Raw genomic sequence first — 117,912 nt, forward strand, 5'->3', positions numbered from 1 at the left:
TTGGCCCCGTCCCTGGGGAACATGGCAGCTCCGGGGCAGGCTTCTCCCAGGACCCGGGAGCCCCGACGGCCGGAAGGTAACCGTTCTGCTGAACTGCGGGGCTGGGGGTTTGGGAGGGGCTGGGCAGAGACGAGCCGTGTCTCCTGGACCTCGCTGGCTGACCTAGGGTCTGGGGCTGAACGGCGACCTAGCCCAAGGCCAGTGCTGCCTGTGTGAGAGCCTGAGGGTGGGGTCTCGCGGCCCTCTCTGCCAAACTCGGGCTTCTTGGGGACCCTGCTCCAGGAGGCGCTGTCTTTACCGAGCCTCATTTATCTCATCTGTGAGATGGACATAACCTGGTGCTCCTGTCCCTCGTTGCTGCCCCGTGGGCAGAGAGCAGCTGGCAGTCTTGTTGCAAATCCTTCTGCAGTGTGACAAGGGCCTTCCAGATGAGTCTGCTGGCTTCCAGTTGCCCAAGAAACTAACCGAGCTGCATTCCAGACTCCCTGGCACAGGGGGAAAGGTCTCTGAGGAGGGGAGCAGTGGGGCTGAACCTGACCTCCAGCCCAGTCATCTTGAGGGAGAAGGTGGGAAGCTTGGCGGGACCGCAGGTGGCCCCCGGGGCGGTTGCATCTGGTCCTTGTCCTCCCTCTGTGGTCTTCCGGGTCCCCATTTCGCAAAGGGAAACCTTGAGACTCAGAGCGTCACTGCCCGGGGGCACCTCCTGGCCCCTGGCTCCTGCTGTGATGGGGGGCTTCCCCAGGGAGACAGCTGGGAGGGGCGGTGGGTGTGAGCTGGGCCTCTCCCAGAGGAAGTCCTGTCCCTCATCTTCTGCTCTCAGATGGGCCAGCCCGGGCCCCCCGGGGACAAGGTCTCTGACACTCAGCTGTCTGGTGCTCTGGCCGCCCCCGACCATGCCCCAGCTGACATTCCCGGCCCCGAGGACTCGGACCTGGTGCCCTCTCTGACCCTGGCTGCAGCCCTGGTCCTCTTGTTCCTTCTGTTCTCCGTCTGGCTGGTATGGGACCGGCCCCTCTGAGACTCCCGCTGATGTGGGTTCCTGAGCAGGGGTCAGGGTGTCTGTCCCTGGGCCAGGCGTGGCCCAGCCTCCCAGCCACGTCCTGGGCCAAACCCTGCACCCATAGGCTCAGCCCTTGCCTGCGGCAGCCCCAGTGGGACCCCAGGAGGCCAAGCGCCACCCGCTACCGAAGACTGGCGCGCAGGAGCCCCGATGAGTCCTGGACTCGGCTGCAGAAGGCCGCTGCTGAAGCCTCACCCCTGGGGATGGCTGCGGAAGGTGGACTAAGGGGTTCAGGCAGCCGCGAGTGCTCAGGCTGACTGGGCTCAGAACTGGCTCATCCTGGCTTGCTGCAGGCCACAGCTGGGCGTGCGCCCTGGCCCTGCCGTCCTGAGGGCGGCAGTGAAGCCAGGTGACCCCTGGGTGTCTGTGGAGTGGGTTAATCCAGCTGGGAGATGAGAGTTGCACCTCAGACTCTGTGCATGCCAGGCGGTGCCAGGGTGGACAAGGCCCCGCTTCATCCCAGACCTGCTTCCCAGTCATCCAGAGGGTGGCAGTCCCTGCCCCTGGGCATTGTTGGGAGGGCCCACCACTAGAGAGGTATTCTGTGGTGCCTCCGCAGCTGACAGTCGCCCTCGCCCACCTCCTGGGACCCAGAAAACTCCTGGAGGAAGTCCCACACCCCCACCTCCCCCAGCGCGTCAGAGGCAGGATGCGCTGGTCTTGGCCGCCACCTGCTGGCTCAAGTTGAGAATCACGCCGTTTGCTTTGAGAGCCCTTTGAGGTTTCCATCAGGGCCCAGGAGGTGAAGGTGTTTTATTTTAAAAAATTTGAGACTATGGACAAGCACACATCTCATTACCCAGAGGGAACCTCTTTTACCATTTTCTATTTGCGTTCTTTCCCTCTGTTTCCATATCTATGATCTCCTGAAAAAGCATCGGGAAGGAGGCAGAGGGGGTGGGGAAGAACCGTGTGCAAGGTAAGGTGGGGGGCTGTGGGGGGCAGGAAGGGGGCGTCTGCCCAGGGTTGTGGGGCCTTTCTGCCCCACAGCGGCCCTCCTTGGGCCTTGGTGGGGATGATGTGCATTTTTGGGGATGGGTGGGCTGTGGAGACCTTCAGGTCGGGGCTGGAGGCCCCGGGACCCTCCCGACTCTCATTGAACAAGCACTTGTCAAGACTCCTGAGGCAGAATCGTCCATCCTCCAGGGAGAAGCGGCCCCTCCGGGCCTTGCCGAGGCCTCAGCCTTGCCCGCTGCCCCGCACAGGGTGAGGGCAGGCTGTGTGTGGCCTCTTGCTTGCATTTCTGTCCAGCGCCCAGAAAAGGCCGCGTGGCTTCATGGCAGTTTCAGCGGCTGCCTCACGGCCTCCAGCCCACTGCTGTGGTTCTTCAGGCCATAGAGCCCCCTCTGCACTCCCACCCCCAGCCCGAGGCTGGCACAGGCGTCTGTCTGAAGCTGGTCCAGAAAGGTATTGCACTTGTGAGAGAAACATTGCTCTGTGTGATTCAGTGACCCATTTCATAAACACTGTGGTTCCCTCTGGGGTTTTTGCTGCCCTGTCTCCCCCCTCTTCCAGCGGTGCTGGGGCATACCAGACGCCTGAGGCTGGGGAAGTCTGGTTTTTTGATGGGCTGGATGTTGCCAAGGGTGACAGGAAGGGCCGGGCCGGGGCTGGAGGCCTGCTCCTGGAGCCCTTTGGCAGAGAGGGGTCTGGGAGCTGGCAGCTTGTGTGTGAGTATGTATGTGTACATGCGTGCCCATGGGCTGCAAACGTGCACCACACATGTACATGCACATAATGCACATGAACCTGTGGATGTGAGTCTCCGTACACAGGCTCGTGTGTGTGTGTGTGTGCCTGCACACATGCGTGAACGTGTGTATGCACACCCATGCATGTATGTGAATATGTGTGCACCATGAACGTTTGTGTTTGAACGCATGCATGTACTTGTGTGGGCTTTCCTGGTGGCTCAGTGGTAAAAAAAAATCTGCCTGCAATGCAGGGGATCCAGGTTTGATCCCTGGGTCGGGAAGGTCCCCTGGTGGAGGGCCTGGCAACCCACTCCAGTATTCTTGCCTGGAGAATCCCCATGGATGGAGGAGCCGGCAGGCTACAGTCCATGGGGTTGCGAAGACTCAGACACAGCTGAAGCAACTTAGCATGCATGCATGCATGCGCCTGTGTGTATACAAGCAGGTGCACGTGCCTGCACACGTGTGTGTGTGTTTGCTCTATGGGGCCCTGCTGCAGGAGCCTGGGATGGCATGGAGCTGGCCTCTTTCCTGGCAGCGTGGGTGTGAGCTTGTGGGTGTTTGCCAGGCAGGGTTCAAACGGCCCCCAAGGCCTGGAGGCCCGGCCCTGGGGGAGAGACTTTCCCATGGTTTCCTCCCCAGCAGGCTCTCTCCAGCTCCGGGGCCGTGGGCGAGCCCCAGACCGAGTCTCCTTTCCTCATCAGTCCCTGGGCCGGTGGGGCCACACTGCTCCTCTGCTCCATTCTGCCTCCTTCCCAAGAGGGCCCTGATGTGTCTGTGGTGGCAGCATGCCCACTAAACTCACAGGTCTTCCAGCCACGCTGCTGCTGGGTGGCCATGTGAGTCCGTTCTGGCCCGGGGGGTGGTTAGTCCGGAGTGTCCAGGGAGGGCTACCTTCCTGATTAGCAAGGCTTCCGGTCCTATCCCCTTCTTCCTGCCTGGAATTCAGTCATGTTGCCTGGTGATGCAGCAGCCCTCTTGCAACCAGGAGCTGGGAGCCCAGGCTAGGATGATGAGGAGCTGGGTTGAAGCAGGAGCTGGTTCTTTGGGGATGTGGAGACTGGGCACCTTGTTGTTTGAGCTGGTTTTCTGGGTGTTGCAGCCTCAAGCACTGCTAACTGCTACAGGCCATCAACTCCTCCTTCCCTGTGGAAGTGGCCTGGAGACTGCAGGGGCGGGTGGTGGGTGTGCTCCAGACCCCGACCCCCTCTTCCCTCTGTGCTGGGGCACCGGGCACTGGGGGACGGTCCTCTTGCAGGGGAGAAGGACGAGGGGACCTGGACGGCTGGCCGGCCTCCCGCTGGGAGCGGGGCCTCCAGGGCCCGAGTCTAAGGCCTGCTCCTTGTGTCCTTGGCGAGGTGAGAGTTAAGGAGGCAGGAGCGAGGTGATGGTGGAAGCCCCTCCCCGCTCAAGGGGCGGGGTCTGAGGGGCTGGCACCGAGGCAGGTGGGCAGAGGGGGCAGCCAGCCTTCTCCTTGGTGTGGGGTGGCCAGTCCCCAGAGCCCGGCCCTGGCTGGACCCCTCTGGTCTCCTTACCACAGAGCCGGCCAGACAGCCCCCAGCAGACACTTCTGGGGACGTTCTCGGGGTTCTGGCCAGGCACGCCACATGGGCAGGTGTGTCTTGCTTGGGGCACGACGAGGCAACAGCGAAGGCCAGGGTGAGGCTGAGCGGCCTCCATGCTGGCTGCCTGCCCCTGCTTGGCCCTGCGATGTGGACTTGGGTCAGGCCTGACTGGTGAAGCGCGTTCCTTCCTGCCCTGGCCTTTGCGCTGGGAAGGGTCAGACCCAGGTCCCCCCCAGTCCTGCCCTCTGCCCTGGCCAGATGCGCCATGACCCCGGTTCTCACCACTCTGGGGTTCACGCCCCTCCCATGTGGCCAGCACTGGCTGGGCCTCGGGAGGGTGGGGCTGGGGCTGAGCGTGGCTGGCCAGCCTGGCGTTTTTTCCGCCTTTTCATGGACTCAGCCAACACCCTCTCCCGGGACGCGGCCAACTATTTGTGGGCCGCCGAGTCGCCCAGCAGCTGCTCCTCCTGCTCGAGTATGACATTACATTTTTTCGGCCGGCCAGACGCTCCCTGCTTTGCAGTGTTGGAAGCGACAGCCTCACTCTGTCCCCACCGCTCCTGGGTCCCTCCAGCCCAGCCTGCGCCCACCCTGCCCCGCAGCGGGGCCCCTCTCCAGCGCTCAGACGGAGCCCGCGGCTGCAGGTGGCCCGGGAACCCTCTCCTCGGTTATTTTTGGCCCCTGTGCTGGCCCAGGGGCTCCCTGCCAAAAGCAATTACTGAATTTTCATCTTGCTTTGCTGACGGCTTAGAATATGCCAACAATGTTCCGCCGAGGAGACCCGAGGGCACCTCGAGATGGGGGTGCGGAGGGGGCTTGGGCGCCCCGCGGGTGTCCCCCGGGACTGGACCGCTGGCATCCCTGTCGAGGCAGAGGAGAAGGAGGGGCCAGCGAGGGCCGTCCCTCGCAGCTGCTGTCCATCGGCGCCTGGGAGCACGAGTCTGTGTGCAGACACTGACAGCCTGCTCCTGGTAACGCAGGATGGCGGGTGGGTCTGTCTTCCGAGGCTCAGAGCTGTCCTGTGACCAGCTGCGTCCCCATGCTGGGAGGTGGCTGCGGGGCTTGTGCCCGGGCTCTGCCCCCTGTGTGTGAGCGGTGGGCTCACCCTGTCCTGCAGTGGGCAGGGCTCGGGGGCTCCAAAGAACAGGCCGGATCTGCCCCCAGGGCTCTCCCCCTCCCCCCATGCTGCGCTCAGAGCCACGGACCAGGGGCCAGGACGGTAGGCAGGCCTGGCCATCTTCTCTGAACGGGCTCCGCTGTGTGGCCCTGGGGTCTGCACCCCGGCTCCTCGACTCCAGCGTCTCCAGCAAGAACACCACGCTGCTCCGGGGAGGACCTCAGGGTCGCGTGAGGCTAGATTCTGCCCGGTGGGCTTCATCCCAGGCCCAGGCCACACCCCGCTCCCTGCCCAGCCCTCAGGAATGTCCACTGGCCAAGGGCAGAGAGACAGAGGAAGGCTGCTGCGGCTCCAGTGCTGGAAGCTCGGCGGCCCGGATCCGGGGGTCTCCTGGTCCCGATCTGGGAGAAGGCAGGGGCGGGCTCACTGCCTGGGCTCGGGGTGAGCTTCAGACCCCGATCTCTCTACCAGCCTCAGCACCACCACCAGGGAGTTTCCAGAAGGGTCAGGAATCTCCGGGGAGAGGAGTTGGGGTGGGAGCTGAGCGGGGGCTGGAGGCTGACCACCCCAACGTCCAGGGACCGGGGCCACATGCACGCCGCGGACGGCACCCTGGGGGCAGGGGTCCTCCCTGCTTGAGCTGGTGTCCGACACTGTTTTCCCACCAGCTCTTCTTCTCAGGGTGCCCAGAATGCTCCCTGCCCCCCGGGGAAGGGAGGCCGGGAGGCCAAGCCTACTGCACACGCACGGGTGGCTGGACATGCATGCACATGTCTGTTTGTGCGTGTGTGTGTGTGTGTGCACCCCCGCCTCCTTTTGGACAGGCCGGCTGGGGGCCCTGGGCTTTGGGACACCGGCCACTCCATCATGTAGTGCTGCTCATGCCCGGCTCCGGGCCGGGAGGTGGGGTCGGACCGTCCCTGCCCCATGGGGGCTCGGGGTCTGCTGAGGGAGACAGAAGCTCGGCGGGAGGGCACGTGGGAAGGGGCCCGGGACCCAGCCTGCATGGGGGCCACCCTCGCCTCCTGGCACAGATGGAGGGCGCCTGAGCTCAGCGTAAACGCACAAGTGGGGGGCCGGGTGCTGGGTTTCAGGGACAGGCCGGGTGCTCCTGAGGCCCCAGGGTGGGATGCGGGGTGTCTGGAGCCTCAGGCTGAGCAGGCTGTCGAGGGACAACCTTGGACGTCGGGGCTGAGGCAGGAGTGTGTGGCCTCGTGGCGCTACATGTGCGCCGCCTGTGTGTTTTATGTACGCTGTCTCCCCAGCCGGGGCCTGGCTCCCAGCCTGTCTGTTGGCCTGGACGGCCCCATGCATTTGGAATCGTGGCTGCGATCTCAGGGGAAGAAGCAGCCGGGGGGCCTGCCCTCCGCCGCCCCCAGCCTTTGGAGGCTCCGTCTGCGGAGATGCAGACCCTAGGGAGTGCAGCCCCCAGCGGGTCTGTGAGCCAGGAGCCCGGCGGAGGCCAGGGTCTCCGGGGCTGTCTGGCGTGGCAAGACTGAGGTCTCGGGGCTGATAGAATAGCCGCCCAGGAGAGGGCTCTTGGAGAAGCGGGTTCTGGTTCACAGGTGAGGAGCGGGGTTTGCTTTCTGAGGCCTGATGGATGGAGCTTGGGTCCCCGCGGTCCTTAAAGGGATGGCGCCATGGGCTTGCTTGCAGTGGAAGGTCTGGAGTCCGGTGGTGGCAGAGGAGGAGGGGGCCGCTGGTTGTTGGGGTTGGATTCCCACTCTCTCTGGAACGTTCCCGAGAAGCAGGCCTGGCTGTGGGAGGGGCTGAGAGTGGGCTGGACGGCCCAGGATCCTGGCCAGGCCCGGGCCTCCCCAGCATCCACCAGGTGGGCGGCCTACGTGCGTGGCTGACTGGCCTTCCTCCAGTTCAGCTCGCCAGGGGCTGTAACGACCGTCTCCTGGGGCCCTGGGAGCACGCCATTGGCAGAAGCAATGTGCTCCCTGCAGGAGTGTATTAACAGCAGGATGGCCCCGGAGCGGCCTGCCCACCGAGGCTGGAGACTGACACGGTCCAGGCGCGTCTTCTGACTGTCGCCCCGTGGCCCTCTCTGCTCTGCAGGGTCCAGACGTGGCTTGGTTGCAAGACACGGCCCTGGCTTCTCCGTGTGCTGAGTGCACCGGTCCCCCTGGACTCTGCTGGGGCAACAGTCTCGTGATGCTTATACTGTCCATTGGACGGGACTTGCCAAGTGGGAAGTCCAGCTCACCTAAGCCCCTCCCAGCGAGGGCAGGGGCGTGTCCTGTGACTGGAGCCCTCCCAGTCTCAGCCTGAGGCAGGGGCAGCGCCTGCGCTGCGGGGATCCCTCCGTTGCTACCCCGACACTGGCGGGCCTGGACTGCAGCCTCGGAGACCTGGAACCAGCCCCTGGCCTCTGGGAGACTGCGCTGTAGTGGACTTGGCCTCTCCTCTGTCGGGAGCTGGATTTCTTGCCTCAGCCAGTGGAGGGGTCAGCCGGCCTGGACTCGGGGAAGGGGTCCTGGGGCCGGGATGTCCCCACAGGGCCCCCCCAGAGCGCCTGTCCACCCTATGAGATGATAGACTTGAGAAAGGACCCAGCTGCCGACCTAGAAGTTGTTTCAGAGAGATGGGGGTGTGGTCAGACGGACGGGGTGTGGTCAGTGAGATGGGGTGTGGTCAGAGGCATGGGGGTGTGGTCAGAGAGATGGGGTGTGGTCAGAGGGACGACGGGGTGTGGTCAGAGGGACGACAGGGCGTGGTCAGAGGGACGACAGGGCGTGGTCAGAGGGACGGGGTGTGGTCAGAGGGATGGGGGTGTGGTCAGAGAGATGGGTTGTGGTCACAGGAGACACCGCAGGTGGTGTTCCCACGGGTTCCCAGCCATCCGCGCCCTTGACCCTTGACCTCGCACTTGGGTGCCCTCACTGTAACTTGTGATGAGAGCGGCCTTGCCCCTCAGGCTCGTCTGGGGATGGAGTGAGCTCTCTGGAGCAGACCTGGCCCCTCGGCACCACGCCAGCCCCCGTCTGTGGAGAAAAGTGCCTGCGACCTCAGGTACTTTGGACAGTCTTTTTGTTCACCACGTTTGAATTTGTCTACAACGGCTGGAATTATTATTTATTCATACTTTTTTGGCCTCACGTCTTGTGAAATCTTAGCTCTCCAGCCAGGAAGTGGCCCTGGGCCTTGGTGAGGGTGCAGAGTCCTAACCACTGGACTGCAGGGAATTCCCATTTTGTAAGAGAGTTAAATGGTTGCTTTGACCAAACCTGTGCCTACCTGTGTGTTGCTTACGTGGTTAAACAAAAAAAAGTAAAATGAAAATGAATGAAAACACCAGGAAGCGCTCATCTATCGCTGGGTGACGGGCGGCAGCTGCTTGCAGGGCTGGGAGCTGAAGGTGGGGCCAGGTCAGCAGGGGTGGGGGCGGGGGGTGTAGGGGTCTCAGGGGGTGATGCACACCTGGATGCAAGAGCTGCCTTAGCAACCCAGGGAGGAGTGGCGGGGGCGGGGTGATAGAAGGTGCGGTTTGGGAGGCATTCAGAGGAGAGGCAGGTGCTGACGCTGGTCTTGGAAGGCAGGCAGGATGAAAGCAGGTGGGGGGGCGCAGAGGCGCATGCGGGGTGTTCAGGTGCCGGGAAGATGACGTCCACCTCCCCTTCACTCCCACCTCCTCACCCTCACACCCACGTCCACCCCCAACTCACCCCACTCACCTCCACCCTCACCCCCCCACTTACCCCCACCTACTCATCCCCACACCCACCCCCTCACCCCTTCCCCCACACCCACCCCTTCCCCCAACACACATCACAACTACACGCGAATATCCACTCACCTCCCCCAACTTCCCAACGGAGGCATAAAGTGCTCTGGGGGTGCGGGTGGGGCATGTGACCAGAGGGAGCCAGGGAGAGGGTGAGGTCAGCCCCACCCTCACTTCGAAGCTGCAGGTCTGGCGGGCAGGGGGTTTGACGCGGGGATTCCAGCTGGAGATGGACAGTGACCTGGTCAGAACACCGGGCTGGCTGGGCAGGGGTTTAGGAGGGCAGTGCCCCGTGGCCCGCGGTGGCCTGTGTGCAGGATTCTGGGACAAGCCGCACCAGGCCCCCGGATCCCAGTGCTGGCTCCAGAGCAGGAGGGTGGGAGCCATAGGCCTGGGCTCTGGAAGCTCAGGTCAGCCCCCCATCCCCTCCACCACTCCAGGGCCAGCATGCCGCCCTGCCCCACAGACAGCGCCCAGCTCGGGGTGGCAGCTGCGGAGAGGAGGCGTGGAGAGGAGACCGTGCGTTCCTCGGGTTTGGAGCTCTGACCCCGCCGCTGCTTTGTCAGGCTGGGCCGGGGGCCAGCCCGCCCCCAGGACACGCCGTCCCTTGGCCTGGCCTGCTGGAGCGGGGCCTGTGTGGGGAATGAATGGCGTCTGACCCTGTGTTCCAGGCACCCGGGGGCAGTGTCCTCGGGAGGCAGCTGTGCCCAGCTGTTCCCGGAGCACCACCGTCCATCCGAAGGGACACAGGTGTGGGGGCCCTTTCGGGGACCCAAGACTCTGGGGGGGTAACAGGGTGGAGGCCGAGGCCTGCTTGGCTGGCCGAGCTGTGGGCGAGTGCCGACCCCCGAGTTCTCCAGGGAGCGTCAGAGCTGAGGTTTGTCTACAGCCCAGCCCCTGGGGTGTCCTTCGCCTGCAGGCAAAGGCGTCAGGCTTGTTAAACCAGGGGTGGCGCCAGCTTCTGACGCAGTGGCCGGTGACTCCCGCATCGTGACCACCAGGGTCGCCAGCAGAGGGAGGCCAGTCGACCGCTGTGGCCGCTGCCCTCCCTGGGCCCAGAGATGTCAGCCCAGAATCGCTCACCCGAATCCTGGTTGGAACTCTCACCTTGATGGAGATGGGAGGGAAAACCACAGGCTTGAGTTCAAGGCCAGCTCAGCCACGAACCCTGGGAAATCACAGAGGTGGCCTGGGCCTCGGGGTTCCCGAAGTTAGCGGGGTCACCTCCGCGGCCTCCCAGAGGCACGAGTGCTTAGAGGAGGAGTCCCAGACTTGAGGCCCAGCTGGAGTGGCCAGTGCGGGCCGAGGTCTCCGCGGAGATGCAGAGCCTCTGACCGTCCCTGACGGCCTGTGGAATGCGAACTCCCTGGGGGCAGTGATGTCACCCTTCTCGGTCCCTACTGTATCTTCAGGGCCTTAGACCACGCGGCAAATTGAAGAAGCTCAGTGAATATTTGATGCATGAATGAATGAACTCACCAATTACTGACTCATTTGTTGAGCACTTGCCTGCGCCTCTGCAAGCCAATGGCAGAGGTTAAGTGCATGGACCCAGATGCAGGCTCTGTGGGTTCCGAGGTTAGGGTCTGTGAATGATGAGTATCCCCAAGCCTCAGTTGGGCTTCCGAGGTGGCTCGGTGATAAAGGATCCGCCTGCCAATGCAGGAGACTCAGGTTCGATCCCTGCATCAGGAAGATCCCCTGGAGGAGGAAATGGCAACCCACGCCAGTACTCTTACCTGGAGAATCCCACGGACAGAGGAGCCTGGCAGGCTACAGTCCATGGGGTTGAAAGAGTCGGACAGGACTGCACATGCACTCTCTTGCTAAGCCTCAGTCTCCCTTCTGTAAAATAAAGGTAAAAGATGTCTGTTCCCATCACAACACCCAGTTAAGAACCTGTACAAACCCTGTCACTAAAAGCAGCTACACATTCTGGGTAAAATAAGATATTCATCTTGAAAGCTGCCTTTTTTTTTTGGCCACATGCCACATGGCTTGTGAGATCTTAGTTCCCTGACCAGGGATTGAGTCCCGGCCCTAAGCAGAGAACAAGAGAGTCCTCACCACTGGACCACCAGGGAGGGACTTCTTGAATGCTGTCTTGAGATGGCTGCATGCGCACGTGCATGTGTGTGCATGCACGTGGGTGTGTGTGAGAGCAGTCGCTCAGTCGTGTCTGACTCTTTGCGACCCCGTGGACTGCAGCTCACCAGGCCCCTCTGTCCATGGAGTCATCCAGGCATGGATACTGCAGTGGGTCCCCACGCCCTTCTCTCGGGGCTCTTCCGGACCCAGGGATCGAACCTGTGTCTCCTGTGGCTTCTGCCTCGGCAGGTGGATTCTTGCCCTCTGAGCCACTTGGGAGACTCTTTGAGCTGGCTAGGAGGTGCAGAGTCCTCAGGGCAGGCTGGCAAAAGTGGGGGCCCAGAGAGGAGCAGCCACGCCAAAACTGGCTCTGCTTCGAGGGGTAACACGAGGCTGCTGCCCCCCGTATGCGAGCAACAGTGCTGAATGGGTTGATCATTAGGATGGAGAGAGCCACGGTCGTGAGCCCAGGCACCCCTAGAAGGTGTCTAGGGCTGCCGCCTGCCGGCCTGGCACAGTTTCAGGGAAGTGCGGCGTCCGGCCAGGAGGACTGTCAGAGGGCAGCGGGTAGGGACTGGGTGGTCCTCAGCGAGGGGGTGCCGTTCCTGGGGTGTGACCCCCGCTGACCGGCTGACCGAAGCTGGTGGTCACCAACAGCTGGTTCTGTTGTTCACTGGCTATGATGAGAAGAACAACCTGTCTTCTCATTTTGAATTGGAAGAATCGAAACGTCCCTATCCTTGGAGGTAAACCAGAGCATCCTTTTTTGTTTTATTGTTTTTTTTTCTGACTCCCTTTGATCTCAGGGTCAGAAGACAGAGCACAGAGGGGCATGCTGGGGGCCCAGGGAAGACGAGGGAAGAACCCTTGGTGCGTCCAGGGCTCCGGAGGGCTCAACCTCGCCGCCGGCTGTGCTGGGACCCCGCCTGCCCTCCAGGTAGCGCGCCGGCTCTGCTGTCTCAGGCCTTGGGCTGAGGAGAGGAGGAACCCGGCTCTAAGAATCCATCCCCACAGAATCGCCCTCAGGGGCCTGGGCAGCCTGAATCCATCTCCTCTCAGTTATCCCCAAACTTCAAACAGGGGATTTTAGTTTAAAGGCTTCTCAGACTGCCAGTGCTTTCTTTTTTTAAAAAGAGCTGTGTGTTTACTTTCCCACCCCCGGTCTTAGCTGCAGCACTCGGGACCTTCACTCTGCGCTGCGGCATGTGGGCGCTTTCAGCGGCGGCATGCGAACACTCAGGTGTGGCGCGTGGGCTCTTGTTCCCTTACCAGGGATCAAACCCGGGCCCCCTGCATTGGGAGTGCAGAGTCATAGCCACTGGACCCCCAGGGAAGTCCTGCAAGCACTTTCTAAAGGAAACCACCTTCATCTCAAGCCTCGGAGACGTTTCTCAGAGTCCCAGAGCCAACGAGCAGCTCAGAGTAAAGATTCAGTACGTACGCAAGCTCCCCTGGTGGCTCAGCTGGGACAGAATCCACCTGCGATGCAGGAGACCTGGGTTTGACCCCTGGGTTGGGAAGATACCTTGGAGAAGGGCAGGGCTACCCATTCCAGTATTCTTGCCTGGAGAATTCCGGGGACAGGGGAACCTGGCAGGCTACAGTACGTGGGGTGGCAGAGTTGACAGGGCTGAGAGACTAACACTTTCACTTTGACATAAACAAGAAAACAAGGCGCCATGAGTGAAAGCAGACAGAACTTGTAGGCGGTAGATTCAGAGTCCCAGGTGGGCTAGTGGTCAAGAGTCTACCGCCAGTGCAGGAGACACAAGAGATGTGGGTTCGAGTCCCTGGGTCAGGAAGATCCCCTGAAGAAGGAAATGGCAACCCACTCCAGCACTCTTGCCTGGGAAATCCCAGGGACAGTGGAGCCAGGTGGGCTACAGTCCATGGGGTCGCAAAGAATCGGACATGACTGAGTGACTAAGCATGCATGCAGAGTCAGATCGGCAGAAAATTGCAGATATTAGAACTATCAGACCCAGAAAACAAAGTGAATGTGTTTTATAGAGGAAATAAAAGCAAGTTGAATACATCAGTAAATAGCAAGCTGACTCCTAGAAGTGAAAAATACGTAACACTTGAAGTTAAAAATCAAAGGATAAATGTAACAACAGCTTAGACACAACTGGAGAGAAATTAGTGACCTGAAGGATAAAGTGAAAGGAATTAGGAAAATCGCCCCTGGGAAATATGAAGAAAACAATCAGAGGCTGGAGTGAGAGGGTAAGTGTATTGCTAGCTGGAGCTCCAGAGAAAGAAGAGAGAAGCCGACAGGGACAGAGGCGGTGTTTGTAGAGGATTGAGGCTGAAGTGGTTCCAAATTTAATGAAAGAGAGCTGACCACAAGCATAAGAAGTCCAAGGAACCTCAAGCACCATGAGAACACGGGATCCACACCTCTTCACTTCAGAGTGAACATGCAGGATGCCAAGGCCAGAAGAAGCCCTGAGACAGAGTCGGAGAGGAGACACAGGTCGCCTTCAAGGACTCTGATGTTGAGAGCCAGCTTCTCAGTAGTAACAACAGGAACTTGAAAACGGAGAAGTGGCGTCGTCAGAATGCACAAGCGGAAGGCTCCTGGCCTGGAAGTCAGCAGCGAAAAGCGGCGACAGGCAAAGGAAAACCAAGGAAGTGTCCCACGAGCAACTGCGCTAGAGGAAGTTTTAAAGGACATACTTAGGGAAGAAGGAAAGAGCCCACAGGCGGACAACAGGAATGTTAGAGAGGACGGAAGTCAAAGACATTGTTACGCATGTGGGCACATCGGGATAAACAGGGGCAGCAAAAACGCTGTGTGGGATTTAAATGAAGACAGTGCAAAAACGCAAGGTAAGACCGGCCTCAAAGTTGCAGGGGCGGGGTGTGTGTGGTCAGTTGGAATGAAAAGTTTCTAAAAGAGAAAAAAAAATTAATTTGGAATCGATTCCAATAAACAATCACTCAAAGAATAGAAATAGTGCATAACTTCTAAACCAATGGAGAGGGAAGTAGGACAAAAAAGCTCGAGAATCCGGAAGACACCAAAAAGAGAGAAAGCAAAACATAAAAAAGACAAAATATTAATAAGATGGTAGAAATCAGTCCAACTATATTGGCAATTACAATACATAGAAACTAATAGGATAGTTAAAAGCTATAGTGATGAGACTTTATGATTTTGGGCCAGGTAAAAAGGATAAAATCCAGCTGATATTTGTAAGAAACTTATCTAAGACATAAAGATACAAAAAGATAGAAAGGAAGCATTTATGCAAATCCTAGGCCAGAGAATGTTGGAGAGACTCTCTTCACATCAGGAAAAGACACTTTATCCTCCCCTGTTCACTTGAAACCACAGCGTTGCTAATCGGCTATGATGTTGTCCAGGTGCCCCCTCGTGTCCGACTCTCTGCGACCCCGTGGACTGCAGCACGCCAGGCCTCCCTGTCCCTCACCACCTCCCGTGGTTTGCCCAAGTTCATGTCCATTGCTTCGGTGATGCTGTCCAGCTATCACATCCTCTGACGCCCTCTTCCCCTTCTGCCCTCCATCTTCCCCAGTATCAGAGACTTTTCCAATGACTCAGTTGTTCACATCAGATGACCAAAATACTAGAGTTTCAGCATCAGTTCTTCCAATGAGTATTCGACTATAATCGGCTATACCCCAATACAAAATAAAAAATTTAAAGCTTGGGGGAAAAAAGGAAAAACACCCTGTAAGTCAAAAAGAACTACTAAAAAAAGTCATTCACTCCTTGCTTAATAATAAACAGAAATCAATTTATTGGGAAGATAGAACTGTTCTTCTTTCAAATGTACCTAATAACAAAACCTCGAGATATATTATAAAGCAAAATTTGGCAGAACTAGAAGGAGAAGCCACAAATCCACCATTTGAAATGGGAGAATTTTCAAAAAATGAGTTTAGATGTGCAATTTACATGCCATAAATCCACCCATATTAAACTCAATGCTTTTGTAAATGCAACCCTCACTACGATCCAGTTTTTTTTGGTTGTGCTGGGTCTTTGTGGTCGTGTTCGGGCTCCCTCTAGTTGCGGCAAGCGAGGGCTGCTCTTCATTGCGGCCCCCAGGCTTCTGGGCGCAGAGCGCGGGCTTCAGGAGCTGCAGCGTGTGGGCTCCGCAGGAGTGGACCCACAGCACACGGGATCTTCCCGGACCAGAGCGTGAGCTGATGCCCCCTGCACTGGCAGGTGGACTCTTACCCACTGGACCACCAGGGAAGTCCTGCAATTCAGTTTTAAGAAGCGTCCACCACCCTCCCCGCCAAATTCCCTGCGCCCATTTGTAGGCTTCCCCACCCCCAGTCCTAGGCAGTCACCAATCAGCCTCTCTAGTTTTACTTCTTGTAGAAACTGGATGATTCTCTCTACACGAAGGGCTGTCATTGTGATCACAGCCACCTTAGTGCGCGGGCAGTGGTATCTTGTTGTTTGATTTGCATTTCCCTGTTGACTTCTTTTCATTTCATTCATTCATTCATTCAACATTTCCTTGTTGAGCCTCTTTTCATATGCTTATGGGCCATTCATAAATCTTTGGTGAAGTGTCTGTCGAAATCTTTTGCCCTTTTTTTCCCTTCAGTTGTCTGCCTTCTCACTGAGTTTTAAAAGTTTATTTGTATGTTCTGGATGCAAGGCCTTTATTGTGTATATGTCCTTCAAATATTTCCAGTCTGTTGTCTTTTTTAATTTTCTAAATGATGCCTCTTGAAGGGCAAAAGCTTTAAATTTTGATACAGTCTACTTTATTGATAGTTTTTGGATGGATCACACATTTGGTGTCATATCTTAGAAATCTTTGTCTCACCCAAGGTCACAAAGATTTTGTCTTATGTTTTCTGCTGGAAGCTTTCTGGTTTTTTGTGTTAATTTTTGGGACAATGTGTGAGGTTTCTGACTATGGACATCCAACTGTTCTAGCATCCTTTGTTCTAAAGGCTGTGTGTCCCAGATCACGAGCTTTACAAACCCTCTAAATTGCAGCTCAGCAGTAAAGAATCTGCCTGCAATGCCAGACACCCGAGATCAGTCCCTGGATTGGGAAGATCCCCTGGAGAAGGAATGGCAACCCACTCCAGTATTCTTGCCTGGAGAATCCCATGGACAGGGGAGCCTGGTGGGTTGCAAAGGCCATAGGGTCACAAAGAGTCAGACACAACTGAGTGACCGCCAGACACAAACAACTGATGTCAACCACTTAGTAAGGATGTAGGCGGTCTGAGCAAAACAGCGGGCGCGCCGGCTCTGATGGACCCCTCCAGAGTGTAACCAGGCTCCCCCGGGGCCCCCAGGGCATCTGACCACACACCCTCGGTCGTAAAGTGACCATAGCCCATTTTGAAGCATCAGCTGAACTCAGGACCAGTTAGAAATGAGTAATAATGACAATGGTAAAATAGCCTGAGAATCCCCTTATCCACAAATTAATCAAGAAGACATCTTCATGGAAATCAGAGTAAGGCGGCTCTCGGGGCTTGTCTTGGAGCTTGAGGGGCCAGGAGTCAGTTCGTATTAACACAAAGCCGTTCGGGCAAGCGTCCGGCAGGCGAGGTGTGGGCTGCGTTTGTCCTTCGGCTCCTTCCGCCTCCTCTCCTTCCTGCTCCATTTGTGATTCTTGCCCTGGTTTGTTTACTGGGGTTGCCAGTTTGATCAGTCGTGCCCCAGACTTGGCGGTGGGGGGGGGGAGGGAGGAGGCTCCCTGGGACCCCTGGGCAGCTGGAGGGGGTCACCGCTGCACAGAGGCAGCCACGAACCCAGCAGCCAAGTTCCCTGAGTGCTCATGGCAGGGTGCAGCACCCAGTGGCCTAGTCAGTCCACAGTGAGTTTTCCGTGGAGACAGGAAACCCAGGGATGTCCGGACTGGACGGGGAAACCCCACGCCAGATGGGGTAACATCTCAGATCTCTTGGTCTGAGATCCCAGACACACCCACATGCAGCCATCCGCATCTGCCAGCCTGTGCAGCGGGATGGCCAAGATGCGTGGGGACGAAGGGGTGATCATAGGTGTGCAAACCCCTTCCAGGCCTCGGAGTCTGACGCCAGAGGGTGACGATGACCATCCCGAGGACACAGGCGTCGGGAACCTCGTGCAGAAAAACAGGCGTTTGCAGCGGGATGGGCCAGCCTCCGAGGTCGCCGTTTGGGTCCTGCTGTGATGTGGTTTCTGGAACTTGAGGCCCGAGCCCAGTGCCCCGTGCCCCTGCCCCCCTCAACCACCCCTGGACTCAGTGCTGTGAGTCCAGGTTCCTGGAGTCCCAGCCGGCGGCAGGCACTTATCAGCTGCAGCTCTGAGGCTGGCGGCTGTGGTGCGGGGGGCCTGGGGCTCTGCCAAACCTCTTCCAGATGTGGCCACAGCTGCCCGCTCGCCAGGCTCCGCCTGGGGCTCTCAGCCAACAGTCTCCCGTGAGGAGAACGAAACCCAGTGAAGGCGCAGGGGGCCCAGCTTCCCTGACGGGAGACAAGGCGGCGGGCAGGCTGGGTGTGCGGCTCCAGGTACACGCCAACCCTTCCTTCTCCACGGCCCACTCAGCCTGGCCCTGGATGTGGGGTGGTCACAGCCGCCTCTGGTGTCTCCTGGCCTGGCCCCTAGTCTCTCCATCTGTGGCCCGACTCCCAGAAGGCTGGATGGAGCTGTTAGCTGCTGCTTCTCCGCTGGGCGGGGGTGGGCGGTAATCCACAGTATGGCGCCCCTTTGCTGGTGGACCTTTGCAGGCCCTCCTGAGCCAGGGGAGGCGGTCTGCAGGGGAGGAGGGCGCAGGGGAGGTACCACTGGATGGCCCCAGCAGGATAAGCAGGGGTCCCTGTTTCTGGAGGTATTGAGAGCTGAAGGTCACTCAAAATCCCGTGGCCCCTGGGGAATGGGCACTCCAGAGTCAGCCCCTTCCCCTTTCTCTGGCTCTTGTGAGGACAAGTCAGCAAGGGGTCAAGGCTAAAGCCTCTGAGGTCACAGGCCAGCCATTTATCAAGTGTGGGCTCTTCCAGGATCTGTGAGCTGGCCCTTACCATAGCAGATATGGAAAAGGGTGCCCGTTTACTGGTCTGGCCCACACTGGGTAAGTGTGACCCTCCAACTGAGCCCTCAGACTTCAGAGGGTCTAAGATGCCTCTTGGGCCCTCCGGGCATGACGTTGGCGTGGGTGGTACCCGCTGCCTGCTGGGCCAGCCGGTCTTCACCTCTCTCTCCGCCTCCCCACAATCATGCAGGAGGGCGATGGACCAAGGACCCTGGGACTGTGACTCTACGCTACTTGACAAAACCAGCGGGCCGTTCGGAAGCTTCGGATGACTTCCCTGGACTCTCAGAGCATGCGGACCCACCTCCCTGGGGGCAACCGGGGGAGCCAGCGAGTGTTTGCCAGCCCGGTGCAAGCACCGCCTGCCCTCTTTCAGGGCCACCCTCTCCCCACGCCCCCTCCTCTGCCCACCCGGGCCTCCTGCTGGGCGGCAGCCTCTGTTCCCTTGCCTGGACTTGGCCCCCCTTCTCACGGCAGTGGGATCTGACCCCCTAAAATCCCCCCACAGAGTGACAGCCTTTCGGGCCCTTGGGAGCCAGCCCACCCACTCTCCACCTCGCCCTGCCCACCGCCGTCCGTGGCCACTCAGAGCCCGCGGTTCCCAGACGCACCTGTTTGACCTTGCACCCTCTTCCCGGAGCTCTGCCCCGCCTCCTCGAGGTCAGTGAAGAGCACACTCTCTGCAGGGGCGTTCCTGACCCCCAGCCCTCGCCGCTCATCCCGGGTTCTGCTGCCCCTGCTCGACCGTGGGAGTTGAAAGGTCTGCCTGGTTCCTGGTGAACCGAGGGGCCGGGGGACCGCCCAGCGCCTACCCAGGGCAGCCGGATTCTTCCTCCTTCTCTGGACCCTGAGTCTCCAGACCAAATCACCTCTCTTGTCCTGGTGATGTGCGATTCTTTGCGACCCCGTGGATTGTAGCCCGCCAGGCTCCTCTGTCCATGGGATTTCCCAGGCAAGAATACCGGACTGGGTATCCTTCTCCTGGGGACCTTCCCCACCCAGGGATCGAACGGCGTGCCGTGTGTCTCCTGTCTCGGCAGGCAGATCCTTTACCACTGAGCCAGCAGGGAAGCCCAGTCCTGGTGTCAGGGACAGAGTACAGGGTGATTAAACAGTTAATCCCACTGGGGGATTTTAAGTAAAGAAAAAAAGTACTGGAGACCCGTGGAAGTTAATGATCACTCAAGAAGGTAGGTTTGTGTAACCGCTAAACCGCGCTGGCTTGCGGAGCAACAAAGCCGTGGGGCAGAAGCGCGAGACGTGCCCCGGAACCGTAAAACCGCGGTGCGTGAGCCCCACATCCTGCCCCGGGAGCTCAGCGAGTTAGTGACTCCGAGGACACGCGCCTCTGGGCACACTGGAACCAAGAATGTAAGGCAAAGCTGGTATCAGACGGAAACCTGAGACCATTTGCCATTTTTAGCTTGTGTCACCACCTTCTGCTCATTTCCTCAGTGCTGTGACAAGGGGCCCCCCTGCCTGACGTGGAGGAGGAGCTGCTGGTGCAAGCATGATGTCTTCTCAAGAGAGAGGAGGAGGGCGGTCTTCTCCCCTCCACACTTTGCCTTTGATTATAAAACTGCAGTCCACTAGGTTCTTGGTGCGGCCCCCTCTCGCCCACCACTAGGAAGTCTCCTAAGCGTCCTGTTCTCCTAAATCACCGATCTCTCGCTTTGCCTCTCACTGAATTCTTTCTGAGCTGAGACATAATGAGCCAGCACTCCTTGGAGCCCCCGAGAGGCATCTTGGCGATTTCCGTGGCACCCACGCCAGAGATGGGAGCAGGGACCATTCCCCTCTCAGCTGTTGCACTGTCTCCTTTGGGTAGCAGGGGTTTTCTCGCTGCTCTCGGGAAGGGTGCAGGAGCTCAGGGAGACGGTTAGACTCGGAGTGTGGAACTGTGAAGCCATCACCGGTGAGGCCCAAGAGCCAGGTGTGTGCAGGCCCAAGTGGTTTGGTCCACTTGGCATTTCTAGTTTCGGTCTCAAATCTGCCTCTTCCAGGCAGCCTGCCTTGCTTAATTCCTTCCTGCATAATAGACACTTGTTTGAAGCATTTTGTTTCCTTGTCAAATGGGAGTGTTTGGGGGTGAACATCCCCTGAGGGTCAGGATCCTCTACTTACATTCTAGAGACTCCTTTGCTTGTCCGTGACCACTGATGATGAAGGTGACAATGACGCCATTGAACAATGACGTTTAATGAAACACTGCTGGTGCTCTGTATTCAATGATCTCATTTAATCTTGGCAAAACCCACGTGAAGTGAGCGCTATTACAAATGGACAAATTGAGGCGGAGAGGACCGGGGGACTCAGCGGGCCTGCTTCGGGGTGGGGGACGTAGCGGGGAAACTACAGGTGGGACCCTGACTGCCTCCCAACCCCCCGGCCCCCACCTCCTGCCTCCTGCTTCTGCCTTCTCTTTATTCCCAAGACCTCTTCAGTCCAGCCAGCCTCTGACCTAATTCACCCTCATGGGCCCGAGAGCTGGGCAGGGAGGGGCTGCCGCTCCCCATCGAAGGTGGGGAAAGCAGGCATGGGGATGGGAAGACCCAAGCTCCGGGGCACAGAGCCGCAAGGTGGGTGGCCAGGGACCTGGGGTCACGTGCCGTGTGTCTCTGCGGACCAGCTCTCGGCTCCCTGTGCTAACCAGCTAAGCTGCAGGCCTGAGTTTTGCACCCAGGGGCTTCCTGCCGACTCTGCAGAATCGTCCTGCCCGCATACCTGGCCCTCCTCCCTGCAGCTCCTGCCGCCAAGACCCTGCGGCGGAGACCAGGGCAGATTCCTGCCACAGCGCGGCACCCAGCAGGCCTGCCCTAACTACAGTCGCAGCAGCAGGAGGAGGAGCGGGCCGGGATGCAGGAGATGGCGAGCCGTAAAGCTGGCTTTTAAAGGGGCAATAAAAGTTTTGGGTTTCAGATGGTCTTGCTGGGAAGAGAATAGCAGAGACAGGAAATCTCAGTAGCAGACGCGACAAAGGCCACAGCACGCAGACTGCCCTCAGACAAAAACGCCTCCGCTTGTGCAAACAGCGGACGCCCCGGCGGGGGCCCGAGCCCTCCCCACGCCGCGCCAACCTCACCCCAGCTCCGGGGGGAGGCGGAGGGGCCCGCTACAATAGACTGTTCTGTCTACGTTGTTGCGAATGTTTATAGTACTTCTCCGTTTGGGACACCGGGGACGCCGGAGGTGTGCGGGGAGCCTCCCCCCCCGACGGGGCTCCGAGTGGGCTGGGGAGGGGGGCTGCGTGTGTGCGTGGGCCTGGGGCACGCGTGTGCTCAGCCAGGCACCGGCTACTCCACAGGGTCTGGAAGCCGAGCCCAGGCCCCAAGAGGCCAGTGCAGGCCTGTACCCGCCCAGCCCCCACTTCACATGGCCCAGGCCACAGCCTGAACTGGGCAATGCAGCCTCCCTGCCTGTGTCGCCTGGGTGAGCCCTGGGCACCCAGACCCATGTGTCCAGGGAGCTGCCCATCCTTTTGTTTCCTGCAGACGCGCTGCCCTGTGGGGACCTCCTAGCGTGGGGGCTGGATGCCCCATAAAACACAGGACATTGGGTTACATTTAAATTTCAGAGGAATAGAGTCATTTTTAACTAGGTCTCCTGCAAGTGTGCTCCAAACGTAAGACACACTGAGGCAAGATAATTATCTATTATCTGAAATTCAAATAGAACCAGGCATCCTGTATTTTATCTGCAACCCTACCGTGTGGCTATTTACATTCAGATCAACTAGACTCAGCTGACATTTAAAGAGCCAGCTCTTCCAGGCATGTTTGAGAGGCTCACCTCTCAAAGAACCTGTGTGTCAGGCGGACGCTGCCCGGGCGGGGTGAGCGTCTCCACCGTTTAAGTGAGTTCCATGGCACGCCACCACTCGAGGCCTCCAGTGACATCTCAGAGGATGTTTTCAGGCACTCACTCTTGGAAATCTCAGGACTTGGGGACCCCAGTCCTCCCTGCCTTGGGGCTGGGTGGGAGGGGCAGTCCTGTCTGGAGCCCAAGGTGGCCTGGGATGGCCTGGGGAGGGGACGCTTCCTGCACCAGGGACCTGAGTCTCAGATTCCAGGGACCTGAAGACCCCAGGACTCCCTCACACTGAGACCGGAGGTGTTGGAGTGAAGGCCATCACACTTCGTCCTTGTTAGTCTTGGGGTGTTGGGGGGGCTGCCTCTCTTCCCCTTCCTGGGCACTCCCCTCTGTCCCTTGGGTAGACCCCTCCACCCCACAAGATGCCTAAGTAGTCCCTCAAGCCAGAGGAAGATGCCTCTGGGATGTCTGGCAAGACCCAGGGCACCACCACCAACTCAATGATCTGTGCCCAAGAGATGAGGGCCAGCTGCTGCCTCCCCAGCCGTCAGGGTCCTCATCTGCAAAGTGGGCTCAAGACCTGCCCCTGGGACCTTCCGAGGGGGTCTCTGCGGGGGCCAGCGGTGCTCGGGAGGGGCGCAGTCAGGCCTGGAGCCCGAGAGGCAGACGGGGCTGAGGCCTGGAGCGCGCCTCCTAATTGTCCGTGACTTACAGACTTGGCCAGGCTCCCAGACAGCCTCATGAATCAGGGCAGCCGCAGTGAGCAGCCTGTGGGTGCAGCCCTGATGCGCCTGGCAGGACTCTGCCTCCTCCCTGCTCGGGAGCAGGCTGCGGCCTCCAACTTTCCACGCACTGCACTGCTGTGGGGCTGGGAGCTGGGGCGTGCTTGCTGGGAGGGCCTGGGGGGGCTGGGAGGGAGGTGATGGGTTGGGTGGATGGTCGGGGGATGGCGGGAGCTGGTGGGCAGGGGCCGGCCACCTTGCAGATTTATGGAGTGATGCCACCTGGCTCCCCTCCACCCGCGCGGCCCGCAGACTCTGTCCTCTGCCTTACCAGCTGGTGCTGAGCCGTGAGTCTCCCCCTGTGGAACTGGGAGGCCAGAGGGGCAGACCTGAGGTCTCCGCAGGTGTGCGTGCGTTTCTGTGTGTGCACGCGTGTGCTCACACCCCCACAGCAAGGCCCGAAGCCGATCAAGACGTCACGTGCCCGCCCCTGGGCCGGGGCCCCACCGTGTTCTGTGCCCTCCCGTGGGCACGCGTCCGGGTCATGGCCCAGGAGCTGTGATGAGCGAGCTCTCGCCCCACGAGGCTTGGCGAGGACCCTGAGCGCGAGGGGCCGCTCTGCCACTAGCGGACTGTGGAGACAGCAGGGGGTGGGGCCAAGGCCCGGCTGCGAGTGTCCAGGCCCGCAGGATGCGGGACCCCGGGGCCAGTCAAGGGGGCCCACAGACACACGGGGGCCAGGCTGCAGGGGCCGCCCGATCCCCCGCCCTTGGTGCCAGCTGTCTCCCTGAAGCGTGGCCGGGGTGACTTCAGGACACACCAGGGGCCGCCCCACGTGATGGGCTCGGACGTGGGCAGCTGCACGTCTGGAAACACAAACAGGCCCCAGACAGGTGTAGGTAACTTCCTGCCGATGAATGTGCCCGGACCATTCGGGAAGCTGGGAGCCTCGGCTTTGTGAGGTGATGTCTGGGCGGCCGGCTCCCGCCCCCACGACCGGGCGGTGTCGGCGGGCCCTGGACGGGAGCAGGCTGACCTCTGCACATGGCGGCGAGCCCTGCCCCGTGGGGCCAGCCTGGGGGCCTGGGGGCCTCGCTTGGGGTTCCGGACCTGGGCCCACCCTGGGTGGGATCTCGAAGGCCCGGAAGGCGCTCCAGAGTGAGATGCCCGGAGTGGTGCCAGGCCCCGGGGACAGTGGGCTGAGGTCAGCCCTGCTGTCTCGAGCTTGGGGCCTGAAGAATCCCATGGACAGAGGAGCCTGGCAGGCTACAGTCCATGGGGTCGCGGAGTCAGACATGACTGAGTGACTTTCGTACTATAATCTTAACCCTACATCACTTTCCAACCTTCTCTTGCCATCAAAGTAGGATACTTCTGGGCCTTGAACTTGCCATCTACTCAGACTTGCTTCGAGGACTGGATGAAATGAGGAGGGTGGACAGGACGTGCAGATGGCTTGATTCAGGGGCCTGGCGGGAAGGGCAGCAAGGGACAGGCAGGCCTGGGCCAGGGACAGAGCGGCCTGGCTGGCCCTGGTGCGCTGAGCCTGAGGGCACAGGTCAGGAGTGGGCAGACCAGTTGCCAAGAGAAAACAGGTGGCGGGTGAGGTGGGGGGCACACGATCGGGGACGGTGGGCAGGGCCCCTTGTGGCTGGGACTGGGTGAAGAGAGAAGGGGCAGGGGTGGGCAGACGCTGGCCCCAGGGCTCTGCAGACACTCCCATCTGCCAGGACCTTGGCTTAGGAGAAGGGAGAAAGTTCTTTTCTTCCCAGCATGGTGCTTAGCACCCAGTACAAACCTAAGAAGTGGATTCTCAAGAAGCGCCTGGCCTGTGCTTCCCGAAGCCCTGGAGAGGCCTCAGGCTCCGAGGAGGGATGTTGCTCCGGGTCAGGCAGGACAGGGCAGAGCAGGGCTCGGAGCCAGGATGCGCGGTCAGATGCAGGCACAGCAGAGGGTGGAGCAGTCCAGCTTGGCGGGGGGCCCTGCGCTCCCGGCCTTCTTGTTGACCTTGGGCAGCAGCAGGGTGAAGGACATGGCCAGGGCACAGTGGTAGAAGCTGTGGACGTAGGTGTAGTCCCAGTCCTGGGGGGGCGGAACCGGCCCAGTCTGCGGCCTCAGCCCCGCCTCGAGGCCTGGCTTCCTCTACCTGTCCCCACCCGCCCTGGGCCCTCGGCTTTGGGCCTGGTGAGACTGGGCACCTGCCGGGGTCAACGGGCCCCTCCCCAACTGCCCAGCTCGTCCTTGGGAGTCTGGCCAAGTGTCCCCTCCAAGAGGCTTCCTGACACTGCCCAGCCCACGCTGGTCTTGCCCTCCACGCCTAGACCACTGAAGGTCTGTGCTGATTCACTGGGGCTTTGCCGGTGGGGTGGGGCTCCTCCCTCCCGCCCCATGTCTTCCCCCCTCCCCTCCCCCTAGGAGTGGCTCCTGTCCCGGCCCCTTCAGGGCTGTGCGCCCACCAAAGGCAAGCTCTCTGTACCACCCCCCCACCTCTGGAGATGCTGGTGGTGCCGGGGAAGGACTAGGCCGTGACTGAATGGGGGTGCTGGTGTCAGCAGGAGTGGGGTGCTGCTGGAGCTTCCTGGAGGGGTGCGGCCCCATCCAGCCTCAGGCCAAGCAGGCCGGGGCTGACCAGGGCCTTTGTGGGGGGCTCCTTCCCCGCCCCTTCCCAGGGTACCTCGAAGAAGAAGCGCAACATGAGAGCCAGGGCCCCGAAGCAGAGGCCGGGGCCGATCTGCTGGGTGTACACGCTCTTGTCAGGAAACAGGCGCCGTGTCTCCTTCATCTGCTGCAGCTGTGGGGACGGGGGCAGAGGGAGGGTCTGAGGCCCCAGCCATGGTACGTGCGCCCGGGCACCCTCGGGGGGAGGGGGGCAGGGCTCGGGGAGGGGCCCAGGCGCATCGGGCTCCACGGCTGCAGGACGCACGGGAGGCCCCCCTTGGGTTGGGCCGACTGGGGCTGCCCTCGGCCTCTTGACCCCACAAGGACCCCCGCCCCATCTGCCTCTTGGAGGCAGAAACTTGCACCTTGCAAGTTTCCAGCCAGAGGGGAGCCCCAGGGGACCAGTCACGCGGTGTTCCCCAGCCAAGGGGTGTTGGCGGTGTGGGACCAGCCTTCCAGAGTGACCACAGGAGGGTATGGGATGCGTGTGGCCGACACCGCGAGACCTCTAGCCACTTTCAGAGTGGACCGACTCATCGTAGCATTTCTTAGACAAACCTCCCCAGCATGTGAGAGGGCCATGCCTCAGCTGGGCTGCCTAGAGTGAGACTCAAGTGGGAATTAGCAACACGGGTTCACGTTTGCTAAACAGATGAAGACAATGCAGGTCCGCGTCCCGAGAACCCAAACCGCAAGTGGTACAGATGGCAGGGTGTTTCGGATTCCAGCAAGGGAACCTGCCGTCACACACGCTCTGGGTGGTGGACCCCGTGTGCACTCCCCCTGCAGAGGCTCACAGAGAGACTGTCAGTAGCTTCCTGCTGGGTCAGGCCCGGTTTTGCCACTAAATAAATTCCGCACAGATATCCGGTGTTCAGTTTTCTGGACTTTTCCACCACCGGTGAGGACTCAGGACCTGCAAAGTCGCGGGTGGTGTGTGGGCACAGCTGGACAGTGTGACTCTGGGCACAGGGGCCCGGGGACCCGGGAGGCCGCCTTCAGCTCGTCCAGCACCTTTGGACCCTAGACCCCTGCCCCAGGGGGCGCCTGGCCTGGCCTCTCCCCCAGCCCTGATCACCCTCTCTCTGCACTTCCTCTCCCTGACCGTGGCTCAAGAAGGGACGAGCCTCCGGGAGAAAAATGCACCCTCATTCCAGGAAACAACTGCCCTGGAAAAAGCCAAAATAAACTCCACATTCAATGGTCTAGAAAACACAATTTGAGCCCCAGATGGAGGGAGGCAGGCAGCCCTGGGTTCCCGTGGGGCTTCACGGGGACACTGGCAAGGGACGGCTCTCCTGGCTAATTAGAATCCAGCCCAAAGCCAGACGGGTCAAGATTCTGCGGAGGGACAACCCTTCAGGGTGGAACAAGGAGCCTTTATCCCACTTCCTGCCAGGGAGGGAGTGAACTATCAGTGAGGGGAGCTCTGTGTTTACGCATTCCAGAATGTTAATTAACGCGGCCCTTCCTCGGGTCCAGACAAGTCAGACCCCAGCGCGCTTCCTCCCCCCGCCTCTCCGAGGGCCTCCTGGGTCAGCGCGGGGCCAGCTTGGCTTCCCCAAGATGTGAGGAGTCACAGCCCGGCCTCGCTTGTCCTGCCGTGACTTCTTGTTAAGTCGCTGACCTCCCAGCCTTGCTTTCTTCACTACCCAAATGGCAAACTAAATCCTCTGCTCTCTGGCACAGAGAGGAGGGCAGCTTTGTAAAGCTCACCCCCAGGACTTCATTTTCCCTCCCCAGACTGCACAGTGGGTCGGTGGGAAGCTTCTCACCTCCTGCCCCGCCCCACCTCTTTCCCAGGCCTACGTTCTGGTCCCCTCAAGGAGCAGTTCCTTAACCCTGCCCTGGGGGCCCAGAAGTGCCCTGGGTCTACTCTGCCCAGCATCCATCTTTCACTTGGACTAATTTGAGTGGGTTTCAGTCCTCGCCAGGAGGGCCTTGGGGTGGGGGAAGCCTGGGACCATATGTAAAAGGCCTTGTGAGTGCTAGATCCCTGCGTGCCCAGCGAAGGGCCACTGGTGTTGGAAACTCTGGGTCAGGCCGCTTGCATGCTCACGAGTGATTCGATCCCTGCATGCCCAGCGAAGGGCCATTGGTGTTGGAAACTCTGGGTCAGGCCGCTTGCATGCTCACGAGTGATTCTGTCTTTCTGTCGACCTCACACTGCAACCTTCTTCTTCATCTGAACCAGGCTCAAGGCTCACCCCCTCCAGGAAGTCTTCCCAGATTAACCCAGGCCACTTCCACTTGACACTGCATCTCTAAACTGGCCATTCTCTTCCGTAATAATAATAATAACAGCAACAATGACTATAATAGCAGCTCCTATTTGTTGAGCATATTAAAAGCCAGGTTCTGTGCCAGTCCTTGAGGTGCATTATCTCAGTTAATCTTTGAACCAACCCCTATAAGTTAAGTACTGAACTGTAATGCCCATTTTACAGATATGGAAAATGAGGCAGAGAGGTTAAGTAACTTGGGCCAGATCCAGAGCTGGTGAGTCCAGACATAATACAAACTGGGTCTGCAAGGCGGGCGCAGCGGACGGCCACTTTCTGTGTGTTAGCTGAGGCCCTGTGTCCAGCCTGCCGACCCATGAGACGGGAAGTGGGTTGAGACCCCAGGGGGGAGGGGTCTCCACCAGGGGCGGCGGCCCAAGTGCTGAGGCTCTCATGGAACGTACCCACTTGGCTGCGATGATGAGGATGGCTGAGCCGATGGGGCCGGAGTAGACGCCGTAGCCCCAGCGGTCATGGTAGATCCGCACGGCGATGGTCAGGACACCGAACATCACGAGAGTCGACCGCTTGGGCTCATCGAAGTCAGCCAGCGCTGCGGGGGAGAGAGAGGGGCCGCTTCTGGATGCACAGTTTACAAAAAAAAGGGAGTCGAGGCATTGGTGCCCTGCACGTGCTTTCTCACAGGTGAGCGGAGGGGTGGGCCGTCAGCGGGCCGGCCCGGGTAGGCCGTGGGCAGTGGGGCGTCCTGACCCCACGTGCAGGGCCGGGGGCCTTGGGGGGCGGCCACTCACCCATCAGTGAGACCCACATGCTGAGTGCCGTCCCGTAGATGCTGAAGTACTCCAGGACGTCGTGACGCAGGAAACAGAAGACTGACAGCCCGGGCCCGGTGCAGGCGTGGTGGAGCTGCGGGAGCCACAGACGGAGGCTCAGCATGGAGGCAAGCATGCCGGGGCCCCAGGCCCTGCGAGCCGGCGCCTCGGGCAGGCCACTGGACGGCCCCGGCCTCCGTCTCCCCATTCTCTGTGAACCACTCTCCCATAGGGTCCCCCAAAGCCCCACTGAGGTGGGGACCCTCCCACGTGATCCACACGTTCCCTCAGCATCTGCTCAGCTAAGGCCAGAGCCGTTTCCCTGGGGCACCAGTCTGCTCTGCCCCGGCCAGAGTTGGGGGGCCTCCTCTCCCACAAGTGACCCCTCTGACCCCCGAGGCTCTGGAGCCCTGGGGGCTGGCGAAGATGCAGGCTCGGAGCCGGCCTGCGAGACGCCCTGGCAGCAGGTCGGAGTGGAGGCTGGAGAGCTGCTTTCCTAAGAGGCTCCCGGGCCGGTCTCAGGGTGCTGCCAGAAGGGAACCCATTTTGAGGACCGCCGGCTGGCAGCTCTCAAGTTCTGTCCGAAGTGAGGGCAGATGGCAGAGGCACCCCCCCACCCCCCACCCACCGTTGTGCAGGTGCTGAACTCGCATCCTCGTCTCAGCCCCCGCCCCGACCCCTACGGCCGTCTCTCAACGCTGACTTGGAAAGCAACTTGAAAGCAAAGTGCCAGTATTCTCAAAGCTGTCCACTTATTTCTGGACAACTCTCTCCTTTGGCGTATACATTTCATCATTTTCAGCAATATTTAATTACATGATGTAATTATTTTGACAAGCTCAAGGGCATAAACAGGCTTGGGGACCAGCACAATGGGCTCTTGGTTAACGCGGCTCAGCAGGATGGAGAGGCGTGCGGGAGAGCAGTCTACGTCTGGAGACGCCAGGGGCGCTGCCGTGGGGGTGGGGTGGGGTCGGGGGGAGCCCAGGTGAGGTCAGCTTAGAGCTTCCACTGGTTGCAGCTTTATGTGACCTAAAGCTGTGGGGCACCGAGGCGGCATTAACAGAGATATAGTGTCCAGAGCGGGGGAGGAGAGAGTGCTGCTCCTTCCTGTCCGGTCAGACCTGCTTAGAGGACTGTGCTGGGCTTTGGATGCCACACGCTTTGAAGAGACACAGGGAAAGAAAAGGTTGAAGGGGAGGAACCAGGTGGTGGATGTGACTGTTTGGTGCAGGAAAGAGAAGAAGCTTCAGGTGGGGCCTGATCAAGGTGCTCACCCCTCCAGGATAGAGGAAGAACACTTGCTCCCCCGCACGGCTCTGGCAGGCAGGACCGGACTCTATGAGTGACTCGGGTCCCCTTCTCCCCCAGCCCCACCCAAGTCCCCTGGTCCACCGTCTCTTATGTATTCAGTACATCCACAATAGCACAGATCGCTGTGTAGGCCGGAAGACCTCATCGCTGTGAAATTCTGGATGCTGTCTGTGCCCTCCCCCCTGTCTGCCTTGTCCCAGCCGTGACCCCAGCTCGCAGCAGAGCTGGCTTGCCCTCGGCCAGCGGCTTGCCTGTGAACGTGGGGTCAGGGAGGCGGGTTTTGGAGCGGTTTGGAGGATCGCTGGCTCAGGAAGGGCCCTAACGCCCAGGCCCTTGGTTCGCTGCTGGGGGACAGGTGCGGCGGGCGACCTTCGGGGAGGCACCAGGTGCCAAGGAGCAGGGGGACGCGGCAGGGGGCACTCGGCCTCTGCGTCTGCCAGGACCTGGCTCCTTGTGGCACTGGCGGGGTGGGGGTGGGGCGTGCGGCTGGGGGCCTGGCAGGAAATGCATGGCCTCTGGAGGCCGACCTGGCGGGTCCTGGCTGTGAGCTCGGAGGGGCGGCTGACGGCCCCTGGGGCCAGGGTGGGGGCTTCTGTCAACTGGAGATCAGAACCCCTGCTCCATGGGTGGCGTGGGCCGGGGAGTTCCGCGTGACTGAGCACACAGCACCGTGTCCAGCCGCTGTGACGCCTTCTGGTCGGGACGCAGAAGACGCCACGTGGGAGGCAGAAGCGGGGATGGTGTCGGCTGCACACCAGCAGAAAACTCAAAGGGGAGCGATGGTGCCTGCGGGCTCCTGGGAGTGGGGCTGAGCGAGTCTTTGTGGTCAGAGGACATTTGTCACCAGAGGCAGCTGGCCCTGTCCCTCTGGGGGGTGGGGCTGGCGGGCGGGGCAGGCCTCTGAGGCTGCCGGGGAGGCAGCTGCGGGGCCAGCTCACCCCGGCAGGGAGGGGGGGCCCCGGAGGTGACCGTGGTTTCCCCGGCTGGGTCTCCCGTGGGGTCTTGAGGATGAGACCTTGGCTCCTCTCCTTGGCCGCAGGCCCTTGTCCCCGCAGGGAAGCCCCCTGCCTGCCTGGCCCCAGTCTCCCACCTGCTGGGCAGACCTCCTGGCCCTCACCCAAACCGGGGTCCTGAGTGGGGGTCGGAGGGGAGGGAAGTGGCTGTCGACAAGATGCCGTGAGCGAGCGGGGCCAGTCTGCTGCTGGGGAAGCTAGCTGCCCGGGGCAGGGGGCAGGCCATCTCTTGCATGGAGCTCAGGTCACTCACCTCCCCCCGAGAATGCCGCCCCAGGGAGCTGGGCTTCAGTCAAGGCTGGGACTGATGGAGTATGGTGGGGAGACACAGCGGGGCCACTCGGGGGTCCACTGGGGAGGGTGGAGGCAGGAGGGCACTAAGACGTAGACAGATGATGGATGGACGGTCAGGCAGGTAGAGAGGTGGCTGGTTACATACATGTAAAGATGACTGATCACAGAGAGGGTACATAGGTAGGGAGGTGGACAGACAGCTCGACAGAAGCTAGAGGGATGCATGGAGGCTGAGGGGAAGCAAGCCAGGGAGGGAGAGACCCAGACATTCAGAGAGTCAATTCCACGGGCGTACAGCTCCAGAAATTAAGAGGGAACCAGACACAGACCGAGAAACAAGAGAAGGCAGCCCCAGAGGGAGTCAGGAAGAGAAGCACAGAGGGAGACGGACCCCCGGCGAGGGGGGGCGGGGGCAGGGAGGGGAGCTGAGAGCCAGCCAGAAGTATAAATAGAGCGGGAAGGACCCAGGGAGACGCGCAGGCCCCACGAAGGAGAGACCGCGTACGTGAGCAGGCCGTCCCGAGCCGAGGCCAGCTGCAGCATCCTGGAGGCAGATTCCTTGGCTCCTCACGCTCCCGGGGCCCTGCTAGCCCCTCTGCGGGGCCCGGGGTACCAGGGGGTGGGGTAGGGAGCTGGAGCCAGGAGCCGCCTGGAAGGGGGCGGTTGGCCAGTGACAAGAGAAGGGGAGCCTCCGGGGGCCAGGCCTGGGCCTACTGTCCCTGGCCCCTGTGGGCTTGGTCTCACTCACACCAACCCCAGACGGGAAAACGGGTCCAGGGAGGCGAAGGCATCCCCCAGCCCTCTCTCCTGGGCTCTTTCACCAGCCCCCCATCACTTCTCTTCATCACCCAACATGGGAAAGTGGTGAAAAGGCAGCCCCCATCCTCTGTCCCTGGGAAGGTGCTCTGGGCGGGGTGGGGGGGGGCCCTCTCCCCAGACCCCCAGACTTACCACCAGAAAGAACGTGGTGAAGAGGTAGACCATGGCCTCCATGTGGAACCGCCTCTTGGCGGCGATGCTGACCGTGGGGAGGAAGGCCAGGCTGCTGATTGTGGGCAGGAGCAGTTTGGCCATGAGCGTCCCCATGGGCTGGGGAGGAGAGGCGGGGTGCAGGCCGCCAGGGTCCCCAGGGCAGGGAGAAGAGAGGGACAGGGTCTGCTCCTTCCAGTGGGGGCCCCCGGTGGCAGCTGCGGTTTAAATGCCCTGAAGGAGGCAGGGATGTGAGCGCACATGTCGAGAAGCTCACGGGGAGGGTCCAACAGCTGACGGACCATGTGATCAGCACTTGTCTCTGATTTTTTTTTGGGATCGGTCAGACTTGTTGATTCAGGGAGACCATACTTCTCGGAGGCAGCAGCACTGGAGAAAAGTCCCCTGTGAACACAGTCCCCGACATCCAGCCACTTTCCATCCTGGCCCCTCCCTGGGGCACTGGGGAGCACAGAATGAGAAAAAACAGACGCTGTTGCTTGAGTCACGTGTCCACAGGTGGGGCAAGAGGTGGGAGAACCCAAGGGTTAGCCGGTTCCCCTGGAGAAGGAAATGGCAGCCGACTCCAGTACTCCTGCCTGGGAAATCCCACGGATAGAGGAACCTGGCGGGCTACAGTCCACGGGATTGCAAGAGCTGGACATAGCTTAGTGGCCAAACCACACCACCAATCACCGCAAGGACCTTGTAGATAAGTCTCACGTTTTACCAGCCTGCATCCACATCTAACTCACCTGTTCTCACCCAGACAGGTTTCCTTGGTAACTAAGTGAATGAAACTGTTCCTTTCTGCTTGGTTACATTGATTCAAGCCTGAAATGCACAGACCAGGAACTTTCTATCAGGGTCACGGAGGCAAGGCTGACGCCAGCCCTCTCAGCGTTCCTATGCCTTCCGGAGATAATCTTCGCTTTTTGAAGAGGTCTGGGGGGAACTGCCTGGCAGAGGGCCCCCATCCTCTGGCCAAATTACCTCTGGGTAACTCTGTGAGTTACCCAGGCTGACTCTCTCCCAGGAAGGACTGCTGGATTGATTTATTTGTTGTCAGCAAAAGGACAGCTTTTGTTAAACGTTTTGTGCTTCATCATGGTGTAAGGATGTCACCTGCAGGAAAATGCACAGATTCATAACGTGCGGTCTGGTGGGACTTGCCGAGTGCCGTGTGACGGCTCCCGCGCCCCTTCACTCCAGTGCGGTCCTCTGAGTCCCCGGCAGAGGCAGCCTCGGTTCTGGCCTCTGCGGATGCCTGTCCCGGCCTGCCTGAACGGACGCGGGCCGGTGCATTCCTTCACGGCCCCGGAAATGCCCCGGGAGTCACCCATGTGTGTCACCTGGCTTCCTCCTGTGGTCACTGGGTGGCTGCTCCGGATTCTGCTCTCCTGGGAAGTGGAATTTGGAGAATGGGAAAAGCAGGCGGGGGCGAGGCTGAGGGGTGCCCACGCTCGCCAGTTGGCACCTCAAGGAGAGGCTGCCGGCTTGTTCCTGGCCTTCGGGGTGCACTGGATCCTCCCTTCCTTCCACCTGGGAGCTGCCTCGCACCTTTCCAGAAAAGTCTCTGCTTTGTTGTACGCTGGCTGGAGCCCGTTTCTGCTGCCTGCAGTGAAAAGTCCTACTTGGGACATGTGGTCACATCTTTTTCTGCTCAAGTGCCTTCTTCCTAGGCACCCACACTCTCAGCATGAAGTCCAAGGTCTCCAGGAGACCCCGGGGCCATCCCTGCCTAGCCGTCTCCCCTCAACACCCCCAGCCGCCCTTGTATGCCCAGAACCTCCTCCTGGCCTCCCTGCCTCCCCGGAAAGAGCACACGTCCTCCACCTCTGAGTCTGTGGGGAAGGCTTCCCACCCGGCACAGGTAAGCCGAGGTGCTCTGCCCTGGGCCCGACACGCTGCTCTCTCCCATCCAAGCATCCGTGCCTCTGTGCGGAGCAGCTCGGGTCGCGTGCCCGGGGCTCGGTTGGCCGGCTTCCCACCCAAGCCCCGGGCGGAGCCTGGCACGTGGTGGGTGGTCAGCAGACACTGGCTGGATGAATGACTGAAAAGAATGAATCAAAGTGGGGAGAGGCAGGCGGCAGTGCGCTTCAGTCTGGCACTTAGGAGCCCCGTGCCACTCCAAATGGGAAAACCAGATCCTGCCGTGTGTGTGTGCGTGCGTGCAGCTCTGGGTAAGAGGCAGGCGACTCCCGGCGAGCTGGTCACCACCTCTGCCCCCAGCTCCGGCCTCCAGGAGGAGCAGAAATCGCGTGGTAAGGACATGGGTTAGATGTCAGGTGCTAGGAGAAAGCTCTCTGGAGCCACAACCCCTCACTCGGAAGCGGGAAAACATTCCACAGTTGGTTTTGTGCATGAGTGTGTGTGTGTGTGTTTGCAGTTGTAAACTCCAGGGCCAGGCCTGCGAGCTCGGGGAAGGGAAAAAGAGAAGGGGGGAGGGGCCGGGGGGCAGGGCATTGCACATGTGCTGTAGCGATTAAGGAGAAGGGGGCTGAGGAGGGGCTCGCCCTGAAGAAGAGAGACAGGTGGCCAGGCTGGGGCGAGGGGCTGGGGCGGAGGACCACCCCCACCCCCTCTGAGGAGAGGGGTGGAGCGCAGAGTGGAGGTTGGGGTCCCCTCCAAGACCTGGTTGCCTGGAGACAGACCAGCTGGCCCAGGGGAAGGCGTCCTGCTCTGAACAGGACTGGAATAACCTTCCTTTCTCACTGGTGCCAGGGACGTGATTGGCCTGGGGAGGTGGGATGGGGGGCAGAGGAAAAGAATCAGGCTGGCTGCTCGGGGGTGGTACTGCCCCTGGAGGCACAGGGCAGTGAGCCGGGCTGGGAGCCCAGCTCAACCCGGGCAGGTCCGGAGCCAGCAGAGATGTGAGCTGGCACCCCGTCCTCCCCGCCACCCAGGGCTCCGCCTGCCAGCTGGCCTCCAGTACGCCCCCCACCACCCTGCCCTCACCTGCTGGTGCCGGGGTCAGCACAGACCTCTCGGGCAGCGGGCCTGGACCCTCCTGCCAGGGTGCCCGCCCCCGGGGGCAGCCTCTGAGTTCACAGTGTAGCTCTCCGTCCTGCCTGACCCCTGCCGACGGGGCGGGGGGCTCTCACATTTTCAGCCCCACCACCCTGTGTATCTTGAAAACCGTTCACACACAGACATTCATTCAGCGCTGGCGTGTGCCAAGCTGTCTTCCTGCTTTGCCCTCTGGGCTGTGTCGGTGGCTGACGTCTCTCTCTCTCCCCATTTTACAGAGGAGAAGACTGAGGCTCAGAGGGGCAGGGAGGCTGGCATTGCTCCTAGCCAAGGCCCCCCCACCCCCACCACAGGCAGCATGCCCCGTCCCCAGCAGGTGGTGCTGGTCCTGGTGAGACCCAGCAGGGGCCGTTCCGGGTGGGGTGGGGTCCGCCTGACCAGGCAACCACAGCCTGGGGAGTGGGGAGGGGAGCCGACCCACCCTCCCCGCCCCTCGGGTTTTATAGAGGTGCTGAAATGCCCGGAATGCCACACGGCTCCCGTCTCCCGGACAGCTGCCTGTCGGCCTGACTGGTTCTGCAGAGCAGGGCCAGCTGCTGTCCTCACATCCTCTACGCTTTGAACCCCCAGCCTGGAGCGCCGGCCACCCACGGGCACAGCAGGCCTTGGCTCCGGGTGCAGGGGTCCCCTGAGGCATCCCCCTGCCCCGTCCCTGGTGGGAAGGGTCTGGGCACTGACGCTCCTTACCCCTTCGTTGGGGCCCCCAGGCTGGAGCACCAGCCTGGACCTCCACAGCCGGCGCTGTGACAGCAGGCGTGCTGAGTTCGGCTAACGGCCGGACATGAGCAGCTCACGTGGCCCCCAGGTCCTCCACACCTGCCGGGTGAGCCAGGCAAGGGCTCTGCCCTCCTCGCGCTGGGGCCTTGCTGTGCCCTCTGGCCCTGGAGCCTCGGTCTCCTCACCGACACGAGGGACGCCCGTCGCTGTCCCACAGGGGCGCTGTGATCACGGGCAGGTGCGCTGGGCTGTGGGAGCGGCTGGCCCAGGAAGCGTATCTGTTAATGAGAAGCAGCGAAGAGCCAATGTGGGTCATTACAGGGGGACTCTCTTCTGAAATGTGGGCCTCAGCATCCATGCCTGGGGACCTGGGGGCTGGGAGCAGGGCTGGGACAGGGACAAAGGCTTGTCGTCCCCTGCCCCGCGTCCCCCACTGTGGCCACGCATTGGGTCCGCCTCTCTGTGCAGAGGAGGGAGTGGGGCTGAGACGGGATGGGGCTCCTGGGCACCGCGCCTTCCTGGGGGCCTCCTGCACACCCGGCAGGCTGTGTAATCCAAAGGCCCAAGGACGCAGGTCCTGCCCGGCCCCGGGCCTGGTGGTGGGCTGTCCCTGGAGCTGCGGCGGCGAGCTCACTTCCCAGTCATGCCAGGGCCCCCTGGGGCCCCATCCTTCCTCCAGATCTGGGGACAAGGGTGCCTCTTTCTTGTGAGTTTTAAGAGCGAGGAGGCCTACACATAGAGTCCCCCGCTTGAACGTCAGGACTGGGCCTAATGGAAAACGCCAGTGCTGGGAAGGAGGGAGGAGGAGAGCTCTGTTTTGTGGTCCAGCCTGCTGACTCCCGGGGCTTCCCTGGAGGCTCAGATGGTAAAGAATTCGCCTGCAAGGTGGGAGGCCTGGGTTCGATCCCTGGCTGGGGGCAGATCCCTGGGAGGAGGGCATGGCAACCAGCTCCAGTATTCTTTTTTTTTAATTCATGGCAATAAAGTTTTTTTTTTTTTTTTTTTTACTCCAGTATTCTTGCCTGGAGAATCCCCATGGACAGAGGAGCCTGGCGGGATAGAGTCCACGGGTCGTGATGAGTCGGACACGACAGAGACACACACACGTGTATCACCGACCCCCAGTGGGCCATGGAGGAGGGTCCTCCCGGAGGGAGGAAGATCCATAGCAGAGAAAGCTGGGCCTGCCTGGGGCTGGGAGGGGAGCTCTGCGGGTGGCATCGGCCGCTGGGGCCTCTGCTGGGGCTTGGTCCTCTTCCGGTCCCGGCCCCCCACTTCCAATCTAGCCACTGGGGCCCTGGTGGCCCAGTCCCCATTGGGAAGAAGCACTCCAGGCTCTGGGTGGGCAGCAGGACGTGGCGGGAGAGGGTGGGGGTCATGGCCCTCCGGGCCGTGCTGGTGGGCCTCTGGATGCCAGAGTTGAGGACCCCCTCGCAGGATCTCTGGCCCTGGCCCCTCACCTTCAGAGGGCCCAGCTCCCAGCGTGACCGTCCACCCACAAGGACCGCCAGGCTGGTCACCCCGGCCCACTGTGCCCCTCCCCCTCCCTGACCCTCCCCTTCCCTGCAGGCGCCTCTCCTCTCGCCTTGCTTTCCCACGCTTCACCTCACCTTCCTGCAGAAATGTGCATGTTTTCCTGTTTCCAAGCTCTTCAGAAATCCAGGTCTGGCAGAAAATCTCTAAAAAAACAGGTGTCCACAGCATCTGCAGCCAGGGCTGTCCAGAGAGTGGTGGGGACACCTCCCCCTCTCCCCAAAGGACAGGGGCTGCCAGACAAATCCACGCTTCCACACGCTGAGCACGTTCTATATGTTGGGCCTGGCAGGTGAGTCCCAACCATGGGTCGGGAAGCCAGATCAAAGTGCTGGACTGCTGCCTGGTGGGCTTCCTAGAGGAGGTGTGCTCAGGAGATCATCTGGAGGGCCAAGCACATCCAGATGGGTGTGAACAAGGGCTCCAGGGACGGGATGGCAGGAACCAAGATGGGGGCCCCATGCCACTTCTTTCTGTGACACCCCAGGGAGCCCTGGGCGTTGTCAGGGCTGGGAAACAGCAATTCCAAGGGCCCCTGTGTGACCTGGGGGTGAGCTGGGGCTCAGTGCAAAGCGAGAAGCCCCTCATTCACCAACAGATCAAAGCTTTCTCTTTCTTCCAGGGCCGCTCCCTCTTAATGTTAGTGCTCCGCTGGGCCCGGGGGGGTCGTGGCGTGAGCCCTTGCGACTCCACCAGAGGCTCGCCTGATCCTGGTTCCCCAGGGGGCACGAGGCAGACCTGAGAGGTACAGGAGGTGGGGGGGTCCCCCAGCAGACACCCCATCACCCCATGCGATGTCACCCCAGAACACAAATTCTAAGATGATGCGATTAAACCTTCAGCAACGGTGATGGCAGAGAGTGGACCCCGGAGTGTGGACCTCTTCTGAGCCTGGCCTGATGCTCTGGTCGCCAACACTTAGATCCTCTGGATCTGCCGTCCAGGTCTGGCTGCAGCCCCACGAAGTGGGCCCAGAGGGCACTTGAGGACCAGGAGGCCCTGCCTCGCTGGTTCTCCGGAACCGACGGCAGCTCTGTGCTGGGCATGCGACGGGGCCTTCCGTTGTGGTTCCTGCCTGTGCTTGACTCTATCCCCAACCACCCGCCTGCGATTCCTGGGGTCTTCAGGGCCCCGGGCCTTCCCCCAGACCACCAGTGGACCAAGCTGTGCATAGCTCCCTGTGGGCCTGGAGTTTGGGGGAAGGCTGGTGTCCCTTCAGGAGGGGGAGCCCTGGCCAGCTCCTGGAGGTAGAGGGTGGGGTGGGGTGGATGGGGGGGCCAGCCCAGGTCACACACCTGCTGGAGGTCCCAGAGCTGGGGTGGCAGCCTGCCTCCCAGGCGCTGTCCCACTGAGCTAAGAGGAGGCACTGGGGCGTTTGCGCCGGCTGGCTGTAGGGTCCCTCCCACGGGAAACCATTAGTCACTCTGGCTCTGGCTGGATGCGGATCCAGCTATGTCCGGAGAGCTGGGGACTCTGACTGGGGATTCAGAGCCCTGGTGCTTGCCTGGAGGGGTGGGGTGGGGCAGGCAGAGGCCCCAGAGAGCGGGAGTAATCAGCAGGGTGTCTGTGAGGGGGTCGGTGAGTGTGTGCCCCGTATGTGTGTGTGCATGCACACATGTACACATGTGCATGCACACACGAGCACATGCACACGCGTGTGAGCACAGAGTACACGTGTGTGCATGTGCTCGTGTCTGACACGTGTGCGTGTGCGCGCTCACCAGTGCTGTGTGACAGGTCATGTCTGCAATCCAGCGTGCCTACAGGGGGCAGCGTGGGCCTGGGTTCCGCCGAATATCCCTGGGGCCCCAGGGGAAGAAAAGCAGAGATGGATAAGACCTGCCTTCCCAGAGTCTGGGTCCAAGAGCCTGCCGAGACGGGGATGGGCTCACCAGGGGGCTGGGCTGTGCCGCTTACCAGACGTGCAGCCCTGGGCGCCCCGGGCAGTCTGGGAGCCTCAGTTTCTCCGCCTGTAAAGCGGGGAGTTCCTGGCTCTTGGCACGCAGGAAGGGCTGCGGGAGGGACCGGGCGGTGGCGGGGCAGCGGGCAGGGCGCTGGCTCTCTCCCCCCGCCGCTCCTGCTGGTGGCAGAGCTTCCCTAGGGGTGGAACGGTTCTCGGCCTGGAGGAGCTCGCCACAGTTCCTTCCGGCAGGGAGGACGCAGGAGGGGGAGGGCTCTCCAGGCGCCGCTGTGAGCCATCTGCAGCGCAGAGGCAGGGGGATGGCTGGAGCGGCCCGGGGCTGCCCCCCTTCCACCCCCACTGTGTGTGGAGGTGTCCCTGCGTTCCGGGCTCCAGAGGGCCTGGTGTGTGGGGTGGGGGCCTGGCCTGCTTCCGGGGCGACTTGCAGTGTCTGGGGTGCCCCCCCTGGGTGCCGGGGAGGGAGGGGCGGTGCGGCCGGAGTGCATGCTGCTGGCTCCGTGCTCTGCTCCACGCTCTGACTCAGCAGGAACGCAGGCTGGAGCCCCACGCCGGCCTGCCAGGGGCTGCCCAGCTGGCGTGCGCCCAGCCAGGCCGTGTGCCCTGCCAAGCTGGTGTGAACATCTGTAAAGCTCTGCGCTCCTCCCCCGCCGCTGGCTCCGGCCATGCGAGCTGTCTGGTTCGCGGGCCGAGGGCCCTCCTGTCCCATCCCCGGACCCTTGGCTGGGGCCTGCGCTGGGTCTCTGTCAGTCCCTCCGCTGCTCAGGAGAAACGTCTCCAAGCCTGGCTGGGTGACCTCAGAGCTGGGTCTCCCCTCCCGACCCCAGCCTCACCATCTGTAAGCGCCAGCCATTAGATGGCTGTCTCACACACCTAGGATCCATTCTGGGGAGGGGCAGAGACGGCACCACCACCCCCCCCACCCCGCCGAAGGATGCAGGCATCCAATGGGCCAAGCCTGGGGCTCGGTTCTGCTCCCCCACCCTCCCCATGAGCTCCCCTGTGACCCCGGGCCAGCGGCCACTCCGTCTGGACACCCAGACACGCGGTCCCGCGTGGTGGCCCCGGGCCGGCGGCCTCTCCGCTCGCGGCGGCGGTGGGCGGCAGGCAGCTGGGCCGGCCTGGCCGTGCTCCAGAGGCGCGGAGCGGGTTAAAGTGTGCGCCGGGCCGGCCGGCGGGGCGGCGGGCGGGGGAGCAGCCTGGTGGGAAGTGTGAGTTCCTCCCCGTCTGCCTGACAGCTATAAAGGCCGCCGCGCCCGCCCGCCCGGCCGCCGCTGGGCTGCGCTTCCCTGGGAACCCCCTCTCGTGGGTGCGCTTTGAAGTGGAGGAGGGAGGCGGCGAGGGGCGGGGGAGCAGACGGGAGAGAGGCACAGCCCACGGCCCTCAGCGTCCGAGCCTCCCCCTGCGCCGCGCACCTGGCTCGCCTGCCCGCAGCCGCGGCCCCTTCCCCCGCGAGGACACCCTGCCGAGCCCCGGCCAGGTAGGCCACCTCCCCGCCGTCTGGCTTCCCTTCCCACAGCCGCCCGCCCAGGACGGAGGTGCGGCCCCCAGTGCCTGCAGGTCAGCCCCTGGCCCCTTGGGGAGCTGTTATATAACAGGAGCAGGGACTCCTGGGGAGGGGTCCAGACCCTCTGAGCCTGGCCCGGGGCGGGGGGGTGCGGGGTCTCTCAGCTCCTAGCCTCACCGAGTCCAAAGCCCTCGCTTGCAGGCAAGCCTCTCCCGCTGGCCGGTGGTGGCTGTTTTTGGACCCCAGGGAGGGCTGGATCCCGCGTGAGCCGGGCCTGGCCTGCAGCCACGGCTGTCTGGGAGCCTTAATGAAAACCAAGTGTGCGGCCGGCTCAGCACCTGTCTTCAGCCTGCAGGCAGGAGCCGGGGCCACAGACAAGCCAATGGGACTGCGGATGGGGGTCTGTGCTTGCGGGGGGGTGGGGGGGGGCTGTGGGGGTGCAGGTGGGGGCCTGCGGGGGAGGGACAGCCCCCAGGTTGCGGGTGGGCGGGAGGACGGGCAGGCGGGCAGGCAGGCAGGCGGCTGGGGGGCTGCAGATCTCGAGGTCTCAGCTCCAAACTCCGGGGTGGACTGCTGCCCCTTCTGGGGCAGAGAGACATTCTTGGGGTGCGAGGCTGGCATTGGTGTATCTCCTGGAAACTTGCAGGTGCTTGGGCCCACGAGGAGGTGAGGGTTTGGGGCAGGAGGAGAGCGGGCAGATGAGGAGCTGTTTTCAGGGCTGGCGGGCAGTGGGCGGCGGGTGCTTTCTACCTTCTTTCCCTGGAACCAATCCCTGTTTGCTCTGGGGTCTGGGGGCTAGTTGGCCAGATACATGGCTGTGTGGCTTTGGGCAAACTGGCTCCCCTCTCTGGTCCCGGGCTAGAGGAGGATGGGCTTAGGGGTTTCCGAAACTCCTCCAACTCGCTGGCAAGTGACGCTCAGGACCCGAGACAGACCCTGGCCAGAGGTCACTGCAGGGCTTGCTGGTCCTCCCACCTCAGGGCCAGGTAAGGGAGGCTGAGGGCCCGGGAGGCTGGAGGCAGCCCTTGATTTGACCTCTGGCAAGGAGGACAAGTCTGGGCCTCCCTGGTGCCTCAGAGGTAAAGAATCCTCCCGCCAGAGCAGGAGATGCGGGCTCGATCCCTGGGTCCGGGAAGATCCCCTGGGGAAGGAAATGGCAACCCACGCCAGAATTCTTGCCTGGAAAATCCCACGGACAGAGGAGCCTGGCGGGCTACAATCCATGGGGTCACAAAGAGTCAGACACGACTAAGCGACTAAACCATAGCAGGGAGGTCAAGTCGTGTTTTGGGCTGGGGATGCTGGACTTCTCGGGAAGGAGACAGCCCCAGGGTGGCCCTGGGCCACTCTCACACCAAGGCCCCGGAGGTGCAAGCTGCGTGTCTTCCCTTGGGAGGGAGGGGGCAGAGGGCTCTGTACAGCCTGAGGTCCCTCCAAGGCAGGGAGCAGGTGCATCCAGGGGGTGCCTGGCAGAGTCTGCTCACCCACACCCGCTCCAGCAGCTCCATATGGCCGGTGGGAAGACTCGGTCTCCCCTGTCGGTCAGCAGGTGCCCAGCAGACGAAAATCCCAGGGTGCTCTTGCTTGGGCCAGGTCCAGCGCCGAGGTAATAGATTGATCCTTAGCTCCTTCCTCCAGGGGGTGCAGCCCGGGCCTATCTGTGTCCCTGGGTTTCTCCCCAGGCATTCTCCAAGGAGCTCAGGTATTCCGAGGCAAAGCTTGGCCCATGTCCCCAAACGCCCTCAGATCCGGTGGAACGGGCTTAGCACGCACACCATCACCATAGGGTCTCAAGCCCATGGCAGGCATCTCTAATCACTCATGGAGCCCACCTAACAGGGCTGGCAGGCAGCCACTACCAACAGATCCCAGATAATCGCAGGCCTCACTAGGTGGGCCCCCAGGGGGTTTGGCCCCAAAGCAGAGTCTGGCTGGCTGTGAGGGGAGCTGGGTCTGGCCTGGCAGTGACTGTGGCCTTGCTTCCTAGGATGGAGGGCAGATGGCAGCCTTCACACTGGGCCTGGTCCCTGCTGGCTATGGCCCTAGTGACTGGGAGCACGTCGTCCACGGGGACCACGGTGAGTGGGGCGCACAGGCCTTCACCCAGGTGGGGTGATGCTGAGAGCTGCGTGGCAAGATGCGGGACAGGGGCCCGGGGCATCTGGAGCGCCCACTCTCCAGGGCCCCCTCGACTCCCAGGAGCACGCCTTGCATGCCGGTCAGGCCAGCCCCTGGGTGGGTGGCTGGTGGGCTCTGGCCCCTCTGGCGTCCTTGCCAGTTTGGCAGGATGGGGGCTGTGGGGACTGGGTGCTCCCCTTCAGCACAAAGGCCTGGGGTGTAGTGTGTATGCAGACGGGTTTGGGTCCTGCAGAACCCAGGCTGGGCCCCCACCACCCCCGAGGCTACTTGGGAGCGAGAAAGGATGGTTAGCTTTGGCGTCAGGATCCTGCCTAGCCCCCAGAAGGTTCCGGATCTCAAGATCAGGTAGCACCTGAGGCGCTCAGCTCCCTGGGAGGTCCCTCAGAGATCCCCCCCGGAGGTCTGAGCCGGGCTTTGAGCAACCCACCCAGGGGGCTGTGTCCTCCTGTCCAGGGCACGGGGTCGGCAGGCCCGTCTGGCCAGGTGCTCCAGCCTCCTTTTAACCGTCGTGGGGCCTCTCACCCAGGACAACAGCCCGACGTCCAACAGCCTGGAGGTGGGCCCCGACGCCACCGCCTACTGGTGGGGAGAGTGGACCAAGTGGACGGCATGTTCCCGCAGCTGCGGGGCCGGGGTGACGTCCCAGGAGCGGCACTGCCTGCGGCAGAGGTGCTGGTGTGAGCTCGGGGCCCCGTGGGGCTGGCTACCCGGACGGCGTGGGGCGGGCAAGGAGGCAGGCAGCAGCTGCGGGGGGCGGCTCAGGCTGAACGCAGCCTTCAGATTGAGGCTGCACAGGCCAGCCGAGCCGCTCAGTCTTTTCACTGGCCTCCGCGTGGGGATGCGGCTTCTGTCGGGATGGTCCTGCAGTTCATCCCGCTCTGGGGCACTGGGCTAAGAGGACCCTGCCTAGGGCTCTTTCAGGGAGTGGTCAGGCCTCCCTGACCTTCTATCCTGAAGACCCGAGTTGAATAAACACGGGGTAAGCCTACAGTGCACTGGTTACTGCTGGCCAGACCTGCGTTCACATCTTGCCTCTGCAGCTTCCTAGCTGTGTGACCTTGGGAAAGTCACTTAACCTCTCTGAGTATCAGTTTCCTCTTTGTGGAGCGGAGATTATGCTTGAGCCCACCTGAGGTTTCTGAGCACGCGATTCCGTGTGTGTGTGTGTGTGTGTGTGCGTGCGTGCACTTCAGCAGAGGGCCCAGGCCCAGGCTGAACGCTGTTCTACCATCACTAATTCTGTGGCCTGAGACCCTGCACCATGTGCTGAGAGGTGAAGGGGACCTCACCCCTCCCCAGGAGGAGGCTGAGAAGCCCCCTGAAACTGTGGGGGTACCTGAGACAGGAGCGGGCTCTGCTGGGGCAGCAGGGATGGAGTAGGGAGGGAGGGGGCCTCAGTCAGAGGAGCTCGTGGAGGCTCAGGGCTGGGGGGGCCGTCCAGAGGAGGGCTGGGAGCAGGGTCAGGACGGCAGCCGGCCACTCCTGACCTGAGCTCACAGCCCGGTCCTCCCTCCAGGAAGACGTCCGTCACGGGCGCCGGGAACCGGACCTGCACGGGCACATCCAAGAGGTACCAGCTATGCAGAGTGCAGGTGAGGCCTGCCTGGCCGGACCACCCCCAACCACCCCGTCCCACGCAGGACTCTGGGCGGCTTCCCGGTGGCCCCAGCCCTCCGGACACTCTGTCCTGGGTCCGCCCCTTGCATCCCAATAAACAGAAGTGGAGGTGGGGGTCCCCAGGCACAGAATCCCGCTCCCTGCCTCAGGTCAGGGCCTTGGTGCCTGCCACGCGCTGCGGGCACCTGAGTGCGAGACTCCTTCTGCTGGCAGAGCTGCCATGTGACCTTAGAGTTTGGGGGTCTCTGGTCGCCTGTGTCCCCCTGCACACAGGGTGAACTGTGCTCCCGAGGAGGCTTGACGTCACAGGCAGCCCCGTTCCAGCTGCAGCCCCCGCGTGCCCCCTCCGCGCCCACACACTTAGCCTCACAGCCTTGTCTGTTAACCTCGCTCTGCAGCGAGGTGGCTGGGCTGGGCTGGCCGGAGGCAATCACTCTGGCTTGGCCTCCGTGCGCTTCTCGATGATGGGGCCCGAGCCAGTCTGAACCGCACCCCCGGGGTGGGGTGGGGTGGGCAGAGAGATGACCGTGTAGGTCCTTGTGTCTGTGTGCATGTGTGAGGGGTCGGGGGCAGGTGGGAGTGAGCAGCCCGGGTTCTGGGTCGGCCTCATGGGTCAGCTGCCCTCCAGACTTGAGCTCGGGAGGGACACTTAGCTGGTTGGGCTTCTGGCCCTCTTGGGCTCCTCTTCCACGAAGTCAAGCCCATTCAGTAAACGCCCGTATCCCAGGCCCCGTGGCTGTGGTTGCAGACATGCAGATGGGCCCCCTTCCCCAGGAGGCAGGGTGAGCACAGGCCAGGCCGGTGTCCCCGCGTCTCCGTGGGCAGCGGGGGAGACGGCCAGGTGGCGGGGGGCGAGGGGACCCAGCCTGCCGCAGTGGGAGGGCCAGCACACGTGGGTCTGGAGGCCTGGCGCCCCCGCCCTCCTTCCAGAGAGCAGGGAGGAGAGGCCACCCCGTGGGCCTCGGCCCTGGCACGGCCGTGCCGGCTGCAGCCACTTCCTGCTCAGCCTGGACAAAAATGCCTTTGTCGGGCCGAGTTCCTCCCGGAGCCTCCCTCCCTGTCTCTTTCTTCCCAGGAGTGTCCGCCGGACGGGAGGAGCTTCCGTGAGGAGCAGTGCATCTCCTTCAACTCCCGCGTGTACAACGGGCGCACGCACCAGTGGAAGCCACTCTACCCGGGTACCGCAGCCCGGGGCCACCCAGCAGGGGCCCACTCCGGAAGAATCCATCCCTTGTGGCCACCCCCGGGGACCAGGGGGGGCGCGCCCTTGTCCAGCGGGAGGGCAGGGGGGGAAACAGGCCTGGGGGCTTCTTGTCAAAGGTCCCCAGTAGTTCAGGCAACAGTGCATAGGACTTGGCTTCTCCTGCTCATGGAGGAGGTGCAGGGTCCCCAGGACCAGCAGCCCGGGGCCACCAAGTTGGCTCAGATGTCCTGCAGAGGGGACGCTGCCCACTACTCACAGGGCCGCAGAGGCTGGACTCTGAGCGCCGATCTGTGGCAGATCACGTGCATCTCAGTCCCCGTCTCTACCGCTGAGGCCCTGGGCAAACTCCCTTCCACTCTCCAGGTGTCAGTGTCCCCATCTGCGCCACGGACAGAGGGCTGTCTCCGTCGGGGTGGGGAGGGGCGGGAGACATCCCCGACTCCGGCTCCGCAGTGCCCTGAGACGCCCGTCTTCCTGCAGACGACTACGTGCACATCTCCAGCAAGCCGTGCGACCTGCACTGCACCACCGTGGACGGCCAGCGGCAGCTCATGGTGCCCGCCCGCGACGGCACATCCTGCAAGCTCGCCGACCTGCGAGGGGTCTGCGTGTCTGGAAAATGTGAGGTTGTTCAACACTGTAGCACAAGCGCCCACCGGTCCCCTCGCGCCCGCCGCCCACCCTGTCGCCCCAGGCGGTGGCGGCCCCGGGGTCCCGCCTCGGCGCCCTCCCAGCAGCCTCTCCGCCTCCCTTCCTGCAGCCCATCGGCTGTGACGGGGTGCTCTTCTCCACCCACACGCTGGACAAGTGCGGCGTCTGCCAGGGCGACGGGAGCAGCTGCACCCACGTGACGGGCAACTACCGCAAAGGCAACGCCCACCTGGGTAAGTGCCCTGGCGCCCAGGTCCGGAGCCTGGGGCGGCCTGCCCCCGGCCTCTGAGTGACCATGCAGGGTCCTTCCCCTCCTGGGCACCCCCCCGATCCTCTACCCAGGCCTGGTGGGGCTGGCCCAGCAGCTCTGGGAGGACCCCCTTGGCCACAGGACTAAGAGCAGATCTGCATGGCCCATCCCTGGATCCCAGGTGCCCCGGTGCGCATGGGGCTGGGAGACCACCTCCAACTCAGCACAGCCTACAGGGAGGTACTAGCCCCGCTTGTAACAGGGGGAACCTGAGGCACATGTTCGGTCCTCGCTGCTGACCTGAGGGTGGGGCCTGGGCACGTGGATTCTGGGGCCTGAGCTCTCAGACCCAAGTCACCAGGGCTGAAGGGATGTGCTGGGTCCCACCGGCCCCAGTGCAGAGCCGGCCCCTCTCTTTCCGGGGCTGCGGCTTATCAGCGGCCTCACAGGAGCATCCGGCTCTGGGGGCTGGGCCGACAGGGGGGTCCGTGCATGTGCTGGGACTTGCTGCTTTTGGAGGGATGTCGCTTATAACACTCGGGGCTAAACTGGAGGCATTCGTGGGCCTCTATTAATGCCGTGGGATTAAACTGGGTTATCACAGCCTCTGGACTGGGAGAAGCAGGGCAGCCCGAAACCCATTTAGCAGATGGGGAAACTGAGGTTCAGGGTGGGAACTGCCTGCTTGAAGTCCCCCACGGAGGCCAGGCACATCTGGACTGGAACCAACCCCTGGAGAGCCCCTGAGGACCTGGCTGCTGGGACCACACCTCTGCTGGAGGCGGAGCAGATGGATAATTTCAGAGTTAGTGTTAGAGCTTGGACGTGGCACCCAGGGCTGAACACGCCGACTGAGGAGGGTCAGAGTAAGAAAAGGAGGGGTGTCTTAGCGGAGGCCCAGCTGGACAGGGCTCTGAATAACGCTTGACAGCCACAGTGGGCAGAGGCCGCTTTCTTCGCAGGGCTCACTTTGGAAGGAGCGTGGGCAAAGACATCTTGTGCTTCCTCTGTTCCTTGCACAAACCTGCATGCAGGACCTTCTGCCAGGTCCCGGGGTGTGGACACGGCAGAGGCGGCGTTCAGGCAGTGCGTCTCTTTCTGAGCACCGCCTGTGTGCCAGGAGCTACAGGGTACAGTAGGTCCATGCCTGCACGGAGCTCTCAGCCTGGGGGCCTGGGGGCTGACACAGAACCAGTCCCACCCATCGCTGCCACTTGCAGCAGGGTTAACTTGCTCCCACCTCGCGGCATCTCCTCTGGGCGGGGACCACCACTATTGTCGTGTTACAGATGTGGAAACAGAGAGGTTAAGAAACTAGGTCAAGGTCACATAGCCAAAAGAGGCAGAGTTGGGTCTGAACCCAGACAGCTTGTTCCCGGGTCTGTGGTCCTAAGCACTGACCCACATGGTCCCCTGGTGCGTGCATGGTAACCACAGTGAAGAATCTCGTGAGCTGGCTGCTAATTTAAAAATAAGTATACATAAACAAAGATCGTGGCATCCAGTCCCATCACTTCATGGCAAATAGATGGAGAAACAGTGGAAACAGTGGCAGACTTTATTTTTTTGGGCTCCAAAATCACTGCAGATGGTGACTGCAACCATGAAATTAAAAGACGCTTGCTCCTTGGAAGGAAAGTTATGACCAACCTAGACAGCATATTAAAAAGCAGAGACATTACTTTGCCAACAAAGGTCCGTCTAGTCAAGGCTATGGTTTTTCCATTGGTCACGTATGGATGTGAGAGTTGGACTACAAAGAAAGTTGAGTGCCAAAGAATTGATGCTTTTCAACTGTGGTGTTGGAGAAGACTCTTGAGAATCCCTTGAACTGCAAGGAGATCCAACCAGTCCATCCTAAAGGAGATCAGTCCTGGGTGTACATTGGAAGGACTGATGCTGAAGCTGAAGTTCCAATACTCTGGCCACCTCATGCGAAGACTTGAGTCTTTGGAAAAGACCCTGATGCTGGGAGGGATTGAGGGCAGGAGGAGAAGGGGACGACAGAAGATGAGATGGTTGGATGGCATCACCGACTCAATGGACATGAGTTTGAGTAAACTCTGGGAGTTGGTGATGGACAGGGAGGCCTGGCGTGCTGCAGTCCATGGGGTCACAAGAGTCGGACAGGACTGAGCGACTGAACTGAACTGGTATGGAAACCTTCAATGGCAGCCCACTCCAGTATTCTTGCCTGGAGAGTCCCATGGACAGAGGAGCCTGGTGGGCTACAGTCCTTGGGGTCGCAAAGAGTCAGACACAACTGAGCAACTATACACACACCTTTACTGCAATAAGTGATATTTAAGCAAAGTCAACCAGTTAATCCTAAAGAAAATCAACCCTAAGTGTTCATTGGAAGGACTGATGCTGAAGCTGAAGCTCTATTACATTGGCCTCCTGATGCAAAAACCCAACCCATTGGAAAAAGACCCTGATGCTGGGATAGATTGAGGGTCGGGGAGAAGGGGACAACAGAGGATGAGATTGTTGGATGGTGTCATTGACTCAATGGACATGAGTCTGAGTGAACTCTGGGAGACAGTGAAGGACAGGGAAGCCTAGCGTGCTGCAGTCCATGGGGTCGCAAAGAGTCGGACACGACTGGGTTACTGAACACCACCAAGCACAGCCCTCACTTCCTGATCACTTACCCCTGGAGTTACTGTGTCTGTCGGCTGGAAGCACTGGGGCAGCAGGCAGATGACTGTGTCCCTTTCCCAACGCTGCACCCAGCAACACCAGCTGGCAGCTTGAAATCGGCCACTGTGACAGGCAGTGTTCGCACCCCGGAAACAGGCCAGGGCTGCAGGCCACAGCACCTGCCCTCCCACCGAGACCGCCGGTGGTGAAGTGTTTAGGGGCCCCCTTCTGGCTGGAAGGACAGGCTCCGTGTCTTCAGGTACCTGCAAAGGGGAGCAGCCTGTAGAAGCATCTCATCTGCCAGGTGGGCCCACACGTTCCTTAGGTGGCCTGAGGGTCGGCCCCAGCAAACCTGATTCCAGAACCTTCTCACCATCTCCTAAAAGGCTTTTCATTCTTAAGGCTTGAAAAATCTCCCCTCCTTCTCCCCAGTGAACCCTCCACCCCTTTCTGGCGGCACTGTGCCTTCCTCAGACCCTGCCCCCAAGACCCTTGGTCCCTCTCTAGGGGGCTCTGAGGGAATCTCCGTGGCTGCTTCCTCACCTGCTGGGGCCTTTGCTGGCAGGCCCCTAGCTGGCGCCACGTACCTCCTCACCTACATTTGTAATGTAGCAAGTCTGTAAAATCAATGCGATGTTATGACAGTGTGGGTTTTTAAAAATAACAATAGTGAGGGCGTCCTCAGGGCCAGGCTCTGAGTACCCAGAATCTCCTCCCCCACTGAGCATGGGGACCGTCACCCCCGTGTGTGGATGAGAACATGGAGGCCCGAGGCTCCGGCAGCTCGCCAGGGCCACCTTGATGATAGCGGTGGAGCAGGACTGAGGACGTCTGACCCCGGCTGATCCATGACCCCCGCGGCCTGCAGCGTCCCTCGTGAGGAACAGGGCAGATACTCGGGAGCGGCACCCGCGGCCTCGATAGGAAAGTGTCTTGGAATCCGGTACTGCTCAGGCCATGCCAGGGCGGCCGGCCAGCTCTCCAGCCACACGGGTTGCTCCCGCAATGCCGTGCACGCACCCCTCGGGGGCCTGGGTGCAGCTCTCGGGTGGGGACGGGGCTGCCCTGAGACACTGCCTCTCGCCCACCAGGAGGGCAAGAGGGTGGTGACCGCCATCCAGGGCTGCCTTTCCGCTCGAGAGGCACCTCTCGCGGCCGACCTGCTGCTCACCACTGTCCCCTCCCCCAGGTTACTCTCTGGTGACCCACATCCCAGCTGGCGCCCGAGACATCCAGATTGTGGAGCGGAAGAAGTCTGCGGACGTGCTGGGTGTGTATGTGGGCTGGCAGCTCGCAGGGCTTGTGGATTTACACGGGGTGAGATGTGTGGGTTGTGGGTGGATGGGGGCACTTGGCCTTGCAGAAGAGGGGTGGCCTGGAAGCCAGAACTCTGCCCGGGTGTCTGTGTCTATGCACGCGGTGGGAGTGGGGGCTCGTCGGGAAGCTGACCCCATCCCCAGGTGTGGAAAGACCTCGCACTCAGGGCAGCTTGACACCAGAGGGGGCTGTGACTCAGGTAGTGAGCACCCCACCCCCAGGGGGCCAGGCACGGGAAAAAACTGGAGGTGCTGGAGGCGGCATCTCTGAACCCCCGTCCTGCCCCAGGGTCTGAGGACTGAGAGTCCAGGGGTGAGAAGTTAGGCAGAGCAAGAGGAAGTGGGTGGCCAGTTGGAAGCCAAGGGTGACAAGAAGCAGGGGTGGGATGCAAGCACCCATCTGGGGCCCAGAGTTGATGTTCTGGCCACTGGCCATTCTGGTGGGAAGCTGGAGGCATTTGGGGTCTCTGACTTGAGGATTCTGGAGTAAGTTGCGTGGTGGCTGAGGCAGTGAGGCCCACCTGGGTGACAATGTCTGGAAGGGCTCCCTGTGCGGCTGGAGGTGGGTGGGGCCATGCATATTGTCTGTACACCTGGGGAGCCCTTTCTGGCCAAGGAGAACAGGTATTGACAACTGGGAGCTGATCTCTGCCAGGCAGGCCAGGGACCCAGGTCGGCAGGTTGTCCCCAAAGCCTGACTCACCTCCCTACCTCTCGAGGCATCTTCTCAGGGGCCAGGGCAGGCGGGGTGCAGCCACCCTTCCTGGGGGGTGCTGGTGTGGGGGTGGAGTGTTTGCTAAAGTTCCCCGGGGTTGAACCCTGCACAGGCTGTCAGCCCCAGTGCCTGGGCCCCCGAGCACCAGCCGCTGACCCAGCGGGTCTTCAGGCTCTAGGCGCCAGCCCCGGACCCAAGCGGGAGCCCGGACTCTGCCAGGCCGGTTGCTCTGTGGCCTGCGGGGAGGGCGCTGAGGCCAGGAAACACCGTGTTCCCAGAGCTGGCTGCAAAGACATCGTTCTTGAAACAGACGCGTGGAAATACCGAGGGCGGCCCAGAGTGCCGGGGAAGCCACAGGAAGGAAGGTCATTACTGTCAGGAAGCAGGTTTTGGACATGGGCCGGGGATTTAACCCCGTGTGCAAGCCTGGCCCCGCGGGTCCCCTTGCCTGGCCCATGCTCTCGTCCTGACGGTGCTGCACAGAGGGTGTTCGTCCAGTGGGTGGAGGCTGCTCACTGTGTCTGATAATAAATTAACTGCCGGGCTCCGCCGCGCGTGTTGCATCAGGAGCTTTGGACGCTAAGCTCTTCCCTGCCTTCAGGCCAGTTCCTGGAACAGGCTGTAAGGACACCCTCTGGAAGAGACACTGTCCCCGAGGTCGAGCCCCCACCCACACCAGCCCTGAGGCTCCCGGGGAGGGCTAGCCGCCCGGCTCTGGGCAGACGTTCTAGCCTGTTGCCAGGGGTGTTGGGGGGGGGTGCGGTTCCAGTTCCGGGAGCAGACGTCCTTCCGAGGTCCTCGGTTCCAAGTGTCCACCACACCCTGCCTCAGAGAGAGGCTGACTGGGAGCCCTGCCTGGGAGAAGGGGCAGCCAGGTCCCCCAGCCTGGCAGAGCATCACGCTCCCAGCAAGAGCACCAGGCTGGTCAGCTTGGGGTGGTCTGGTAGGGCCTGCGGGGGATGCTGGGACAGGGCTGCTGTGTCGCTCTGCGTGGGCCCCGTCGGGGTGGGAAGCTGAAAGTGGCGAGTCCCCCCAGTTCACGGGGGATCTCTAGCAGAGCTGGCCCCAACCTGGGTGACACCTGCGGTCCAGCATGTGTCTAGACCTGGCCGCTTGGTCCTGATGCTCCTGATCGCCCTGCAGCCCCGGGCCCTTCTGAGGCCACTAGAATGGCAGGACCAAGTGGGCCCCGGGCCAGCCATCCTCGGGTCGTCTAGACAAGCCCTTGTTTATTTTAGGCTGGTTAAGAATGAGGACTCACGTCTCCCCGGCCAGGGCCACATGCTGTGGCAGACGGAGCCTGCCACTCCCACAACACGTGGAGGTTCCCGGCTCTGGGGGTTTGGGGAGGGTCACAGGGCCAGGCTGACCAGAGAGTCTGAGCGTGGGCTTCCGCTCCTCCCAGCCCTTCAGCCCTCTCTGTGCGCCCCCCTCCCCGGCACATGTGACTGGGCAGCTGTGCCCTTTCAGCTCTTGCAGATGAAGCCGGCTACTTCTTCTTCAACGGCAACTTCAAGGTGGACAGCCCCAAGAACTTCAACATCGCCGGCACCGTGGTCAAGTACCGGCGGCCCATGGACGTGTACGAGACGGGCATCGAGTACATCGTGGCCCAGGGGCCCACCACCCAGGGCCTGAATGTCATGGTGCGTGGGCCACCGCCCCCCACACGCGGGGTGGCTCCTCCGCTCCCCCGCTCACTCGCTGACCCATGCCCTCACCCTGGCCCTCACTCAGATTCGAGTTCCTTCGCTGGCCTCTCAGTGACTCGTGAATCCATTGGCCCGTTCGCTTGCTCACCCTCTCACCTGTGTGGTCCTCCCCCTCCCCTCCCTGCCTCCGCCTTCCCCTCTTCTAAGCTAGCTCCCCTGGAGGGCACACACAGCAGGAGCCCCCAGAAACTGCGTGGGGGGGATGAGGACAAGGGCTGGTTGGGGTGTGGGGGTGCAGGACCCCACCCCACTCCGCAGTTGGGGGTTTGACCCCCCATGGAGTTCCCTACTCCCGACCGCATGGACACTCAGTGCCAAGGACTTGGCGGAGCTTGTCACAGCCATCCCCCGATGCTGTCCCGGTGCTCTCGGCTCCTGGGGGCGGGGCAGGGGCATGAGCAGAGGGCGGGAGAGTGCAGCCTGTTAGGCCCAGCTTTCCAGGACTCTCCCCGGGGCTCCTGTCCAGAAGTGAAGGTCACTGCTGCCTCGCCCCAGCTCTGGAAATGTAGAGGAACGTCATGGAGACCAGGGGATGTTAAGAGGTAGTTCTGAGGCTCTTGGAGGCCTGCTGGCCTTCGTGGACACCGAGGGATATGGTGGGAACAGAGCCCGCCCTCCTGACCGATGCGGGAGGCTGGCCCATGTCAGCTGGCAGACCCCTTCTATCTCTTGCCTGGTTGTTTCAGGCCCTCCTGGGGCGGGGGTTCCCCTGAGGGCATTAACAGATGGACCAGAGACCCTCTTCCCTGAATCCACCCATGTGCGCCTTCTCCAGACCACTTCCTCCCCTGTCTTAAAATCTTTTCCTTCCAGGCGCCTGACCAACCAGCCCAGCCAATTGCACCGTCCATGAGTCAGCATTTATTCTTACCTAGGGCCACTCTGTCCTCCTTACAAACTGGATGACCACCTCACACACACTGCCTGAAGCTCGCTGGGGGGTGGTTTTCTTTCACAGCAACTTTTCGGGGTTACTCCGGAGCAGAGCTCATTTTCAGCTTGCACCTCCAGACCAAGCTGGCCTGATTTCGTGTTGAGTTCGGCCATTGTCCTCCTCTCTGACTTCATCAGAAGGGTACCCCACGCGGCCATAGGCGTGAGCTAAGAGAGTGAGCTGGTGCCAGAGTCGTGGATGATGGCAGCTGGGTCACCTGCTGACCAGCTTTCTGACCCTTGAGCCCTGGACTTCTGCTGGGCCCTCCCAAGCTCCGAACTTAATGGAGTTGAGGGGCTGCATGTTATGTTTTTCAGCTCTGGTCACTTGATGTCCTGTGGTCAAAGGGCCTGGTAGCCTAGCAGGAGCTTTTCCCAAAGAACATCTATTTATTTTAGGGGGTATGGCCTTCCTCTAGAACGCTAGGGTCTCTGTTATCATTTTCTCAGCTAAGGTTGGCAGAAACTCTGCAGTCTGTCTTTCTCCACCACAGACACCTCCGTTGCTACAAAGGGCTGCCGGGTACTATGGCCCAGGAGGCAGGATGTGTGCACCACCACCTGGACCTCCTGCAGAGCCCTCTGCCCTCCGGACCCCACTCAAAGCAAATCCTGTGTATGGACAGGACCGATATTCCCAGACGTGGAATACGTTGTGTCCAAAATTCTTCATGATGGGGGAGCATGAGATGTGATCATTTTCCCTTTCTTTTCAAGGAGAGGTCCTTTCCTGCCCTTGATGTCTGGCCCCGGAGATTTTCAGTGACTTGAGGCCAGTCTTCCCCGGGGGTTAATCTCCGAGCCTCTGGAGCACCTGTGTTTTACCAAGGCCTCCAGTGCCCCTTCCTGCTCATCTGATAAACACAATGTTGTCAGCCTAGAGGACCAAGGTCATGTAGTGTGGGATGGGCCAGACCCCTTTGTCCTGTGTTGTGACAGGGAATAGGTGAGTCAGGGTGACCCTGGGGCAGAGCCACAAAACAGATCTCTTCTGCTCCTCGTTCCCAAAGGGGCAGATGAGAATGTGCCAGATGGATGGCCGCATACGTTCAGCTGGAGGGTGCGTTAATCTATGCTAGAAAAGATGCCACATCAGTCCCAAAGCTGCACTTGAGGCTACTGCTGGGCTGAGTTTGTGGCAGTTCACCTCCTGTATCTGTCTTGCTTCTGTTGGGGTTAAACTGTTGAGTTAAATGGGGGCTATGATGGGGTCAGCACCCCTGCATCCTTGAAGTCTTTGAGCAGCACCAATCTCTGTGTTTTCCCCAAGGATGCAAAGTGGTTTCTGATTTACCCTCTTGCATGAGGTTGGGACTCAGGTTCACAGGCTTCCCAATTATGGTACAGCTGCTCCCCCCCAGGTCCAGGAGCCAACATGAGAATTCTGCCAACTCCCAGTTATGCGTTTGGGGGCTGAGTGAGCCTTGGATCCAGTGGATGGGCTCTGGATCAGACCAGAGTCATGATGGGGCCATTACTTGTCACCCACGTGTTCTCACAGTAACTGGAGGTAATAATGATGCTTTGGGTCCCTGGTCAACAAGGACCACGTGGACCCAGGTTCCACGGTGTCTACCTGTTTCTCCACTGAGCAGTTCACCACGTAAATAGCTGAGTTTTTTGGGGGAAGAACCGGGGGAGCCTTTTTCCTGGGGACTTGGCTGTTCCATCCTTCAGTGGATTCTGGGTCTAAAAAGTGGTCCAGGAAATAGAGCGGGAATGGGTACTTTTATGTGGCAGCTGCCTCTGCCTCGTGCATATCCACCCTCGATTTCTTCTGATCAGATGGATGGAGAAGCACCTTTCTGGGCCCACGCATCTGTCCCCAGGGTGTTCTTTGTTTTATCAGCTGTGTCCAAATGTGTCCCTGGCTACGGTGTCAACCTTCTTGCTCATCATGGTACTTGAGCCTCCTTGTTATGACTATCCTGGAGAGCAGACGTAACAGCACCTCTTGCCACCAACCCTGGCCCGAGAGGACACCCATCAGCCCTCCGGGTGTCCCTCTGAGTGACGCTGGTGGCTCTTCGCCATCACGCTTTTCACTGCAGCAGACGGCATGTCCTAAGGCGATGCTGCAGAAAACAGTCGCCTGGCGGCTCCCTCCTTCGTCGTCTGCTGCGATGGCCCCCGCGTGGATTGTTCCCTCACCTCCTCCTGGGGTTCTTGCCAGTGTGGTTCCTCCCTCATCCTGAACGAGGGCTCCCCTGGGAGACTCCCCCCCTCACGCAGGCTCAGCTTCTGCTGCCCCCAGAGGCCGGTCCTGCAGGCCTGTCACGGATTGCCTCTTTTCGCCCGAGTAGCCCCATGACTGTCCTGAGCAGGTGGAAAGGGGTCTGAACGCACGCCTCCAGCCGGGTGGTCCAGGGAGGAGGTGGGCACTGCCCTGCGGGAGGCTGGCAGAGTTTTGAAGGCAGAGATCTCTGCACCATCTTCCGGTGAGGGCCGGGGGGCTGGCCGTCACGGGGGTGGAAATGACTACATTCCAGGCCCCAAGATTCAGGGGAATCTGAGATTTCAAAATTTTCAAGCAGTTTCACTCAGATCCCCAGGCTCCAAGCCATCCCCTGGTTGGGCTCCTGGTGAGGTGGAGAAGCCAGCCTGGCTCTCTGGCTCTGGTACACTTTCTAGTCCTGCTGGGGGACGTCCGCCTCTCCACGCAACACCAACGAGGCCCTCTGGCTCGGCCTGAGGTTGCAGCTTAGGTGGTGACATCACCCTAGCCTTTCGCTGTCTTTCTCCACAGACCCTTACCTTTTCTCCAGGCCCCTGCAACCCCAGCCAACTCCCAGCACTTGAGACATGGCACCCACAGCACACTTCCTCTTGTATCCTCCCCAGCCCACCATGCGGGGGGGATCTCAGGGGTCTGTCCACTGCCAGGGAATCACCCCTGCTGGTGGAGGACCCTACTCTAAACTCCCATTTGAGAGCCCACTTCCTGGGGCTTCTTGCACCAGCTGACTTAGACCAGGCGAGCCCTCGGGAAGGGTGGGGGTGGGAGCTGGACCAGTAGGGGAGACGCTGGCGGTGACGTGGTCTCAACAGAAGCCTCAGCACACCCCCCACCAGCTGTGATGGTGGGGGGCTCTCAGGGGCCTGGGCATTGGCCCTTCCCGCGCGGCCAGCGCGGCAGGTGGCGGGGACAGTCCAGTCTTATTGCTTAGGACTGCCGGCACGTGGTGATGGTAAAACGAGGCTGGGTTTTAACTGGCTCTATTTCCTTTCAAACACTCTGCTACCCGAGCACCCTTGACTGCCTGTGCTTGGGCTTTGTCCGCTGGGTCTGGGCTGTGTTCACCCGTCTTTGGACACGGGCTGCTCGTGGGGCTAAGTGTGGCCTTGGGCAGGCGAGGCAGCGTCATCCAGGCGAGGGGGAGTCCCCGGGAAGGACTCAGCTGTAGGCCTGTGTGTGGCAGGAACCCTCCTGCAGCTCCAGGACCAGAGTCTCCTGTCCTCAAGGGGCTCCTGGGCGATGGGCTGAGCAGCCGCCCTAGGCTGGTGGGGAAGGGCTGGGGGGGAGGGGCCAGGGTCCCACTTCTTCTCCTGCCCCCAGGTGTGGAACCAGAACGGCAAGAGCCCCTCCATCACCTTCGAGTACACGCTGCTGCAGCCGCCGCACGCCCACCGCCTCCAGCCCGTCTACTACAGCTTCTCGGACCCCGCCTCCGACAGCGTGGAGAGCCAGGAGCTGGATGGAGCCGGGCTGGTGGGCTTCCTGCAGCACAACGCCTCCCTCTTCGGCCAGGCCTCTTTGGAGCGGCTGGGCCTGGACAACCGCCTGTTTGGCCACCGGGGCCCAGAGATCGAGCTGGGTCTGAGCAGAGGCCAGGAGACCAACGAGGTGTGCGCGCAGGCCAGCGGCAGGGCCTGCGAGGGGCCCCCCAGGGGCAAGGGCTTCCGAGGTAACCAGGAGGAGGGGCGGGGTGGGGGGGCACTCCTAGGGAGAGGGCCCTCGGGTGAAGGGTCTTCAGCACCCGCAGCCTGCAGAAGAGGGCAGCGGCGGTGCTGGTCACGTGCAGGCTGGCGGGGCAGGTGTGACCTCCACACACCTTCTTCGAGGTGGGTAAGGCTGTCTCCACTTGACCGAAGTGGGGACTGAGCCCCAGGGAGGGGTCTTTCCCAAGTGACGCCATCCCCATCTGCTGGGGGCAAATTCCAGTGGGTCTGACCCCATAGCCTGTGCCCTTGACCGCTTGGTGGGGACAGACAGACAGACAGACAGACAACGCAGCAAGGTGTGGTGAGAGCTCTGGAAGGGAGTGGTGGGCAGCTGAGGGGTTAGGGAAGACCTCGAGCCCTTGGCGGGGTGGCCCCTGAACTGCGGGCCCAGGAGGGAGTTAAGGATGAGCCAGGCAGGGGCCGAGGGGGAGTCTCCGGGGGGAGCAGGGGGAGGCGCGGGGTGCCCCCTGGCACCTGATTGGGGTCCCCGAGCCCCAGGCTGGCCGCTGGGCTGTGCCCCTGAGGGCTGTGGGGGGCTGGCCGCCACCATCACACCTGCCGAGGGCGGAGGGCGGACCAGGCTTGAGGAGAACCCGCTTGCTGACTTCGGTCACGTCTCCGAGACTCTCGGCGTCCCCAGGTAGAAAACACTTTGGAGGCTGCTAGTCCCTCGGGGCTGCGCTGGCAGCCGACCGCAAGCTGGGGGTGTAAAGCCTCAGAAACGCACAGACTCTGTCTTCAGCCAGCTGCCCCTCTGTCTGTGCGTCTCCCGTGTTCTTCTAAGGACAGGGGCACTGCAGTTAGTACCCACTCTAAACCTGTAGCAATCTACTCTGGAGCTCTGAAGTCTGTGAAGATCTCATTTCCACAGAAGCTCACATTCTGTGGTTGCGGGGCAGGCATGCATTCGGGGAGACCTTATTCGACACCCCTGCTGAGCTCAGGCAGGCTCCCCGGCGAGAGCTTGTCTGGGTTGGCTTGCGAGGCTCCGCTGGACGATGTGCGTCCTCTCATTGGGTGGAAACCTGCCTCTGGGTGCTTCCTGGGTCGGGTCTTTCCTGCAGCCCTGCCCCCCGGTCAGCACTCCCTCCCCCCACAACCAGGGCAACCCTTGCCCCACACGAGGGGTCACGGGAGGTTGAGCACTCATCTCTCCCGTAGACGGTAACACCACCCGGACGGCTCTGGCGGGAGACCTGGATGACCGAGAGGCCGACGCCCGTTTCACCTCCCAGGAGCTGCTCTCGGCCAATGCCATCTCCGACCAGCTGCTGGGTGCAGGCTCCGACTCCAGGGAGCTCCCCCTCAACGAGACCGTCAACAGCATCTTTGCCCAGGGCGCCCCGAGGGGCTCCCCGGCCGAGAGCCTCTACCTGGACTATGAGGAGAGCGAGGGGGCCGGGGCTTACCTGCTCAACGGGTCCTACCTGGAGCTGAGCAGCGACAGGGTGGCCAACACCTCCTCCGAGGCCCCGTTCCCCAACGCCAGCGCCAGCCTCCCCGCCTTGGCCGGGAACCGGACCCAGAAGGCCAGGTAGGCACCTCCCCGGCCCTGTCTGGCCGGGGTGTTGCGGTGGGGGACACAGAGCAGAGGTGAGGGGGAGGGGGCTGCCCCTGCCTGGCCCCTCGGGGAGCAGGAGGCCTGGGTTTTAGCGTCTTTCCCACAAGTTAGTACCATGGCTTGAAGTTCCTGCTCTGCAGTGGGGCCGGGAAGCGGGGAGGCGGACAGTTCCATGCACTTGGGGCTGAGCATCGCCCGTACAGAGGTGGGCTTTCATCCCAGCGCCCCCTCCTCAGGGACTGATATGGAGCTCAGAGAGGTAGGTGAGTGACACCTTCGGGGCTCAGAGCCTGGAGGCTTGCGGTCCTATGGTTCTTCATCTGGACGGTCGTTGCACTCGTGGCCATCAGGCATAGGCGGACGTTCCCTGAAGGTGGAGTAGCTAGGACAACCTTCCCTGCCGGCCAGGGAGGACACTGGGGGATGGTCCAGTGGGGTCCCCAGCCAGGAGCCAGACCCCGGAGTCAGGCACTGGGAACAAGACCTCCGGCTGTGGGGGCTGGAGTGGCTTCTGGGTTTGGGATGTGGGAGAGTCCAGCGGCGAGGATACACTGTGGACGCCTGGACGGTCACAGCTGGGGACGCCTGGACGGTCACAGCTGGGGACCCCTGGATGGTCACAGCTGGGGCCCCTGGACAGTCACAGCTGGGGCCCCTGGACAGTCACAGCTGGGGACGCCTGGACGGTCACAGGTGGGGACCCCTGGACGGTCACAGCTGGGGACGCCTGGACAGTCACAGCTGGGGCCCCTGGACAGTCACAGCTGGGGACGCCTGGACGATCACAGCTGGGGACCCCTGGACAGTCACAGCTGGGGACGCCTGGACGGTCACAGCTGGGGACCCCTGGACAGTCACAGCTGGGGACGCCTGGACGGTCACAGGTGGGGACCCCTGGACGGTCACAGCTGGGGACGCCTGGACAGTCACAGCTGGGGCCCCTGGACAGTCACAGCTGGGGACGCCTGGACGGTCACAGGTGGGGACCCCTGGACGGTCACAGCTGGGGGCCCCTGGACGGTCACAGCTGGGGACCCCTGGACAGTCACAGCTGGGGCCCCTGGATAGTCACAGCTGGGGACGCCTGGACGGTCACAGCTGGGGACCCCTGGACGGTCACAGCTGGGGCCCCTGGATAGTCACAGCTGGGGACGCCTGGACGGTCACAGCTGGGGACCCCTGGACGGTCACAGCTGGGGACCCCTGGACGGTCACAGGTGGGGGCCCCTGGACGGTCACAGCTGGGGACCCCTGGACGGTCACAGGTGGGGACCCCTGGACGGTCACAGCTGGGACCCCTGGACGGTCACAGCTGGGGGCCCCTGGACGGTCACAGCTGGGGACCCCTGGACAGTCACAGCTGGGGCCCCTGGATAGTCACAGCTGGGGACGCCTGGACGGTCACAGCTGGGGACCCCTGGACGGTCACAGCTGGGGCCCCTGGATAGTCACAGCTGGGGACGCCTGGACGGTCACAGCTGGGGACCCCTGGACGGTCACAGCTGGGGACCCCTGGACGGTCACAGGTGGGGGCCCCTGGACGGTCACAGCTGGGGACCCCTGGACGGTCACAGGTGGGGACCCCTGGACGGTCACAGCTGGGACCCCTGGACGGTCACAGCTGGGGACCCCTGGACGGTCATAGCTGGGGACCCCTGGACAGTCACAGGTGGGGACCCCTGGACGGTCACAGGTGGGGACCCCTGGACGGTCACAGGTGGGGACCCCTGGACAGTCACAGCTGGGGACCCCTGGACAGTCACAGCTGGCCCTGGAGGAATCTGAGGCCAGGAGCCTCCCAGGGTTGGGGCCAGCTGGGAGCAGGGTGGCTCCAGGCCTGCTGCTGTCACTGTCTCTACGAGAGCACAATCCTGGCGACCAGGCCCCTGGCTGAGGGCTACTGTCCTGTCATCCAGAGGCTCGCAGGGCAATGAGGCTGTCTAAACAGACGGAGGAGGGCCCAGCAGATGCCAGTGTGGGTGGGGACAGGAGGCTGGAACAAGCCCCCCCGGGTTTTGTTTCGTCCTGTTTTCTGCGGACCCACCTAGACCCCTTGGCTTTAGACACCAAGCCAGCAGAACCCTCGCCAGGGCTGGGGGTGCAGAGGCGGGCATCCTTAGGGAACTGAGATTGATGGAATATTTGGTGTTCACTCTTAAGGTGGCACGGTTGGAGGCGACTCACCCCCAGAGGACAAGAGCAGAGAGCTGGGCCCCTGAGCCCACAGGAGATGCCCCTCTGGCCCTGTTCTCAAGGTGTTTTTCCTGAGGCCCCGTGAGACTCCCCGGCACATCCGGGCCCTTCTGAGGGGGAGACTTTGCAAATGCGGACAGAGTGGGCGGCCCGGAGCTCCTGTGGCTGTGCTTCCTCCCCCCGAGGCCATCTGCTGGCCCGACATGGGTCCGGAAGCTCACAGGAAGTGGGCCTCAGGGGTGTGTGGCACCCAGAGGCTAGAGGAGGACAGGCTCTGAGTCTGAGTGCGGGATTCAGAATCAGCTGCACTTGCCTGTGTGACCTGGGGCCAATTACTTGTTCTCTGATCCTGGGAGGCTCTTCTAAGCCCCAGGGGTGTCCAGAGGACTGAATTCTATCCAGGGCACCTAGCCAGGAACCAGGGACTGGTCATGAATGCACTCAGCCTCCAGGGATGGGGGACGGGCCCTCCTGGGACCACGCTTGTGAAGATGACCAGCTGTCCGATGGTCGGTCCCTGCCTGAATGGGTTTATGGAGGTGGAGCACAGGCTGCTGTGTAATGCGGCTGGAGGCCCGGAAAGTGCGGTGGAGATCCGGGTCACCATCCTAGCTCTGCCCCGCTACACGGGCGCACGCACACACACAGACACGCACACCTGAGTCCCATGGCGTTAGGACACATCGGTGATCCTCTGTGGGTCTCCGTGCCCTGTCCCCAAGGGAGGGGCTCGTCAGGGCCGTCAGTTCAGGCATCCTGGGATCCCCAGGCTGGGTCACAGCAGCAGCTCTCAGGTCCTTAAGCCACATTTTAAAGAGTCTTTCCCGTCTGGTCCCGTGGGTTCCTGCCCCCACCCCTGGGCCCTTAGGGGGATGTCTGGGATGCAGGAACCAATACAATGGCCATCAGGGCTCAGACAGTCCCGATGGGGTGAGATGGGGCCGCTGCCCCGCCAGTGGCTTCAAAGGACACTGCTGACGGGAGACCAAAGATGGCCTTTGGAGATAAAGGGCTGAGTAGGCGGCGGGGGGAAACCGCCAGGCCAAAATAGCCCCGGCGCGGCAAATTGTCCAAACACAGGAAGTCGTGTCTGCTTAGGGAGGGCGCAATCCAGGCACGGTCCAGAGAGCAAGGTTATTTTCACCTTCTCAGAACCGCCTGGAACAACCAGGGGAGGCCTGACTCCAGACGCCAGGGCTGGGATGCAGACCTGGGGTCTCTCTCGCAGCCTGGGTGGGGGCAGGGAAGCAAAGCTCTTTCTGAGCCTGTTAGGAACCATCAAGGCCGTCCAGGGAAAGTTGGAGATGAAGGACTTGGAGCGTCCCTGCAAGATGCCTGGCCCAGCCTGGCAATCAGCGGGCGCTAGCTTCCCTCCAGACGGAGGCGGTGGAGGGCTGTTGGTTCAGCGATTTTCTGGGTGCTTTTCTCTGCAGAGAGCAGAGCATTTTAGGCGTCACATTATTGTGCAAAGATGCGTTTCAGGCAGGAGGGCCCCCCTGCGCTGCGCTGGTGTGAACAGGGACAGGCAGCCCCTCCAGAAAGACCTTTGGTGCTGAAAACCCAGGGGGTTATTTTGAACGGCTTGCTGTCTCTTCACTGTGAGTCACGCTGCCTGCTGGCCCAGGAGTGTGTAATTAGATAAAGATGGCGCGGCTCCTCCATGGGTGGGGTGGCAGGGCGGGGGCTGAAGCCTGTGGTCCTTGTTTGTTCCTGGGGAGATTTGGAAGCTGTTGACAGGAGGGCAGGGGTCACGGTGTTGTGTGGGGCATCCGCCTCTCCCTCCCCGAGGAGGCGCCGCGGGCCCTTTGTGCTGAGACGCCTGGTCTCGGGTGGGTGGGGGGCCCATCTGAAAGGGCCCCCTCACTTTTTAGGAGGACGGGGGAGGACCTTCTGATTCCCCCTGTATGTGTGGCAAGGCCGGGGCAGGCTTGGGGCGGCGGGGAGGGTGAGGCTAGCCGGCGAGGGGTCTCGGGGGCCGTGACCCAGCAACGGACTGCCGTAGGCTTTCCACTCCATTACTTTGCTCCTTCCTGGGCTCATGGAACCATATCAGTGAATTCATGACTTCATGTCCGTCCGTAGGTAGGTTATTTCCTGGTCCTCAGAGCAGGACGTGCCTTCAAGGCCACAAGTGCAGTCTAAGAGCTGTTCTTGTGAAATTCCAGAAGTTGGAAGGCAAACAGTAAACTCCCAGTCAAGTCCAAACCGATGTCTCCATCACAGAATCGGCTGGAAAGCCTTTTATTTATTTGTTTAAAGGTTTTTTTTTTTTTTGGTTGTGGTTATTGTTGTTGCTGTCGTTGGTCTGGACCATATTTTTAAAATCTTTACTGAATTTGTTACAATATTAGTTCTGTTTTTAATGGATTTTCGGCATTTTGGCCATGAAGCATGTGGAATCTTAGCTCCCTGACCAGGGGTCGAACCCTTAACTTCTGCATTGGAAAGTAAAGTGTTAACCGCTGGACCACCAGGGGAGTCCCTGGAAAGCCTTTTAGAGTGTGTGCCCTGCAAACCCTGCTCCAAGCCTGACCTCCGCGGCGACAGAAGGCCCCGAGAAAGGGCCTGTGGGTGTGCCCTGTGCGAGGGTCTCAGCTTCAGGGGCCTTCCGTCAGCCCCTCTGGGTGGGAAGGGAAGCGGGGCTGGGTGGTGGGCCCATCGCCCCATGCCCCCTGGCTGGCTCCGGGGGCAGCTGCCTCTCAGGGCAGATCCCGGGCTCCGGGAGACGCCTCCACCACCTCGCTCGGCCCCTGCCGAGTCCACAGCGAGCCGGCACATTGGATCCCGAGGTTGGGCCCAGCACACCGACTGGTTCAAAGAAGCAAACAGTCCGAACAATAGTTGGCTGGGCCGCCTGACTTCCGGCCAAGAATCCCAGCCCGTCGCTGGCGGGGACCCAGCTCGGCGTTCCCTTGCTCAGCAGCCCTCGCAGACCTGGGCAGAGGCGTCTGCAGGGGACGCGGCCCCTCCCCCGCCTGCCCCCGGGCTGGTCTATTTTGATCCCCGGAGGCCCGGTGGCCAGAATCCCTGCTGGGGAAGGCCGCGGGAGAGGGTTCCGGCATCTTCCACGCACACCAGGTGCCTCTGCGGTCCCTTCCTGGGGATGGGGGAGGAGGCATCGGCGTACTCCTGCTGGAGGGGGGCGGTGAGAGGCCTGTGGGTGTGGAAGGGGCCACTATGACGGGGAGCGCCAGGTTCTTCACCCACCCCCCCAGAGCCCCCAGTGGGGCCCAGACAGCCGCAGGGCTGTGTGCTCAGCCAGCTGTTGGGATGGAAAGTGCCAGCTCCCCCTTCCTCCTAGCCCTGCCACCCTGGGGGCACTCCTTCTAAACAGTGGGTTCTGGGGCCCCCAGAAGGGCAGCGGGACTCTGCCCTTCTGCCCGGGGGAGGGGCTCAGGACAGGTACACACAGCCACGCCCCCCACCCTGCAGCGATGAGAACACACACTTCCACGGAACTCACCCCCTTCTCTGCTTCACCTGCTTTTAGGACCAGGCCCAAGTCCCGCAAGCAGGGCGTGAGCCCCGCGGACATGTACCGGTGGAAGCTCTCATCCCACGAGCCCTGCAGTTCCACCTGCACCACAGGTACCTGAGACGGCCGGGGGCGCCCGCGAGCCCACCTCCACGGCGGGCGGAGTCTGGGCTTCGGGGCCTGTCCGCTTGCTTGTAGCCCTGAACTGCCCGCGGTCAGCTAGTCTAGCGGTTTCCTGGCCCACAGGATGTGGGGGGACATGGTGGCAGTCTGGGTGTCCTCATGATGGACCATGTAAGGCCCAGCCGTGTGGGGGTCAGTCAGCACTCCCAAGGCTCCCTCGTTCATCTTTCCGCATTTCGTACATTGTTAGGAAAATCCTCCTCTTGGTTAAGAGGTAGGAAATCTCAGGGGGTGAGAAGCGGGGAGTAGACCCGTGTGGACTATGAGAGAGGAAACTTCTCAGATTCTAGGACCTCGTCTGGGGAGGAAACAGCTGGGGGGATAACAGATCCTGGGGTTGCCTGGACAGACAGACACATGGGATCAGTAAGTGTCAAGCCAGGCCTTGAACCTATGTCTGTCTGCTCACTGGGCCGGCCGCCGCTGCACCAAGACGCTGGCTTGCAGCCCAGAGTCTGGGACCCCACCACCAGCCCTGGTCCCCTCCTCTGTAAGGTTGGACAGCAGACCCAGGCGCTGGCCTGCGGCAAACGCAGGGAGACCCCGGGGCGGGTGCTGCCTTATTTCTACCTGGGACTTGGTGTTTTGGCAAGACTGGGCTTGCTGCCGCTGAAAACGTGCGAGGCCCTTGCTTCTGCCTCTGCACTCCCACCCCAGCTGGCCAGAGCTCTGGGGACCCCCGCACGCTCTGGGGACCCCTGCACGCTCTGGCCAGCGTGGCGAAAGAAGCAAGTGGCTGACTGGGCCCTGGGCAGCCGGGGGCCTGGGGATGACCGGCATCTCAGGAGATGGGGCTGAAGAAGGAGCTGGGGAAACAGCTCTGCGGGGCGCTGAGCGGACCACCAGCTCTCTGTCTCAAGCGGGAAGCCAGGCCCACTCCTGCTACACCGTCTTTCCTCCCCTGAGCAGGGCAGGTGACGGGCTGAGATTGCCCCGATATTCTCGAGGGTTCGAGGAGGGCTTTGTGGGGGTGTGGTGAGCACTTGGGATGAACTATTTGGTCGTCCACACCCCATGCTCTTAATTGCTGAGTCTCCCCTCTCTACCTATAAAATGGGACGTCCACCTATCCAAACGTGGTTATAGGGGTAGATGGGAAAGGAAAAATAAGCAATCAGGGTCAAAGCTTGACAGCTGGGCGCCGTCAGCAGGACCGCTGCTGCTGTGTGCCACCAATGGGGCCAGAAGCAGCCACAGCGCTGGTCCAGGGAGTGAAGTCGGGGCTGAGTGCTGGGGAGAGCGGGATGTTGGGGGAGCCTGCTTTGAGAGCCTGCCCTTGAAGGGCAGGGTCCCGTTCTGAATCGGGAGCCCCGACGTCATCCCTCGGACCCCACGCGTGCCGAGGTGGCCACAGCACACGTGGCGGGGAGTGTCTTTCGTTCCCGTTGCACATGTCCCTTCCTGGGAGGTGACAAGGCTTGAGATCCCTCCGGGATGAAGCCGCCCTGGGGGTGAGCGGCTGAGCCTGGCCCTGGGCAGAAGGCGGTCCCCAGGGAGCTCATCCAGGGTGACTCGGCGCCCGCAGAGTGCCGGGCAGGGGGCGGGCTGGCCCACCCTGGGTGGCCCAAGGTGCACAGTAGGATGCAAGAAGAAAGGAAGTGAGGAAGACAGGTTCTGGCTCTGCTGAAAGGACGTGCTCTCCTTCAGACGAGCCTGTCTGGGACTGGAGTGAGCCGCCCCGACCGAGTGAGTTCCCCGTTGCCACAGAGACACCAAATAGGGTGGGCAGCACCCCACAGAAGCGGTGAGCTGAGGTCCCTGCAGAATGGCTCACCTCTGCACACCCTGTGGCGGGCTCCTCTCGAAATCCCACTTGCCGGGGCGCCGACCCCAGGCCAGCTCTGGGCGACGGGGGAGAGGGTGGTGGTTTACAAACCTTCTGTGGCCTGCGGGGCCTGTGCAAACTTCCACCTCATCACTGGCGATCAGCAAGTCTCCTATGTCCTGAGCCCCGGTCATAGCAGCAAGCGTTCTTTCTTTTCCTTAAAGATGCTCTTGAGAATGGGAGAAAGGCAGGTGGATCAGTTTGGACCCTTCACTTGAGTCACACGGGATGATTCCCGAGGGTTCTCGGCACCCTGGTCCAGGGCGGGGAGAGTGGACCCGACGGGCTCTGAGATCCCTGGCCTGTGGGCAGAAAAGGCCCATTCAGTCCGGCGTCGGGGCCTTCTGCTCCTTTCCTTTAGAGGGAGGGCTTGGTAAGAAGGCTTGAGAAGCCCCGCATTCAGGACTGACACCGTGAGGCGGGTGTCCAGAAGACCGGAGCCGCGCCTCCCGTCCCGTGTGGGGGGTCCCTGGGAGGGGGTGAGTGGCAAGTGGAGGCCTGGAGAGTCTGACCGCCCTCACGTCACCCCCAGCCGGGGACAGCGCTGAGACCAGGAGTCCCGTCCCTCCTGATCAGGATCTGCTGTGTTTTCCCTGGATGACGAGGAGAGAACAAACAGACGCTTGCTGAGGGTCTGCGAGTCCCCTGACTTGGACCTTCCTGGGCCCCAGAACTGGTGTCTCTGGAACATTCTGAGCAGGCCTGGCCAGGAAGCCAGCTCCCCGCTCAGCGACGGCTAAAGACGACACAGCCCGGCGCTGGCAGAGAGGAAGCCGTGATTGCAACCTGGCTCGTCCCTCACGGAAAAAAGAAAAAGTCCCCGTGTGGGCCGCCTCCCAGGCTGTTTTCATTCCATCCAAGGCTGGGGCTTGGAGAGGCAGGAGCTGCCGGCTTTCAGACACGCGCCCCTGGGCAGGGAGCGCGTCGGCAGGGCCCCTTGGTTTATGGGGCAGCGCAACCCCCGAGGGGAGGACTCTGCTCTCTCCAGCATCCAGCAAGGCTGGGTCCCTGCCCCTTGGCACACACACACCAGTAATAATGACAACCACGGCCCCTGACCCCACCCGTGTTCACACTTGCCCTGAGTCACCCTGGCTCCTTGGCATGGAGGGAACCACGCACTGTGGAGAGAGTTTGGCCCCTGCGTCAGCCTGGTGCCTGGCATGGGGGTGCAGGGCAGGAAGACTGGAGAAGCAGAAGGTGGAGGTGGCGATCAAGGAATGAATAATTTTGGTTGAAGGCTGGCCCTTTACATACGGTCCCCCCACGGGATTTATAGAGTGAAGTGAAGTGAGATGAAAGTCGCTTAGTCATGTCTGACTCTTTGTGACCCCATGGACTTAGTCCATGGAATTCACCAGGCCAGGACACTGGAGTGGGTAAGCCTTTCCCTTCTTCAGGGGATCTTCCCAACCCAGGGTTCGAACCCGGGTCTCCCACATTGCAGGCAGATTCTTTACCCACTGAGGCACAAGGGAAGCCCAAGAATACTGGAGCGGTTAGTCTAGCCCTTCTCCAGTGGGTCTTCCTGACCCAGGAATTGAACAGGGTTCTCCTGCATTGTAGGCTTATTCTTTACTGACTGAGCTATCAGGGAGGCCCTAGATTTATAGAGTAGCAGGTATTTAATCACAAAAATCATTAAAGAAAGTTTGAGAGGGAGCTGGATAAGGACTGGGGCATGCCATGGGAGGGCAGGAGGATCTGAAGGTCTAATGTCATATCTGAGGAGTCTGCGAAGCGCTGAAATGGTTAGATTATCCATCCATCCATACTTCCCCACCTATCCACCAACCTCCCCATTCATCCATTCACTCATCTATCCGTCCATCCACCATCCATCCTTCCACCACTAACCTACCCATCCATCTGTCCATCCGCCACCAACCTACCCATCCACTCATCCATCCACCCACCTACCCACTCATAGTCATTGAATGAATGAGTGAGTGACACCTGGCTGGGTTTGTCTCTGCGCCTCTGTAAGGCCCATTTTGAGTTTACTAAAAGTGCAGTGTTTGTGACTTCTTGGGCTTCCCTGGGGGGCAGATGGTAAAGAATCTGCCTGCAACGCAAAAGACCTGTGTTCGATCCTTGGATCAGGAAGATCCCCTGGAGAAGGCAATGGTTACCCACTCCGAAGTATTCTTGCCTGGAGAATCCCATGGGCAGAGGAGCCTGGTGGGCTACAGTCCACGGGGTCGCAGAGTTGGACACGCCTGAAGCAACCAACACATCACCTCCTCGTTTCAGCTCAGGGTCTATGACGCAGCACAGGGTGGGCAGGGAAGACTGTGCAGAGAAGCGCTCAGGCCCTCGGCCCAGGTGGGGAGGGAGCTCAGATGCATAGGCCCGGCCTCGCTGGGATCCGCCCACAGTCCGGTCAGCGGGACTGAAACCAGGAAGCCCCGAGAGGCCGGGTGCCACGCCCACAGCCTCGGGGACCACCTGCCGGCCTCCAGGTGCTCACAGGGGGCTCACAGCGCCCTTCCCTTGTCCTGAACCCAGGGGTCATGTCGACCTATGCCATGTGTGTCCGCTATGACGGCATCGAGGTGGACGACAGCTACTGCGACGCCCTGACGCGGCCCGAGCCCGTCCAGGAATTCTGTGCAGGCAGGGAGTGCCAGCCCAGGTACCTGCCCCCCAGGCCCCGGACAGGGCACATGCTGGGGGCGGGTGCGCTGGGGATCTGCCATGCCGCGTCCAGGGGGCTGCTCCATCCTGGGGTCTCTGGTCCGTCCTGGGTCTCTGGTCTGTCCTGGGGTCTCTGGCCTGTCCTGGAGTCTCTGCTCCGTCCTGGGTCTCTGCTCCGTCCTGGGGTCTCTGGTCTGTCCTGGGGTATCTGGTCCGTCCTGGGTCTCTGGCCCGTCCTGGGGTCTCTATTCCGTCCTGGGGTCTCTGGTCTGTCCTGGGGTCTCTATTCCATCCTGGGGTCTCTGGTCCGTCCTGGGGTCTCTGGTCCGTCCTGGGGTCTCTATTCCATCCTGGGGTCTCTGGTCCGTCCTGGGGTCTCTATTCCATCCTGGGGTCTCTGCTCCGTCCTGGGGTCTCTATTCCATCCTGGGGTCTCTGCTCCGTCCTGGGGTCTCTGGTCCGTCCTGGGGTCTCTATTCCATCCTGGGGTCTCTGCTCCGTCCTGGGGTCTCTATTCCATCCTGGGGTCTCTGCTCCGTCCTGGGGTCTCTATTCTATCCTGGGGTCTCTGCTCTGTCGTGGGGTCTCTGGTCCATCCTGGGGTCTCTATTCCATCCTGGGGTCTCTGCTCTGTCCTGGGGTCTCTGCTCAGCCTGTGTCTGCTCCTTTCCAAGAAGCTGGGTGTACAGTCATGGGGGTGCCTTCTTCCCTTCAGTGGGGCTGGGGGCTCCAGGACACTGAGGCAGGACCCCAAGTTGGAGGTAGCAGGGCCTGACAGCTCTGGCTGGAGGGAACCGCGTGGGGTCGCGGCTGGGAGGGGGTGGGGTCGCTGAAGGCCGCGCCCTCCCGAGGCAGGTGGGAGACCAGCAGCTGGAGCGAGTGCTCACGCACCTGCGGTGAGGGCTACCAGTCGCGCATCGTGCGCTGCTGGAAGATGCTGTCGCCCGGCTTCGACAGCTCCGTGTACAGCGACCTGTGCGAGGCGGCGGAGGCCGTGCGGCCCGAGGAGCGCAAGACCTGCCGGAACCCGGCCTGCGGGCCGCAGTGGGAGATGTCCGAGTGGTCTGAGGTGTGTGTGCGGGCTGGGGGCGGGTGGGGGCCTGCGGGCCGCAGTGGGAGATGTCCGCGTGGTCCAAGGTGGGGGCCAGGTGGGCGGGGGGGTGCGGGAGGGGCCGAGTGGGCCGGGTGGGAGCCGTGGGCCAGGTGGGGGCCATGGGCCGGGTGGGGGCTGAGTGGGCCGGATGGGGGCCGAGTGGGTTGGGTGGGAGCTGTGGGCTGGGTGGGGGCTGAGCGGGCCGGGTGGGAGCCGTGGGCCGGATGGGGGCCTTGGGCCGCGTGGGGGCTGAGCGGGCCGGGTGGGAGCCGTGGGCCGGGTGGGAGCCGTGGGCCAGGTGGGGGCCGAGCGGGCCGGGTGGGAGCCGTGGGCCGGGTGGGAGCCGGGCCGGGGTCTGCGTGCAGCTGGGGTGGCTGTGAGCCCGCCCTTCCGCCGTCTCCCTGCAGTGCACGGCCAAGTGTGGGGAGCGCAGCGTGGTGACCCGGGACATCCGCTGCTCGGAGGACGAGAAGCTGTGTGACCCCAGCACCAGGCCTGTGGGGGAGAAGGACTGCACAGGGCCCCCCTGCGACCGCCAGTGGACTGTCTCCGACTGGGGGCCGGTGAGGGCAGCCCGGCTGGGGGCTCAGAGGGCTGACCTGTGTGATCACAGGGGATCAGAACCTTGAACCGACACAAGTGGGCCCATTGCGATGTCCCCATTATAAGCTCCCTGCCTGCCTGTCTCTCTTTTCTCCCACCTGGATAAGAAGCTCAGATGCCCACTGGGGTCCCCTCTGGGTGCTGGGCGCACAGGGGACTCTTCTGGGGTCTTAGGTGTGATTTTCTCTGTGTGTTTTTCATTGAGCATGCCATCTTTCTGTAATTAGAACAGAGCATGGTATTTAAAACATGGTTACCGTGGCAACCCCTCCCCCCCCCCCCCCCCCCCCCCCCCCCCGCTGCTCTTCTCTCTGTGGAAGGCGGTCGGGGGCCCTGGGAGGGGCTCTGCCTCTGACCCCGGGTGTCCCCCTGCAGTGCAGTGGCAGCTGCGGGCAGGGCCGCATGATCAGACACGTGTACTGCAAGACCAGCGACGGACGGGTCGTGCCTGAGTCTCAGTGCCAGATGGAGACCAAGCCGCTGGCCATCCACCCCTGCGGGGACAAGAACTGCCCCGCCCACTGGCTGGCCCAGGACTGGGAGCGGGTGAGTGCCCCCCGCCCGGCGGGCATCTAACTGGCCGACAGCCAGGTGGACAGAAGGGCAGGTCGGCCAAACGAGGAATTAATTGGAAATTATGATGTCACAATCCACTAAACATTAACTTGAAATGGAAAAAAACAAAAAAGGTAAGAAAACTGCTTAAAAAGTCCCAAATCTAAATAGCGCCTGTTCGGTGAGGCGTGCGGGGCCGATCCGTTTCCCATGACCCCATGTCCCCAAGGTGGAAGCCCAGGGTTGGGGGTCCTTGGGCCGTGGGCACTGTATGTTGCTTTGTTCTCATGACCTCTGGTGACCTGTCAAGGTCACCAGCTTGCCGTTTTCAGACACACGGTGCCCACCCACATGGCTTTCAACCGCTTGGTTCAGGCAGATTGCTGTCAGCTAATTCATCGCCAGGCAAATGGTCATTAACCATTTTGTTTCACAACAGATGGTTTTTCTGCTAAATTGTTTCTGATCAAATCTGTTTGGGGCCACGTGGTTATCGACCCGCAAGTTCTCAGCCAGTGTGTCGTTGATCTTAGCTGTTGCTCACGTGCTGCTGACCGAGCCGTTTTCACGGGCGTGGCTGCGGACCCCGGGTTCTGGTCTTCCTGACCTCTGGCCCCTGACCCCTAACCTGTCTGCCCTCCCACCCCAGTGCAACACGACCTGTGGCAGAGGCGTGAAGAAGAGGCTGGTCCTGTGCATGGAGCTGGCCAACGGGAAGCCGCAGACACGCAGCGGCCCCGAGTGTGGCCTGGCCAAGAAGCCCCCCGAGGAGAGCACCTGCTTCGAGAGGCCCTGCTTCAAGTGGTACACCAGCCCCTGGTCTGAGGTGAGTGCTGCACTGGCCCTCCTAAGGCCAGGCCTGATCTCTGGTCCTGCCGAAAGGCCTCCTCCCGCACCCCGAGTGCCCCTCACATCCCCCGGCTCAGCCTCCATCAGGGATTGTCAGTGCTTTCACGCTGGCGGGCGTGAGGGCCGCCTCCTCCAGGAAGTCCTCCTGGGTCTCACCTCTGGGATCCCTGCTGGGCTCGTCCAGGGCCCTTTTTTTGGCCTTGCCTTGTAAGCCTTTCAGTCATGCATTTGAAAGCCTGTGTGCCTGACACCCAGCATGGAACAGACAGATCTCAGGTGGGCACTGGGAGGGTGGGGAGCCAGAGTCAAGGCAGGGACACAGAATCTGAGAGGCCCGCGGTTGGGAGGACGGTGCGCCCCGAGCAGAGGGAAGCCAGGAGGAGTGGCGGCCGCTGCCCTGACACCAGCCTGTGGCTCCTTCCTCGGCCTCTGGCTGGAGGGTGGCCCGGAGCGCGGCCTCTCCACTCTCTACAGCGGGGAGCAGACCCTCACCTTCCAGGCCCTTCGGGTGGGCCGGGCCCAGCACTTGACGGAGGGGCTCCTTTCTTCCTCCCAACAGCACCATGGGAGGGGGCTCCCCTTTTCGTCCCCTGTGGGGAAAGAAACCCAAGTACAGAACTGACCCAACTTAGCAGACACTGGACACTGCTCCAGGCAGGGGGAGGGACCTTCAGAGTGACGGAGGTCCGAGCCAGCCCCCACCCCCAGGAGCGGAGGGGCACAGGGCTGCCTGTGGGGGGCGGCAGCCCAGGTCCATGGACCCCCACGGGAGCGGAGGGGTGCGGGGCTGCCCGCAGACAGGGGGGACAGCCCAGGTCCACCTTGCTCCCCAGGTCTCTGGCCGAGCAAAGGGGGCCCATCTAACCGGTGCTTCTCTCTTCTGGCCCCTTTCCTGCGGGGAGCTGCCTCAGGACTTGACCCCCTTCGAGCCCCTCTTACAGGCCAGGGGCGCGTCTAGGTGGAGGTTTTTACTGGTTCCCACGCATCCCCCCCTCTCCTGGGCCGCATCACCAGCCCCCGCCCCAAGGCCCCCTCCACCTGGGGATGCACAGCTTCCGGGGGGGCGGGCCAACGGGAAGGCCCAGACAGGTCTTTGACCAGGAGCCTGGGGGCACGGGGGGAGGGCACCCATCACCCTGATGATGGTGGGTGGGCGAGGGGTGACCAGACCGTGGGCAGAAGGACCTCTATGTCCTTGTCCCTGTGGGGTCTTTCTCCCCCTGTGGCCACCTCTGCCTGGGAGGGGGGCTTAGTAAGAACGCGTCCTCCAAGCCGTCCACCCAGGGTGGTAGGAGTGGGTGCCAGGAAAGGCCAGATGTGCGTTCTCTCTGGGGGGCGGGGGACGGCTGGGGGCGCCTTGGGGCATCCCCCCCAAAGGCTGATTGTTGCCTGGCTCAGTCCTCCAGGCTGCGCTAGTTTCCTTAAGCTGGGTGTGGGCATCGGGCTGGAAGCCTCCCAGTGCTTCTGCAAACAGAACTGGAGAGGGGAGGGGAAGGGTGGTCAGGACTGGAACCCCAATCCCCAACCTCCGCAGACTGAGGTCCCAGCTGAGCCTGGGTGATATGGGGTCACCCACAGCAGGGGGAGCCGGAGGGAGCCACCGCCTCTAGGATCTCGACGGGAGGACAGCGGGGTAACTGGGGTCAGCAGATGGCCCTGGCATTCTGGGCGGCTTGGCGGGGTTTTCCGAGGGGAACATCTGGATGGGGAGCCGTGGGTGGGGGTGCTGGCTCTGGAAGATGTAGTTAATTGGCCCCCAGCTCTTAACTGGAGTGGGAAGCCATCCTCTCCCTGGGCTCTGGCCCCCTCTGTCCTGAGCCTCCCGCAGCGCAGGACGCTGGAGAGCTGGAACCAAAGGGCCCTCCTGGGGGCAGAGATGGGGGGTCCACGCCCTCACTGGGAAGCTGAATAGTAAGGTGGGAGTGGGAGTGGGGGCGGGGGCAGGGGCAGCAGCATCTCCTGGTTGCTGGCCTGTCCTTCCTTCGCTCACCACCCTGAGCCCCCGAGCGTCCATGTGTCCCGCGTCCATGGAGACTCAGCAACCTGGCCAGAGGAGGTCCCACCCCTCCTCTGTCGGACCCCCCGCCCCGCCGGAGGGGTCTCGGTCACGCTCTCTCTCCCCGGGCAGTGCACCAAGACCTGCGGGGCAGGTGTGCGGATGCGTGACGTGAAGTGCTACCAGGGCACCGACATCGTCCGGGGCTGCGACCCACTGGTGAAGCCTGTTGGCAGACAAGCCTGTGACCTGCAGGCTTGCCCCACGGAGCCCCCAGGTGAGGACGCAGAGGCGGAGGCCATGCCAGGGCCTGGCGGATGAGCAGGCAGTCATCCAGGAGGGTCTCTTGGCTCCAGAGACCAAGGCAGGGCGGGGAGCGAAGTCTCTCTCCGGGAGTGGCTGAGTCCAGCTGGGAGCTGTGGGTGGGAAGGGCGGCAGGTGAGATCTGACTGGAGCCTGGGGCCCCCAGGAGCCAGGCCGAGACCCGCCCTTTCAAAGAGCATCTGGCTTCAGAAGATGGGCTGTGGGGCAGGGGGCCAGGGCCGGGACAAACTCATCCAGAGCAACTTTGAGCTGGCCACGCAGGGGCAGGGTGGTGAGGGCCTGAAGCAGGCTCTGTGGCTCGGGCACCTGGAAGATGCAGGCGGGTCCTAGGCTCCGGGGGGCACCAGGGCCCGGTGATGAGCTCTAATTTGGACCCAAAATAGTGGAAGGGCACCGGTGGGCCTCCTGGGGATGTTCAGGCCTCTGGGGTGAGGTCAGGGCCTCCTCCAAATCCTGGTCCCTGGGTATCTGCCTTCCTTGTGGGCGCTTCACCTCACCTGTGGGGTCCTGTCGTCCCTGGCGAGGGGTGCGAGGGAGGGCGAGCTCCAGGAGAGGAGATGGAAGGGGCGGGGCGCGGATCCTGCCACATCGCCCCCCGCCCCGCCCCACCGCCCCTGATGCGCTGCGGTCCCTTCCTCAGATGACAGCTGCCAGGACCAGCCGGGCACCAACTGCGCCCTGGCCATCAAGGTGAACCTCTGCGGCCACTGGTACTACAGCAAGGCCTGCTGCCGCTCCTGCAGGCCGCCGCACTCCTAGGCCCGGCGGCCGGCCCTCAGAGACCAAGCACCCCGTCCCTGGGGCCGCAGCAGCCCCTTCACGGACACCCTTCCTGTAGGGCGCCCAGCTGTGAAGACGTGACACTGAGCCCCTGCTCTTCCTGGGCAGGAGAGCCCCCCATCCCCGGCGCGCCCGTCGGCACCCCCCACCCTGGGACAGAGCTGCGAGGATGGCTCCCCGACCCCCCAGAGGCCCGGGAGCATGCCGTCTCCCTGCGGGGCCGCAGGCCCAGGAGACAGGCAGGGGCCGCGGGGGCGCCCGGCGCCTCGGGCCCTGAGCGTCCCCGGTGACTCCCTGCGGGGCACTCGCAATCTCACAACTTAGCATCGCTCGCCTCCCGATCGGAAGCTCTTGGCACGGAGGGACCCACCGCACTTTACGCCCGGGAGGGGCGTCTTTCTCACGGCCCGAGGCCGTGCTGTCGTCAGCAGTAATCTCTGTATGTTAATAAAGTGCTTGTATTTATGGTGGCATCGTGGGCTGTCTGGGGCTCTGCCACGAGGGGTTGGGTATCTTTCCGGCTCACCGCCCCAGAAGGTCTGATGCAGCCTCGGGTGCAGGACTGGGTCTGGGACCAGGTCTGGGTCTGGGGCCGGGTCTTGTTCTGAGGCTGAGTCTGGGTCTGAGACCAGGTATGGGTCTGGGGCTGGGACCAGGGCTGGGTCTGGGGCCAGGTCTGGTTCTGAGGCTGAGTCTGGGGCTGGGACCAGGGCTGGGTCTGGGGCCGGGTCTGGTTCTGAGGCTGAGTCTGGGGCTGGGACCAGGGCCGGGTCTGGGTCTGAGGCTGAGTCTGGGGCTGGGACCAGGGCCGGGTCTGGGTCTGGGACCAGGGCTGGGTCTGGGGCCAGGTCTGGTTCTGAGGCTGAGTCTGGGGCTGGGACCAGGGCCGGGTCTGGGTCTGGGACCAGGGCTGGGTCTGGGGCCGGGTCTGGTTCTGAGGCTGAGTCTGGGGCTGGGACCAGGGCCGGGTCTGGTTCTGAGGCTGAGTCTGGGGCTGGGACCAGGGCTGGGTCTGGTTCTGAGGCTCAGTCTGGGGCTGGGACCAGGGCTGGGTCTGGGGCCGGGTCTGGTTCTGAGGCTGAGTCTGGGGCTGGGACCGGGTCCGGGGCTAGGGCTGGGGCCGGGGCTGGGTCGGGCTGGGGTTGGGGGGACTAGGGCTGGGCTGCAGTGTCTCCCTGAGGAAATGCCAGTTGGGGGGAAGCAGACAGAAGAGGACAGGGGAGATGGCGCCTGCAGGGAGGGACTCAGGGGCCTTTGGCTTCAGGTGCTGGAGTCAGAACTGGGCTGTGGGGCCTGGGCCCATGGGGCCCGAGGGGCCTCCAGCACCCGCACCCTGGGGGGAAGCTCCCACTTCCGCCTGTGCTGGGAAGAACATAAGGGGTGAGGCAGGCGGGGCGGGAGGCACAGTGCGGGCTCACGTGGGGAGCTCAGGACACAGCCCTCGTTAGTGCTTCCGGGCCTCTTAGAAGAGCCCCCTTCATCTGGACTGGCGGGCGCCGGGACACTGGCAGGCTTCCCAGAGGAGGTGATGTTTCGGCTGGTCCAGCCGCAGGAGTGACTCTAAAGCCTCCGGGGAGAGGGGTGGGTGTTTAAGATGCTGAAAGCACCTGGGTTTGGCCACAGCAGAGGAGGGAGGGTCTGGCTATCCGCCGGCTGAGGGACAGCGAGTCTGCCCTGGGCGCGGATGCCGCGGGGAGGGTCTCCGTCGGGGACAGGAAGCAGTGAGGTGAGCGGCTGCCTGGCTGCGTGGCTGGGATGCAGGGCCTTCTGTCCCCAGACCGGGACCAGAGCAGGGTGGGCCGCAGTGTTTAGGACAGCGTCACAGTTGGGCGAGTGGCCGTGAAGGTGGAGGCCTGTGGGGTGGGCTTCCTCAGGGTCTGCGGCTCGGTTCCGGTGGAGGTGGGATCACCGCAATCCAGGGGCCCAGGGCTCCCTGACACCCCCCACCATCACGCCCAGTCACTCCCCGCCTTCCCCTCCTCCACTCCCCCTCCCCCTTCCCTGATGTCTCCCCACCCCCCAGCACCTATTGTGCGCATCCCGCATCCCCCGGGCCAGGTTCTGTGCCCAGAGCACGCCAGCACCTCCTCTCATCCTCCTCAGAGGCCCGTGGATCCCGTGGCATCACCGCCCATTGTGTGGATGGTAAGACCGAGGCCCACAGGGGTCGGTCACTTGCCCCAGCTGACACAGGTCCTCTCCCCCAGCCCACACTCCAGGAGCCCGGGGCTTTCAGGCCAGTGGTTTCCAATCTTTCAAGATGGATACAGACACCCCAGGAAAGTCAAAACCCAACATGGCTGCGACCAGGACCAGTCCCTCTGGGCAGAGCCTTGATCCCTGGGGCTGGATGGGAAGGAAGGACCCACTCTGTCTGGGGTTGGGCTGGATGCAGCCCCTGCCAGGAAGCTCAGGAGAGGAATCCCGGGCGGACCAAAGACAGCGGGTGAGGTGTCGGAGAGTTTTATTGGCTCACGATTCTGTCGGGGAGCAGGCAGCTCCCCCAGTCTCCTCAGCAGAGCTGAGGGAGAGCTTGGATGGGTGTGTGTGTGTTGATGATGTCAGATGGATCTAGGAATCTATACAGAGGCCAGAGACCAGACAAGGAAACAGGAGACCGAACAGAACGGCCACGAGAAGTGCCACCTCCGGACCCTTCCCCCACCCCCACCCCCACCCCTCCCCCACCCCCTCCCCTCCCCCACCCCCTCCCCAGCCAAGACATCAGAAAGAAACTCGTGGGCTCTGACAAGGGGACGGGGAGCTTGGGCATGAATCCATCAGCAAGTCCAAATGGAGGCAGGAGGTGAAGGGAAGAAGGGGGGAAAAGAAATCGAGAATGCCCGAAATAGGACGTCTTCCTAACTCTGCTCACGTCCGGAGTTACAGCTCGGCAGCGCTTCCGAGAGAGAGCGAGAGCTCTGGTGCCCAAGCCGGGGGGGGGAAGCCGCTGGCCCCGGAGATCGTCCTCCGGGAAGGCCACTTGGCTGGGGAGCTCGGGCTGTCTTCTTGGGCAGACGGGGGCTGCCCTACGGGGGTGTTGTGGGGGGCTCCATGGTGGGCCCTGAGGCAGAGGGAGAGAGAGAGAGAGAGCGCGGGCCCAGGAGAGGGCGGGGGCTCCGGGGGCCAGGCTGCAGAGAGGAGACAGCTCTGCGCGGGGGGCTTTGCTCCCCACAGCAGGCGCCCCTGGGTCACGGCAGGCATCCTGGGTTTGGGGCAGGCGCCCCTGGGTCACGGCAGGCATCCTGGGTTTGGGGCAGCTCTCCCGCTGGGTGGAGGGAGGAGCCGCTGGGCCTGAGGGGGCCTGGTGGGGGCTGAGCTCAGCTGTCCTCACCCGGGGGGCCGGGGGGCCGGGGGCCAGCGCAGGGAAGGGCAGCCTGAGGCCTTGCTCCCAGGTCCTCCTGAGACTGGCCAGGTGGGAGGGCGCAGGCCTGGCCCCCTGGGGACCCGAGGGCGTGTCTCAGGTCCCACGGGGCATCAGTGGGTCTTTCCGCCTCTGGTGTGTGGCTCTGTCCGCCCAACCACATCAGGGCTGAGGAGTGGGCTGCGTGTTTTACTCCTGAAGTGGGAGCGTTGGCACACAGCCTCCTCCCCACTCCACTTTCACCAAAAAGCCAGCTGGGGCTGCACTTCCCGAGAAACCCCCCTTTTCTCTGGGCATTGGCAAGGAGGCGGGCTCAAGCAGGGTCTCAGCTGCACTGGAAGCCGGGGTGTGTGGGGACGGTGGGGGGGGGGCCTTATTCTGGGGGACAGGAGACTTGGCCCCCAAGGCGTGAGCTGCAGGGCCCCAGCCTGGCAGCCGCCACCTCATCCTTAAAACAAGCAGGTAGACCGAGACCCAGGGAGTCCCTGTCCCCTGGCCCCTTCCTGACGGCAGCCCTGGAATCCGCAGCCTGGTGTCCGTGCCCCAGAGCCCCGCCTCCCTCTGCAGCCTGGGCGCCTGGAGGCCCCACCTGCGCCCGCATCACGCCTGCCTCCCTGCAGACCCAGGCCCCGGCAGCCGCTGCCCGGGGCGGCCCCATTGGCCTTCACTGGGTCTGACCCCTGCAGGGAGCCCTGGAGTGCCTGCACCAATGGGCACATGAGGAACGCTGTGTTCGGGGCCCCGGGGCCAGGTGGGGACCCCCCGCCATGGTCTCAGGCCCTGCCGGGGGCGGGGGATGCACTCAGACGTCAGTGCTGACGCTGCGGCTGCGGGAGAAGGCCTCCCGCATGGCCGACAGGCGGTTGGGGTTGAGCGCCTGCAGCCCCCCGAAGGCCCCGGGCGGCGGCCCCACGTCCTCCTGGCTGATGCTCCTGTAGGCCACGCGCTCCCCCCCGTTGCTGACGCCCTCGTCCTCCGGCTCCTGCAGGAAGAAGGCGGGCGGCTCGGAGCGGGAGCAGCTTCGGCAGAGGGCGCGGGCCTGCGGGGACCTCTGGCTGAAGGAGGTGGAGGCGGCCGGGTAGAGCGCTGGCCCGTTGCTCAGCACCAGGTTGCGGTTGGAGTGCAGCGGGGGCAGGTGTGCGTGCACCGCGAAGTCCGGCTCCTCTTCGTCCTCCTCCGACTCGTCCTTCTTGCAGCAGTAGTACTGTGGGCAGAGGGCCGCCGTGACCCCCGGCCCCGCTGTGACCCCCGGCTCCCCACCACCCCGGCCCCCGCCGTGACCCCTGGCTCCCCACCACCCCGGGCCCCGCTGTGACCCCCGGCTCCCCACCACCCCGGCCCCCGCCGTGACCCCCGGCCCCACTGTGACCCCCGGCCCCCGCCGTGACCCACCACCCCGGCCCCGCCGTGACCCCCGGCTCCCCACCACCCCGGCCCCCCGCGCAGGCCCGGGAGGGCGCCGGGATACCCCCGGCTCAGATGCCCGTGTCCCCACTACGACCACAGAGGGGAGCTCGAGACCCAGGCACCCCGAACTCCTGGGGTCCCTAAATGAGGGGTTCTTGCATTTCACCCCTTCCCTGTGGCTCAGCTGCTGAAGAATCCATCTGCAATGCAGGAGACCTGGGTTGGGAAGATCCCCTGGAGAAGGGAAAGGCTACCCCCTCCAGTATTCTGGCCTGGAGAATTCCAGGGGCTGTACAGTCCATGGGGTCGCAGATAGCCGAACACGACTGAGCAACTCTCACTCACTTTCACTCATTTCGCCCCACAGCAAACACGGGGCAGGGGCAGTGACCACGTCCAGTCTGCAGGTGGGGACACTGAAGCCCGGGGAGCGGGGTTCAGGCAGCCTGAGGGCAGCGGAGCTGGAGTCTGGCCCCAGTCTAGCTCGAGGGGGCCGGGCTGCACTGCCTTGCCTTGCACACCCCGAGGGCTCACCACTGCTCCCCGCCTGGCAGCCGCGTGGCGTCGGCTAAGGCCCTCACCTCTCTGAACCGCAGCAGCCTTGCGTCGCAGGGCGTCTGGGACACTACCACGGAGCCCTCACACGCGGAGGCTGGGCAGGGCTGGTTGCCTTGCACCTTCTTGGAGGCCTCGCCCTGGGCGGGGGCTCCCGCCCTCTGCAGGGTCCCACTCTGGGCTCCCCTCCACCCCCCACGCCCCCGAGTACCTGGAGCCGGCAGTAGCACAGAACCGCGATGATGCAGAGCAGAATCACAGTCGCCAAGATGCCCCCGGTGATGACCACTGTCCCGGCTGTCATCCGCCCCCTTCTCCATCAACAGCCTGCAACACACGCCACCACCTTCACTGCCAGCTCATTGCAGAAGGAGCCTGTTCTAGGTTAGGATGCTAAGCAAGTGCTCTAAAAGGGAAAACAAACCCCCAGGGCCGGCAGGAGGCAGGGGCTTGGGGCGGGGTGGGAGAGCGCCCTGCCCCTGCCAGTACTTCCCACGTCTGCAGGAGGGGACACTAGCAGCACACAGCCTCGCTCTCGGGGTTTCGCGAAGGCTTCGTGAGCCTCGGTGTGAGCGCTCGGACGAGCACACTTGCGAGTAGCTCGTGCACACATGTGTGCGTGCGTGGTCAGCCGCCTCAGTCCTGTCCGACTCTTTGTGACCGACCCCATGGGCTCTAGCCGCCAGGCTCCTCTGTCCATGGGATTATCCATGCAAGAATACTGGAGTGGGTTGCCATTTCCTCCTCCAGGGCATCTTCCCAATCCAGGGGTCGAGCTGGCGTCTCTGACATCTCCTGCATCAGGAGGCAGGTTCTTTACCATTAGCGCCAACCTGGGAAGCCTGGGCGACCAGCTCATGCGTTTAAAAATTGGCCCCAATGCAATCAGGCTGAATGTATGGTTTTGTAACCTGCTTTATCACCTATTGCGGCTCATCCTTAGTTTTCCTTATCGTTAAATTTTCTTCTGCAAAGTAATTTTGAACCATATTCCACTTTATAACATAAATGATCCCTTTCTTTTAAAATATCAAATTACACATCACAGAAAATTTACCATCTTAACCATTTTAAAAAGTCTAGGTCAGTGGTGTTAAGTGTATTCAAACAGTCTGCAACCGATTTTCAAAAGTTTTTTCATCTTTCAAAACTGAAAAACAGCTCCCTTTTGATATTTAGGCTGTTGACATTAAAAAATTCTTAAGGGACCTCCCTGGTGGCCCAGTGGTTAAGACTCCGCGCTGCCAGAGAAGGGGACTAGGGTTAGGTCACTGGTTGGGGAATTAAGGGCTTCCCTGGTGGCTTAGTAGATGAAGAATCTGCCTGCAATGCAGGAGACCTGGCTTCAATCCCTGGGTTGGGAAGAAGCTCTGGAGAAGGACACAGCAACCCACTCCAGTATTCTTGCCTCGAGAATCCCCAAGGACAGAGGAGCCTGGCGGGCTACAGTCTACAGGGAGGCAAAGAGTCGGACACGACTGAAGCAGCCTAACGCGAACGTTGTGTAAATATCCCCACTGTGGCCCATTCCAGGCGACCAAGGTTTAACAAGGGGCTTTGCTGAGTACACCTTGTCTCAACCTCCCAATCCCTTCCGTTCCCCTCACCCTGGGGAATTGCATGGCGGGGTAACTGAGTTCATTAAAGGAAATCCCAGAGCATATCAATTTATTTATAAACACTTCCTTGCAGAGTCTGACAGGTGAGGACCTTTAACAAGCCTCCACTCAGCTCCATAATGCTTTTCCACAGTTGGCTTGTTCAAATCCAGACCCAGTTGAGTTTGGCTCTTTTGACTGTTGTTTCCCTTCATCCCCCTCCCTGCAGGTTGCTTACAGAAGAAACTGGGTCATTGATCTCACAGAATTTTCCATGTATGAGAGCTGGCTTGCAGTTCCTCCAGCAGCATTTCACGTGTTCCTCTGTCATGCTTCTGCCCTCTAAACTGGCTTCCCACCACATCACTTTCAGGGCCCCAGGACCGCTGTTCCTCTTGTCGTGATGCTAAGATGAGCCCTGGTGTTCAGCTGCTGTTAGCCCAGGCCTCCCCGCCAGCTCTGCCTCATTCTTTCAGCAGCGGCTGGGAATCCCTGCCTGGATCTGTTGTTTCATCAGGCGCCGCAGACAGAGACTGCGCGAACGCTCTCGCTTGTTCTGCGCATATCAGCTCCGACTCTTCTCTAAAGAGTTTTCCCTGTTACGTAGCCGGTAATATTAACAGACTCTCTGCAGAGGAAAAGCATAGATGCTCAGCTTGTAAATTTTTCAGTTTTCAGAACAAGTTGGCACCCCATGAGGGCTGTGGTTGTTTTACAGTATCATCTTGTTCTCACTGATTTATACATATTTGATGTGTTTCAATGCACTGCAACCGTTATTCTTTTCGATGTTTAAGTGATCTCCCTGGGACCATGGGTTTGGCCTCCATGTTGACTTCAGTGTCACTTTGATGGTGGTGGTTTAGTCACTGAGTCTTGTTCGACTTTTTTGTGACCCGTCGACTGTAGCCCGCCAGGCTCCTCTGTCCATGGAATTCTCTAGGCAAGAGTTCTGGAGTGGGTTGCCTTTTCCTTCTCCAGGGGTTCTTCCCCACCCAGGTATCAAACCTGGGTCTCCTGCATTGCAGGCAGAGTCTTTACCGACTGAGCCACCAGGGAAACCCCAAAGTCAGTTTAATGGGACCCCGCTAATCCTCGATGGCATGCTGCTTTTAGGCATAAAATGTCCCGGTTCTTCTTGCTGCAGTCCCGGGATGCTCGGCTCTCTTGCTGGGAAGTGGTTCTAGAGACCACAGTCTGGGCCTAGAGGCACTACTTTCTTCTGACTTTGCAATGGTTCTGGGCTTTTTCAGTGGCCAGATCTAGGAAAGACTTTTTTTTTTAAGGGAGAGAAAAATGAACATGAGTTTATACTGATATTTCCACTTAAAATTAGAGATGAAAGGGTTTTTCCATGTTAAAATGTGATGTCTATGTGACTTTTACAGTGCAAGTTTTATTTCCTCATAACATACACTTCATTACTTACTTGCTTTTTCCCATTTAAAAGTTTCCTTACCAAAGTTTTTACTAACAAGACTACTGAGTGGAATTTGATATTTGTTATTCTTTTTGTTTTTGTCCCTTTAGGGATGTGAAGTAAAAAGACTGTTTCGAAGTCACTTGAAATAATTCTTAGGATGCTTTTTCCCCCCCACTACCTCGATATTTAGGTTCATTTATTTCAGTTAGTTTTTACTGTCTTAAAAAGAAAAACACACTGATTTAGCTTAGCTTTTGTTTTTTTTAAAGGTGGTTTTAGTATTTTAAAGTCTTTACTGCATTTGTCACAATATTGCTGCTATTTCTTCTGGTTTTTTGGCTGTGAGGCACACGGGGTCTTAGCTCCTTGACCAGGGATGGAACGTGAACCCCCTGCATTGGAAAGTGAAAGCGTCAGTCGCTCAGTCGTCTCCGACTCTTTGTGACTCCATGGACTGTAGCCTGCCAGGCTCCTCTGTCCATGGGACTCTCCAGGCAAGAACACTGGAGTGGGTTGCCATGCCCTCCTCCAGGGGATCTTCCCAGCCCAGGGATCAAACCCGGGTCTCCTCACTGCAGGCGGATTCATCACCATCTGAGCCGCCAGGGAAGCCCCTGCCTGCACTGGAAGGTGAGGTCTTAATCGCTGGGCCTCCAGGGAGCCACCAGTCCATTTGTTCACTGCAGAAAACATTTGGCTCCAAAGTCAAAAGCATAAAACCAGGTGCATTCAGAGAGGTCCTGCTTCCTCCCTGCTCTGCCCCGAACTGACAGTTTCACTGAGCTCTGGGTTTGCCCTTCCGTGGCTTCTTTCCAAAAAGGTAAGCAAATACAGATTTCTGTCCCTGTGCTAAGCGAACGTGACATTCTGTCTGCACCCTCCGCACCTTCGCTGGTCACGCAGACATCTCTCCCCAGATGCCCAGGTTCTCCTGGATGAGAGGCTGTCCACAGGGACCCCGGCACAGGCCCCACCACGTGGAGGGGCCCCGCTCGCTCAGCCAGGCCCTGCGGGCCAGGAACTGCATTACATCCCAGGTTCCTAGGAACGCGCAGTGAAGAGTTTTGTGGTGTGCACGCTTCTAAAGTTGCTGATAAGCCTTGCCAAAGACTTGCTGGAATTTGGGCTGATTTTCCTTCTTCCAGGAATGTGTGAGAAGAACTGACAGACGGGGCTTTCGTCGGGAGACTCAGGGGGTCTGGCAGGCGGAGGGTCAGGGGTGGGGGGACCTGAGCCCCGCGTGGCGAGGCTGGAGGCTCAGGGGGTCCCCGCAGGCTGGTCTGCAGGGTCAGGGAGCCTGGCAGGGAGGGGCTGGGCAGGGGTCCCGCAGACCCCAGTCCATAGAGGAGGGCGTGGACGTGTCCGTGGGGTTGGGCCCAGCCAGCGCTGTGAGCCAGAGGCCATGCAGAGAGGGGACCCCAGACCCTGAGCAGACAGTCAGAGGGACAGAAAGGTAGATCCAGACAGGCCTGGAGCAGTGAGACAAGACCCAGATTCACAGACAGCTCTAAACTCAGACAGACAGAAGTGTAGACAGGCAGGTCCAGACAGCTGGGCCCACGGGGCCCGGTCAGGAAGACACAGCACAGGCCACACAGACGAAGCAGCAGCCCCAGGGACCCCTGCATTCCTGGGCACCCTGCCGGGCAGCTCCGACCTCCCTTGGCCCCCAGGGGGGCTGAGGCCAGCTGGCCCACCAGCCCTGCCAAGGGTGCAGGCCGACCGGGGCCTGATCCAGGGAGCTGGTTGTGCAGAGGCGGCGGCCAGCGGGGGATGCTGGCCAGGGGCCAGGCCTGTTGTCCAGATGCACTGCACGCCCTTCACGGAGGTGAGGCAAAGCGAAGCAGGCGGCTGCCGGTGAAGCGCCGGGCCCCACGTGCCCCCACGCTGCCCTCCGGCGACTCACAGGGACACCACGGCTCATCTCAGCCTGACCCTGGGGTGGCCAGAGAGCGGGCAGTGGACGGGACCCCGGCGGCCCTCCCTGGCCTCCCCCGGGGCCATGGGGGGTGCAGCACAGGCATTGGGACCCCAAATTTGCAGATGAAGAGGCTGAGGTTCAGAGTTGGCCGAGGTCAGTCCCGCTAGCTGAGCCAAAGCCCAGGCCCCACGCGAAGCACGCGTGTCGTTCCGTTAACAGGCCCATCACAGCTGAAGGCTGTGTGGGACCCACCGCCTGCCGCAGGGAGCCCAGGGTCTCCCGAGCCCGGAGGGTCCTGCAGCCTTGTGCGCACTGCTGCTGCCCCTCTGGACACTGCTTGCCAGGGACGGGGTGGGAAGGACTCGCCCCACCCCAGCTGGGCCAGCCCTCTTCTCTCCCCCAGGAAACGGAACCGGGGCCTGGAGACTGGCCAGTTCCTTCTCCCTGACCCTCGGTGGGCACCCAGGCTGCAGCAGGGTGGCCTGACTGTGGAGCCAGAGGAGCCAGGCAGCGGGAAGACAGGGCGGAGAGCCAGCTGTGGGCCTGGGCTACAGGGTCCCAACCCTCCCTGGGGTCCACAGGGTGACTCGCTGAGAACATGCCGCCTTGCGCGTGTCTCTGCTACTTGAATCCCGGAAAGCTCACCACGGTCCTGCCTCATGGATAGGGGACTCGCCGGCCGGGGCAGAGGTCGGGGAGGCAGGACAGGAGGGAAGCCGGACCCTGCCCCGGCATGCAAGCTGCTCCCTGCGTGGCCCTGTCTCCTGCTAGTTGCAAGGACAGGGCTCCAATTGCCTCCTTTTCTCTGGGCCTCAGTCTCCTCCTCTGCAGAATGGGAGCGCACGGGAGGATTCCGCCAGAAGGCAGGTGTGCTGCGCTTGGACACACCTCCCTCTCTGCGTCTAAACCTTCCACCGGGTCCCCGAGGGTGTGGCCATGCAGTCCCCTCCCGGGTCGGAGACACAGTGGCCCCTCGCTCTTCCTGGCTCTGGGTGGGGGGCCTCCAGCGGCGGGCAGCCTGGTGGCGTGATGGGAGAGTGCCCTCACAGGCCAGGCGCCAGGGCTGTCAGCAGCCGCGGTTCTGACACCCCCGCCCCGTCCAGCTGGAGCGCCTCAGCCTCACTCTGCAGACACGGGCATGCCAAGGGGCAGCAACGCCCGAGCTGGGCGCTGGTCCCAGGCCCAGGCCCGGCAGCAGGCACCCACGCGCACCCCTGGCAGCTTTGCTTACGCCCCAGCCTGACATCAGCCCCTGAGAGTGACGTGGCTTCCTCACCCCCACCCTCCAGCCGCCCCTCTGCCCTTACCTGGCCCCACCCCAACGGCGCTCTTCCCTCTGCCTCTGCAGGCTTTGCGCTACTATCAGTGCCCAGAACATGCCTCCTCCTCCAGGAAGCCTTCCTGGACTTCTTAAAGCAACTGAGTGCCAGTTCCTGCAAGGACCATGTCCCACACCTCTGCTTAACGGGGGCGGTAGGAGGAGACTGAGGCCAGCGCACGGGTAGTAACGGGGTGTGGGGGGGGCACGCGTGACTTCACACAGCAAGTCAGTGGAAGAACGGCAGCCAGAGGCCCTTTCCCCAAGGCCCAGGCCTTGCTGAGCTGTTGCTTTCCAGCTCTCCTTCCTGTGCCAGGGACTCTGCCCAGCAGGACACCGAGGTGAGGGGTCTGAGGGGAGACTGGGCTGACCCAGCGTCCCCCTGACACTTGTGTCCTGCGAATGGCTGAGTGCCCCAGAGACCAGCCAACCGCTTTAGGGTTCAGGCGGTGCTATTGTGTTGGGGAACCCTGGGGGGCTTCCTGGAGGAGGAGGCTTCCGAGCCGTCCCGGAAGGATGGCTATCTGATGGGCCAGACTGGGAGAGGAAGGCAAGGGACAGTGAGGGGCCGCGGGTCCAGTGACAGCTTTGGGGGAGCCGCCCGCCACCGCTGTGCCTCCTCCAGCCCCCACCCCCACCCCAATCTCCGCGCACCACCCGCCCGCCCGCCAAGACGATTTGGCCAGGATTGCGCTGAATTGTTAATCTGCCCCCTGGGACCATAAACGGTTTTAAAGCTTTATAAACGGCTTTGCTTCCCTGTCCTGCCCCTGGCTTTTACAGGGAGAAGCTGAGAGGGGGGGTGCCCCCTCTGGGCACCCCCAGCCCCAGAGTCTGTGGAGGGGGGCTGGGCAGGCCTCTGCCCCCTCCCCACAGCCAGTCTCTGGGGAGCTGCCGCTGTGCGCGCTCTGGTTGCCTCCTGCGGGTGTGAGACGGGCGAGTGGAGGTGGGAGCAGGAAACACCTGGCGGGGGAGCCAGACACTGGCCCACCTGCCCCCCGCCCCCCCGCCCCGGAGCCCCTCCCCTGGCAGAAGACCCCCGCATGGCCGCCATCTGGACCACGCGGCCAGCCCGTTTCAGACCCTCCAATTCTTCTCTGTTCCTCTAGCTCCATCCCACCCCTCCCTGCCCTGAAGACCAAGGACTGAGCCTCCTCAGTCTGTTTTGTAGGCAGACGTCCCCCCCCACCTCCCCGCCCTTACCTCCCCGCCTGCCAGGCCCTGCCCGCTCTGCCTCCTGAAGGCTCAGTCTGCGCTTTCAGGAGCCAAGGAGAAGCCCAGCCCTGCACCCTCTGCACTGGCGGGGCCTCCGGCTCAACCCGCCCAGCCACTTCTGGGACCAGACCCTCAGCGGGTCTAAGTGGGGTCCTGGAATCCGCCTGCTTCGCTAGCAGCATCGGACCAAGCAGTGGTGATGCTCCTGCTCCTTTCTAGACCGGGAGCCAGGGCTGGGGGGCGGGCAGAGGGCAGAGCGTGGCTGGGGACCTGGGTCTGCTGCCCCTGCCAGCCTCTCACCACCCTGGTGTCTGGCCGACGGCTTGCCCTCCGCAGCATCTGTCTGGTTCCTGGGAGCCCAAGGGCCCCGTCGTCCGCGAGCGGGAGCGGCCGGAGTTCCTGTCTAGACCTCCTCCACATTTGGTCCTAATTTCACGCTCCGCGGGCTCCCAGATTCCTGCGTTTGGTAATAAATAGACGGCGAAGTGCTCCGCATCGCTGCGGCTGGTCTCCGAGATATTACCCAGAGCCTGACTGGGGTGGGGGGTGGGGGGCGTTGGCAGGAGCAGCCTGGAGCCTGCAGAGGCTGTGCCCAACCGCACCTGGAGCGGCCCCCCGCCCCCCGCCAAGCTCCATCCTCAGCCAGACCAGCCCAGCCCAGCTCAGAGAGCACCCAGGCCAGCCAGGCACCGGGATCTAGTGAGCTGGGCCTATGCCCACCCTGGGTCCCAAGGCCGGAGGATGCCTGCAGCAGCGGGCCTTGGCACGGCCAGGTGGGTTGGGGCCGGGTTACTGGTGTCCAGAAAATGCTGTGGATGCCTCGGGCTGGTCTGCTTTGCGGTCTGCACTTCTCCAGGGGCCCCAGAAAGAGAACAGGGGCTGTCCCATTTTGCCAGCCGTTTCTGGGGTTCACGAACATCCAGAAGCTCTCCCCACAGCTCCTTGGGGAGAGCAGGGCCCTGACTTCGGTCCACGGCTCTGCTGCCCAGCCCAGAGCAGGGCGCCCGACAGGGATTCAGGGGCACCGACTGTGTATGAAAGGCTTCAGGGTCCTCGAGCTTCTGAAGGAGGAGCCAGAATTTCCCAGTGGGACCCCGGCAGAGCTCCGGAGCGGGGTTGGGAGGGAGACTGGGGTGCCATGGGGAGCCGCAGCTCCCCACTTCTGTGGGCCTCAGCTCAGCAACGTCAGGGCTCAGGAGGACATCAGTGACCACCGCACCCGTGTGTTGCTCTCATCTCAGCCCGCAGCTCCCCCAGGGTGCACCGCGGGGCACCCCCCCACTCCCGTGCCACGTGGGAAGCAGAGCTCAGACACATCTTTCTGCACCATCACCCCACTCGCGTTTCCCAGGGGTCCACTGAGGCTGGAGGAGTGAGTCAACCCACCACGAAAGAGGAAAACCCGATCAGATGGACACCCCATTTTGTGGCCCTGAGGAGAGAAGCCCGAGGCTCTGTGGTCTGGGAGGAGAGGCTTTGGGGTGGACCCCAGGGCCTGGTGGCTGGGGAACTGGGGGAAGCAGGGGTTTGCCGCACCTGAGTGGGCCGGGCGTCCCGGCTTCCCCACCACTTGGGCACCCCCAGCTGGGTGGCCTTCCTGCCCTCTCTGGCCTGGTCCCCAGGCGGGCGCTGTCCCCAGGGAGCAGCAGGAGGAGCCCCTCCTGGCCTCCGTTAAGGAGCTAGGCCAATGCTGCCCGAGGCCTCCCTGGTCGTTTGGGACAGTGGGCAGTGCTGGGGGGAGGTCTGGCCCAGAGGGTCCTCTTGTGAGGCCGGCGTTCAGAACCCACTGCAAAATTAAAGCCTGAGTTGTGGCCGCTGCTATCTAGCCTGGAGCCCCTGCCTCCCCCACTGCACGGCTCGTCCAGAGGAGCAGGAACTCGGGGTGAACATGCTGAGGACTGCAGTCAAAGGAAGCGGGAGCCTGGCTCCCTGGGAGCCGGCCCAGGGGTGCGGAAGGCTGTGAACACATCACTGCCTGCTCACCGTGCAGACGGGTGGCTGTGCTTGGCGGGGAGCCTGGCTCAGGGTCACCCCGACGTCTGCTCAGAGTGAGGGCCACAGGCCAGCGACCCTGAACTGTGTCCCTGGGCCCCCAGGTGATGGCGGGAATCGGGTGGGAGCGTGGAGGAGGGCGAGGACCCCAGCTGCTGGACGTTGGGCTCAGCAGCGCCCAGACCTCCCCGGCCTGCCCTTCTCGTGGTCTGAGCGCGTCTGCATGCTGTGCAGATGCTCACAGTTCAGGCCCATCTCTCTGGCGGGCCCCCCAGCTGTTGAGGTCAGCAATGCCAACACAGCAGAGAGGCTGCAGGGGCGTCCCAGGACCTGGCATTCTTGCCCACGCCGCCCCCTGGGGCTCCTGAACCTGAGTCTGGGCAGGTCCCAGCCTCCCTCCAACACCCTGGGCGGCTCCCCAGGGCCTCAGGATAGCAGTAAGCACATGGTCCTATCCTGAACACCTCCTCTGTGCCAGGCAGGGCGCCACACCCTTGACCAGCATCTTGAATCCCTAGGAGGGTCTGAGCAGGGTCGTCATGGTCCCCTTCGGCCAACAAGGAAACAGCCAGACACAGCTCACACGATTAGAGGTGGGGAGCGGGGCAGAGCCTGGGCACGCCACTCCGGGTGGGTGTCTTGTCTGGTCACCCCTGCTCCCGGCCCACCCCTGCTTGCGGTGGGGTGGCGGGGCGCACGTGTCTCCCGGCCCCCTGCTGAATGGAAGCCCCTTGAAGGCAGGGACCTGGGGGGCCTCGGCTCCATAGTCCACCTGCCACTGGGGGGCAGGGCCGCCCAAGGACACAGGGATGACTCCGTGCGGCAGGTGGACTGAACTGTCAAGGGCCATTTGGCACAGCCTGGCTGAGCGGGTCCTGAAAGTGGGAAAGCGAGGGATGGGGTCTCGGCCCCGCGGCCCCCAGCTCCGGCACGGCCGCCCCCAGCGTGTCCTGGGCAGGTGGAGCGGACGGCAGACACGGTGGGTGCTGTAGGCCAGGTCGGGGTGTGGAGGGCGGGGGTCCCGGTCAGGAGAAAGGCACTGGGGTGCCCCATTCAGGGCTTTCTGGGAAGGCGGCTTGAGACCCCCGAGGGAAGCCCAGCTCAGGGGCAGGCGTTTTCTCTCCCTTAAAATAACCGTGTGCAGAAGCTGGGTTTGCAAAACCCCTTTCTGCTGCTTGACAGCTTTATTCTTTTTACCTTCCTCGTCTAAGGCCTGGGCACAGCCCCCGGAACCAGCTTAGAGCTGGGGACCTGTGCAGGAGGGCGTCCGGGCCAGGGCTCCTGGGACCGCCAGAGCTCTACTTACCAAGCACGTACGAAATCTGGGCGCTGGGCGTTGGGCAAGGACTCTGCCTGCCGTGTTTCGCTTCGCCCTCACAGGAACCCTCAGCACGAGCAAGGAATAGACGCGGGGTGTCCAGGTCTGCCCGGGGCACAAGCAGGACCCGATTCGGCCTTGGCCCAGGACCGCGGCTCAGCCCTGGGATCCACAAAACCCTACGAGCGTTTGGTAAAATCCTCGTGACTCAGCTAGACCCCGGGGGGCAAACAGAGGCTCAGAGACTCGGCAGGGACGCATCTGTGCCCGGTGACCCAGGACTGCCCGCCCGTGGCAGGCTGGGCTCCCGCCCCTGCAGCCGCACGGCTGTCCCGGGCACGGTAAGGCGGGCTTTCAGGGCCAGGCATGACTGTGGGCCCAAGGTTGGGGCGCCTGCCTGCCGGGGGTCCTTCCCGTGTCCACAGAGCCGACCACTGCCCAGGCCTGAGGGGGCCACAGTGACATGACCCCCACGGCCGCCAGATCGCTGAGGCATCCAAGTGAGCCGGCCACCCCCGCCTGCACGAGCTTCCCACCCACACCCGTCCGGTCCCGGGCACTTGTCTGTCCGCTCCTTCAACATGTCTGTGTCTATTATGAGGTGGCGCTGACCCCAACTTCCGAGACCTCCCCTCTCCGTAAAGGGCCCGTGGAAGCCCAAGGGTCGACAGAGCCGTGCCACTCTGGCTTGGGGAGCGCCCCCCCCCAGGCCTAACCTCAGGGCGCTGTCTGCCTGGGTGAGTCGGGGGCAGGAATGGCCCCTGAGACAACACCAAGGCCTCAGCGCTCCATCCCGCCCCCTTCCCTCCTGCCTCCTGGACTCTGGGCCAGACTGGCTCCCCAGCCAGTGCCTGCCCCCTCGAGGAAATTGGAGATTCTCACCCTAGGCCGCACCGGCTCCCCCTGGGGGCTGTGGGCTGCACGGATTCCCCTGGAAGCTTCTGCTCAGAGGTCCAGGTGTGCCGAGAATGCCCATCCAGAAGGTCCTAAGGAGCTGCCGATGTTGCTGGACCAGGGAGCTCCCTAGGAGGACTGCCATCCGGAAGGACGGAAGCCACTTCCCTGGGGCCAGCCTGGATGCCCCGCCTCTGTGCTGTGGGGGCACCGGCCTGTCCTTGCCCCACGGTCCCTCGGCTTGGGAAGCCCCTGGGACCGCCGCCCGCTTCCTTCCAGGCGGCCGGTTCCTGCTGACCCTGCTGGCTGATGTGCGGGTCTCTCTGTCTGCAGGAAGCCTGCTCCCTCCTCTGCACACCCCGCGCTTTCGTATGAGCTGCCGCCTTCCTGCCAGTCCCCGAGAGGCCCTGGGAGCCCCTGCACCGTCAGCCTGCCCTTGATGCACAGGCTCCGGTAAACAGCAGGCGCTCTCTGCGTACCCGTGCATGGAGTCACTGGCCACAGCAGAGCCCCTGGCAGCCAAGTGCTGGAGGAGGCAGACAGAGACTTTGGAGCCTTTGATGCATTTCCGGGAAGAGGATCAAGCTGGCTGTGAAGGGCTCATGCCAGAGGGGCGAGTGGAGGGGGAGACTGAGGCTGCTGAGCCCAGGAGACCCTGACCGCATCTGCTTCCACTCCTGGCCTGCTGTATGGCATCAGGAAAGCCCCATTGTCCCCAGAGCTTCGGTTTACCGTCTGCGAAAGCAGATGGGGACAGCGCCTGCGCCACTGGTGCTCCGGGGAGACAGCACAGGTCACATCTTTAAGCCGCACCATCATCCTTGACTTCCCCCGTGGCTCAGCGGGAAAGAATTTGCCTGCAATGCAGGAGACGCAGAGGATGTGGGTTCTATCCCTGGGTCTGGAAGATCCCCTGGAGTGGGTCATGGCAATCCACTCCAGTATTCTTGCCAAGAAAAATATCGTGGACAGAGGAGTCTGGTAGGGTAGAGTCCCTGGGGTCACAAAGAGTTGGACACGACCCAAGCGACTGAGCACACACACACATCGTCCCTGGAGTCAGAAAAGTTGACCCCACTTTACAGATAAGGAAACTGAGGCTCAAGGACAGACTGGCACTCGCCCAAGATCAGTGACAGGCAGAACTCAGGGCCAGGCTGGGGGGACAGGAGACTTTTACAGAAACGGCCACCTCTGGCATTGCACAGTGATTGAACAAGCACCCTGTCCAGCAAGAACAGCCAGTCACTGCGTCCTGACTCCAGGACTGGAGGGGCTGCTGCATGCTCTGGGGAACAGAGGCCTGGAGGGGCTGCCACGTGCTCCGGGGAACAGGGGCGCGTGGGGGTGAGTGCCGGACGGCTCAGAGCAGAGGTCACAGTCAGCACAGACTTCGGGGGAGGCGGCAGCCCTGGTCTGTCTGGGAGTCAGACTGACCTGGGGGTGAATCCAGGCTCCTCGCCCTAGTGCCAGGGCGACCACGGGCATTGTGTCCTCCTCTTTGGAACAAGATGTTCACGCCAGTCTCCGCGAGCATCTGTGGGGTGTGGGCAGTGAGCCAGCCTGTGCCGTGTGGAGGTCACAGCGGGGAACAGGGCTGGGGTGCCAGCCTCTTCCTGGTCCTCAGGGAGCGGGACTTCCGGGCAGCCCAAAGCCTGGCCCAGAGATGTGGGGAGCCCTGACAGAGCCCTGCTGACTGCCTCCCCTTTGTGTTTTGAGTACTGTTTTGCTGCATCCCTGGGGCCCTCCCGCCTCACCAGCCGCTCTGGGCCATGTCCCCTGCCTCTCTCCCTTGCCCGCCTGCTCCCCAGGCCCTGCTCTGCCTCGCACCAGGCCTGAAGCTGCCGCAGGGCCTTTGCACGCTGCCCTCTCTGCCTGCGATGCACTGCTCTCACGGGCTGTAGGGCTCCTGCCCTCATTCCACGCAGGTCTCTGCTCAAATGTCTCCCCCTGAGAGACCTGTGACCATCTGTCCAAAATAACCTCCCTCCCTACCATGGCCATCCCGTACCCTGAGAGTCTCATGCTTCCAGCCCTTGCCCCTTCACACATTATGTACTCGTTTACTGTATGTCTCTTCTCCGGGAATCCGAGTCACCGAGGACAGGGCTCTGTCTGCTTTGCTTCTTGCTGTGTCCCGTGCCCGAACAGTGGCGTGTGTTACCTCGGCTGAGTGATGAGTGAATGAGTGAACCCAGCGGGCAGGCACAGGAGGGTGTTGACAAGGCCGTCACTGGGTCAGTTCTGCTTTTTAAGAATCCCCCTGTGGCCGTGGGGTGGGTGGCTGGGCATGGAGGCAGGGGAGGAGGGGCCGTCTGGAGGCTAGCATAGGCTTCAGGTAACAAGGGCGGTGGAGACACAGAGAAGGGGGTGACTGGGAGGCAGGATGGGGAGGAGTCCTGGGGACCCTGAGGCTTCGGGCCTGGGTGGCTGTGTGATGGGGAACCACTGTCTCTGAGAGGCGGCACTGGGTGGCCCAGGGCTCGCCTCCAGGCTCGGCATCACCCCGGGTAAGTCACTCAACTCCTCTGTGTCTCTGTGCTCGCTGACAAAGTGGGGGTGATGCTGGGACTCCCCTCATAAGTGGGAGCATTAACCTACGCCCTGAGGAGCAGCAATGGCTAATCAGGGTCCAGGCCAAGACGGAGGAACTGGGCTGAGATTTGCCCTCTGGCCTGAAACAACTAAGTATCCAGGACAACATCTGTGAAACAACGGTTCCCAAAGCACTGACATCAGCTGATGAGGGACCATCATCAAGAGATGGGCAAGGAATGAGGAGAGTCCAGACTGAACAGGCTCCCCACCTGGTGAGTCTCCGCGCTGCAGGGCAGGGGAATCCAGGTGGGGCCTGGTGGTCCCCCTGAGCTGGGGAGAGACAGCTGAGTCCCAGGAAGCTGCGGGATGCCACTGCACACGGCAGGGTCCCAGCAGGAGGAGCTACATAGGGAGAAGTAGGAATGCCTGCAGAGGGTCCCCTTGAAAAGCCAGCTACATGCCGGTCAGCACGGCTCTGTGGGTGACACTCCCTGGGGTCAGAGGAAGGAACTCTTTTTTTAGGAGAAAGAACCATTTGAAAGGATTCTAGGGAACAATGTTGGAAGCTCACACAGGTCCAGGAATAGTTCCTGCTCCTATCAGAGAGGAAAAGTCATAATTCCTGGAGCCTTGGGTAGAAAAGTCAGAGGGCTTTGACTAAACATGCTTCATTCTTGCCTCCCAGAGCATAACAGCTAGGGCTGAAACCAACTATTTTCAAGCAACTACCAAAACCCAGAACAAAGTTCACAAACACGTACAGGGTCTAGCACCCAACAAGGTAAGATTCACAAGGTTAGCGTCCAGTAAAAAATTACTTGGCATGCAAAGACAAAAAACAAATACAATCCACAATGAAGAGAAAAATCAGCTAACCCAGAAATGGCACAGATGATAGAATTAGGAGACAAGAACATTAAAATAGTTATTGTAACTGTCGCCCACATGTTGAAACACTAGAGAAAAAATTGGACACATTAAGTAGAAACATGGAAGATGTTAAAAAGAACAAAATCAAATTTGTAGAGATAAAAAAAGGTACAATGTCTAAGATGAAAAATATACTGGATGGGGTTAACACTAATTTACATAGTGCAGAAGCAAAGACAGGTGAGCTTAGAGACAGTGATAGAAACTATCCAGAATGAACACAGAGAGAGAAAAGACAAAATGTAAATAAGTAAACAGAGCCTCAGAGAGACGGGGGAAACTTCAAGTGACCTCGTATATGTGTAACTGGAAATCCTAAAGGAAGGAGGATACAGAAAAATGCTCAGAAGTAGTCCTGGATGAAAAATTTCCAAAGTGGGTGCAAAACTGTGGACCTACAGACCCAAACACTCAGAAACACAAACACAAGACGCACGAAGAGAACAACACTGAGGAACAAACCAAATTCCTTAAAACCAGGATGAAGACAAAGGTGCCTTTAGAGAAAAAGGCACATGCCTCGTTTACAGGGATACAGGTACGGACGGCCGACTTTGCACCGGAGATGATGAAGGCCAGGAGACGGTGGGCAGCATCTCCAAAGAAGGCACCCCAACCTAGAATGTTCTGCCCAGCAGAACAGCTTTCTGACATTAAGGCGAAATAAAGGACAATTCAAGCACGGTCTCCTCTTCTCGACGAGAAAGCCCTGGAGGGCAGGGCCCACAGCTCAGCTCCTTGCCGGGGTACACATCTGCCTGGACCTATTGATGGTGGAGCCTTATGTTCTCACAGGGTTTGGGTTCCCAGGGACCCTCCCTGAGCAGTGGGTGGGGAGCCATGTGGGAAGTTCCCTGCTTTCGGGGAGGTTGGGTGGTGAGGGCTTGTCTGGGGGGAGGCCCAGGTGGAAGGGGCACTGGCCCTTCAGGGGCTCAGCCCACTGGGGACCCTGGCTCCTGGGGTCCGGGCCCTGCCACGTGAGCACAGGGGGAGGGGGTGAAGGCACGCTGGCAGGACCATCTCGTGCCCTGTATCCCCCTCACTCGTCCCCACAGGAGTGTGAAAGCGCAAAGGGAATCTGCATGGTTTTAAAAACAACCAACCAAAAAATACATGAATTTTAGTTGTTCACAAGGTTACAGGCAGTTTCCATGGCTACCGTTGCAAGCGGCACACACTGGGGTGAGGAGGTGGGGCTCCCCTTAACCCAGGAGAGCAGGGCACTCACTAGCACAGTTAATTTTGGCCCAGGAGCCAGGCGCCTGGCTGCTGGGCTGGAGGCGGGGAGGGGGGCAGACGGCAAGCCAGGATGTCCCGTCCCTCCACTGTCCCCCCGCCCCGGCTGGCACAGGCTCCGGTGGCTAAGGAGAACAACGCCCGTGACGTCACTGCTCTCTTCAGTGTAAGCTGACTTTTCAGGCGGGGAATCCCCCCACACCAGCAGCCCTGCGGGCTCGGACGGCAGCATGCCATCCTCCCCGCAGGCGGGCACTGACGCCTGGGACCAGAGCCACCCGGGAAACCACACTCAGTGAAATAAAGGCCTGGGCTGCTGGGGCACTTGTGAACTCACGCCCGGCACGCCTGGGGTGGCCCTGAAATTCCCACCCCCGCTGGAGACCACCCAGAGCAGATGGAGGGGCCAGGCCAGCGCCCCCTGCTGAAGCCAGGCCGGGCCACCTGCCCTGGAGCTGCGTGTGTGTGTCTGTGGGGGGGGGGCACATGTGTATCTGTTTGTATCTGTGTGTGCACACGTGTATCTGTGTGTGTTTACATGTGTGTGTGTTTCCGTGCTCCTGTGTGTATACGTGTGCACATCTGTGTAGGTCTGTGTGTGTGTGTGGTGGTGATGGTGATTAAAGAGCAGAGGAGCAGAGGCAAAGGTAAGTCAGATGGGGCGAAGGTAAACCAAGCCACCGGGCTTTTCCAGACACAGGCCGGACCGTCCAGCACTGGGGGTGGGGCTGTTGCCGCCACTCTGTCTGGACGCACCCTCTAAGCTCAGGGACCCTGGCCCCTGCCACGGAAGCCCCCCTGGGCCCTGGCCCTTGCCTCTGACCAGCGCAGCTCATTTAAGTCAGGCTCAGCGTCTGCCTTGTGGCTTCAGGGAGGGTCTGTGGCGGGTGTGGGGAAGGAGGAAGGTGGGGGGCAGAGGGTGAAGGGTGGGTGGTGGCCAGGAGACCCGTGGAGCAGGGGCGAAGAGGCTGCTCTGGACTGAGGGACTCCCAGGACCCAAGCACCCAAGTCCTGCTGTCTTAGAAAATCAGAATGTCTAAGCCACAGATGCCTAGGAGCGGAATCCCCCCAGCCTCCTCCTCCTAGGTTCAGAAGGGCCTTTGGACATTACCCGGCTTAATCACCTGCTCCGTGAACAGTAAGGGAACTTTTCTCCCTTGAAATCACAATTCATCCAAGGTGGTCAACCCAAGGGGTCGGATCTCCAATTCTCCCCAGGGGGTGGAGGAGGGCAGTACCACCTCTGACACTCAGCCAATCGATAAGCTTTCTGCCCTTCCCTGGAGTCACCGCTGGTTCTCTCCAACTACAAGCCACGGGGACCCCTGAAGAAGGCCCCCCCCCCCCGGCCTGTGCACCCCTATCCTGGGACAGAGGCCTCAAAGGGCAGCAGTCAGCCCCTGGCCCCACCCTCACCCCTTGCCCACTCCCTCGCCTCTTCATTCGTCTGATGGTTTATGGAGCTCAACGGCCCACCGGGCCTGCCGGCACCACGGCTGCAAACTCGCTCAAGCCCTCCTCCCACCCTCGGCCACCTCAGCCGACTCAGCAACCCCTCAGCTGGGGGGGGGGCTCAGCTGCCCTGGGCAGTCTTCCCTGGCCCAGGAGCCAGCGAAGACCCTGTTCAAAGCGATCTGTTTACATCCATTTTCCTTTAAAAAGAAATTGGGCTCAGCCATTTTTAAGTGAGTGTAGGCGTGTTGTTGAAAGGGCCCGTCTTGCAGATTAAAGGATTTTTTTTTTTTCAAAATCGGGAGTCGCTGTCAGTGAAGAGTGGCATTAACCCCCAAGGCCTGGCCAGGAGCCGAGGCCCCACCTAGTGAGGCTTCGAATTCGGGGCCGTCAACCAACACCTCATCTGATAATGATGCTTCTGCTGCTGGAGGGCGGTAGGCACTGCATGGGACAGACGCTGCTGATGGCCGGACCCCTGGGTGTTGGCTGACCTCCTGCCAGCTTGGCTGACTTCCTGTCTCTGGGAAGTTCTGAACCCTTCCTTCTCCGAACAGGTTTGGAGTGTCTGGAAGGGAGACCCAGATGGGAAAATAGATGTTGCTTCTGACTTGAGATGCTGGGGGGAGGGGGGTGGTCCTCAGCCCAGGGAAAGTCGGCAAAGGCCACTGTTCCCTCATTGTCCCCAGCAGATGAGGTCGACCTGGAGAATGGCACAGAAACATCCAGCCGTCCGACAAAAATCCGTAAGTGTCCCTACTCGGGTGCCAGGTCTGGGCTCTCTGATGAGCCAGACCGACAGCTGCCATCCTTGACGGGCTCCTGGGTTGTAGATGGAAGGAGGCCAGAGGGACAAGCCACAGAGCCGGGTGCTGACCGGCCAAGAGCGTGTCCTGGACCTGACCTCCTCAGGAGATGGCGTGAGGTCAGGGTCGCTTCCCTGACGGGCAGACCTGTGCCAGCCATCATGGGTCTTTCAGGCAGGGAGGCGAGGAAGCAGGAGGACCCCCAGGAACGAGGGTCTCGAATGTTCCAGAATGGAAGTAAGTGCGGCAGGGGAGGTCAGTGATGAGGTTGGGGGTGGGAGCTGGCAGGGTCTGTCCCCTGCAGGGTCCCTGGACCATACCAGGCATCTGGGAGCTGGCCTCAGCGAGGACGGCTTTCAAGGTGGTGAAATGGTAAAGAACTTGCCTGCCAATGCAGGAGACGCAGGATCCGTGATTTCAATCCCTGGGTCAGAAAGATCCCCTGGAGAAGGAAATGGCAACCCCCTCCAGTATTCTTGCCTGGAGAATTCCGTGGACAGGGGAGCCTGGCGGGCTGCAGTCCCGGGGTCACAAAGGAGACGCCTGAACACATGCACGAGTGCCAACCACACGCATGGAAAACCTGAATTCCAGCACGACGGCCATTCCACAGCCACCCCCCACCCCCACCAGGCCCAGAGGCCCCAGAATCCAGCAGCAGGCTGCATCTGTCACGCGCCTCTGGGTGTGCGGGGTCTTAGGTGGGTGGTGACGAATCCTCACTGTGAGGGGTGGACGGCCGCCCCTGTCTGTGTGGACCAGGAACCTGGGCACAGAGAAGTTCAGTCACACAGCTAAGGTCAGCAGCTGGAGGCGCGCGTGCTGGGTCCTAAGGCCTGTGCCTGTTCTGAGCTTCCCACTGCATCTGCAGCCCTGCCAGCCCCCGTCCACCCCCACCCCACGCCCTCCTCCTTGCCTTCACCTTCCCTCATCCTGACGTCTAGAGGCATGGACGTGGAGGGCAGACAGCAAAACCCCAGACAGCCCAGCGGTGACGAAGCGATAGTCGCTCAGCCGCATCCGTTCAGTCCCCATGGACTGTAGCCCGCCAGGCTCCTCTGTCCCTGGGATTCTCCAGGCAAGAGTACTGGAGTGGGTAGCCATTTCCTTCTCCAGGGGATCTTCCCGACCCAGGGATCGAACCAGGGTCTCCTGCCTTGCAGGCAGATTCTTTACCGTCTGAAACACCAGGGAAGCCAAACCCACGGTGAAAGTGATTATTCAAGACACAGTGTCATAAAACAAAATATTTTGGGGGAAGAGAAATCTGTTTAGTAATTAGGGGGAACTCTCCCATGTGGGAAGTTCCACGAAGGTACAATTAAAGTTGACTATGTTTTTCATTTTGTAAACGGATTTGCACTGAGCCAGGAGCCTTCTGCATAATGAGTGCTTTAACCAAACAAACCCTCAACACAGGTAAACACCAGACGCTCACAAAGTGACAAAGGAGTGGTTGCCGTTTTTGTGGTGAAATGAACTCTTTTCACCCTCTTCCTACAAACGAGGATGGGGGTCACTGCATCTTGGGACCGGCCCTCTCAAAGCCAGGGTTGGTTTTGTAGTGTTTCGAGGGGAGACTCCGGCAGGAAAAGACATGCGATTTCTGACTGTACACGCAGGTGCTTCTCTAAGCCAGCAGCCCTGCTGGGCTCCGGGAGCAGCGGCTGCGCGGGGGGGAGGGCCCTCTGCGGAGAAAGGCTCCAAGGCTTGCCTTTGAACTGAAAAGTAAGGGTTTTAATTTTGTCTGAAGAGAGTCCCTGAATGGACGGAGTGTGGGCACATTTCTGGAAGAATTTGGAAAACAGGATGTAAACGTGATCTTTCCACCTGCAAGGTGAGGCCCCGGACAGTGTTCCGGATAAACTAACGATGCTTCCCGGGCCGCCCCCATCCTCTGCTGGGTCAAACACACCCCCAAGGTCCCCGCTGCAGCCCCAGGCGTTCCTGCCTCCTCCCACGCTCGGCAAAACAACAGGCGCTAACACTAGGGGTGCGTCGGCAGCAACTGCCAACGCGGCTGCCACAGCTGGGCCGGGGGCGGGGGCTCTGCGGTGGGTCCCTCACTCACTGCAGCAGAATGCCCTCGGCACAGGGGGCAGGGTGTGTGTGCGCGCATGTGCCTCTTCAAGCCCGGCAGAGAGGCCAGAGGATGAGACAGGGGGCCGTGAGTGGGGAAACCAACTTCAATCACAGCACATTCTCCAGTGCTTCGAGACAGGGAGACCCCCAGGAAGCAGCCCAGGTGGTTCTCAGGGGAGCAGAGAGGTGGGGAAACCCACAGCATCTTCAGTGGGTCCCCCATTACCAACCGACGGTGCCCCCACATCCCAGGGATGGCAGAAATGCACCATCTCTCCAGCGTGCCTGCTCCTCTCCACTCCATACTCATCTCTCAGGGCTTAGCTCGAACACCACCTCCAGGAAGCCTTCCCTGACTGCCCCAGCCCACAGGGTACCTTCCTCTGAGCCCGGGACAGCTCACACCCAGGCTACGGTCCACGGAGAACTGCCCTTGTCCTGTCGGCTCATTCAATTCGTGCATGTCCCTCCCCCGGGGCCCTCCCTCCCTTCTGCCCCAAGCCATTCCCTGCGGGGATTACTGAACACATCTGTACAAACTACACATCACAGACAAAAACCTGCTAAGAGGCGGCCGGGTAACTCGATGAGAGGAGGGGTTGCTGGCGTGGGAAGATGCTCCAGACCAGCTGATAAAAGGACGAGGGAGGCAGAACAGCCCCGATGATGCCCAGCGTGGCTGCAGCACGCTGACGGCTATGTGCAGGGCTGGGGGCTGCAGCTGGAACGGCGCCTTTACTTTGTGACAAAGCTGGATGGCTTGATTTTTTTTTTTTTTAACAGCAGGCGTGCGTTTATTCTATTTAAAAAACTCTTCAATGTAGATTACAATGAATATACGTTAATGAATAACGTGAGGAGCGTAAGGTAGACCGTCACCTACAAGGGCCTTCTGCAGGCACAGCCCTTTTCCTGTTCTGGATTAGAGTATGTTTTCCACAACAGTGTGTCTCAAACTTCGCTGAGCACCAGAGTTCTACAGCAGGTCTGGAGGGAGCCTGAGAACCTGATTTCCCAACCACCAACCAGCCCCCAGGGATGCTTCAGCTGCTAGTCTGTGGAGGACCACTGCTCTGGGCTGACGCTTGGACGGTTGTTGTTGTTGCTTAGGCACTAGGTCCTCCTAGAGAACGGGTCTTCCCAACCCAGGGATCGAACCTGGGTCTCCTGCATCTCCTGCTTGGCAGGCGGACTCTTCACCTCTGAGCCACCCAGGAAGTGCAAGCTTGTGGACGGTATGGGTGACTAAATGCAGCAAACAGTGGTAATGACAGTCACAGAGAGAATTCAGTTTTGCAGGGACCCAGGCCCGCACACAGGCCCAGCTGCCAGGCAGAACCGGCCTGCAAGTGCCCCGGGGGCCACCTCTGCCATTACTGCTGCCTGCAGAGACCCTGCACCTGGGCGGGCAAGATCAAGACGCAGGTGACCGTCAGGGAACTGTGTGGTCCCAGCATGGGGTCTGCCCGCTTCTCAGCTGTGAGGCCAGCCTGTGGCCAATCCCGGACGTGACCCCCAGCGGGAGCCGCCCCGGGGCAGCCCTGGCTGGGGAGTGAGGTTCTTGCCAGCGCGCAGCGATGTGTGAACTCAACATTATTATTGCCGCTTTGTGAATGAAGAACCTGGGGTCCAGAGAGGCCAAGCAGCTTCACCGAGGACACACAGCGTGGACACAAACACAGCTCCAGTCGGCCCCGAGGGCTGTGCTTGTGCCTACTGGGCTGCAATGCCCGCCTGTCCTCAGCGGCGTGGGCAGGTGGCAGGCCGGGCCGCAGCTCCAAGAGTCTGGCTTGAGCTGGGGCCGCTGCCCAGGCCCCTGATCAGCCCCACTCGGGCCTCCGGGCTGGTCCAGCCGTCTCTCACCTCTGCCAGCTGGGAAAGCTGAGCCTGGCACCTGCCTGCCTCTCCCTCTCCTGGCCCAGGCTTCCACTGCTTTCCTTCTGGCTGATTGCCGCAGTCTCCTCCTAAGCCTCCCTGCCTCCAGCCTCACCCTCTCCTGGGTCCCCTCCACACTGCACCCCTGAGAGCCAGACGTGCCTGAGGTCCTCCCAAGGCTCTTCCCACCTGTGGTTCCTGGACACCTTGCAGAAAGCCCACCCACAGAGCTGGGCTCACAAGCCTTGCCTGATCTGATCCCCACCTGCTCCCTACTTCCAATCCCAGGGCTCTCACCAGGACTGCTTATTTAATCCTCCAAGGCCCCCAGGGAATTAGGGGCCACAGTCCCCACTTCACAACCGGCAAGCAGCAGTGCTGGGCTTGGAACCCACGCCTTGGTCTGAGTTCACGGTTCTTGCTTACCCTCTGCCCAGGACAAGCTGGCCCGTCCACCCAGGTCTCCTCCTGCAGTTCCTCCATCCCCTCCTCTACCCTCGGACGCCCCCAGGAAGCAGGTGGGGGAGGTTCACCACCGTGAGCCTCTGCAGGGAGGGGACCTGATTCCAAAGGGAACAAAGAGCTTTTGCAAAGACAAATAGGCGCAAGCTGGGCACCCAGGAGCCTCTTTGCTGCACAGTGGAAGGAGAGAAGCTGGCAGACTGAAGATGCTGGGCTTGTCAAATCCCCTCCAGAGCAAATCCAAAGGGACTGACCCACCGCAAAGAAAGCCAGCGCCAAGGAGGGCAGCAGAGCCAGGCAGAGAAGCCCAGCCGCGTGGCCTCGGCGGGGCCGACCCTGGACTAGCCTCCTGGCACCGGTGACGTGGCCAGGACTCTCAGTTACCCGCCATGTGCTGGGGGCGGAGGCAGGAGCACCCCCCTTTTTGCACATGAGGAGGCTGGTGATTTGCCCAGGGCAGCCAGAATCCACTGTCTCTGCCATGGGAATTGCCTTTTCACTGATGCATAGACGTGGACCTGCTACTCTGGGGACAGTGGCACGCTGGGGGCTGCCGTGGAGGACCGCACAAGGGCCGGCTGCCACTCTGCTTGCCTCCTGCCTCAAGTCAGATGTGATTTACTGAGATGTAATGAATCTCTCCTGAAGCCCGGTCTGGCCCCTTGCCCCTCCCGAGTGCTGTAATCAGTCCTCTGGGCTCCCGCTGCCATCACTCCATAGAGCTGGCCCACGTGCCTGGAGCCCAGAGGCTTGTCTGCAGGAATGGGGCTCCGTAGCCTCCCGGCCGGTCGCACTGCCTGGCTCGTCCGGAATCAGTGCCAGGAGTCGGTGACTTTGAACCAGCCCCCAAGACACGCAAGACCCCACACTCAAGTGGGGTCCTCACTTGAGAGGGAAGTGGCGTTAGTGGGACTGGCCCCAGGCCAGCCCTGAGAAACCCTCTGAGCTCCTCTAAGACTGGAATTCCTCCCAGCCTTACCTGCTCCATTTGGGGCTGCGATGAACGGACTTACTATGGCCCAGGGGGACGTGACGTGATTCACCCCATCATTTCACAGATGGGGTGGTGAGGCCTGGAGAGAGAGCGACTTGTCCAAGGTCACCCAGAAACGTGGATCAAACTGGGCAGAGAAGTCCCGGCTCCTCCGGCCGTGGCTGCCTTTCCCCGCCCAGCACCCTCATTCATGTCTGACGGCCGTGTTGACGTGCCGTGGTATCTGGGGGCTTGACGCCTTGGAGGCTGGACGGGAGCTCTGGGGAGCTCTCCCCCCCCAGGCTAGAGAGACAAAGATGGAGAAGCGGCAGCCCTTCTGTGGGCAAGAGCCTGGAGCAGAGCATCCGCTCGCTCCAGAAAGGCCGGCAGGGCTCCCCACCCCTACTCCTGTGCATCCCGGGAGCTCCGAGGCTGGGAGAGCCTGGAGGTCCTTTTCAGACCCCAAACCCTTCAGGAGACCACTTCCAAGCTTTCCTAGTGAATCCCTGGGATTCAGCCCCTTTGGAAATGCAGTCCCTGGGGAGACAGGGACTCAGCAGGATCCAGGGCATGAGGGTTACTCTGTCTTTTCCATCTTGTTCTCCAGGTGTCTAGCCAGCCACTACCACATAAAGGAATGAATGAAGAAAATCCCACACTGCCTGGGCTCTGGCTTCAGGAGCAATACGGATTTTTCAGACGCCCCTAGCACACAAGCTCTTTAGAAAGCTAGTGGTCAGCAAGCACTGGGTTAAACAAGCAGGAGGTACTCACACCCACCTGCGTAGATAAGAAGAGCCCAGGTCACCAAGACCCAATGCCCCCCAAGGAGGAGGAGGGTGGGAAGATGGGCACGTGCGTTTTCTTGGCAAGCCTGAACTTTGGGGGGTTGGATGTTCCTATTGTTCCTAGAAGCCCCCCCAAAAGCCTGGCCTGGCCTGTGTGGAGAGCATCGCTGGTGGAAGGCCAGCAGGGGTCCCTCCTAGTCTCCCATGCCAGCTTCTTGGAGGCATGCAAGGGGGCTTGCTGGGGCGATGGCCTCCAGGATGCTCCCTGATTTTCCAGATGGGTCCTTGAACTTGACCCTCAAGATCCTAGTCTCAGAGCTGCAGGGGGCTGCCCACTGGCAGGATTCCTCATGCCCACATGGCCCTTGGCCTTGGGAGTCTGGGACGTGGAGTGAGTTGAAATGGCAGAGCTGGGAGGGTGGACAGGAAACCTCCTCTGGATTTTCAGTGTTTGCAGAGTCTTTCCATCCCCGACTGGAAAAACCCAAACACCAGACTGGTGCTCCCCTCCCCCACTTCAGCTGAGATATCCGACAGACAAAGGTAGGTGTGAGGCGGGTAGCAGGCTGGTGTGTCTGAGGCCAGCTCTACCCCTTACTGGCTGTGTGACCTTGGGCAAGTGGCTAAACTTCCCTGGGCCTCGGTTTCCTCATCTGTCAAGGAGGGCTAATGCCCCTCTTCTCCTGGGTGTTGAGTGCCTTGAATGGGTGACACAGAAGGTCTGGCCCCAGCAGGGTGTCTCGCGGGAGGTGGATCTTGGTAAAGAAAGGGCTCAGCCCCTGGTGGCAGAGAGAATGGGGCCAGGCTCCGCTGGGAAACTTTCCCTTTCCAGCATTCCTCATTCCCCGGCTGGGAGGGAGACTAGGCATCCTTTGGCACGGTGGGTACCCCCCGTCTCTTCCTCAGGCCCTCACCGCCCACCTCCGGTTCTAACGTCCACAGCCTCCTTGCCAGGCACGTACTTTGAGGGCATCCAGGGATGGGACGGGTGTCAGTGGCCCCGCAGCTGCCCGGGACGGGAGCCTGGCGCAAGGCAGCCCGGGGCAGGCTGTGGTGGGCGCTTCAGACCAAGTAGGCACTGCGCCTGGGCTTCCCCGCCTGCCTCCTCTGCCCACGCGCCCCGTGACCCGCTCACCCGCTCGGCCCTTACCTTGAACCATGGGAACGGCGCGGCCCCAGCTGGCCGAGGACTTGGGCGCACGTGACGGGGCGGTCCGGCGTCCGTCCCAGGCCAGGCGCAGCTAGTAGCGGCCGCTCATGCCCAGGCCACGGCTGCGGCGCCTGCTGGGGCCCGGCGGGCGAGGCGGGCGCGGGAGAGGCCCCGGAGGACCGCGGCAGGCGGCTGCGTGCCCAGGCGGCAGCCCCTCGCCAGCGCCGGTTGCGCCGCGGCTCCGGACGCCAGGCTGGCTCCGGGCGAGCGGCACGCGCGCTGCTCCGGCCGCGTCCCGGGCGCGGGGCGCGCGCGCAGGCGGGGAGGGCGCGCGCCCGAGCCGAGCGAGAAGCGCGCCGCCGACCCCGCGCGCGGCGTCGTCGGGGGCTGCGGGGAGCGGCCTGGGAGCTGTCCCTGGTGCTGACGGCGGGCGCGCTCCGGGCCGGGGTTCGCGACCTCCCGCCGGCCTGGGAGCGACCCCACCCTCGCCCCGCGCTTTGTGGGCTCCCTGGCTCTTCGCCTGCTTTCCGTGCGGTCCCCGTTTCCACCGCGCTGAGACTGGGACCCGGGCCGAAGCTGCTTGTTTACCAAGAGTGCAACCTTGGGGCAAGTCCCTTACTGGGGTGGCCTCTGGCTCTCATCTTCAGCATGGGACTAGGAGCAGTGCCTGGAACGTCGGTCTGAGGATGAAATTCAACCACGTCCAGGTGCCTGGCGCACAATGAGTGCGTAGTAAATGCTTGCCTTGATCACGATTCCTCCCCCTCCCCCCATTTTCTTGGTTAGCAGGCACAGAGCAAGTGAGAGAAGGGGCCGTGCTGATCCTGACCTGGACTGGCCGGTGTTGGGGGCGTGAGAGCTGTCTTTGGACCTCTTAGAGCATTCCTAGGGGAAGGGAGTGGACTTCTTCCTCAGGACCTCAAAACACAGACTCAGGACCAACGGCCAGAAGTTACAGTGAGGCAGCTTTGGGCTGGATACCAGAGAAAACGTTCTGATGGAAGGTCCTTGACCCAAACAGAGTGTTCTGTGTGTGACCTCTGTCCCCACGGACACTCCAGGTTGCAGCCACAGAGACCCTGAACTGGGAAAGTTCTGGAATTTAAAAGGCTTTGAGTTAGAATGTGTAAGCACTGAAAACCACATCAGGCTCTCTGAAAGCAGTTTGCATGTTTGCTTGATTGACTTTTGCATGTGTGCTAAGTTGCTTCAGTCGTGTCCAACTCCCCGTGGCCCCATGGACTGTAGCCCACCAGGCTCCTCTGTCCATGGGATTCTACAGGCAAGAACGCTGGAGTGGGTTGCCATTCCCTTCTGCAGGGGATCTTCCCGACCCAGGGATCAAACGCGCATCTCTTATGTCTCTTGCATTGACAGACAGGTTCTTTACCACCAGCACCACCTGGGGAGCCCTTATTGGCCCTCAGAGAGAGAGTGAAAGTTGCTCAGTTGTGTCCAGCTCTTTGCCACCCCATGGACTACACAGTCCATGGAATTCTCCAGAACACTGGAGTGGGCAGCCTCTCCCTTCTCCAGTGGATCTTCCCGACCCAGGAGTCGAGCCAGGGTCTCTCCTGCACTGCAGGCGGATTCTTCACAGCTGAGCCACCAGGGGAGCCCCTTATCGGCCCTAAGGTTCTCTATAAGAAGATATACCCTGGTAGGAAGAACATGTAACTTCACCCCGTTCTCGAGATGAGAATGCCGAAAACAGACAGAAGAGGTAAAGCAACCTCCGGGGAGTCCATTCCCACCTTACAGACGGGCTGAGGGCAGAAGCGTAGGCAACTTGCTCAGAGCCACACGAGAGGGCCAAGAGGTGAGTGCTTACAAACCAAACAGACAGGCTCCACTGCAGCCTGCCCCTGCCGCCTCCTCTGGCAAGGGTCCCTGTCCGGTTTTCCAGAGTTATTCAAGCAATTTTGACTCTGGAGAGCTTCCTTATAGCAAACCAGGCAAGTAGCTCGTTCCTCTTAACTAACGAGAAGAGCTGCAGCCTACCCTGTGAATATCTCTGTCCCTTCCAAGCAGGGTAATTAAATGTCACCTGCCTCATTTCCCAGGGGCCGGTGGCTGTGCTTAATTCATTAATTGACTGTGAGCTGTGCCTGCCTCCACCAGGCACTTATCTCATGATAAACATCATTATGTGCTTAATATGTTCTAGACACAAGGCTGAGCACTTGTCCTGCATTGCTGCATTTACTCCTCTCACCAGCCCAGTGAGATGGAGACTCTTGGTGCCTAAGTTTGCAGCTGAAGATTGAGGCTTTTAAAAGCAGCAGGCTGGAGTTGGGTCAGACCAGTTGTCAAGCATGGGCTCCTAATAGTCTCCTTCCAGATTTTCCACGTTGTCCCCAAACTTGGAAAAGAGGTGGAAATATGAATAGAAATTCCATATAAGGAGTTAGAGACAGAGAGAGAAAGAGGAGACCGAGAGACAGGTGCAAAGTAGCCAGCCATTCAGGGCCCTAGCAGTCGGGATAGGAATCCTTTAAATCAACATTTCCAGTCAAAATCCTCGTTTTTGACAACTGAGCAACTTTTTCTTTTTTTTCAAGATTTCTTGGATCCTAGCAACTGTGTGCCAGGAATTTTAAAAGGAGCGTCACTGCCAAACCCTCCTTACCAACCAGTTCGCAGGCCCTTCCTCTTCTCCCCAGGCCTGCTTTTCATTCACTCTACGGAGTTTCACAGCCGTGGATCTGGGCAGCTGCAAATCTCTGAAGCTGATTCAGGCTCTGGAGCTCTTGACCTGCTGAAGCACTGGTTTCCTCCCAGGCTGTGCAGAGAGATGGACTCCTGGTGCTTGTGGCACTGCAGTCCAAGCCCATTTTATTAAAACCAGCCTGAATATCGCCCCCTGACATGTAAGGCAGACACCTTATCCTCAGTCTATAGATGGTAGCAGAGGGTGAATTAGATTACCCATGGTCATGCGACTGGCCAGGAGGCGGCTGCACTGAATGGATTTTCTTTGGATAACCATGCCTTGTGGTCACCACCAAACTGGTTCTTTGTGTGGCCAACGCGTGGCTTCATTTTAAGCAAAAACCTCATTTCCAAAAATAAAAATGGGGGGAAATGAGGATTCATTGGTCTGACTTTATAGAAACAATTCACCTTCAGATTTCCTTAAATAGCAATTTCTCCCGTGCATGAAAAAAAAGGATTTGAGCTACACACAGTTCTCTCAGGTTGGCCAAAAACGGGCCTGGGGGCGGGAGGAACGGCAGGGCGCCCCCCTGCTGGCGTTCCCTCCACTACAATCTGCTTTTCTGTTGCATGGCAACTTCAGTCTACGGCAGCTACTATGTCCCCGGCTCCAGCATCTTTCCGCGATGCAGAGCTACATGGATAGAACTCAAATCCAGCAGATGGCCAAGTTGGTGGAAAAAAATCCCAGCACGTTGGATCACGCATGGCAATTCACAAAGGTTCATTTCCCACTAAGAGCAAACGGGGCTCTTGGAAGTTGAGCCCGACACATAAAGACAGGACCTTTATGGCCACATGCTTCTTGGATGCAAGTGCGGGTAGCCTGCAGGGGAGGGACCACAACTTCATTGTGGGGACTCAGCCTTCTACTCACAGCCACATCGCACACACAGCCACATGCAAGTTTGGGTAACTGAATTAAGTTATTGGGAGCCAAGGGTATTTGCCCAGCTGTGATCTCTGGCCTGAATTTGGTTCTGCAGAGGAGCAGAGTGCTCGAGGAGTGAAGTTTCTGCCAGGATGTGAAACTAATGGCTCAAAGCCTTTCCAACTCTTTGGATATCTTCAGGAGGGGGTGAGTTTGCTGTCTCCAGAAGTGTCCGAGCAGCGGCTGGCCTTCACTTACAACAGGGACGAGCTGGCTGACCTGGCCCTGGGGACGTTTCCAGCCTTGGAAGTCCATGAGATTTCAGAAGGGGCAGCCGATGGCCGCCCCCAGGGGCTCCCACTTCCCTCAGCCTCTGTTTTGGCTGATGGTGGGTCTTGAGCCCCTAGAAGGGCCCCCTGTTGAGTTTTCCAAGGTTGCGGGCACTGGGCCAGATGACCGAAGTGCTCATGGAAACCGTCCATACCTTCGGGCAGTTGCTGCATTAAACTTTGTTTGCTCATCCAGTTGTTTAGTTCTCTCGGTCTGCTCTCCCTGTGGGTTCTGCCAGATTGAATGGGCTGGTGGCAGGTTCGCTGATGTCACTATATCTAGGTCGCAGGTCAAGCCCATTCAGAGAACAGATAATTAAAATTTTTTTTTTTTTTGGCGATAGGCAGTGCCATGACACTGGGATTATTTTGTGATGTGGGCTAGCAGAGTGTACTCACATCCTAGATCAAGGACTTTGGATTGGATGCCGTTTGGACGTGACCAGGAGAAAAACGAGGCATCAAAGTGTGTGAGAGCAAGAAGGCTAGGCAACCAGGCGTGCAGGGGGTCGGGAGTGGGCGGGTGTGTGTATGCGTGCCAGTGTTCCACACACGTGGTGAGTGGGGTGATCCCAGTTGCCCTGGTTGGAACAGACAGCCTCGTCTGTTTGAACAGACATGACTGGTGGTTCTTAATTACCACAATGTTTTAAAACGTTGTGACAGCAAGCTTGATCGTTCGTTCTTTAGGAGTCTTCAAGGCTGCTGAGCGAGGAAGCCTTGGCACTGAGTGAGGTGCTCTGACAAGGGTCCCTCAGGGCTCCTTGAGCGGATCTCTGGGCAAGTCCTTCCGAGGGTGGGGGCCGAGGCGGGGCCCCGGAGGCATCTTGTTTCCTCCGTTTCAGACATTTGTTACTTGTTGAGACGCTTTAACAAGAGCGTGGATGCGATCCTGTTTCCCAATCAAGCCTTTCTGCAGCAGGAGCAAACCCAAACAGTGCATCCATCCATCCCTCCATTCACGAGCCCCGGGGAGGGTGGGGCAGAGACAGAGCAAAGCCCCTGGGATCCGGGAGCTCAGAGCTGGGTGAGGTTTCCCAAAAGACCAAGCTCCTCACGTTGGATGGAGTCGGACCCAGGACTGTGCTACACACAGCTACCACGCACGGGGTCTTCTTACCACTGAGCCCTCCGGACAGTCCTGAGAGGCGAGAACTCTTGCTTCACGTGACTCGCTCGACAGGAGGGCCTGAGCCTTGGGGACGGGGGTGCCCGCCGGGCCGTGCGGGGACCGGGGCCCTGCCGGCCCCCAGGTGCACACCGAGCCCCCGCGCTTCTGAGCGGCCCCCTCTACCCTGCTTTGAAAAAGGACATAAGAACAGAGATTCCCCGTTTGGACAACGCGAACCTAGAAACAAGGCCATCTCCTGTCTCCTGTTGGCTTCTATCAGCGCAGGCTGTAGTGAAGGCTGAATGCTGCTCATGCTAATAGAAGACGCAGCTGGCGGCCCCTCCTTGACTGACACTTACAGACCTCAGGATGTGACATTGACCTTTGCACACGGTTGGAGGTCTTTCTTCCTAACACAAGGGAGACGTTCCTCCCCCGCCAGGACGGGCTCTGCGGGGCCACGTGAGCTCCGCCACCCAGACCCTCAGCGGCGGACCTTCTCCAGGGCACAGAGACGGAAAACAGGGACTTGGCCTGCCTGCTCGTCAGGATCCATCACGGCCACCCGCCCCCCACCGCCCATCGGCAGATCTGAAAGGAGGGCACAGACGAGGGGGGATGTCAGAGGCGAGGGGAACAGCAGGGTTCCACGTGGGGAAGCAGAGCTGACCACGGTGTCGGGGTCTCTGAGTGCAGGGGTGACGGGTGGGCTGTGCCAGCCGGAGGCTGCCTCCTGCCCTGGGCTTGCTCCAGAGCCCCCCAACCCCCGATCCGGGTGGCCTGGGGTACCCTGAAGAGCCTCAGCCATGGTTCTGTGCCAAAGCACACTGCTCCTGAGCCAGTGTCTGCACGGAAAAAAATACGCGTGGTGTTTTGAATTCCACTAAAGAAGCCTGATGGCACAGTGGTTAAGAATCCGCCTGCCAATGCTGGAGACATGGGTCCAGTCCCTGAGCCGGAGACGCGGGTCCAGGCCCTGAGCCGGGAAGATCCCCTGGAGAAGGAAAGGGCAACCCACTGCAGTATTCTTGCCTGGGAAATCCCGTGGGCGGAGGGGCCTGGCAGGCTGCAGTCCGTGGGGTCGCAGAGACTTGAACATGACTGAGCTCACACACACAGGAGCCAGGGGCCCATTCCGCCCTCAGCAGCATCCCCTCCCCGGCCCTGACCCGGCCCTTCTCTGCCGACACCTGCTCCCGCTCTCAGCGGCCCTGATTCTCGGGCGCGGTCGTGTCTGTGGCTCCTGCAGACTCTGCCGCTCTGCACAGCGACGGAAGGTCCGCCAGCACTGCGCTTTGTCTCGCGACCCTGGCACCAGCCACAGCGACTGTTTGTTGAGTGAAAGGAGGACCTTTGCGTGAGCAGGCAGAGCCTCCCTCCGCTCCCGACGTCCCGCTGACCCCAGTGGCCGTGGTGAGCCTTCCTGTGGGACTGGGGAGGAAACTGAGGCAGTGAGGGGCCAGACTGGCCGGACACGGAGCTGATGCACAGCCCAGGGGGCTCCTGGCCCAGAGCCCCTCCCCCAGGCCAGGCTCCGCAGAGGAAAGGCAGGGCCCGTGTCACCCACCTGCCCTGGGCTCACTGCAAGGGGAGCCTCCCCACCCCAGTCCATCCCACACAGGCCAGAGCCCCTCCCCAGCAGGAACCCCTGACTGCTTCCAGTGGCCTTGTGGATGGAGTGCAAACTGGGGGGGCGGGGCGCGGGGGGCAGCCAAGCGCTGACCCTGGATTGGCAGTTCCCGAGTCTACACCCCACTGCCACGGCCCTTGCTGGTGCCTCTGCCAGAGATGCACTATCTACCCAGCACCATCACACGGACTCCTATGCACCCTACAAAGCCCAGCTTGAATGTTGCTGCCTCCGGGATACCAGGTGGGTCATATAACTTTGATCAAAATTCCAGCACCACTTTTCTGCAGCCGTTTAACCTATTTGAGCACGAGTGCCCACGCCAAGTCAGACCGACTCCTCTATGAGCACCGACTGTGTGCAGGCAGGGGGATGGCACTGGGAGGGAGGTGAGTAGGACAGGCCCAGTCTCGTCCTCTCAGAATCGACCCCTAGGTCAGGCTCGCCGTCTGGGCGGGTCCAACATTTGGGCCTGGACATGGAGCTCTGGCCACAGGGCCCTGGGACAGCCCAGGAGGAGGTGAGGGGCTTGGACCTCGGCCCCTGCTTCCTAAGTGGGCGAGCATGAGCCCTGAGTCCAGCCTCTCTGAGCCTCGGTTTCCCCATGTGGGGCTCTGAGCCACGTGGGTCTGCTCATCTCCCGGGTGAGGCTGAGAAAGCCTGCCCGGCACGGCTGCTCTGTGAGGAGGGGCTGGAGGGGAGGCCGCGGCTGTCCCAGCGGCAAGGGCTGTGCTGGGCAGAAATCCCACCCTTCCTCCCGGTGGTCTCCCTGGGGCCAGAGTGCTGGTCTCCGGAGCTTCAGGCCTGCCAGTTTCACCCATCCGGGTCCAGGTGGGGCTGGGCTGCTTCCTTGCCTCTGATGGAGCCCAGAGGGGCCCGTATTCCACCCTTGGCTCCAAGCAGGGCCGGTGGACAGCTGACCGGACCCATGGTGGGGGCGCTGAGGGCCACCTCGGGTGTGTCTCCTCACTGCCCCACTGTCACCCCAAAACGGGGTCGGCCTGGGGTCCAAGTCCCAGCTCACCCTCCACGCCCCCTTCTCAGAGCCGGGGTGCGGTGTGGCTCCCACGTTGGGAGGGAAGGGCCCTGGTCCTTGTGATGAGACTGGAATCGCCGGGCAGGACCCTGCAGACCTTCCCGACCCCGGCCGGCCTCTCCCGCCGCATTGCTCTCACTAGCTTTGCTCTTTTTGTTCTGATGAGAAGTTCGGGGTGGGCGGGTGCCCTGGCGTGCTCCAGGACCCCGCAGACTTCATGGGGCGTGCATCTCCCCTTGGAGGGGCTGGGGACGCACTCTTCTGCCAGGGAGCCTACCCTCCCCTGGGGGCTATCACCCCAGCATGGGGGCCTCGGGCGAGTGGGTGCACTTGGCCTGAAGGTCAAGTCCCCCCATCGTATGGGTGGCAGCGGTGAGAGGCTCATGAGGGCGGGTAGGAGGCGGACACGTCTGCCGCCTGTGCAGACGCCAGCCGCAGGCACCTTCCAGTCTCCCCAGGCATGGCCGAGGCAGAAGGCGGGGAGGGCCGGGGGTCTCCCCGCTGGGTTCCTCTCTCTGCATCACGTCCCAGCTCCTGGGACCCAGCCATCTCCCTCTGGGGCCTCATCTCTTCATCCCACCAGTGGGAATAACAGCTCATCACTGCCCTTCACCTGGGCCCCTCACTGGGCCCAGGTCTTCATAAAACCCCCGCTATTAAACCCTCCTTGAGCGCCTTCATCTGAGTGACCCGTCGTTTTCCCTCTAGGACTCTGCTTGATGCCCTTCTCCTAGCCACACTGGGACCCATGTTGGATGCGATTAAACGGGGTGATTTCTTCTGACTTCTTGGTGTTAAATTCCATCTCGTTGGTTGACTGTGCCTTGGCCTGCCAGCTGGCGAGGCTGAGAATCCTTTCTTTCCTTGACCTATTTTTTCTGTTCTGGAATCTTTGTGTCTTCATCCTGATCTGTGGATGCTCTTTACATATTCAGGATATGAATCCTGGATCTGTTTTGTGGGTGGCAAATATTTCCTCCCAGGCTGGCGTCTGTCTTTGCCTCTCTTTAGCATCCATCATCATGCTGAGGCTAATAGCTTTCAAGGGTAGATCTGTCAGACTTTTTCTTTAGGCTTCTGGGAGGCTGATTAAAGTAGACAATATTTTCCCTACTATCGGTGCGATTTTATACTTTTATGCTTAGTTTTTAGCCCACTTAAGATTTTCACAAATGTGAGCTAGAGGTTTGCTTGTTTTGTTTCTATTTTGTTTTGACACGTGAATAGCCAGAGGTGACCTGTTCTTTATCGAAGTAGAACTCACATCCATTGTTAATCTCACCCCAAACATGCAAGGGTTTCTGGACCCTTCACTGTCCTGGTTGCCCCTCCCTTGCCCAGCGTGTGACAGATAGAACGTTTATAGCTCATGGGACCATTATTATTGAGAAGCGTGGAATGCCTGCCAATGTCCTTTTATCTGGCTGTCAAAATTTTCTTGAGTTTTCTTCTCTTTTGAATGATCTGTACAATCAGAATCCTTTGGGGGCTTTATGTCAGATCAAACTGAATTATAGTTTAATCTGAAGAGACTGGACGCCTGCAGAAGAGCACGGAGTGGTAGAGCCCCAGGGCCAGAGAGCCTGGGTTCAAACCCCAGTTCCCTCTCTCCCCAGCAGTGTGCCCTTGGGTAAGTTGCTCTCTGGGCCTCAGCTTCTTCCTCTGTAAAATGGGGTAATAACCACCAATATTGCTGGAAGCATTAGTGTAAAAAAATTAAAGGGTTGAGATACGTAAAGCATGAATGAAATCAGACGTCCTCTGTTTTAAGCTAAGTCACGATTGAATTTATCACTAGGAAGGAAAAATCTGCCAGTCAAACTGTGATATGCCCTTAACTGTAAAGCATATCTCAGTTTCAGAGGTGTTCAAAGGTGGAGAATGTACTCATTAGAATCAATACAGGAGACTATGTCGCTACAACATTACAGCATCTTCCCATCAAGGAACTAGGTTCTTATCCTTAAATATTTACCAAGGTTTTCTTTTTCTGTCCTTCAGTAAAATTTTAAAACAGTCTTCATATGCGCTTTTTAGGGTCTTTGATCATTTTTAGGAGAGTAAAGGGTTCCGGAAGCCCCAGAGTTTGAGCACCATAGTCCTGAATTAAGAGAAAGGCAGGAAGGTACTAGGAGCATCTTAACAGATGCTGACAAAGCAGCTAATCACAGTCAGCGCCTATTGCTGTTTGAAAAGAAATGGATGGAAGCTTGCTGCCCGGGAGAGTATATTTCACACCAGTCTAAGCGTCCTGCCCTCGAGCAGACACCCCAGGCGCCGGCGGGAACAAGCTGAGCTGTGTGCCCTCGCGCTCCAGGCCGGGGACGCCTGGTGAGTCTGCGTGATAGAAATGGAAGTAAAAGACACAAATATAGAGCCAGAAGATGCTGAACTCTGAACACTCAGTGATGCTGGAAAATTCCACTTGACAAATCCAAGCAAACCCAATGAAGATTTATTACAACAGTTACAAGTTTAGCCAGTTAGCCAGCAGCAAAATAAACACTTAAAAATCAATGGCTTTGTACCCAGCTGAGGGCAAGAGGAGAAGGGGGCGACAGAGGGTGAGATGGTTGGATGGCATCACCGACTCAACGCACATGAGTTTGAGGAAACTCTGGGAGATGGTGAAGGACAGGGAAGCCTAACGTGCTGCGGTCCATGGGGTCGCAAAGTGTCGGACACGACTGAGCGAATGAACGACAACAACCATGACCCGAGAAGAGATGTGATGAAAACCTATTTCAGTTTGAGGAGAGGGACAGGGTGGGCTTAACTGGACATGAGATACTTACGTATTTGTTTTGTGAAACTAAAGCCACACAGTGTGATAAACAGAGAAGATCTGAGTGGTGAGTACATGAGTATCTCTTTCGCCGTTCTCATTTTTCTTGCGCTGGAAGGTGATTAC

The 117,912-nt window shown here is 61.0% G+C and overlaps 3 protein-coding genes across 7 annotated transcripts; 1 reads left to right on the forward strand and 2 right to left on the reverse strand.

Annotated features, from left to right (window-relative positions):
* Positions 1-20,494: 20,494 nt before the first annotated feature.
* Positions 20,495-39,828, reverse strand: MYMK (myomaker, myoblast fusion factor). Of its 2 annotated transcripts, XM_070455784.1 has the most exons (10): positions 39,309-39,828; positions 39,113-39,191; positions 37,469-38,429; positions 35,829-36,136; positions 33,464-33,726; positions 32,094-33,236; positions 28,501-28,615; positions 28,153-28,301; positions 25,483-25,599; positions 20,495-24,890 (listed from the first exon to the last, which is right to left on the reverse strand). In XM_070455784.1, exons 6-10 carry the CDS (start codon positions 32,226-32,228, stop codon positions 24,741-24,743), a joined length of 666 nt encoding a protein of 221 aa, XP_070311885.1. In that variant the 5' UTR covers positions 32,229-33,236; positions 33,464-33,726; positions 35,829-36,136; positions 37,469-38,429; positions 39,113-39,191; positions 39,309-39,828; the 3' UTR covers positions 20,495-24,740. The 2 variants fall into 2 exon arrangements, with proteins under 2 accessions (XP_070311885.1, XP_070311895.1); XM_070455794.1 differs by lacking the exons at positions 35,829-36,136; positions 37,469-38,429; positions 39,113-39,191; positions 39,309-39,828 and having other exon boundaries at positions 32,094-35,789.
* Positions 39,829-39,833: 5 nt separating this feature from the next.
* On the forward strand, positions 39,834-76,482 carry ADAMTSL2 (ADAMTS like 2). Of its 3 annotated transcripts, none has more exons than XM_070455758.1 (19): positions 39,834-40,789; positions 42,804-42,894; positions 43,409-43,632; positions 44,472-44,547; positions 45,648-45,750; positions 46,257-46,402; positions 46,537-46,660; positions 50,510-50,590; positions 52,822-52,997; positions 57,553-57,901; positions 59,100-59,472; positions 65,183-65,280; positions 69,684-69,810; positions 70,668-70,881; positions 71,313-71,468; positions 71,884-72,054; positions 72,713-72,889; positions 75,041-75,185; positions 75,873-76,482. In XM_070455758.1, exons 2-19 carry the CDS (start codon positions 42,805-42,807, stop codon positions 75,989-75,991), a joined length of 2,949 nt encoding a protein of 982 aa, XP_070311859.1. In that variant the 5' UTR covers positions 39,834-40,789; position 42,804; the 3' UTR covers positions 75,992-76,482. The 3 variants fall into 3 exon arrangements, with proteins under 3 accessions (XP_070311859.1, XP_070311874.1, XP_020743996.2); XM_070455773.1 differs by having other exon boundaries at positions 43,482-43,632; XM_020888337.2 differs by having other exon boundaries at positions 43,482-43,624.
* Positions 76,483-78,712: 2,230 nt separating this feature from the next.
* Positions 78,713-107,995, reverse strand: FAM163B (family with sequence similarity 163 member B). 2 transcript variants are annotated; one of them, XM_070455803.1, is made up of 3 exons: positions 107,310-107,995; positions 81,550-81,665; positions 78,713-80,580 (listed from the first exon to the last, which is right to left on the reverse strand). In XM_070455803.1, the coding sequence occupies exons 2-3, from the start codon at positions 81,640-81,642 to the stop codon at positions 80,179-80,181; spliced, it is 495 nt and encodes a 164-aa protein (XP_070311904.1). In that variant the 5' UTR covers positions 81,643-81,665; positions 107,310-107,995; the 3' UTR covers positions 78,713-80,178. The 2 variants fall into 2 exon arrangements, with proteins under 2 accessions (XP_070311904.1, XP_020744110.1); XM_020888451.2 differs by lacking the exon at positions 107,310-107,995 and adding an exon at positions 93,006-93,111.
* Between the last annotated feature and the right edge of the window lie 9,917 nt (positions 107,996-117,912).

The sequence above is a fragment of the Odocoileus virginianus genome, chromosome 2 (assembly GCF_023699985.2).
Source record: "Odocoileus virginianus isolate 20LAN1187 ecotype Illinois chromosome 2, Ovbor_1.2, whole genome shotgun sequence".
NCBI classification, from domain to species: domain Eukaryota; kingdom Metazoa; phylum Chordata; class Mammalia; order Artiodactyla; family Cervidae; genus Odocoileus; species Odocoileus virginianus.

Bases quoted from the DNA above. Each gene is read 5' to 3' on its own strand.
- MYMK (XM_070455784.1), bottom strand. From the start codon at position 32,228: ATGGGGACGCTCATGGCCAAACTGCTCCTGCCCACAATCAGCAGCCTG. The intron at 28,302-28,500 runs GTGAGTGGCCGC...TCTCCCCCGCAG, and splicing joins CATGTGGGTCTCACTGATGG to CGCTGGCTGACTTCGATGAG. The intron at 25,600-28,152 runs GTACGTTCCATG...CCGTCCCCACAG, and splicing joins TCATCATCGCAGCCAAGTGG to CTGCAGCAGATGAAGGAGAC.
- ADAMTSL2 (XM_070455758.1), top strand. From the start codon at position 42,805: ATGGAGGGCAGATGGCAGCCTTCACACTGGGCCTGGTCCCTGCTGGCT. The intron at 44,548-45,647 runs GTGAGGCCTGCC...CTTTCTTCCCAG, and splicing joins ACCAGCTATGCAGAGTGCAG to GAGTGTCCGCCGGACGGGAG. The intron at 52,998-57,552 runs GTGCGTGGGCCA...TCCTGCCCCCAG, and splicing joins CCCAGGGCCTGAATGTCATG to GTGTGGAACCAGAACGGCAA.
- FAM163B (XM_070455803.1), bottom strand. From the start codon at position 81,642: ATGACAGCCGGGACAGTGGTCATCACCGGGGGCATCTTGGCGACTGTG. The intron at 80,581-81,549 runs GTACTCGGGGGC...CTCTGCCCACAG, and splicing joins TGTGCTACTGCCGGCTCCAG to TACTACTGCTGCAAGAAGGA.